This window comes from Eschrichtius robustus, chromosome 7 (genome assembly GCF_028021215.1).
Source record: "Eschrichtius robustus isolate mEscRob2 chromosome 7, mEscRob2.pri, whole genome shotgun sequence".
NCBI classification, from domain to species: domain Eukaryota; kingdom Metazoa; phylum Chordata; class Mammalia; order Artiodactyla; family Eschrichtiidae; genus Eschrichtius; species Eschrichtius robustus.
The window spans coordinates 13,852,354-13,980,477 of record NC_090830.1 but is presented as its reverse complement, the minus strand read 5'-3'; the positions used below and the strand labels follow the sequence as shown (position 1 = coordinate 13,980,477).

At 44.3% G+C, this 128,124-nt stretch overlaps 3 protein-coding genes and 1 pseudogene across 7 annotated transcripts; 2 read left to right on the top strand and 2 right to left on the bottom strand.

The window, feature by feature from the left end:
- Nucleotides 1-7,226: 7,226 nt before the first annotated feature.
- On the bottom strand, nt 7,227-76,229 carry TTC13 (tetratricopeptide repeat domain 13). 5 transcript variants are annotated; one of them, XM_068547626.1, is made up of 23 exons: nt 75,888-76,229; nt 59,239-59,333; nt 55,337-55,412; nt 52,017-52,087; nt 43,140-43,205; nt 41,323-41,415; nt 38,489-38,605; nt 37,422-37,532; nt 31,895-31,977; nt 30,255-30,396; nt 29,783-29,957; nt 27,617-27,773; nt 23,946-24,076; nt 22,844-22,976; nt 22,144-22,236; nt 19,773-19,856; nt 18,836-18,920; nt 15,205-15,314; nt 12,782-12,917; nt 11,744-11,823; nt 9,716-9,794; nt 9,502-9,581; nt 7,227-7,996 (listed from the first exon to the last, which is right to left on the bottom strand). In XM_068547626.1, the coding sequence occupies exons 1-23, from the start codon at nt 76,153-76,155 to the stop codon at nt 7,882-7,884; spliced, it is 2,580 nt and encodes an 859-aa protein (XP_068403727.1). In that variant the 5' UTR covers nt 76,156-76,229; the 3' UTR covers nt 7,227-7,881. The 5 variants fall into 5 exon arrangements, with proteins under 5 accessions (XP_068403727.1, XP_068403728.1, XP_068403731.1 ...); XM_068547627.1 differs by having other exon boundaries at nt 15,205-15,311; XM_068547630.1 differs by lacking the exon at nt 75,888-76,229 and adding an exon at nt 65,136-65,406.
- A 177-nt stretch (nt 76,230-76,406) lies between these two features.
- ARV1 (ARV1 homolog, fatty acid homeostasis modulator) lies at nt 76,407-89,666 on the top strand. The gene is made up of 5 exons (XM_068547621.1): nt 76,407-76,643; nt 81,103-81,222; nt 83,874-84,027; nt 86,726-86,950; nt 87,753-89,666. The coding sequence occupies exons 1-5, from the start codon at nt 76,431-76,433 to the stop codon at nt 87,893-87,895; spliced, it is 855 nt and encodes a 284-aa protein (XP_068403722.1). The 5' UTR covers nt 76,407-76,430; the 3' UTR covers nt 87,896-89,666.
- Nucleotides 89,667-99,533: 9,867 nt separating this feature from the next.
- On the bottom strand, nt 99,534-117,098 carry FAM89A (family with sequence similarity 89 member A). The gene is made up of 2 exons (XM_068548851.1): nt 116,797-117,098; nt 99,534-100,591 (listed from the first exon to the last, which is right to left on the bottom strand). Exons 1-2 carry the CDS (start codon nt 117,067-117,069, stop codon nt 100,328-100,330), a joined length of 537 nt encoding a protein of 178 aa, XP_068404952.1. The 5' UTR covers nt 117,070-117,098; the 3' UTR covers nt 99,534-100,327.
- Nucleotides 109,319-112,505, top strand: LOC137767632 (short coiled-coil protein B pseudogene; annotated as a pseudogene).
- Nucleotides 117,099-128,124: the final 11,026 nt, after the last annotated feature.

The window sequence follows — 128,124 nt, the reverse complement described above, 5'->3', positions numbered from 1 at the left end:
GACAACTAGATTTTGTAATGAAGTGAAAAAAAGAAAACAGGTATAAGAAAGCATGGACCCATACTGATTAAGATTGTCCTAGATGGAGATTAAAAGATCAAATGGTAAAGCTTTATTAAACAAACATAGTCACAGCTAGGGAAGAGTTAGGTTAGGGGTTTTTGGTTGACTTAGGTCAGTAGTATGATTAACTGCCTCACAGAATTACTGCAGTCTTTATTATATTTACATAAAATTTATGACATATATTTACCATGCATATATACATATATAAATTCCTGGGCTTCAGGTAATGTTCTGTTTCTTCATCTAGATGCTGGTTATAAAGGTGTGTTGGGTTTGTGACAATTCATCAATGTGAACACATATGTGCATTTTTCATATTATGTTGTACTTCAACAAAAAGATTTTTTAAAAGAAAAAGATAGCTCCTTTACACACTGTGCTGGCCAGACCATAGCTGGGCTGTTGTTTTTATAAATGTTTCATTTTAAGAAGTAAGAAGAAAAGGTAAAAGTTTAAAGAGGAAGGGAGAAGAGCAATGTAAGGGGCTATTTAGCCTGAAGAGGAGAAGGCCCATGGGTTGGGAGGGGTGGTGGTCAGAGGCTTTGCGCAGTAGAATCAGCGATGGTACCCTTTATAGCCCTGTCAGCCCTCCCTGTGTAACTTGGGAAACTCACCTCTTCGTGTCCCAGTTTCTTCTGTTACAAATTGCAAGAGCTCAACCAGATAATCTGAGAACCCTTTACATTCTAAACTGCTGGACGCATTGAAAGGCATGTACCTTAAAAACGTGAAGTGTGTATTTCAATTTTTTTTTTTTTTTTTGCTGTGTTGCGTCTTCATTGCTGCACGCGGGCTTTCCCTAGTTGCAGCAAGCGGGGGCTACTCTGTGTTGTGGTGCTTGCACTTCTCCTTCCGGTGGCTTCTCTTGTTGCAGAGCACGGGCTCTAAGCATACCGGCTTCAGTAGTTGTGGCGCACGGGCTCAGTAGTTGTGGCGCACGGGCTTAGTTGCTCTGCAGCATGTGGGATCTTCCCGGACCAGGATCGAACCTGTGTCCCCTGCACTGGCAGGCGGATTCTTAACCACTGCACCACCAGGGAAGCCCTGAAGTGTGTATTTTAATGGTTTGTTGGTTCTGCCCTTGTACTATTCTTCTGTATTGCATGTATTTTTATGCATTACTTTAAACCTTTGTGAAATGTGATGGATAGTTAACATACACAAGTTTACCTGAAGCAGAAGATGCTATATTCACTTCAGGAGTGACTTTTACACAACAATGGTAATTTAGGACTTAATTTGCATATAAAAATTGTTCTAGATCTACTAAGCTTACTAACTGAAAGATTCATTGATTCAGAATCTATTTTTGGTCAGAGATGTATTATTTTAAATTCTGATCCTAATAAGTGACAATTGTTAGTCTTAGTTGAGATTACAAGCCTTGACAAATTTGTTCATTCTTAGGCAATCTCTAGAGTTGCATTAAATTACAAGCCAATCCATATGGTCCCCCAATGGATGACCGCTAGGAGATCCTCTAAAAACATGGTGGCATTTCTACCTGGTATATGGCGGGAAGCAGTCAGTGCACTTTACAGCTTTTTTCCTTCCTGCCTCCCTCCCTCCGTCCCTTCCTTCCTTCCTTCCTTTGTCCGCCCAGGTCAAATCCCAGTGGGGATTCATCCCTGGGCCTGCTGTGCTCAAAGCAGTTTTATTTTTCAATGAAACATGGTACTTTTCACATTTTATTTCCTTTTAATACTTTTTTTTTAATTGAAGTATAGTTGATTTACAATGTTTCAGGTGTACAGCAAAGTGATTCAGCTACACACACACACACACATGTCCTTTTTCAGATTCTTTTCGATTATAGGTTATTACAAGATACTGAATATAGTTCCCTGTGCTATACAGTAGGTCCTTGTTGTTTATCTATTTTACATATAGTAGTGTGTATCTGTTAATCCCAAATTCCTAATTTGTCCCTCCCTCCACTTTCCCCTGTGGTAACCATAAATTTGTTTTCTATGTCTGTGATTCTGTTTTTGTTTTGTAAATAAGTTCATTTGTGTCATATTTTAGATTCCATATATGTGATCCTATGATATTTGTCTTTCTCTAAGTATTTTACTTAGTATGATCATCTCTAGGTCCATCTGTGGTGTGCAAATGGCATTATTTCATTCTTTTTTATGGCTGAGTAGTATTCCATTTTATATATGTGCCACATCTTCTTTATCCATTCATCTGTTGATGGACATTTAGGTTGCTTCCATGTCTTGGCTATGAACTATGTTACTAGTGCTCCTATGAACACTGGGGTGCATGTATCTTTTTGAATTAGAGTTTCTGTCTTTTCCAGATATACGCCCAGGAGTGGGATTGATGTATCATATTGTAACTCTATTTTTCTTTATCTGATTCACTTAGTAAGTGGACATATATTTAGGGGTTAAGGCCGATGGTACCGGAGCCCATCCCCACTGCCCCGTCCCCCCAAGTAAGTGCTTGCTTACTCAGTGGCAAGCACTCGGGCAAAATTCAAGAGCTGTGACGGGCAAGTCACTCCCCCATCTGAGCCATCGAAGTAGAGATAACATTGGTGCTTACTTAGAAATACGCCAGCCATAGTAAGCGCTCAAGATGTGTTAGCTCCAAAGGGCCCTCCCCCGGGGAAGATGGCAGCCAGCCCCATGGAGAAGTCCCCAGCCCAGCACAGGCCCCGAGAGCAGAGGAGCGACAGCCGATGGGGGAGCCTCCGGCGTGGGTGGACGGTTCAGCCCCGCCCTGCTCGTGCAGCACGGTGTCCAAGTGGCCGCCGAGGGGAAGGGGAGGTGAAGAGGCCACGCATGCACCTGTGGGCCAGCGATGGCCGGACACAGTGGCCGCACAGACGCAGCCGCTGCCAGTGAGCAGGGCGCGCACGACACACCCAGTGGGGCCCGTTGGGACTGAGCACAGCGGGCAGCTGAGCCGCCCCACTCCGGGTCAGACCGTCCTGTCCTGTTTGACGGGAAGCTTCAAAAAGGCAGCTCTTTTTTTTTTTCAAATATTTATTTATTTTGGCTATGCTGGGTCTTAGTTGTGGCATACGGGATCTTTAGTTGCGGCATGTGGGGTCTTTGGTTGCGGTATGCGGACTTCTTAGTTGCAGCATGCGTGCGGGATCTAGTTCCCCGACCAGGGATCGAACCCGGGCCCCCTGCATTGGGAGCTCAGAGTCTTACCCACTGGCCCAACTGGGAAGTCTCGCAATAAGGCAGCTTGAAACTGGAAATGTCCGAATCACCGTGATTCGGTGATTGGGTTACATTTTCCAGTACTGGTAGAAACTGGAGCTTGTGAACTGAGTTGTATTCAATTATAGAGAAATGTCAGTCTCATATATGTTTGCATACCCAACTTTTGTGGACTACCAGCTACAATACTGGTAAAGTTGAGGCTTGCAAATTGTAGCACTAAAGTGATTTTATATTTGTGGGAACATAGCTTGAAGAACAGAAGGACGACCATAATTCTAATCGCAGCTACATTATTCAAGAAGATACTTGGTTCTATGGGGTTTCATAAAGGGTAGGAAAAAAACAACTCCCAAGGCAGCGAGGCAGGTTTTCATATCCTAGCTTGATGCTTCTCACGTGTGGTTCCTGGACCACCTGTGTGTGAATCTCCTCCGGGAGGACGCAGACCCCAGGCCTATCCCCAGATCCGCGAGTCGGTAATCAGTGGAGATTTTTCAAGCTGGTGGTGGTGATTTCCTTTCTCTCTCCTCTCTCCCATTCATCTCCCTACACTGCAACTAAACTCTGTGATTTTTACCCCAAACCCCTCAAAACCTGTACTCTCGCTTAAAACCACAGGGACTCCCATTCTAGTTATCGTCTGATGCACAGGCGTGGAGGGGCGGCCTGTTTGCAGGGTAGCAGCACCGTCCAGCACAACTTTCTGTGATGACGGAAACGTTCCCACCTCTGTCCCGTCCAGTACGGCAGCCAGCAGTCACCGGCGGCTCCTGGGCACTCGGAATGGGGCAGGTGTGACTGAGGAACAAGTGTGTACTTTCATCTTATTTAACCGCTTTAAATTTAAATAGCTTGGGCGTGACAGTGATGATGGCTGGACAAGAGCATATCTGGGACACTTTGGAGTCGACTGGACGGGCCAGGGCAGGCTCGGGGAGGCCCCTGGGGCTCTGGCCGGAGCTGCTGGGTGGGAGGGGGTCACTTAGGGCATAGGGAAGAGTGGGGGAAGGAAGTGACATTGGGGTGAGGAGTCACGGGCTCCAAGACAGACATCTTGAGAATGTTCGTGAACATACAGCCAACTCCTGCTGGTCTGGGACACACAGGTTTCTTCAGGTGACTTTGCTGATCTCTGCTCTGATTCGTATAAATCTTGCCTGAAAGGCAAGCACCGGAGAGCTGGAGCTTAGTTTCCTGTCCCTCACACTTTCCTCAACAGAAATAATGTTCCACGCAGAATTCCCAGTTTGCTAACAAGTCTTACCTACAGGATCTTTTAGTCTTTTGAAAGTCTGAACATGTTGTTCATAGGAGCCTTTTTACACATAGAGCTACTTGGAAAAGTCTGTAACAACTTATTTATAATACAGTTAATTACCACCGGGGGACATCATTTGGGATTATTCCCATGACAAAGCTTCTTCTAGTCTAATCCAGAACTCTCTAGGCTGTGCTATCCCGTATAATAGCCGCTAGCTCCATGTGGCTATATAAATTCTTTAAAATAAAGTAAACGCTCAGTTCCTCGGCCACGCTCACCCCACTTCAAGCGCTCAGCAGCCACACGTGGCTGGCGACTGCCACACCGAACCAGGCAAATTACAGAACATCTGCATCATGGCAGACAGTCCCACTGGACGGTGCTGAGTTAACTGTGAGGCCCCCGGGGAAGGAGAAGCCTGAGAGAGCCGATGGAAAGAAAAGAGAGTGGCTGGAGCGTGTAGGTGAGGGCAAGAGCAGAGAGAGGCCACGTCGGGCGTGGGCCGGGCCGCTACTGTAGAAGACTGGGTTTTATCTCCAGGCGCTGAGACGCTTTGCGGGGATTAATCAGAGCAGCAGCAGGAAAACAAGTCGAGACTGCAGAAAGGGGTCAGGAGAGATTACAGGCACAGGGGAGACAGCGATGGAGCTGAGGGAGAGTGGAGCGATAGGGGGTGGTATTTTGTAGGAGGGAGAGAAGCGCTGGCTTGTTAACGGACTGCGTCCTGGGTGACATTTCCGGACCAATGCACAGCCCCCTCTAACACGCACTTCAAATCATCTAGGGGGTAAAGGGGTCCTAAGACAGACAACTAGTAGGCAAACGAGTTACGCAAAGAATTTCTAATGGTAATAGCTGTAGCATAAGAGAACCAAAACGCAGGTACACAGTCAGACCAACCTGCAAAACACTGGGAACCCAGCCTCTCACACTCAGATCTGACCTGGGGCAGAAAAGCCTCTCAAACCTGGCATTTCCAGTTTTCATCACAGAGCTGGGGGTAGGCTCAGGGTATCACAGGCCGAGCAGGAGAGCCCTAATTTCTGTGCCACGAAATCGAAAGGATCAGGGTATCTGATGAGCTAAAAACCAAACACAGACAGAAGGCACAGAGCAGCCTTGTTTCTTCAGAGTGATCAAAAGTTTTCTATATGAAATTTTAAGGATAAAGGTGAACCTGATTCTGATTTTAAAGACTTACGTTTTAAAAAAGCGTTAAACAGAGGACAGCTTGTATAATGCAATTCTGATTTTTAGGTGAAATTGTTCAATGTAGCAGAAGATGTGATGAGAGAGCTTTAAACATTATGATATAAAAGTGCATTCCAAATCTTCATGACCTTCTCGAGACAAGAACCCTCAAAGATGGGAACGGGAGCCCAGTACCCTCTCGGCCACCAAACAGACCTGCTCTGTTCAGACCACAGTCAGGTTGGCTCAAGTATTTTGGGACTTGGAGCAGAAGATGAAAGGTTTTCCCAGAACATCTTGGGATCACAGAATTTGGCATTTCAGTATGTCTAATGACATGATAGTTATAATACTCGCATGAGGAGAAACTGGGCTATTTAAATAAAAGCTGAAACGTAGTCATTTGGAGTTGGTAAACTAAGTTCCAAGGAAAAATTACATACTAATTCTGGGGTTTCAACACACTGTCGTATATTTCAGAAAAGTCAGCTAATTTATTTGGACCATTTCCCCAACTGAAAAATGGGTGTCTCACAATTTAAAATCTTGAAGAGTTGGTGATAAAGTGAAGAAAAGTCCTTGATAAAGTTGAAAGATTTTGCTTTTGAGATAATAAGCAAAAAGAGGGAAAAGTTTAAAAACTTATTCATCTCTCCTTTGTTTAATCTCTGCAATCCCTATCTCACTTTGCAATGCTGTAGGCTATATCTGGATGCAGCTCCTTTGTGGCTTCAGAAGTCTTTAGGTAGCCCAGTTTGGTCAAACAGCATGAAGTTGAGAGTGCAGAGAAATGTAACAGATAGATGGAGATTTTGCACGGAACAGTGTTAAGTACTCTGAACCTTGAGAAGAACCTGCGAATGAATCCTTGGTGCCTTGAGACCGTGGTGAGGCAGGCTAGGCCCTGGGGGTCAGAGAGGCCTGGCTGGATCCCAGCACCTTGGCTTTTAATAGCTGGGGGACCCGGGAGAGTCATCAACCTGCCAGAGCCTCAACTCCCTCATCTGTAATGTGAAAATGAAGACCCAGGGGAAAGCTGGCCTGTGGGTGTGAAATCTCTTTCTAAAGTGAGGTGTACCTGACAATTTCTATCACCATCCAGATGAGAGGAGAACACGAGCCAATCTTGGTGGTTGTTCTGAAGCACACGTCAGGCCCCAGAACAGCATCTGTCCAAAGGGCAAGTCCTATCTGACCAAATGGCCACGTTCTGCTGAGACCACAGACAACTCTGCCAGGGCCCAGCGTTAAGTCCCTGCCAACGAGCATGGACGCCTGCAGACACTGCTGTGTCCCTCTCGTGCAAGCCTGCGAGACAAAAGCTAAATAACGGAAAGAAGCAGTGACTAGTTTAACTCTTTAACAAAAATCAAAGAAAAATGAAAATGATTTGGAAATGGCAACAGTTTAATTGAACCCATTTACGGTCAACTACCCTGTCTGAAAAAGGAAATCAGTAATTTTCTGACTGTTCTTATAACCTGAAAGTGAAACTGGTTCACACAATGAAAACGTACATAATCCAGTGTCAAAAACTGGTGATTTACAGAAATCACCCCCGTTTATTTTTTCCAGCAAAGAGGAGAAAAACAAACATGTTTCCATAATCCAGTGTTTGAATCACTGGCAAAAACTGTCTGCCTCATTCAACGTTCCTGGCCACGCGCTCCGGGAGCACTCTGATGGCCACGAATCTCCCGTGGCTCAAACAACACGGAGAGCCCACGCACGAGGATTATGTGAGTTGAAAACAAGATGCCTTCTCACAATGTGCCTAAAAAGAAGGTCTTTGAAGAATATCCAGATCTTTAAAGGAATGAAATCACTCCTGTTTTGTTGTTGGTTTTGTTCCTTTTAATGACTGATTTTTGGTTTTTGGAATAAACTTTCTTCACCGGGAGGAAGGAGTTGTATGACTTTGTAAGTGGAAACCAAGAGGCCGCTGGCTGATACGTATGCCTCCCCTCCCACGGAGCTTTTCTGTCGCCCCAAAACCCTCTTCCATGATTTTTGTTATGGTTCGGAAAGGTAAGGAAAATGATTTCAAGTATTCAATTCCTATCAAAAATTGGTATCAAAAGTAATAAAGGACCTAATTTCTTTATAATTCCATGTTTTAAAAAATAACTTAAGAAGCAAGAGGTCCGGCCCTTTACTTGTATAAATACCACAGCGTAGCTAGAGTTTCTTAAGACAACGTGGGGAGGAGTCCGTGTTGAGCACCTCGATCATTGATCTTAACGTTGGGAACGTCTCAGACACGGACGGAAGAGTCTTATAAGAAGGTGAGATACTGAAAAAGAAAAACACAAAGCGAGGGTGTGAAAATCAACACAACTGTACGAAAAAGGCAAAGCTTACGGTCTATTAATTCCTGTTACGATATTCACTTTCCAGTACTCCCTACGCACGACATCAGACAATGTTACAAAGCAGGGGGCGCTGTGAACAGAGCAGGTCCTGCTGCAGCGACGATCTGGGGTACGGGCAGGCTCCCACCATGAGCTGCTGGGAAATTCAGCCAGTCTTCGGAAAGAAAAATCAATCCTTGATTTGCACAGTGAGTGTTACGCACGCATGTCCCTTTGGGGCGCATGCTGGACACGGAACTGGAAGACACAGGTTTCGGGTCCAGCCTTGATCCTTATCAGCGTTAGGGGTTCCTCTCAGCCCCGCTTCCCATATCTGCAGCAAGAGGGAGAGGGTTCCTAACTCCCAGAGTTAGCAGGAGCATGGGATGGGTGTCAAGGTACGCTGTGAAACGGCAGCTGCACAACATAGGGTAGTGTTGCTATCTTTTCCTTAAAGAGTTGTTGAAAGCTCAACACTGTAAAATGATGTAGGAAACAGAGGCGAGGGACCAGTCAGTCCCTATGGTCATGTTACTAAAACATGTGTAAACTAGTAAACGTGAAACAAGAATATACTGCAACAAGGTGTAGCTGTTAGGAGTTTCCATTACAGAGCTCATGGAATCCTTGCAAACTGGACAAAAGTGTCCTACAGACACAAATTTCTGTTTTAAACAGAGCACAAATTATCCAGCAACTTTTAGAGAGGTTGCTGTGTTCAGTAGGTAATGAAAGGCAGAACTGGAGGTGGTTATGATATAAAAAACATGGAGAAGGAGCAGGAATAAATAAGGTTAGACGGTGAGATTTGCTTATTCTTAACTAACTATGAAAGCATCTGTGAGTTTAATTTCATCGCAAATTTACACGTTCCCCATGGTGCTTCTGAAAACAAGGGCCAGGAAAGATGAGAGTCTGCTAGGCTTTCCCACAGTAATCGTCAGGGGTAATTTCTGCCTAGCATTTCCTGACTCACGTGTATTCCGCACCTAAATAACAATAAAGTACCACCTTCCCAAAACCTAGAGTGCAGGGAAAATGCAGCTGAAAGGCAGGCACTACCACCCAGACTCAGTCTGAATCGGGTGCAGCTCAATGTTCAAAGTCACTCCCGAATACTGACCCTGAGAGTCTGGGACAAAGGGCGGATTAGGCAAGAGATGTGGATATCTGACTATATAAATAAGACATTTGTAACCCTTTCTTCACAAACCGGTTTCCTTACTTTATTCATTATTCACGTTTATCCATATACTCACCTGTTAAGGGGTCTTACGCAACAGCAAAAACATTTTAACCTTGAAAAGTGGATTAAATTCATTGTATAATCATAACTCATACAAATGAGTACAATTCCAGTTTCACGAGCCTCCAAAAGTAACGGGGAGCCCCTCCTTTCCCTTTTCAGTTGTAACATCCTTTTGTTTGACCCCTATCAAGCAGTTACCTTTTCAAGTTCATCCAGCTTTTAGCTATTTTGCTGAAGGCCTCTGAACCAGGGGCGGTCATAGCTTCAAAGTCAACCAACTGAAAAAGAAAGACATTTAAGAATGTGATCAAACAGGAGGGGAGGCTCCCTCTGGGATCCGTTGCATTTGTATGTCTCAACACAAAACTCCGCAGATTGGGATTTAAATGTTTCCCTTCCAGCTCCGACATACCTTCCCTTTGGGAATTTTTCCTGCTACTTCTTTTCCACTCGCCATCAGGGCTCCCACGATCACTGAGTAAGCGATCACGCTGTTTAGGTAAAGAACAATTGCAAGTCAGTCCCAGGCCACGGACAGTTACCACGTTAGAGCTCCCACGGATTTTCCATCCGAAGAGATGACATTTTATTTCTCTTAAGAATTCTCTGGACATTAAACCTAAGAATATTTTCATTTGCTTTAAAAATATTTACTAACTTACTAATAAAACTATTTACTGATTTACTAATTGAAGGGTAAACGTGTAAGAATAATATTTTTCTGAGAACAGAAAGTTTCTTTTCATTAGGAGTTTTCTCCTCACTTGGCTTTCCTCTTCTTGTGAAAGAGTGAATTAGAAAATGTGCCTGCTTATATTTTTAACACCTTCAAGAGGCTTGGCTTTAAAACGCAATATATACGATATGCTTTATAAATGCAAACATATTAATATTAGTGTTTAAACATTAAACACTTCGGCCCCGAAGAAGAAACAAGCAGAACGCGTTTTCAGAACGCACTAACAGACGGGTCCGAAGCCTGCTGCGTTACGGGGACTTCCCGGCACGTCCGGACTCACTCTGGATCCTGACGTCTTTGTGGCACCAGCTCTGTGCCCTGTGCCAGGCAGCCCAGGACGAAGACAACTAAGACAGACGTCTTGCCCCTCCCTGCGAGCGGACACCGGAGAGAGCGAGCCCATCCCGGGGTCGCCTGCCAGGGAAGCCCTCCCTGAGGCCGCGGCCACGTGCGCTGCATCTTCGAGGGCCACGGGCGGGGCCCCCGAGGCAGAGGAGGGGGAAGCGGGCCGGCAGCGGGAACAGGAAGGTGTGGGCATGGGCGGGGAGGCGGGGAGTGGCGCTGCGCATCACGCCGCCGCGTTGGCACCTGCCAACGGGTATGAAGACGCGTGGAGCGCAGAGAGGGCCGGAGAAAAGCCTGGAAACGGGGAGACCAGCTAGAAAGGTCAGTGCAAGAGATGGAGCAGGTCTGAGCTGCGAGGGGCGGCGGGGGATGGGAGGGCAGGGCTAGGGGGCAGAGTCAGCAAGACTGAGGGACTGAGCAGGTGCAGGGGCCTGCGAGGGCGGCGGACGGAAGGCGGCACGTGGAGGCCGCCTGCTCGTCCCCCATCGTGGGCACATCTAACGACGACTGTGCTGAAGGCACGAGATTTATGTTCCCATTTGGTTTCAATGCCGTCGTTACCGTTAGGTAAGTTCCGTGTAAGGGCACGCACCCGTCTACACTGTAGAGTGATCACCACAAGCCTAGTTTCCATCCATCACCACACGGGGGACCCCCTTCGCCCGTTTCGCCCACCCGCCCCCAACGCTTTTGTCATATTATAACAAAACTTACTGCCACATTTTGGAGAGTTTTACTTTCTAAAGTAGTACTTAAAGATCAAGACATTTAAGTGTATTACTTTAGCCAAAACATCCTAAAGTCAAACATGTGCTAACGATGGCATACGCCATTCGCATGATTTACTGTACACGGTACCAGATAAAAGGGAAGAAAAAGAAAGCTCTACAGACACATCCTTGTTTGAATGACACCTGAAAGATGCCTGAAGAATTCAGTAAGTAGCAAGAATTCATTCAGAATGACAAAAATACTTTGCAATGGTTGGTGACACAAAAGTATTAAACGTTAGGGCTAAAGGTCAATTAATGGCCAAAACCTGGGGGCGAGGGGAGAAGAGGGCAGGGTACAGCCTGGGCAAGTATCAGGAGTTAAAGCACAGGGCGCACACGTGTGCACACGGTGAGACTTCGAGCTCCAGCCTATAAACGCCAAGCACCTTCTTTTAGAACTACGTTCCAGGACTCTTGGTGACGCAGTAGATCGAGAATATCATGTTTGGGTGGACTTTGAAAAAACACCAAGGGGTCTTCCCGTCATTGCTGGGGTACCTGTACCCAGAGCCACACGGGAGATGGAAGCAAAAGGAGTGCGTTCTTCACTCCAAAAACTGTCAGATTAGAGGATATCACTCACCTGGATCCGCGAGAGAGCGGCATTAAGTTATAAAAGTAATAAACTAAGGATAAGATTAAGTTGCCAACAGCATCAGTCTCCTAGGAAAAAAAGACATGTGCTTAGGAACTTAGATAACAGATTACAAACTCATTTCTTATTAGGTGACAAGACACATCAGAAGCATTTACATTAGGAAGAGGATTATTTCATTCTTCTACAAGAACCTACTTTTCACATCCTTGAATATTTTATACTCTTTCCAATGATTTCTGTTCTCTCGAGAGGGTATACATTCAGTTCAGTTTAGAGCAGTTATGTCCCCAGCTGCCTTTAAAACAGCAACCTTTTCTGATAAACCTAGACATCTGTTTCAGTCTACAATGTTACTTGAAATGTCAACATATACATTGAGATTAAAATAAAACAAAGCCCTTATTAATACTGAATACACTTTCTCAGACTACAGGCCTCTCTCTACTCCAGGATTCTGATTAGTGCCCTACCCCCGCCCACTGAGACTTAGGTGATCAGTATACTTAATTTATGTGTATAAACTGATTAAAATCCTGAGAAACAAAGTAACTTCCCAAGGGCCACGGGCATCCATTCCAGAATGTGGGTGGAGTGGCCCCTACACTCTCCGCACAGTGACAGCTACAGCGACGGAGGTGACATTGCAGCTCCTGCTCCCAAGGAGCCCCCCCTTGAGTCGGGGAAGCAATGGAGGGAAGAGGTCACAGGCCAGGAGAGCATCACTAAATGCAGCACAGGTCATGCCCATCATGGACCAACCTGTTCTCTTAGATCTTGACAAAGCCCAAGTTTCTGATACTATGACACAGTCGCTACATACATTTATCATTCCCCCTCCCCAGTTTCTGTAGTTACTAAATACGGGAATTGTCTCTATAAGAATATTAAAAGAAATATTTACCGGTCAACTGAAGCTGATTTCAAGCATAAACTGTGTAATCCCAAGGAAAGGGTAAAGGCTTGAAGAAGTTTACAAAAGAATCAGAAGAAGCATGGATAAAACGAAGATAAACAAAAACCTACCCCAAATTCTGATGAGAGAATCAGTACTTTTCCTTTTGCTGTTAGATCTTTATAAAGTGCATCTATTTCGGCGTGATATAATTGTGTTCTTTCTTCTGTGGTCTGAGTTTCCACGGAAAATAGTATATTGCCTACCCTAGAAATACAAGAAGGTGTGTCGAAGGCACGTATTATACGGTTCAAAGAGCTAAGCACGGAAGGGTGGGGAGGGCAGCGTGGCGATGGGGGCACAGGACGCGAGGAAGACTGTCTCTGCCTCTCTGAGCAGACAGATGGGGCGTGTCTCACAGCAGGCAGCTTTTCCACAAAATACGGTTTTGCTCAGTCTAACTGCAGGCACTGCTTACATGAGCTTAAGCTAACACAGGAGGAGGAAACTACACAGAGTAGAAGGTACTTCAATGCCCAGGAAACATTTTATCAGACAGCCACCCTATTACAATAGAAGAGCAGGGGCCGGGGCTGTGCCCTGAAAGCGAGTTCAGGGCCTCCACTGTTTCCTTTTCTTTAAGCTTCTGCCGCATGTGTAGCTCCGTGTGAGGCTCTGTGGAGGATATAAATTCTATGCAACAGGTATTTACTGGATAACGCCGGTACCCAAACGCTGAAAATACTCCTCAGACCCTCTAGAGGACAACACAGCAGAGCTGCCGCCTTGATGGAGGGACGGAGGGGGAAACGAGGCCACAGATTATGATGAGACCACGCGCAGAGCCGTAAAGGTTCATCAGAGGTTCCAAGGAGCAAGAGCTGATCTACTCTGGAAGACATGGAAGAGAACGGGAAATGCTTGTGGAGGAAGGGGCCTGAACCTGGGTCTTGAAGAGGAGGATGGCGATGCCAGAGGCCCAGAGCCAGGAGGTGGGAGGTGACCTCGGGGAACAAGCAGTCCAGCTGAATTAGCAGGCCAGGCGCTGGCAGGAAAGTGCTTCAGGGAAGGCAGGAAGCGTTGTTTGAGGCCATTATTACAAAAGGCCTGAATGTGCGGCATGGGGGCCGATTTTGCTGTCAACGGGCAACAGCAGGGTACGGACTGGGGAGGGAGTTCTGGAGCCAGGGGAGCGCCCCGTGGACCCGGCCTTAGGACCTGAGGAAGCACTGGTCAGCCACAGGAGACCGGAGGTGGAGGCATGGGTCCTGAGTCTAGGCAGGGGTCAGAGGCCCTGAGCAAGACTGACAACAAACAGGGTGAGACAGACATCTGAGCAAAGACGCTGTGTTTCAGGGAAGGACTTATGGACTCTTCCTCGGCAGTTCCATTTCTGCCTGGGAATTTAAAACCATGGGTGGGTGAAGAGGTGGGAGAAAAAATTTCACATCGATAGAAAACCCTGGAATTCCTTCTGGGGGGAGAATGACCTTTATTGGGAAAGTGCTTTGGTAAGTGGCTTGGGTTAGAGATGGAGACCTCAGCGACGTGGAAGAGGCATAGAACCTGGAAGTTGCTAAACGGGTGTTTCCTCGTGAAGGCCCGTGTAAGTTCGGACAAGGAAGCCAGAGCCCAGGAGGGGCTGAGAGGACGTGGCTCCCACCGCTGAGCTGCCGGAGTCCCTGATGCAGAAGCGGTGGAGCCTCGCAGGGAAGCAACTGAGAAGCGCGCGTTTCGGGGACGGCAGTGAACGGAGAGGGTCAAGGTCATTCCACCCAGAACTCAAGGGATACGGAGGCTCCTAGGTGAAGTTTGGATTTCAGATGTAAATAAAACGATCATTACTAAAAACGGTCACTGCGGCGCTACTACTGATAAGGTGAAAAAACGGGAAACACCCTAAATGATCAATGACAAAAAAATTAGTAGGAGCAACTCTACAATATCCCTAAAATGGAATACTATGCAATTTTTTAAAATGCTTCTAAGAATAGGATATGGGGAAATGTCATAGTAAGGGTAGAAAAGAAACAGGTTATAAAACAGTATGGAAGTATAATCTCAGTTTTTAAAGGAAATAATGATTTAAAATTTTTAATCTTTGCTTATCTGTATTCTAAAGTTTCAATAAGACTTGAAATAAGAGCACTTATACTCTCATACTACATTAAAACCTATATTTAAAAATCCAATAATAGCCTTCAACCTGCCAATCTCGCATCTTTTTTCCATTTAATTAGTAAAAGTCTTCCCCACGACAAACTTCAAGAACCCGGAAGAATGCTTTCCACAAACCACATCAGACGTTATACTTAATATCTAGAAAGTTGCTAGATTTAGCACAGTCAGAAAATCTATCTGCTGGTGTAATACTCTAAATGTCACGTTAAAAAAAAAAAAAGCTGGTTCTCGTTACACACTGGATCTTGATCATCTCCGTTTCAGGAGACAGCCAAAGCCCAGGAGGTCCGATCTCCCGCGGCGGCACCAAGCGTCTGCATGCCTTCTGACACCAGCCCCCATCTGCACACCCACACGCGGGAAGCACACGTACTTGTCTCCTGTAATAGTGATCGTGAAGCCATCATATTCCTTCCCTTGGTCTTTGAGGCTGGGAACTTTTGTGTTCACAGTGAACCCATCCTTCGTTTTAGTATTAAACTGCTTTCGGGGAAAAAGAAAATTCACGTTACTGGTGAGATTCACTGTAAATTCCCAACTGCCACTCTGCAGCGCCGACTCCGACTTTCATGTTTTTAAGAAGGGTCACGGCGTGCCAGACACCGTGTATTCTCTGTCCTGGCCCCATGCCCCGACCCAGACTCTCAGCCCAAGTCACGCTCCCCGTGGCCCCTGCCAGAGGCCAGCAGAGAACCTCAGAGCAAAAGGCACACAGCCTCCCTGCGACGGCAAGGCCCCTGCTCACTGCTAAGAGCTCCCTTTGGATCTTTTCTCTCGTTCATCTTAAGTGGCAGCCACTTTGATACTCTGCAGAATAGTTGCACTCAACATCCTATAATTCAAAAGGGCACCTTGTGTTTATGTTAATGCTTCTTCAAAGTAGACTCTCATCTGACTGAAAAGTACTCAGCATTTTGTCAACTGAGAATTTTATACACACACATGCACACACCCCAGCTCTGCAGACCACAGAGTGACAAAGCAGAGTATTCTAAAGGAATTACACAGAGATCAGAGTGGCCCTTAAGGGTCATGAGTATGAACACGGCTTTCTGTTGAAAACACTTTTGACAAAGTGAAATGCCAATAAATTGCTCCAGAAAAATCCTCCCCAGTTCGGTTATTTAGTGTAGCCAACATTTTCTTAGGATTGACAGACTTGAATAAGAGAATCAATGGTAAAATTAAAAGAGGTCGTGCTTTGCATAAGATATCGGAGGGAAAGTTTGTCCAAAAGCAGCGACAGCCAGCAGGCGTTCACCAAGGTCCAGAGAAGGACATAGATGAATGGACATCAGCAGGAGAGCCGGCAGCAGGGGCCGAGATGGGAGGTGTCCTGTATGAGGACAAGGACTTGTAGAGGCAGAAGCACTGGCACACTTAGTATGTGCCCGTGCTCTCTAACGCTCACAGCATGCCATAAGACAGGACACGACCTCCATCTTACAGGTGAGGAAACCAAGTCGGTGAGATGAAGTGAGGTGAGGTCTGGCCCGAGCTGGCACGAGGGAGTGGCAGAGTGGAAACAGGGACCCAGGCCCTCTCGATGTCCAGTCCCCTCATTTACTAACCAGCTGCCCTGAGGGGAGCTGAGGTACATCTGAACTTGGCTTTTCAGCAAAAGTACGTATATCTCAGTGGAGGCTGTCATGGCATCATATTCACCAAGCACTTTAAACACAAAGGCGTATTTTTATATACTTCTACGTGTGCCTTTAGAAGGGCCAGTGTACCCACAGCCTGGCTGGAGGTGCGGTGAGCAAAACCACAGTGGGACGGCCACTCCCAGATGCGGCCAGACAGGCACTGACTTTGCACTGGGAGCCAGGCACTGGGCGGGCGATGCCCGGCCCCTTAGCTGCTCTCCAGGCAACTGCAGCCTTTTGTCCATTGCGCTTTTCTTTTTGCACAAAGATATACATATATTAAAATATCCCTAAGCTGATTTTGTATTCTGCCTAATATAGTAAATTTAAATGCCTAAAATACCCACAGGACAGCTAAAGACTAAAACCTGAGACAGGCTCTCGTTTTCTTTCTGTCTGGTGCATCCAGCGGCCCTCGGGGCGGCCCTTCTGCCCCTTGGGGGGCGTTTGGGGAATTGATGGGAGAATGTGGTGGCTGCGGGGATGAGATGCAGGGGACGGTCACACAGGCGCGACCCCCACTGGACTTTCACGTAGGTGAAGAACCTGTTTATAACGTAATGATTATCTAGGCCTGGAACCAGGCTCCGTTTTACACTCACACGCTAAATATTTGTTATAGTTTTAATACACACTGACTTTCCTAGGAATGCAAACAGCATATAAATTGAGGAAAGAGGATACTATACATTGTGTGGAACTTTATTAAGTGTGGTTTACCATGACAGAAAACCGTATCGCCGACATCGTAGCTCATGATACTTGAGTCACCAAATGACACATGGATACAGGGCTGCATCTGTCGCTGTCACGTTCACCAAGATTTTACACATATGTGCAAGCAACTGGCTACTTCTTTGTGGCTTCTCATGAAGACATGCCTGAATGTTGACATACTGAAATACATGGTTTTCTACTATAAACAACTTACCTTTTAGAACTCCCTTATGGCACTATGGTGACTTCTGAAAGAATTTTTTGAGTAGGTGGGATACATTCTTTATGAATTTCATTCTAGTGCAGTAAAGGGGCCACCTGAACATGTTTACTGAGTGAAGACGGGTCTGAGAAGACTGAGAACCACTGCCTCAGTTCATGAGACCTTAAACAACCAGGTCGGCCGGAATTCACGGCTCTCCAGCACACAAGAGCCTGGGATGAGACTGGGAGAGCCTGTCAAACCCGGCGAGCAGACTGGACCCTGGGTGCAGAGTCAGCTCATGGCTTTGTCCATGACGGGATGCTTCCTGGTTATTCTTTAGAAATGGATAAGCTTTGGTCAGTCATAGAAATTTCTTAATGTTTACTTGATGTAAATCAATCCTATCTACTACAGCTACAAGGAGAACATTGATTCAAGTTTTATGTTATAGTTCAAACCATTAACTGAAAAAAACCAAATCTACCTGCTGTTGGCTCATTTTTGGGTAGTTATGTTCCTAGGTGGAGAAAAGGTGCATAAAATTATAACTTCTTAATGGATTATACGTTTAAACAATATAATTTCTGTCCCCTGACATGCCCTTTATCTTGAATTCCAATGTTTCTGATACTGATACTGCCACACCTGCTTTTCTTCAGTAGCATTTGCCTGCCTACCTTTCCGCCTTCAACTTTTTGAATGTCATCTTGTTGTAGGTGTTTCCGGTGAACAGGACATAGCTGGGCTTTAAAATACCGATCTGAGATGCTCGTCCTTTCAGTGAGGGATCGATTATTAACGTCATGTTGAGACACAGCATCCATTACAGACCTCTCCTCCTTACCTTTTTTCCCCTTTCTGTAAGCTTTTAGTTAAACTGACTTTGTTTTCCTTATTCCATTTTCCTACCTTCTAGGGTCTGTTTTGTTTTATTTTGGTTATTATGCAGAATGTGTTTTTATCAGTGTTTTCAAGTAGCACACTTTATAAAACTTAAAATACTTAATAACAAACATGCATTTAATAATTACAAGTTCTTTTTTTAAAAAGTACTGGGCTTCCCTGGTGGCGCAGTGGTTAAGAATCCGCCTGCCAACGCAGAGAACAGAGGTTCGAGTACTGGACAGGGAAGAGCCCCCCATGCCACGGAGCAACAGAGCCTGTACGCCACAACTCCTGAGCCCACGTGCCACAACCACTGAAGCCCACGAGCCTAGAGCCCGTGCTCTGCAACAAGAGAAGCCACCACAACGAGAAGCCCGCGCACCGCAACGAAGGGTAGCCCCCGCTCGCCGCCAACTAGAGAAAGCCCATGCGCAGCAACGAAGACCCGACGCAGCCAAAAATAAATATAAAAATAAAATAAATAAAATTTTTTAAAAAGTACTAATTGTTTCCCCTAAAAACACCTGCTGCGATTTTGATGATAAATTTACCTTCATAATTGGAAGGAGGTCTTCCACTTTGTGGACCTTTTCCAGAGCTTCTCTAACTTCCAACAATCCTTTAGGATTATTAGCTCTTAAAAAGGGAAAGACAGAGAGATGGCAACTAAAATTAATACAGAAATTAATAATTAATTATGCTCTTACCTTTAATTTAAATAAATCATCCTTAATTACTAGTGGCTCAATATTCAAAACGGTGGACCACAACCAAAGTCTTGAAATAATGGGATGGTTTAATCGAATGAGTACTGGGCTACAGATGAGAATTAAGGAAACAAGACAGCAGTCTGTCTAGAATGTGAACTGGGGAAAACCTGAAAGGATGGACAGCCAATGTCTGTGTGGACATGCATGGGTCTGGGCTTGATCAGAAAACCTTGATTCTCCTCTTCCAACTCTGAAATTAGAAGTAAATGTTTTTTTCTTCCTAAAGTTGCTCAAATGGAAGTATCCTACTAGGCTCCTATACCAATTTTATATTTACTTGGTGACAACTAACATTCAGAATTCCTTTTTCCCCAGCGTTCTGTCCACTGTCCTATCTATACTGTACTGCCTCTCAGTTGAGGGAGAATGAGTATTAAGGCGGAAATCCCTCATTTAATCCCTAATTAAGAAATTCAAAGAAACATCCTGCTTTCTTTGAATTCAAAGAAAGGCTAGACGCTTTCAAAGAGGCTAGAAAAGTCACAGCATTGTGCGTAAGATAAAAATACTCAGTTAAGGTCCATGGATTTTGTGAAGCTCTTAAAAAAGAAGGTTGATAAATGATTATGAAAGGCATTATGATTCCAAACACTCCATAAAAATATGATATATTTTGTTTAGTCTGTCAATAGGCTTGGTTTTCAAGTTTCATAAATATAACTAATGCAAAATACATAAACTTTTATCCATTACTATGAAAAGAAAATTGAAAGATTACCCATGATACACTAGAATTCTATCTTTAATAAAATGAAGAATTTTCTCAAAATATTCCAGGTATCTCATGTTGATCACCTGACCCCTGTAAGAAAAAACAATTCAGAATGTTTTTACAAAGAAATATGTTCCACACAATATCTAGTTTCAAAGTTAATTCAAAAGGACAATAAGAGAGCTGGGAAATTCGCTTGTTTGCAGCCAAAGAACGGGAGAAACAAACACCTGTCTAAGCGAGACTGATGGTCAGCGACTGAGCTTATTCTGGTGGGAAAGGCACCAGACTCAGCCCTGGAGATGCCAAAACAGGAAGAAAAGTCCTCAGGCGCTTAAACGGGGCTCAGACTTGTATGCCCCTTTCCCCTCATTGGTCCTTTCCCTTTTTCGGCAATGTGCTCCCTCCTGACCCTCGGCGCTCCTGATAGCATTAGCTGCTAATACTCCTTCTTGCTGTCTAGCTTACTAGCTGTCTTCATCTCTTCTACCGCTCTAAATAGTATTTGCCTCCCGTTTCTATCCCCACCCCCATTTGTAAAACTCTCCCAGAACCTCATGTACAGCCAACACGCCGATGCACCCATCCAACTGACGTCCGTGTCCAGCAACACACACAGCCGACTGCTTCCCGGACACCGCTCCCTGGACTTCCCACAGGCGTGTCAAACCTCAAGTTCAGGAGCTCACTCCAGCTCCCCAACGTGTTCACCTACGTTCTGCCCTGGGGCTTCCTGGCCTACTGGGGCAACCACGTGCCCGCCCAGCAATGGGACAGCCTACCCGCAGCTGCACGCTGGCCCTCACTTCTAACCCACCTCCAGTGTTCCGACCCTGCCTTCTCAGTATCCACTCTTCCCCTCCAGCTCACTTCCACAAAGCTCTCCAGACCTCGGTACCAGTGCACCGGAATGTTCCACAACTTTCTAACCAGTCCCATGCCTCCAAGGGAAGTCGCTGCCCTCTCATCTATTCTGCCACCTGTGGCCAATGTGAACACCCAAATGTGTCAATCTGTTCAGCTCACGTCTCTGCTTATGATCTCTGAATGACTCTCTTTTCAGAACAAAAAGTGCCTTAGCATGGATATGTTAGCTATATTTTGGGGAAAAAAAGCTATTTATGTTTCGGCCTCTGCCTGTCTTTCCAGCCTCGACTGCTGACAGTCCCTTAATCATAAACTAATCACCAGTCATAATGAATTAGTGGTACCTCCCTGACCATGCCTGACTCACAGGTGGGTCCATGCCTGACTCACAGGTGGGTCCATGCCTCATCCACCTCTCTCTGCTTTCCATCTTTCCAAACAGCATCCCCTGAAGGCTGGACTGGGACCCCCCCCCCGCCCCCGGCATCCTGTACACGTGACCACCACCACTCTTAACACACTACATGGTAGGCTCACAGCTTAGTGAGGTCCATCTTCCTCACTAAGCTACAAGCCTTCTGCAGTGAGAGGCTGTACTTCACGGCTGAATCGCCATCACGCCGCACAGCACATGGAGAGGGGCCTTTAGTTAAAGCTAGTTGAGTCTACCTGTGAATGTCACAAATTATTCTGTTAGAAACAGGAATATACAAGTCACAAGGGGAAAGGAAATTTATTGTCTAGGAATTAAAAAAATAAATGGCTTAAGAACATTTCCATTAAATTTAAATGTCAAAGTTGTATACTATAATATTTTCTTGATTCAGGGTTCTGGAATTAGAAGCATTTTAGATGTGACACAACTACCATAGGTGTAAAATTTACCTAAAATTAAATTCAGTGGGTCTGATACTGAAGCTGACACTCTTTGATACTTGCTCATCATACATCTAGAGGGTGGGTAAGCGCGTGAAGGGCCGGGTAACGAGGTGAGCACCTCACCCACGCCCCTAACTTGCCAGAGCATCTGGACAAAACAAAAGCTCTCCAGTTAACCTGGCTCATCCTCCCAGGAAGGCAGCTCAGCACCCAGACAGCGTTTTTCATCCAACCGCCTCAGGTGTTGCAGGGTTGGAAGGGGGAGTCTTTCCCTCACCACAAGAATTCTTTAAGCCGCACGATATTATCGGGATCTTATGGTAATGTAATATTCTCCATCTAATTACTTTCCATGATGTTTTAGGACCCTTTAAAGACTGACATCTAGGCAAAAATCAGGCACTCTACCCTTCACTTGAGCTCTGCAGCAAAGAGCCTGGAGAAGGGGCACAGCATTTCTTTCTGCAACCAGGCTAGCTCAAAGGAATGTGGGAAGGGCCTTGCAGGTGCAGAGCTGATTTGTGTCAAAAAGTCACCGAGGAGGGACCACTGGGTTGCTCGTAGTCTCCACGAACTGACGATGTAAAATAAACTCCTAGGAGAACAGGAAAGATAAACGGAATGTTCATACCTGATTAAATTGACGTGGTTGTTAAAACCTCTGCTAAGACTTCGTGCTGGCATTTGATCCAACCATAACACTGGCTGGTCTGGGTCAGCAATCCTGTAAAATAGAGCTTATTTTAAAATGAAGACCTTATAAAACCTAGAAATGTTCAAAAGCATTCAAAATGAAACAGGTAGAGGTCTTTGGAAAAGTGGGGAGAAAACAACTGCTCAGTCCATTATGTCTAAAAGTATGAAACACAAACCTGCAAATTCCAAAAAGATGTTCTAACTGGACCAAGGAAGAAGTCAGTACAGGTTTACTAGCAGAGCAGGATTTTTCTCATGAAAATGAGTATCAGCGGTTCCCCCCTCTAAACTGTAGCTGGTTGGCCAGGCCCACACTTCAAGCATAAGAAGACTGGGTACCACAGGTAATGAATGATATGCTCTTCCAGAGAGACCGCTTTTTCTACAACACTTCACTTAAACATGTGCTCGGAAGCACGGCAACAATCAATTCCTATTTCATAAATATTTCGTCGAGTGTATTTCAAAGAATAACGATGTCAGGAATTGCTGACAAACTTCAGAGAGGAAAACATAACTTATAAGGCCCATTATTAGTAAATAAAATGGGATTCAAAACCTGTGAACTAGAGGAGACTTAACATTTTCTGACAATGATAAGACGTCTAGCTTATATTCACTGAAACGTCAGTTACCGTCTCCACTTCACTGCGATGTCAAACATGTCTCTCCACTGCATCAGCCGCGTTTTCCCATTCATTCGAACCTTTGAACTGGTCCACGTACGCTGTACAGCTTGCATGACTTCTAAGGCTGCCAAACCCATGGCTAAAAGAAGGAAATGTGGGGAAAACAGAGTTTGTAGGTACCCTTTAGAGGGAATGATCTTCGTCGACAACTCGGCGAAAGAATCATGGAATCTAAAAAAAAAAAAAAAAAAAAATTGGTTCTGATGCGCCCAGGGGCCGGACAGGAATAGAGACGCAGACATCGAGAATGGACTTGAGGACACGGGGAGAGGGAAGGGTAAGCTGGGACAAAGTGAGAGAGTAGCACTGACATACATACACTACCAAATGTAAAATAGCTAGCTAGTGGGAAGCAGCCGCATAGCACAGGGAGATCAGCTCATTGCTTTGTGACCACCTAGAGGGGTGGGATAGGGAGGGTGGGAGGGAGACGCAAGAGGGAGGGGACATGGGGATATACGTAGGCATATAGCTGATTCACTTTGTTATACAGCAGAAACTAACACAGCATTGTAAAGCAATTATACTCCAATAGAGATGTTAAAAAAAATGACAAAAAGGCAAAAAAAATGAATAAAAATAAAAATAAATATGAAAATAAACCGGGAAAAAAAAAAAAAGAATCACAAGTATTGGTAATTTAACAGGACCAGAGATGCATTACATGATGGCCTGACTAAAACTCAACTCGATCAGAGGAAATTGGAGACAACCTCACACTTGTCTCCTCCCAATCCTGAAAGAACTGAGGTTCAAATCCCTCCTCACCCTACAGTAAGGAGACAGCTCTGGTGGATGAGCTGCCTGATTTACAGCAATGACTGAAGACCTACCTTCTACATCTACACCAAAGCAACGGCATAAGAGCCAAAGCTGGAAGCAGTCTTCGCTCAGAATTCAGTGTGAATGAATCTTTACATTTCTGTTCTGATCACATGGAGATTTTCAGTAAGCAAAACAAATGATTCTTTTCAAAAGTACAACACGGTTTACCAATCCTCTGCTCCTCTGTCATAAACACTTCCATTTTCAGAGAGTTTTAAAATACCTCTGTGTATTCTCTTGTTTGGCAGGAAACCAGGTGTTTCATATTGCATCAGAGATCCCAAACGATCAGCTACACAAATCAGCTCTTGGACCTCGGGCTTATAACTCTCAAAATTCTGATGTAACACATCTCTGGAAGAAACATTACGTACACAATGAAGACTTTTACCACAGATATCTGGTTATCCAATTTCACCTGAAAAGCAGTCGCTTCCTCCCCTGGAAAAATAATCAAGGAACTTCTGACCACATAATCTTTACTTCAGTGGTCTGTACCCAACCAGACACAAATTCAAAGAAGGACTCTTCATGACAGTGTGGGCACAGTCACTGGTCATGTGCTTGTTAGTAATGCTGATAAGTAGTTTGCAATTCAGAAGACACGTCTGAGCCTTATTTGTTCTGTAAACTTCTCCGGAACGCAGGGACTGCCTCTTTTGACAACCAACCAAACCCGACCCTATGTCCATCCCCTGCTCCGGCCCCAAGTTATATGATGCCAAGTGTACTTGGGATGGTGTATGTGACTGCAATTGTTTACCCTCCAACCTGCTAGAAGTTTTCATAACAAAGACTGCAATTCTAAGTTACAGGCTGTGTCAGCGTCCCCAAGGGTTCAGTAATTCACTAGGAGGACTCGCAGGCTCTGGGTACAGCTGTCCTCGTGGCTCTGAGGACACAGCACAATCGTCAGAGGGAAAAGGCACGTGGGGCGAGGTCCAGAGGAATCCAGGCGCACTTCCAGGACCCCGGGGAGACACGTGGCACTAATTCCCCGAGTGAAACGCTCACTGGACACGCCGTGCCCAGGGACTGTACTGGGGGCTGACCACGTGAGCACCCCTGCCTGGCAGGTACCCGAGGCCCCCAGAGGAGGGCAGGTGTTCAGCACGAACCGCACTGTTCATACACACGGCGCAGGTGCTGGGAGCCATTCTTAGCTCTGGGCACTTGGGGGTGGGGGGGAGATCCCGAAATCCCCGTTCCCAGACACCAGCCCAGGGCCAGCCTGGTGAGCAGACCTCTCCAAGGACAGCCCTTCAGGCCCCCCTCTTTTCTGCACATAAGTATTTCTCTAAAAAGGGGTGCTAGAGAACATACACACCTCTTTGAGCAATCTGTTTTGTTTTCATTATCCTGATTATTGAAACTTACAAGAGCATACAACCTCATTACCCAAGGAAAGAACTAGGACAATTATGTAGCTCTACCTACTTGTATGCCACTTTCCTGTCCTATCCTCCTGCCTCCCAGGAAGAGGTGACTTTCCTTGAATTTTGTGTTCACAATTCCCTGACGTTCTTCTTTTACAAAATAGGTTACATATGTAAATCCCTAAACAATATATTCTATAGTTTTGCTTATGAGCTTTATGGGAAAAGTGATGTGACACTGCAGTGTACCAACTTGTTGTTTTTACTCAACTTTATATTTCAAAATTAGTCCACACTGTGGCTTGGGTCATTTGTTTATACTGCTGTATAATACCCCACTATGCGACAGTAGCACATTTATCCATTTTTCCGTTCATGAGCGTTTGGGATGATTTCGTTTTCAGCTGTGAACAAATAAACTGCTATCAACAGGTCTCCAAGCAGACATGCGCACAAGGACACGGTTCTCTCCTGAATCCACACAGGAGCAGAACTTAAAAGACTGGAGGACGTGCAAATATTCGATTTTACACAATAATGACAAACTGCTGGCAGAAGTGCATGGAGCAATTTATACCCCATTATATGAAATTTCCCCTTATCCTCCTTCTGGTCAATACTACTATTATCAGACTTTGTATTGCTAATATTTGTTTACCTGGTGGGTGAAGCATCTCATGTGGTCTTACATATTTTATGAACTGAAGCATCTTTTCATATGTTTGCCAGTCATGTTTTTCCCTTGGTGAAATTACCTGTTCATGTCTTTTGCACTTTTCTAATTAGCTGTTTGACTTTTATTTGCAGAAACTGTTGGTGTTGAAAGGTTTACACTCAGTCCAATAATTGACCCTAAGTAGGTGATACGACTTTCCTATTTTTAAGATTTTTCTCTTTACCTTAGGTGTTCTCCAGTTACTTATGATGTGTCTGAATGGATTTCTTTTCGTTTACCCTGCTTTTTTTTTTTAAAAAAAAAATCTATGAATGTATGTGTTTCCTTCGTTCTGGAAAATTCTTAGCCATTATTTCTTCAAATATTGCCTCTCCTCCATTTTCTCCTTCTGGAGTTTCAATTAGACACATGTTAGCCCTTCTTACATTTTACGTACCTTCTCTCTTTCAAGTTTTCTAACTCCTTGACTCTCTGTGTCCTATCTTCCAATTCTGCAATTTTCTCTCAGCTGTATCTAATCTGCTTTTTAGCCTGTATACTGAATTCTTCATTTCAATGGTTATATTTTCTATTCCTAGAGCTTCCAATTATTTTTTTGGTCTGCGGCATGTGGGTCTGTGGCATCTGTCTGGTCATTTTTTATAATCTCATGTTTCTTGCTCATGTTTGTGATCTCTTCATAATTTCTTTAAGCAGTTCATTTGGAGTTATTGTAGAGTCTGTTTTCAACAATTCCAATATCTAAAGTCCTTAAGTGTCAAAGTCTATTGTTTGTTGTTTTTGTTGATTCTCACAAATGGTTTTGGTCATCTTGGTTTTCATTCTCACACTAATGATCTTAATCTGTGGGAATACTTGGGGTGCAAATTGGCACTAATTCCTCCGCAGGAAGGATTTGCGTCTGCTTCTGCTGAGATCCTGGGAATGCCTCCAATATGGGATCACTTTAGCCCTTTGAAGGTCAACAAACCCACCCTGCCATGCCTCAAGGCACTCCATTGGATAGGATACCTTCTTCCTTTAAAATGTGTTTACCATCCATCACTGTAGTTTGAATACCTTCTCTTTTCTTTCTTTTTAGGCATGGGGGCGGGGTGCTGATCTTTACAGATTTTTCCTAATTTTTAAGACACTGCTAGACTGCCAGGAATTAATTTCTATTCTAAATCTAATTGTTCTGTAATGGGATAGCCTTTTAGCATATCCATTTTGCCATATTGCAGCAGTATTGGCCAGTGCTGTAATTTCAAACTTTTAATATGTTAAGAAATTTGTTTTAAAGTAACACGGTAAAGGAATAATGAATATCAAACGCTACCAAGAAGTATAAGTACATTTGAAGTTTGAAGGCACCCCACATTAGCAGGGAATGTCGGGCTAAAAGGAAAGATGATGTCCAAAGGTAAGCTAAAAGAAATATTTTCGGACATATCCAATTCAAAAATAAATTCATCAGAAACATGAATAGAAAGCCATTTATTGACCAAGAGATATTATGATGAACTTACAGCTCAGTGTTGAAAGAGGAAAAAAAAATCTTCATTTAAAGCACTCACTTTGAGAGTAGCACTGACATATATACACCATCAAATGTAAAATGGATAGCTAGTGGGAAGTAGCTGCATAGCACAGGGAGATCAGCTCGATGCTTTGTGACGACCTAGGGGGGTGGGATAGGGAGGGTGGGAGGGAGACGCAAGAGGGAGGGGATATGGGGATATATGTATACGTATAGCTGATTCACTTTGTTGTACAGCGGAAACTAACACCACATTGTAAAGCAATTCTACTCAGATGAAGATGTAAAACATTAAAAAATAAATAAATAAATAAAGCACTCACTTTATGTGGGGTTGCAGCCCTGGCTGCTCTTCATAGTCTTCTATGAGGAAAGGCAGATTCTTAGCCCAGTGGTCTTTAAAGCTTCCGGGCAGGTCCGCGTCAATGTTATATTCCGTAAGGGGAGTATCAAGGTGTGCATGAAGATATCGAGAATACTCTGCAGATGGGAAATGGGATCTGACACACCCGCATATGCCAAAGAGACGGTTTTTATAGCTAACTGTAATTTTTTATAGCCAGTCTGTACAAATACTTCATAACAAACCGTTATTTAATTACAAGGATTCTGGGACTTCCCTGGTGGTGCAGTGGTTAAGAATCCGCCTGCCAATGCAGGGGACACAGGTTCCATCCCTGGTCTGGGAAGATCCCACATGCCGCGGAGCAACTAAGCCCGCGCGCCACAACTACTGAGCCCGCGCTCTAGAGCCGGCGAGCCACAACTACTGAGCCCACGCACCACAACTACTGAAGCCCACGCGCCTAGAGTCCGTGCTCCGCAACAAGAGAAGCCACGGCAATGAGAAGCCCGCATACCGCAATGAAGAGTGGCCCCGGCTCGCCGCAACTAGAGAAAGCCCGTGTGCAGCAGCGAGGACCCAACGCAGCCAAAAATAAATAAATAAATAAATTTATTTTAAAAAATTACAAGAATTCTAAATGGAGACTCCAAATTTTAGCAAGTCACTATTATACGGTAACGGAGGTGGCCTGCCACTGACTTGAGTTACCAGGGTCAAATACAAGCCAGTCAATCGGGGTCCACTTCGGCTACATTTTAACCACCTTTCCATAAGCAACACCAAAGATCTCACTATTCAGTTCCAGAGTGTGGGAATGCAAGTTCAGTGTGAGACACAGCCTGCTTCCTTGTCAACTAATAGATCTACTGGCTACGTATGCGATTTCATCAACTGACTGACCAACTGCTGCTTATCTCTAGGGACGCAGTGTAGAAAAAACCAGGATATGGAGTGCCCCCATCTTCAGTCTATAGCTCACAAGTCCAAGTTCTCCTAAACCAGGAAAAAAGAGGGAATTACAATTTAGAGTAAAGAGCTGGGCTGTTGAAAAGGTAGTCCCTAGCCAGCTGGCTACTGACAACTTAAGGGGTGGCTAATGTGGCTGAGCCACTGAACTCTAGATTTTAGTTAATTTGAATTAATTTAAACTTAAAACTGATATTTTATTCAATTATTAGAAAACTGCCGTATGTTTGGAACAACTTACATATACCAGTCTACTTTTACAACTTTAAACTTTATGAAATCTAAGTTCGGATCAAGTATTTCCAATGAAAATTTAGCATCCAAATTGAGGTGAACTGTAGGTGTAAAATATATGCCGTATTCAAAGACTAGTACGAAAAAATGTAAAATATCCAATAAATAGTGTTTTCATATTAATTATATATTGAACTAATATTGTGGATGTACCGAGTTAAATAAGATAAAATATATTATTAAAATGAATTCCACCTGTTCGTTTTTACTTGTTTAATGTGGCTACTAGAAATTTAAAATTACACACATGGCTTGTAAATGTTTTCACTTGGACAGTGCTAATACAGAGGGCTAATGATAAAGGAAAGAGAAGGAATAAAAGTAAAGATGTGGGCTTTACATGAAAAACAAAAATGTCTTTATGTATGGCAGAAAAAGGGTAAGACTGACTAATAAAAGGATAACCCAAAGATCTGCTTTCTTCTTCGTCTCAATTTAAATTCTCCAAACTATGTGGGAATTCTGATATGAAGGAATGACAGATCAAAGATACCAAGTTTTTATTTAACAGTGAAAACCTCATAAAATGTTCCTTTCCTGTCATTCCTATATCTCTGGGTGAGGTGTGACAAGTCATGGATACCCAGATGATTGTCACATTTAGGTCAAAATATGTTTTTTTGGCATAGGTAAAATTTTTTAACTTTAGAAAGAAAAAATGTGAGGAAGAGGCAAAAAAAAAAAAAAAAGCACTGGACTGGCCTTTAGAAGACATGGGCTCATCCCTTTAGTCCAGACACCACCACTAACCAAGGGACAGCTAAGGACAAGTCACCCAGCTGCTCTGAGACTCAACTGCCTAACACGGAACATCAGAGACACAAGCAGTATGACTCCTACTCCAAGCACTCAGGGTCAGTGATTCTGCAGCTGTTTGACTTACCTCGGAGATACTTCACTTTAAGGTACTCTGGGCTGGCCTTCTGGCCTGGGAGAGGGTCATTTAGCATAACTTTAGTTTGTGCTTTTATCCCTTCATAAAACTGTCCCATTGCTACGTGGCTGAGTCCTTTCATGTACTGGCACACCTCGTTATATGGTTCCAGCTGCAGACACCGCTGAGGCATCGAAGGAGAAAACGCTGTATTAGCATCAATACAGTTTAAGGAAACTTGAAAGTGCTTTCTTCTTTAATCTGGAATTAGGAAAGTTTTCGCTCCAGGTTAAATCAGACCAAATACATCCTCAGTAAATCAGTCTACAGGACCAGGCCACGGTTTTCTCCTCTTTCTTTCTGTTGAAGGATAAGCACTATTCTTGCCCGCCCTCCCCGCCGACCCCATTCATTTCACTGAACTTTGTTGAAGAATGACGCAGAACTGCAGTTACGGTGCTTCTCACTTACGGATGCTCACCTTGAAGTTCTTAAGGGCTTCCTGCAAGCTGCCGTGGTGGTAAAGCATCATTCCCCGAAGCTGGAGGGTCTGCACGTGATTTTGGTTCAGCAACAGAGCCTTTTGAAAGCTCTCAGTGGCTGCTTCAAAATTGCCCAGCTCTCTAGGTGTTTAACAGTAGTAATGAACATAGTATAGGCATTTCAGTAAACATACAGAATAAGTTATCCTCAGAATTCTGGTTCAGTCTACAAATACGATACTTTAATGTGGGTGTTTGCTTTTTTATTTTACCACTTTATAGCTACTTAGCCTTTGACGCATCATATCCTACTTACTTTTTCTAAATCTTACCAGATTATAGGATCACCATAGAGCTCTTGAAATTCTTTGGGGGAAAATTAATTTATTGATTTCCAAAGACAAATGCTTATTCAAATCCCTTTCCCCAACTCATGATCAGCTCCAACCCCCTAAGAAAACTTTGTGTAAATTTTAGTTATCTGGATAGAAACATATGTTTCTCCTTTGGCAAAAAGTAAGTAGGTTATAATCATACAGAGGTATATCATTGCGAATCAAATTCATAGGCTTACAATTTAATTTTTTCTGTCACTGAAGGTACTTCACTTAAAATCCAGTAAATCTTTATCTACTTTAAAATTCTGAAATAAGAAGTATATTTCAGAATTGTGATCATTTCAGAGTGGAAATGGTTATTACTGACCAGCCTTGCCCTCTTTTATATATCAAAATTTTTATAAATAATTGAAGAACCTTCAAAATATCTCATATGTCAACTTTCTATAAATAATGAAGATTTTAAAAATATATATATATAACACCCACTTACATTTATACAGCACTTTACTATTTACTAGGTGCTTTCAAATCTGTTTTCAAGTTATATACCCAACAATTTTGTGAGACAGGAACGATAAATATCATCCCTTAAACCTAGAACAAATCCAAACACACTTTCTCCAAGTTAGTATAAGAGAGCTTTTCCAACTATGGCATCAGATAAATAAGCTCTTAAATGTAATCCTTCCTGAATTAAGGCACCTAACAGGGTTTTATAGGGGATTTCTATTACTGTCTCTCTCTTTCCTAACTTTTATAGTACCTTTATACAAGTCAGAATGTTAAAACTTTTTTAAGCCAAAAGTCAGAATAGCTTTGCTGGTCAGGGCAACGCATGTTGTCAGGAAGCCAGGGTCCAGGAACAACTGCTCATTCCCGATAGAGATGCATCATAACTGTAACATTTCCATCCCGCAATTCTAGGAATCTTCAAACAGATCCTAGTGATGTGGGTATTACCCTTAGTTACTGCCCAAAAAGGCAGCAGCGTCTGTAACTCAGCAGCTTATAATGCCACTATTCAAAGCAACAACCCTTGAAGGACTAACGTTTTCTAGACCAATATATACAGACCGAGGTTGTTTTAAGACACAGTAACAGGCATCATGATATCCTCTTACCCGTGGTTCTTTCTATGTTCCACAGAAGATCTCAATAAGTATGTGAATGCCTATGTGATTTAGAATGACCATCTCTTTTGGTTAAGAAATGCATTTTTTTAAAAAAAAATCACTATTATGTGAGGCTATCCCACTCTACGCCCTCCCTCCTACCCCAACTATTAGTACTTTACTTACCTATAGGCCTGCCCCAGACTTTTATATGCATCAATAAAATCAACTTTCTGCTTCAAAGCTTCTTTGAAGGATTCAATAGCTTCCTGTAAAAAGTATATAGAAAATTATTTCATTTGCTTAACTGTTAAAATTGAGTTTCTCTCAAATCACTAAAGGACATACATATATATATATATATATATATATATATATATATATATATATATAAAATACATGGTCTCTGAGTACTTTTTTTTTAATAGGAGGACTTAAAAAAAAGAGAGAGGTAGAAAGTACAATAAACTATGAGAGTCTGGAGGATTTAATTTCAATAGTAAACAAATGCATTACTATGAACAACAACAGAGCCTTAAGTTTCTCCTTCCAAAATGGGAAAACAGCTTCTCACTATCTTTTTCATTAGGACTTTGAGTACTGATAACACTCGCATTTTAATATCATTTCCTTAATTAATAAAAACCCTGTGGAACAAAAGTAAGCCTAATAGCTGTGTGAAATGATGCAAAATGATCACAGCTAGCAGCATTTGAAAGTGAACCAACAGAAGAGACAAAAAAAGCAAGCCCAATGTGAAATTATTTATAGAACAAGAAGAAAGGCTCCCAGGATAGCTACCTGAAGGATTCCCATGATCTACGAGGAAAAAAGAAACCGTAAAATTCAGGAGAAACCTTCAAGTTGGGGGCAGGTGGGCATGACTCCTGCCAGCACAGCTCAAGGCAGCACTAAGGGCCCAGAGCTGCACACACTATACTTTCGGGGGAGCCCTCGGAACCACAGTGCACTTGGCTGCGGGGGGACTCTCTGGGGAAATTGGTGATAAAATGAAAATTGGTGATGAAATGTTTCAGAATAAACATCCTAGGCTTACACTGGGATTGGACGTACTTTTCATTATGACTTTATTTATTGTGATAAAAAAAAATTACGAAGACACTTCACACATTTCCCAAGGAAAAGACATATCTTACTTAACGGCTATAAAGGTTCACAATCTCTAAGAGCTTTAATTGAGAAAGACTTGACTTTAAGACTTCTGGAATAGATCATTTCAACCTGATTAGAGAATTCAGAGCAGAAAACCACGAAAGATATCAAATGCCTTGCCCATGGTAGGCACTCAATAAATATTTAATGCCCCGGTAAGGCACACAAAATAGTTTTGCAAAAGCTATGCAATCTTGATTCTTTTCAGAAAGTCATTCATCCCCTGCTTCTTGATTTTCTCAGAGGGGGCCAGCAGGGCAAGAGAGGCTGGCTTTGAAACTCTTCAAAGGCAATACTGAGGACAAAATCGCCTCATGAAGGAATGCCACTGAATAGCTACTGTTTGGGTGAAAGATGAGAATGGATAAATTTTAACAGCAAAGAAATGTAAAAGACCACTCTTCATTGGGCTTCCTGCCGTGACGTAGTCTTGATCTTTTAGGATTTGTACAACTGTACTTTTAATTCAACAAACATGTATTGAGCGCCTACTATGTGCCAGGGATAGCAGGAGGTAAGGGGACACGAAGATGGGTGAGTCATTACCTCTGTACTCTGAGAACTCACAGTGTCATTAGAAAGCCAAGTAGGTAACCAGGTTATTAGAATACAAACTAAGAACTACAGCACAGATATGAGGAAGAGGCTCTGGGAATAAAGAGAAAGAAACCATCAACTGAGCCTGGGAGACCAGAAGAGGCTGTACAGAGGCGCTGACAACTGAGCTGGGTCTTAGAGAACGAAGAGTTTGGTAAAGCAAGAGGGCATCTTGGACGGGGCAGGGGGCACCGCACAGCGGCACAGAGCGCTCACCGACGCTGGGAAAGCCGGAGGGGCAGGAGCGCAGGGGGCATGGGGTCGGGGGGAGTGGGGAAGAGGGAAAGCCGGGGCCAGAAGGAAGGAAGCAACGAGGACTGGGGGCTCTGAGGAGGTGTGGGACCCCACAAAATTTACTCTTTTGTAAACATGAAAACCGCTGGTAAAAAAGGAGAAGACACGCTGGAGAGGGGAGAGGATGGAGCCCAGATGGGAGGCGGCCGTGATGGAACAGGCAAGAGATAATGGAAGCTCAGATTGAGACAGTGCCTCTGAGGAGAGGGAAAGAAGGGTCAAATTCGGGAGAGAGTTTTAAAGGCAAACTAAGAGAGAATTTGGTGGCTGTCTGGGTACGAGGGAGGGATGAGGGAGAAGAGAGGGCAGGAAGAGTTTAGGCTGAGAGCCCGGGTGGAGGGAGGCGTTGAGGAACGTTAGGAAGTACGGGGGGGGGGGGGTCGTGAGTCCACTGGGGCGTGCGATGTCTGGGGTGTTCGTGGACGTCTAGTGGAGATGCCCAGGAGGTGGCCGCTGCCCACTGCACTTACTGCATGCTTGGACGCCACAGTTCTTCAAAGTCTGATTTCTCTTCAGCTTTTAAGAGTCTTTGGTTTCGGGGTTCCTGTCTAATCACTGCACAGCTCTCTACCTCATTCTGCCAAAGAGGGGACATAGCAGAATCAAGATTTTGAGCCATTGGGAACAAAGAAACTACGTTCGTTGAATCAATCTCTAAGCACATGAACTGGCTCTGAATTCGTTGGCATCGTGAATGCAATCACCACCACTTAAGTCACCACCTTCTTTACTAGCTAAAGGGCAGCCATCACCCTGGGGCTGTTCGGTATAACTGAACAGAACAATCGCAGGTAACTCTCAAAGTAAAGGCTTATAATATACAATTTTTGAAATATCCTTACAACATGGGTAGGATTCAGTAGAAAAGCTCTTGCTGTTCTACTCCCTAGGAAAATCCAAAATGTCTGATATATCTTCTGAATTGGACAATCGTGAAACTTGTCATGTAACATATCCTAATATGTTTCTAACGTATTATGTCATAAAGTAAATAAGCCATCACCCGCTTAATTTCTAAACTGCTGTTGACCTGGAGAGACCACCTTTAGCATACAGAGATAGCTCAAACTCATTGGTCCATTTAACGCTTCGCCTCTACAGTTAACGAGAGAAAGAGAGATACCTGAACTAAGTTCATTAATGTAATTAAGGCATTTCACCACTGACTCAGTTTTCCAATCTCTGTAACTGGGACACCCTCTGCTCCTTCTGTACTTCACGGGAATGCTTTTGGGATGAGTGAGACACTACGTAAACACTCTGACCTCCTCGGACGGCAGATCTATAAAATGCAAAGAAAAAGTTCCCATCTGTTACACACGTTGCTGCTGTGTCGGTAGGCGTGGTGAAAAGGAGGGGAGACCAAACCATTTGGTGAGACTGGTTCACTGAGGGGCTGCTAACACTCAGAGAATGAAAGCACTGTTTCTAGGTCTTCATCCGGGAGGTTTGGAATAAACCAAACTGAATTTTGGTCCATGTCCATTTTCTACTTAGTGTCTCTGTCATGGCTCTTTTCTGAAAAATTCTCATTTCGAAATAACACAAAGGTCCCTGCCCACGTTCCTAAACATGGCTTTATAGTTAAAAGTGAAATCAACTGTTTGCATTTGTTTACTTTAAAAATCATCTGTACCCTCTTAGTACTGATAATTGGCCTCTTTTTTTTCTATTTCAGATCTCTTTCTCCTTCATGCGATACTCAAGGGAGAGACTCTGAACACAGCATTGTGATTCTCAATTTTTTAACTGAAGGGGACTGAGAGAAGATGAGAAGACAGAGGGCAGAGACAAAATAAACTGGAAGACATCACCTGGCAGCTGCTCAAAGCACACGTTACATAACTCAAAGCCTGCACTGCCTGTCTGAATCCTCGAAGGGGGACGGAGAGGGTCCCTGTTAGGACCACCTCCACATACTTGCAAAACGGAGATGAGGTGTATGAAATAAGATTTGCAAAATTCCTTCTAGTTTGGTTTTTAATGGACGGGAGTTATTTTTTAGAGTCCACAAAACTTCGATTAAATCACATTCTCACATGTAAAATAATCTGTATCATAATCAATACCTGATTCAGGTTTACAGTTTATAAAGGACTTTTCACACATGTTGTTTTACGGAATCCTCACTGTCACTTGAAGAGGCAGAGAGTAGCATCTCCTCTGCCTGACAAATGTGGAAGGACGGGCTGAAAGAGTTCAAGCAGCGGGTTCAGCAGTGCAGTTAATAAGATTCAGAGCGAGGGCTCAGAGCAAGGCCTTCCAACTCCAACTCAGCTCTCTGCCCTTGATATGCATTTACCCCACGGATTCTTACTGAGCACCTACTATGTGACAGGCACTGCCTGTAACACGGAGGACTTACAACTTGTGGCCTTTTTAGAGGTAAACCCTCTCCCCACCCTCCCAGTGTGTGTGTTTATGTGTGTGTCAGAGCCTCAGAACTATTTTCAACAATAACACGCATGTTCTTTCTGCCACAGTACCCTTCTCTGCCCCACGCTTTTGAAGCTCTTCCCACCTTTCCAAGTTCAGGGTTAAGTGGGACCTACTCTGAATTCTCCACCTCCTGGTCAGAATGAGTGTCTTCACCTAGGCGGGAAGACCGTCTGTGACTCTCAGGCCGGCTGTCTTCAGTCGGGCAGTTTGGGGTGTCAGGCCTTGGGTGAGAGCCAGAGCTCCACTCTCAGCCGTGTTTCTGCCCCTCGCCCCGGCCGGAGAGAAGCTGCTGCAGGACAGAACGCAGAGTCCCGGGCAGGAGGAGGGGCAGGCACGCTGGCAGTGACGTCCCTGCCCCACTCAGCTGAGACAGAGCCTCTCCTTTGTCCCTCGTCTCCTTCTCCCGACAGCAGTCTTCAAGGGACAGTGCTGGGACCGCTCCTGCGGCCCCCAGAGGACCCGAGGCAGTCTGGCCGCCCATGACCTGAACGGGGCCAGTGACCCCTCATCAGTCCCCTGTCCCCATCCTCCTCGGCCACCGCTGCATCAGTAACCACTTCCTCGGTACAGACTGGGTCTCAACTCTGTATTTTCCCCCAGATCTAGACTTCACAGCTCCTCTGGGCCTACCAACTAAAGTCAGTACTCGAGACCTTTCAGGGCCCCTGCCCCACGCTCCAGCCCCTCACACTCAGCCTGACTATTTGCTCAAGGGCCTGACCATGGCACTGCTCCCCACGTCATCACTCACACCTTCCTCTCGTCCTCAGAGCCCTTCTCCTTCCCAACCCTGCTCTGCCTTCCAGGTCAGGACGAAGTCCGCTTGTTCTCTGGACCTTCCCTAACTCCCGAGTTCAAATGAATCTTTCTCACCTCTGCTTCCAAAGCACTTTGCTTTTACTGCTTTCTTTAGGGTATTCACCCTATGAGAAGTTATCTGTGGGGAAAGCCTTTGTAAACTGTATTCGTCCCAAGTGTAAAGCATTATTTCTCCCTTATAACCTTTCATCCTCTCCCCTTCTGCACCTTCCTCCAAGTACCTATCAGATAGTAGGCGCTCAATAAATATCTTGATGCAAACGACTTTCTAAAATAAACCAATGAGACACTTGAGACGTCATTTTAAAACCTGCCAGACTAAACCCCACTCAATTCACCGCAAAGGAGAAACAGGATCACTGTAGGTACACATATTGCACAGCACTTTCACCTTCAAAAGTCCTCTGTGAAAGAAAGTTAAACCTTTGTATAGCATAGCTATGGGCTGGTTTTTGTTCAGTTCTAAGGACTGCTGAAAGTCTTCGTGGGCTGTTGCATAGTCCTACAAAAGGGAGAATGAAAAAAAATAAATAAAGTAGTATTCGTGAGATATTTGGACATGTCCTACTTTCGACTGATAGAGGAAAAAAAATCCCAATTTAGTTTGTGCCCTTTCTGGCTTTAAAGGAAACATTTCATGACCACGAATATTAGAAGAATGCTTACACTGTTTGTGGAAAGAGTTGATTTCAACTGACAGGAGAAACTCACAAAGGTTTAATTTAAGCATACTGTCTCGACCACAAAAAAGAATATTATTTTAAATTCCATTAAAGTCATAATCTGTTACAGAAACTTTAAAAATTATTTTCTGAGACTAGCATTTTATTATACTGAATTCTAAAATAATTAGGACATAGATCAACCTTAAAATGTGTCATGTTGAGATTTTTTAAATCTACTTTCTTTTGCAATAGAAAATTGTTATTAAAATGACTGTAAGCCCACAAAAATAGCTATGGCAGTCATAAATACCACTCTGATGATAAAAGATAATCTTGCTAGATTGAGAAGCTACAGTCTGGGAAGCCGTATTAGTTCAGGTTATGGTTTTTGGGTTGTGATACCCAAAGAAATTCAAATTGTACCTCTAAGTTGAATGATCACACATTGACAACATGCATACCTGCTTCTCTATGCTGACATTTGCAAGAACATTTAAAGTATAATCTGTAAACCAAATTTCTCTTCTTCTGTTTCTCACGCTTTCTTGTTTCCCCCAGCCCAGAATTAGTTACTGCTGACAGTTCAAGCAAGAAAATGTGTTCCTGGTACTTAATATTTCTCCACTGGGTTCGACTTCAGCTAAAGAAAATGCTTTCATAACTGTCTTATATCACGAACTATTATTATACAGCCCCAAACCCAAATCTATCAAATAGCAGCTTTCTGAAGTAGAAGGAAAGGCGAAATCTTCATCATCATGAAAGGGCAAGTTTTAAGGCAAGAACAATTCACCTCTGATATGAAGTACAGGGTCCCGCGGTGTCTGTACAGCCGTGCTGAGGGCTGAAGTTGAATAGCTTTAGTGAGATCATTCACTGCTTCATTAATTCGTCCCAGAGGGGACAGAATCTATAAACCCAAAAATATAATTAGGGGAGAAAAGTCCCAATGATCGTCCCTACAACTGTCAATGTTTTTGACTTTTCAATTCCGCTTCACCACCCCACATTCACAGTGTGACTCTCTCAGCAGTCTAGAACGCTTGACGCCACGTACTATGCAGTGAGGTTCAAAGTCAACAGCTGAGGAGGGGCTGCCGATCTTGTTCAGCCAAGGGGATGGGGATGAACTATGACCATGGCAATTGCCTTGTCATTGTTTCATGTTCTAGGTCAAAACAGATGTTGCTTTTCTTGAAGTGTGACCGTTTGTTCCCCAACCTATCATATACCCTTCAAAACAAAATTTGGCATGTCAAATTAATCTGAAAGATAACTTCGAACCATTAAAATAGAGGAATTGTTAAACACAGATTGGAGTCCTCCATGGTGTCTAGCTATGCCGTCTGTAGTATTAAGTGCTGAATGGCAAGTTCTAGGATTCCAGGTGTTTTGTAAGCCCTCTTCTGCGAACGACTCTCAACTCATCAGTCATGATCTGCAAGGCCGTGAAGAAACATCTGCAGGCCTGTTCTGAATGCTCTTTTGATCCAGCAATCAGTTGTGTTCAGGCAAAAATGACAATACAGAAGACAGCTCAGAATGCAGAAGTTCACCCAAATGACATAAGAAAACCCAAAATGGGTATCAGTATTCATGCAATCAAGCTCAAGCAATTTATCCGGAACAAAGGTCCTTAAATTAGGGTTAATTTTGTTCTTATAATAGGTTATTTCCATCAAGGTTTACTAACTGGTTTCCTCCTCTGCAGGACCTTAAAACCAGCCAGGGAGAGAAGATTCAGGCAGGCACATCACCAGGGGCAAGAAAGCTCAGAGAGAGGAAAGAAATGGAAAATATGCCCTTAGAATTCAAGAAGCATAGTGGTCTAGGGTTATATTTTCAAAGGAAGAACATCCCAACCCAGCATATTAACCCCTAGAGACGTAAGTGAATTATCACACCCCAGCACAACAATCAATATGCATAATGATGACCCAAGTAACTAAAAAAGGTTAAATTATGTTCACTAAATATAGACTGTTTCAGAAAGTATAAAAGTGAAAGGTTTCTTATAAAATAATTCCTGACATATATAAATGGTATCCTGTAATTTAGCTGGAAGAATCACTATGTCATGACATTATTGCCTGATAATGCCAGAAAAGGGGGATATTACTGTATATTTTTAAGATCACTGGAAATCACTTTTCTGATTACTAACATCATTTGGGGTACACGATCAGCTTTTTATTAGATATACAAATTTTTTAAAGCTGCTAAATCAGTCTTCTTTCTAAGTGTGCTTGATTAAATTCATGCTTTATCATAACATTTTAGCACAGCATCAGCATAATGCCGGGGAAAAGCACAGCACCCGCTCCCTGGAGCAGAAAGTCACCAAGTGAGCCACCCAACGCTCACCCTAAAAACCAACAGGACTCTTGTGCAGCAGCGAACAGATTACGGTCACTTAACCCTTAGGGTTACAATCCAAAAGTGACATGAGAAAACGAATTCTTTCATTAATTGAGAAGGAATTTCCTTCAGAAAGCCAAATCCCCAGTAAAACAAAAAACTCATTTTAAGAAACTGAACTGTAACTTAAGACACTATAATTTTGAGAACAGAAACATCACAAATGCAGTTTTAAAAATACTAAAACACATAGTGTGCCCTTTGCTTTCTAAGTTTTCTCCCTCCAAGACAGGAGGAAAAAGTCATTTGTCCCTTTAGTCCAACTATGAAATTCCACCAGATCAGATAATTAAAAGTTACGTCTTATTCAGACTGAAAACATTAACATAAATTCTAAAGCATTTCATATGGTTAAATGTGCAGTAAAATAAATACAACATGAAACCTGGAGAGTTTACTATTGTTTTATGAAAATGGTAAAATGGATCCATTTCATTTGAAAACATTAAAAGGGGTGCCTTTGCACACATTCCTTTCTCTGGCCTGAACGCCCTTCTCTACCTTGCTCCCCAGGACACGGTTTCTGACCAGCTCCAGCATCACCTCTTCAGTGAGGCCTCTGCAAACACCGTCCACGCCTCTCCCCTCGCCAATCTGTCCCAGGGCTCCAGCAGACCATGCTTCTCTGCTCCTGACCAAGCAGCCCCTCTCTCGGTGTCCACTGTCACACACGTTACCTGGAACTGTCACCACGTGTTGCCTCTCTGTCTCCACCGTGAGCCCCAAGTTCCGGTTTTGGTCACCCTTACCTGATCTACGTGTCTATGTAGATAGGTATATCTCATAAAAATTATATACAAGTGCGCGCACGCGCGCACACACACACACACACACACACACACACACACACACACGCTTCCAAAGGCTATAAATCTTATTTGACCATACTGTCATATTGTTTTGCTAAAGTATGTCATGTATACAGTAAACACGGTGACATATTTTTCAACAAACATTGACAGTGGTAGTACACATCATAACTGTACACCTTAATAGTCAATGTTACTGTCTTATGTTAAATCAGGAGTATCACTCGGCCCATAGTTTTCTAGTAACTTCAACTGTGTTTAAAGGTGTTATGTATGTATGGAGGAAAACACAATAGGTATACGGGAGTTTTAAAATTTCTAAGTAATAAAATAATAGGAAAAAAAATCTGAGATTCGACTAATCCAATAACAACAGAGGGAAAAAGAAAACCGCACTCACTTCTGCTCGCTGCTCAAATACCTCTGGACGATCTGGTTCCAAGGTAATTACTCGGCTCAGTTCGAACAGAGCAAGCTCAGCATTCTTAATGTCCTTGAAAAGGCATTAGCTTAGTATGAGACACACTGTTCCTCAAAACCAGCTTGAATAGATTTTCTGAAAAAACTAATAATTTAGCAATGACATAACTACTTATTCAGAAATAAATATGAACGTAGCTTCTAAATAAGAGATCGGCCAAGTTAAATAAGCTCTATTACAATTATTTAACTCACTCAAGTCTACCTACCCATCAACAGCACATGGGACCTGGTTACCTATCCCAAGTTCCACGGAGGGCAAGACATTTTCTCAATTTAACCGATTTAAACACCGCATCAACAAATTTCAAGGGATGAGCATAGGGACACCAGTGTACAAAATGATGCTGACCAGTGGCAATGTGGGAACAGAGAGGACCCGTGTCAGTGTCCATCAAAACCCCTAGGCCTACACACCTACACCTGGAGAAGTCTAGGCAAACCTGTTCTCTTTAAAATTTACACATTACTTTATATCAAAAATATATGAGCATGTTACTTTTACATTAAAAGTGCACTAAAGATACAAGCAAATTTCACATCAAGATATAAAATTAAAAGAGATGAGAATGAGGAAGAAGCAGTTTATCGCTGACCTTTACTAGGGCAACTTCAGTCATTTACTGATGCCCTGAACCTAACTAGGGCTATTTATTGATGCTCTGAATGTAACATTGTTTCCTTCCTAAATGTCTTCATTCCCAAATCTGAGTTCCTGCTCAGTCTTCCTTCTCAAGTCTCAGAAGTACACAAATATTACACAAGATTTCTCCAGTAGGCCGGCAGGCAATTAGGACAGTTTTTTTTAATTGGCAAAGATACAAAAGTGACGTTTCTCCCTCAAGACATAATTTCATTTGAATATTTTTAATAGAAAATAATAGAAAAAGTTTATGTAGAATGTTCAAGACTGAAAATTTGGACGTCTGATCTTAGACCACTTCATTATTTACGATATACTCTCAGGAAAAGTCTTCATTTTTATACCGTAGTGCCTTTGTTTGACCAAAATATATTGGGTTGACCAAAAAGTTCATCCGGGTTTTTCCATAACATCATGAGACATACTGTTATTCAAAACCAGCTTCAATAGATTTTCTGAAAAAACTAGTAATTTAGTAATGACATAACTACTTATTTAGAAATAAATATGAACATCTTATGGAAAAACCCGGAGGAACTTTCTGGCCATCCAATACTTATTATAACCTTCCTCCTGCATTCCTCAGAGAAATAAGGGGAATAAGTCTCCAAAGACATATCTATCTGGGAAAGTGTAATGTATGGTAACAAATTAAAAATAAATTTTACCAAAAAAACTTGTTCTTTTATTCAACCTTTAAAAATTGTGGAAGGAACTCAGATTCTAAGTCCTACCACACTATTGATGCCCCGTCTCTCTTTTACAGCAATGAGTGTTTCTCGGGAATTCAGTCAAGGTCTCGTGTTTTTCTAGGCTTATGTCCAGCTCATCATGAAATAAAGCTTAGGCTGCCAAAGGCTGTCCTTTTGAAATAGAAAGTAACCTCAGAAGACCTGGGCAGAAATCCCCATCCCCCCACGTCCCAGCCACTTGATCTTGCGGAAGTCCCCTACGGCCACGGTCTCATCTGTGAACTGGAATGACACCACTGCGTGTTCCAGCAGAGCTCGGGGAGCGGTGAGGGGCTCTATGGGGACCCTGGCCCAAGCCCGGTCACGTAGACACTATGGCAGGCGTGACTATTCCATACTCACATGTAATCCCTTCTTTCCATAGGCTATCCCTCGGCCATAAATTGCACTAACCAGATCAGGTTCCTCCTAGTCAGACCAAAACAGAAACACGTCAAAAACCATAAACAAAACAAAACAAAACAAATCAGTTTCTGCTCAAAGCACGTTAACGCCACACATGACAGCTCTACGTTATGCTACCACCACTCATGTCAGTCCATACACAGTCCCCAACCAAAAAAGTCTATCTTTTTAAAGCTCACTTGAATGAGACATGAATAAGAGTTTTACATCAAAAAAAAAAAAAAAAAACACTTAAAAATAGAGAAAACCAACATTACTGAGCGCTGTGCCAGTTTCTTTCTCACAGTCGTCTTACTTAAAATGCAATCCTCTCAGCAGCTCTATGATGGGCGGCACCAGCAAACACAGCCCAGAGAGAAAACGGAGGTTCGGAGAAGCAGATACAGGAGTAAGGGCCTGGGTGACACCTCCTCCTAGTTTGTCTGCTTTCAGGTAGTCATGCAATAATCTGAAAAGGAAAGAACCCGTCGGAGCCAGCACAACAAGGGACCAGAGGTGAGTTGGTTCCACAGTCTGTTGGGGGTTAATACAGTCCTTTATTCTAACGGGTCAGAGCGAGAACCAGACCCTTTCTGCAACCTGCTCCCATGCGGACCGGATGCAACGCCTCTCAGGCCCAAGGACAGAGCGTCTGCTACCCCTGCCATCAAGTCCCTACACATGGGGCAGTGGCATGAACTTCCATCTGCATTTAACCCGTGAAATTCTTAGCCTCTTCTCTGAATCCTTCCCTGCATATTTAAGAAAGAAGAGTACACAGCCCCTGGCTATAAGGTCCTGAAGGAAGAACTTGACTACAGCAGATGAGCTATTTTACAGGCTAATCTATTATCGGTTTCAAATCTGAGATAGGGTGTCTGTGGGTATTGCCGCAAAAGACACATCAACTTCAATGATGAGAAAGTGGGAAAAAATAAAGGATAAGATGCTATATGCTGAAAAACAAAAAAAGGCTACTATAAACAGAATCAGGTACATCACCTCAGGTAGCAAGTGGGTGCATCACTGGCTACAACCCAACCAGCAGATGGGCCTCATGGTATATGGAAAATTGGAAAAATTCAAGTAAATAATTACAGATTTCTAGCTTCTCTTGGAAAATGAAAAAATCCAACAATGACAGACCCACATTTGGGCATGAGTGTGTGAGAACGTGACAGAAACATAGGCACCGGCTGCCTATTTCGATGAAGGGTGTGTATTCACTAGCTTACCATGAGCCCCCTCATTGTCTCTACACTACATCAATTCACTTTGCTCACTTAATGTGCTTCTCTGGCTCCCAGAGAGTTTTGGATTTCTGATTCATAACGTATGTGTAACTGACATGAAAGGTTGTCCACGCTATTTGCTAAATGGGAAAAAGTATGAGTTACAGAACGACAGATGAATGGTAGTCACTTCTTATAAATAACACTTATATAGGATTATGTGGGTCAGTAGGTGCATAGAAAAAAAGCTCTCCAAAATACTAACAGTAGTTTTCTCTAGAGAATGGGGTTACTAGGTATCTTCCTATTCTGCTTAATACACTGATGCATTCCTTTTAATTGTTTAAAACAAACACACATACAGTTATAATCAGAAAAAAAATGTGTTAAGTAAGACATATTACAGAAAATAGTAGGAAACTTTACTGTCAATTGAAAATATTGTATTTAAATAAATAAAGAGAAATTTTATTATAAATTATAGAAAATTTAGGAGACGAAGAAAAGCACAAAAAATAAGGTAAAAGGCACCCTACAATCCTGTCACCCAGAGATAACACTTTAAACATTTAAATATTCCTCTGGGGACTTCCCGGGTGGTGCAGTGGTTAAGAATCCGCCTGCCAATGCAGGGGACACAGGTTCGAGCCCTGGTCCGGGAAGATCCCACGTGCCGCAGAGCAAATAATCCCGTGCACCACAACTACTGAACCTGAGCTCTAGAGCCCGCATGCCGTAACTACTGAGCCCGCGTGCTGCAACTACTGAAACCCATGCACCTAGAGCCTGTGCTCCGCAACAAGAGAAGCCACTGCACTGAGAAGCCCACGCACCGCCATGAAGAGTAGCCCCAGCTCGCCGCAACTAGAGAAAGCCCACGCGCAGCAACGAAGACCCAACGCTGCCAAAAATAAATAAAATTTTTAAAATAAATAAATAAACAAACACATAAATATTCCTCCTGGCTTAAAGAAAGGCAGAGCAAGTAGTCTGAGAGAGGGATACAGGTACAGAGGGTGAGGAGAAGCAGGAAAAAGAGTTCCCCACTGAGGAATCAAAGTCAGACGGTCTTCACGCTTCTCTCTAGGAACGGCACCTGCCAGAAGACCGAACAGTCAACAGAGCGGCACCTCGGCCAGGCTGGGTGGGGCTGGTGAGCCCACGCAGCTCACGCCTGCTGATGACAGGCCTCCAGGGAGAGGAAACCCCACTTGCAGAGAAGCTTTTCTCCTCAACTGAGGAAAATTTTATACCAGATGACAGGAGGTTAGTTAGAAAAAAGTGCATTTAAATAAAGAGTTATTCTACTTGCGTGACGGGCATCTCCATACACCCTGTGGCCACTCCAGCCACCATGGGAGGCGTCCTCATGTCCCCAGCCAACATATGTACTCAAGATATCCCGGTGCTTTCACCTGCTGATCCATCAGCCACGGCCCAGTTCGCAGCTTTCCTCTCCCACCTGGCTACTGCAACGGCCTTAAGCACGCTCTTGTTTCTTCCCATCCAGGCTCCAGGCCCACACTAAGAGCCACCTCAGGGTGATCATGACACTCCCCTGGCGGAGACCGCTCACTGCCCCCCAGCGCCTGCACTAGCAACATTCAAACATTTTCACTCTCACCCACAGTAAGAAATACATCTTACACCGTAACCCAGTACACTCGTACGTATATACATAAACACACACACAAACACATCAGAAACAGAAGTTTCACTAACGTCTCATCGAGAGCCTTACTACACACAATGTAATCTGGTATTTCCTCGTCTGGTGTATTTCATTAGAAAAATGCTAGTCTTGACTCACCAATTCATTTCAGGGCCCACTAAAGGGTAGCGCCTCATAATTTGAAAAACAGTGAGGTAACATCCAAATGCCTTTGCAAAATATACTGATCGTTTTTCTGCCTCTCTGTTCACCTCCTTCCTCTGCCCCACTCATGATTCATGCTCTAAAAATTGGCTTAATGGGACTTCCCTGGCGGTCCAGTGGTTAAGACTTCGCCTTCCAGTGCAGGGGGTGTGGGTTCCATACCTGGACGGGGAGCTAAGATCCCACATGCCTCGCAGCCAAAAAACCAAAATATAAAACAGAAGCAGTATTGTAACAAATTCAATGAAGACTTTTAAAAAATGGTCCACATCAAAAAAAAAATCTTAAAAAAAAAAAAAAATAATAATAAAAATTAGCATTACTTAGTAGTTCCCTAGATACAACAGGGTATCCCAAGCTCGGTGCATTTGCAAATGCTCTCATCTGCCTGAAACACCCACCCACGGCCTCTGTGCCCAAGAAAGTCCTTCAATCCTTGAACCCTCTCTTCTGACTCCTTCCAGATGCCCCTGGAAAATAGATACGCCCCTCTCCTCTGTTCCACTATATGTCATAGGGATGTGAGTCATTCATTCAACAAATATTTACTCAGGGCCAGCTATGAGCCATGTCCCGTCCCATGTGCTATGAATACCATAGTAAGCAAGAACCAACACAGAAGGCAAAAAAGATTCTTGCCTTCTTGGAGCATAGCCAAAGAATCACAGACATAAATGTAAAGTTATACCTTCAGTAAATGCTAGAGTGATAAATGGTGCTTTTAGAAAATGTATAAAGACTTGAACAAGGTTAGGAAGGATTTCCTAAAGAAGAGATACCTGGGCTGAGATCTGTAGAGGATGGGGGAATCCCAGAATGACTGGTCCAGGCAGCGGGGGCAGACGGTGCAAAGGCTCAGAGGGAAGCGGGGAACACGGCATCTCCAAGCTGAGGTTGGAGAGGCAGGTACGGACCTTATTAAGGATTTTTATCTCTAACTTAAAAGTAGCAGCAAAGTATATGTGTGTTTAAAGTACATGTTTGTATGGTGTGTACATGTGCGTGTGTGTGGAGGGTGTGAGGAGAGAAGCCAGGAACCGAGAGCCCCATCTGTCATCTGGCAGATGGAAGCGGCTCAGCCGTGGTTTGAACAGAGCCGGGAGAAGCAGATGGACAAAGGAGATACTTGGGAGGCACACAGACAGAGCTGGTGATGAAGTAAGTGGCACACACATGTGTGGAACATGTGGCCTCACATAGCCCTGCGGAGACGGTGCCATTCACTGAGCTTGGCGACACTAGGATACGAGGAGGAATTCTTTTTCAGTTGTGGCTGGGGAGGATCTGGTGGGATCAGGGGAGAGCAGGCAGTCGATTTGGAACCCGTAATAATACCAGACTATAACTATGATAACTACCACGATAACTAAACATCCTTCTGTGCGGTTGGAAGAAAATTCTGAAAAGAAGAGTCAGTCGAATGGAGAAAACCTAAACACGTTACAGATGCACATGTTTGTTTTCTCTATTATTCAATTTACACGTTCTTTTTAGAATTTCTTTCCGACAGCGTAGAAGGATCTATAATTATTGTGGTTGTTACCACACCACAGTATCGCCTAGTATTACAGGTTCCTAAATTGAAAGAGTAGATTTTATTGCTTTTTTTGATTGATACAACTTTATTCCTTTATCACTGGCTTTGGATGTTAACAAGTCAAAACTCTTCCTTTATGAAACGTCACAATGAATTATTGTTTCAAAGAAAAAACAATGTTTATTTCTAAAAACAAATTGAGCTCAGAATATCATTTCAAAGTATTTTTGAATACACAAGTCTAATAATATTTACACTTTATAAAGTTCTCAGAATTTTAAATGAATTAAATTAAACTAATATTTCAATCGCCCAATATTACTCACTTTATGCAAATGCAAAATCATGGTATAATAAGACTGTTATCTTACTGGGTCATGTCCACTTAGCTGTCTCAATTCTCCAAAGAATCAATTTTTTTAAACCCATAAAAGTCTAATTTACCATCTTCATTATATTATTTACATAGTGATTTTAAAATTTACAAATATTTATTTTTCCACCACAAGGTTGGCTTTTTGTTAAAACTCGAAAGTCACGGGATCAAACACAAACGAATAAGTCAAAAATGTCACTGCACAGCAATGTAACAAGGATTAAGTTCTGTGTAAGTGGCAGGCACACATACATATGTACATAAAAGATGGTTACAAGATCATGTGCAGAGGAATGTTTCACACTTTGTCTGCTGATGTAAAAAAGAAACAAAGTTCTTTCATGAATTCAATTCCACCAGAATCAGATCAGAATCAGATGAGCTCAAGGTCACACAACTAACAGCACAGGCCAACTGCCTCATAACACTGTCACAGCACTTACGTCACCCAGCCCTGCATGAGCATCAAAGCAGCACAGACATCAGGAAAGGGTCCCACTTTCAAGAACACTATGATAGAAGTGCTGACACATGTGGAAGTGACACAAGGACACTGACGTGGAGACAATACTAATTGATACGCTTTTAAAATCAAGAGGTTCCAATGAAGATGGACAGATCTATTAAGTCTTGAAATTGTGCTCTGTTGGAAACCTTGATGCTCAAGGAACACTGTATTCCTTAATAGACGTGCCAAACAACCCATACTTGGATAAATATTCAAAGGAACAGTTTGAAACAACAAAGATTATGGAAATAGCCCGTAAGTTTGTTCTCTGATGCTGGAGCTAAGACCACAAGAAAGTATAAAAGCTTTACATCAAAAGGTCACTCTGGAATATGAGTGGCCCTCATGCATAGATCCAAATTTCACATTAAATGATCTTATATAAATGGTGAATATAATAAAATCCTAGCCCCCATGGCCCCATCTGTCTTCAGCTTTCTATGAATGGAGTCCGATTCGATGCACTCCTGTTTCACCCTGGAGTTCGCGGGCTGTCCAAGAGAAACACTTAGTCAGGAGATAACAAGCTAAAAAAACTGGAAAAGCTTGTCTGTGAACAGTTATCACTGAAGATTTGTTAGAGGATGTTTATTGGCTTAAAAATAAAGAGTTTTCGCACATGTGGAAGGGTCCTGCAAGGAACAGGTGAACATCTGATAGCATGTACTGACAAAAATTGACCCTCTGGTGACGCTGAGCTGAGTCCTAACTTGGCATCCCTCCACGCTTGCAGAAACGCTTCACCACTATTCTGAATACTGGATACGAAAAAGTATTGCTGGGGTAAAAATCAGTTTCATTACCGCAAGACCCAGTATTGCTGTATTTGCCAATAAAAGAAAAGGAAGAGCAGTTAGATGTAAAGAATGGTCATACTTTAAAAATACAACATAAAGAGACTGATTTATGCAAATTCTGATTCATGGTAAGAAAAGGAGTTTTGGTCAATTAGAGAAGTAGCAATAACTATTCTTTGGACACTTGCTACCACGTGGTTGTACAGTTTCTTGATGAGATTGGCTATCAAAAATTTGAAGAAATCAATGAAAAGCTCTTAAACAGGAATTATGTGCATCAGTTTCAAACATAAAGACTAATATGGAAAAGTTATGTCCAGAAAAGCAGAATCAGATCTCTTATTAAAATTTTAAAAAAGAATTTTAGCACTTAATATCAAACCTTTGTATTTTGTATTTATCATAGTCATATAACATAAAGAAAATGTGACAGATTTTCACCAAGCTCTATCTGGATGCCTCTAAATTTGCTCCCGCTTACTCCACTGTGTCATATGATTTTCCACATGTGTTATAATGCAGAAAAGGCTGGGAAGCACCAAAACAAAGGGGAAGAGAGACATCCCCAAGGAGAGCACCAGCAGGAAAGCCAAAGGCATTGAATTCCCACGTAAAGACGTGTTATGAACGACGACGCAGTCTTGTCTTCTGTGGACCCGTAGCATTTGAACTTTCTGCGGCTCCACCATCCTCTATTCTTGCCCCATCGTAGCTTGAATCACCAAAATCACCAGTCCGACCTTATAATCCACACATTCTCAAAGAAAAATTTACCAGTCGAAAGCAACCCAACGCAGATTGATGAAAATGTTATATCAAACTTCAATATATTAATATCTTTTCTTAGCACAAAGAGAAAAACTCTGATCTACTTTCTGAATGCAATTGCAAGAAAAATAGGTTTTACAATAATAAATGGACAACAGAGATATTATAGAGTCACTAAAATGACTGTAGAGAAATACTGAAAAACATTTATAAAATTAAGTAAAAAAGTAATACAAAATAGTACATAAGTTCAGATTATAAAAAACAAATGCATACTTTGAAAAGGCCATAAACTTAAATAATGGTAGAGTGGCAGAATTAGGAAATTTTTTATTACTTAAAGTTTTTTCTTTAACGTTGTTATATTGCCTTCAGCTAGACTGATAACAATATTTTTCAAAAAGTTAAATGAATTGCTAATACGTCTGCAAGCCTGTACTGTTGTCTTCTGTTGGCTACCGTAAATTAACTGACATTTGCTCCTATAAATGTATCAAAACCTCCCTTTCAAACCAGGGTGTTAAAGTGCTTTCTTACCTTTTTAAATACTGCAATGCTAAACAGAAAGGCGAGTTTTAAAACTTTATAATCTACCCATTGCACTTTAAACTCCAATGAAGAATATTATTCCATATGACCATTCAAACACATAGCTGCTTGGATCTAAGCACTTTAAAGTAATAACTATAAAAATATCTTATTGATTATTTGAGAGTGAAGATAGAATTGTCAACATAATTAATCATATGTTTAAAAAGAGAAAACAAAAGCAAAGCAAAAATTTCAAAAATAATACTTTAAAATTAAGTCTGCCTGCTGGATTGTAAACTATCTATTGGCTCTTACTGTATTAGCACAGATGAATATGCCAGAATGGTCCTTTGAATAGCTGAAATTAACTGAGCACTTACTATGTGCCAGGCACCTAGTAAAGTACTTTTTAAGATATTTCATTCAAACTGAACGAGAATATTTTTGGACGTAGTTATTATTATGCCTATAATCCAGGTGGTTAAATAACTTGCTAGTAAGCAGCAGAGTAGATGAGAACTTGGGTATTTCTAATTCTACCTGACCCTCCTGGACAGAGAATGGATAATGGCCAGGCATCTACCAGAGTACAGTTAAATCATGACCCGAGATACACAGCCAGCAATGTCAGGCTGCATTGCAGGTCTCCTATGCAACTCTTATACTTGCGTATGAAAGCACTTGGTCTGTACCGGATTTTAACACAGCCATCAATCAATAGATGCCCAATACTTCCACTGAAGAGTCTCATAATTATACTTTAAGGTGAGAAACAAATCCACGAGTGGACTTAAGTATGCAGATCAACTCCTGCATGGAGAGTAAACATCCGTAACTCCAAGAATTTCCAGTGTCCACATCTCATGGGAGATATCAAGATAGAGAGGAAAATGAGCTGAAGCTAACGTTTGTCTTTTTGAAACTTGGTTTGAATCTCACCTCTGCCACCTGATGGTGGGGAGACTACAAGCAAATTGCCTGATCTCCTTAGATCTCATTTTCCTCCTTTAAAATAAAGTAATACTGCAAAGATTAAATGAGAGCATGTTACAAGGCCTGCACTAAGAGAGTGCTCGGTCAGGGCTGATTTCCTTTACTTTCTTGTAAAATCTTAAAATCCATGTTTTATTGCAGCACTTTAGCTATGCATAAGTCCATATTTTTGTCGTGACTATAAACTTGCAATTATATAATTAAGAAGAAAAATTACCTGAAGCATTGTTGAAAAATGTCTTATTGCTTCATCATAGAGACCACTGCCAATCAACACATATGCAATAGCTATGAAAAAATACAGAAACATTAAAGGAACGAATAAAGGATCTCAGACTGGAATTGGTAACGAAATTCTTTACCAAATCTTAAAAGGCAGCTCCAACGACTAGAAGCAGTTAAAGAAAACCTAGAAGTTAATAAGACGTAATTGAATTCTCCTACCACTCAGCACTTGCTAATCAGTCGTCTAGTTCCATCTAGATTTAAATTATTAAAGCCATCTATAAAACATCTGCCTACAAGAAGTAATTATCTTTTTCTAAGCCCATCACTCACTTTCAAATACCAAATAATCTTTATGATGTCTCTTATCTATGTATACAAAAGAGCTAGTAATAAGCCTGAATAATATCCATATAACATGGCAATGTGACTTGACTGTGAAAGTTAGAAGAAATACCCAAATAGCATCACATATCTCGATTCCTGCAGGTGCTGAATTTACTGCCAATTACCTAGTAAGAACAAAAACAGAGGCTCCAATTAATATATATTAATATAATGCTCAACTGTAGATATAATTCACACCACTGCAAGAGACTACTAGTCTTTTCCCTAGCTCTTCTATTCAAAATATAGTCAAGACACTACTCAAAATATACTCTAAAGATCACAAATAGTTTTTAATCAAGTTGTTTATGTAAGTGGTATTTTGAAATTAGAGCCATGAATATCTCTTAAAACATGGCACAATTTTGACTAAACTTTTTCACCTGTCAAAAAAACCAATAAATTTTAATATTCTAGATTACATTTCTATCTATAATATTTGCCCTAACTCTCTAAAGCCCCAAATATCCCTGAAAAATTGTATTCCTAACTCAATATAATACTATTTTGATCATATTTCTTTGCAAAAAAAGCTTTATGCAACCCTCTAATTCAAGGACATAATTACGTGTTCAAGAAGATGGGCAACTAAAACTTTTAATGTCATTCAGAGTTTAAATTCCCTGAAAGTAAAAAGTAGTAAAAACAGTAAATGCAGAAAGAGATTCAGAGTATCTTTATAACTAACCTGAGAAAAGTAAAATTCAGAAACATCGAGTATCATAATAATACGAGAGCTTTTGGGGGCATTCTTCAACATGAAAAGAGGACCGTTTTCATCCTAATTTCTTTGAAAAGACAATTAAGCTTAAACTCCTATTCAGAATAATGGGAATGGATACTATTCAGGTAGTTGTAGCAGACAAGGAGATAACCAGAGACCTCTTCGGTGGAGATCAGCAGCATTAGTAGTAAAAACAACAACAACAACAATAATAGTTACACGTACAGTACTTTTAATACGTGCCAGGCACAATCCTAATTATATACATGTATTATAACCCATTTACTCCTTAATTGCAGTGAGGTAGGTGCAACTGTCATCCCCATTTGCAGACAAGGAAATGAAGCATTTAAACTGTCCAAAGACAGCATGCAGTGAGACAAAGGAAACAGGCTGCTTGGCTCCAGGACCCACCCTCCTCACCAACACGCTACCCTGAGAAAAATCTGGGCTGCATTTAAACTACTGTGCACGGGGCCGGACTGCAAAATGGCTTGAATTCCTTGATTGCATGAACAGGGACTGAAACATAAACTTGTGCATTTTTGAGTGTAGGAAGATCCTTTAGAAAGCCAAGATCTGGGCTCAGATTCTGGCCCCACCACTCACTGGCTGTGTCACCACGGGGACCTCAGTCACTCTCATGACTCTCTGGGTCTTGCTTAACTAGCCTGTAGAAAATTTTCTTAGATTCCTTTCAGATCTAAATTTTCAGAATTTCCTATCTATCTTCCCATAATCAGTAAATATCTGTTGAATGAACAAATGAATAAGTGACCCATAAAAACAAATACGGCTTTAGTGGATGTTATACTTAGGAACATGTTGAAAATTGTCGTCCTTGGCTAGCCTACTGAACTCCACTCAAATAAAATCAAATGCAGCTCTCAAATCTTTCCATCTAAAAGTAAATATTTTTTTGAGAAAAACCCAAAAGTATGCATTGAAAAGTAATCTAAATCTTGGACAAATATAAATAACTATTCGTACCAGGATCTAAATTTGGTTGTGGGAGTTCAAAGACATAAAGAAAAAACTAGGAGAGCTGGAATCTCCCAGAAATTGTTAATAACCAGCAATTCCACATCTCCCCACAGCATGTATGTTGACAGAGGTCATTTTTCCAAGAAAAAAAAATACTGAGGTTCAAAAGCTCCTAAGCCAGCTCAGGGCCTATCCTATCCCAGGGTGTACTAGGATTATTCTTAGAGCACAGGACAGGCCTGGCACACGTTAGGCTCTTAACTCAGTATTTAATAAATGAATATAAGGCTGAACAGAATCCAAGGACTACAACAGAGACCAAATCTGATGCCTTAAAGGATAATTAATTCTCAAAGCCCACTCAAAGAATATAAACAAAAAGGGATTAATACTTTCAAAATAGTCAACTCTCAGTTATCTGCACCAACAGAGGAAGAAGCCAATACAAGAAGTGCTCAGTCTTAATATACAATGCGTATGGCAGAAGAAAGGATAAAATGGTTATGTGTAAATTGGACAGAAAAAAATTTCTGCAGGTGCTTTGGGCCACCAGGCAACATGCAGGAGCACGCACTTAGGTGAAATCTGTCCAGCTGCAGTGTTCAGTGCTCTATTCAATTTTGTTTCCACTCTTTCAAGTGTGAGCTGACTAGGCACTGATGGAGACACACCCAGAGCATATCAGACACTGGCGAAACCAGACCGTTTTGAGACATGCCTTGAACAAGCCAAACTGCATGACCCATTTGCAGATTAGAATGAACTCAACTTTCTACACCCACATGCTTAGACCCAACAATAACTGATTGGCCCCATGAGTAAAATTAACTCAAACCTAGCTACTTTATTACACAGAAGACTGAAGTGGGTGTGATTCTCTCCTGTTTTCACTTCTCTATTGTTCATATTTGATGACAGCACACAAATAACCTTCTAATGAATGCTAATAGCTCATAAGAACTCGTTACCATAATTATTAATCTCCATAGAAACACAGATGTGGAACAGTCCTTAAGGATTCCATCCAGACCTTTTATTTTATGACTTATAGTACGGAGACCCTCACAAGGGTTGAATGCCCTACCCAAGATCAACCTCTCGTGCTGGCGGAGCCAGGCTCTGTGCTCTTTCTGCCTCACCATCCTGCCTACCTGATCTGCATCTGATCATAAATTCTAGGCAAATATCCCAGGAATAGCCCCCGAGTCAAGTCTCACCTAACTCTTCATTTGTGCTGTCATTATCAGTAGCAAATGGGAATCTCTTTTGTTCGGCAATAGACTTGGCTTGGCTCTGAAATAAAAACAAACATACATTTTAGCTTATCGCAGATGAAGAGAAACTTACCATGAAACCTGTATTTAAAAAAATTAAAGCTATATTTGATTTATATGAAAGCAAGAAAATCTTCACATTAAGTCATATCAATCATGTACTTCAGGGACACAATTTGTGCTGTAACTGATTTGCTTCCTCGCCTTATCACTAGTCGTTTTCGGTTTCCAGGAACACCTATCTTTTTACTTTCATGGGGATTAATCTTCCCGGCTGTTCCAAAGCTCCCTCCACAGACTACTCAATGACATCGATCATGTTACAAAGATCACATTCTAGTGTTTGGTCTCCAAAGTGGCTTGATAACAGAATATTTTTTTAAATAAATTTATTGATTTTTCACTGCGTTGAGTCTCTGTTGCTGCACGCAGGCTTTCTCTAGTTGCGGCGAGCAGGGCCTACTTTTTGTTGCGGTGCTCGGGCTTCTCATTGCGGAGGCTCCTCTTGTTGCGGAGCACGCGCTCTAGGCGCGCGGGCTTCAGCAGTTGTGGCTCGCAGGCTCTAGAGCGCAGGCTCAGCAGTTGTGGTGCATGGGCTTAGCTGCTCCGCGGCATGTGGGATCTTCCCGGACCAGGGCTCGAACCCATGTCCCCTGCATTGGCAGGTGGATTCTTAACCACTGCGCCACCAGGGAAGTCCCCCAGAATATTGCTTTTTAAACTCTAAAAATATTTTAGAAGCAAGAGCTACAGGTTGTTGGGACTTCCCTGGGGGTCCAGTGGTTAAGACTTCGCCTTCCAATGCAGGGGGCCCGGGTTCGATCCCTGGTTGGGGAGCTAAGATCCCACACGCCTCATGGCCAACAAACCAAAAAAAACCATAAAACAGAAGCAATATTGTAACAAATTCAATAAAGACTTTAAAAATGGTCCACATCAAAAAAATCTTAAAAAAAAAGCTATAGGTGGTACAGGGATGACACCATAATAGGACCAGCAAAACCTGACCAAGAAACAAGACATGCTATTAAATAATGCATAGCAGGCCATGAACATAACCATCCTACTTGATGCATATGCAGACACGCATATGCACACTTGGCAGAAAAGCTAAAGCAAAAGCGGAAGCTAGGGAAAAACAAAGTAAGTAAGTTAGCTTAGTAATTGGAATGATTTTATAGGCAGCAATGGTCCAACATACAAAATGATGGCTCTATTGTGTTTTGGAGACAAATCATGTCTGATTATGCAAACAGCTGTCACTTTGCCAGAAGCTTTGACTGTCAACGCTAAGCTGTGATATGCTTAGCCTACAGGGTACACATTGAAATGATAACTTCATACCAGATTCACCTACGATATGATTAAAACTTGTACACACACATAGACAGGAAAAGCTAAGATAATACAAGACTAAAGATGTCGCCTTTGGCAAAACTTTACAATCAGAACCCAGTGACATCGCAAGTATTTGAATTCCTCTTTTTGTTAATCCATTGTACAGATGCCTACAGGCATGTATGACAGCCGAATAATTCTACACAGGTGACTCTTCTGACTGATGGATATGCTCTTTAGCTAATGGTTGGTACTCATCAGCCATGGTCTCTTGGGCTTCACTGACTCAACAGAGTAACAGGTATTTCCACCTATATTCCCTACCCTCTTAAAGTCAAGACTGATGTCCAGATACAGAGTGGTTTTTGGTTTGCCTATAAAACAAGTCAAGAATAAGCCACCTCTACTTAGAACACAAGTTAAAAGATACAGGTCAGAAGGGCATCCCATCTCAGGAGACTCAGTTCTCACCTCATTCCATTCAGGACCCCAAACAAAATGAAACACCTGAAAATTCTACTGCTTTGGGAATGTTTATACTTTATTTCTTCCAGTAAAACCTCGATGGCTAGAGGGGAACTCTGTCAGCTCTTTCTTGCTTTGTTCTATAGCTGGGAGCTTCCACACATGGGAACCTCATCCGGCTTCTTTAAGAAGTGGTAGATTCCACAACACGTGAGGGCAGCACAGCACTGTACATACTTCCAGGTGTGACCAGACACAAGTCCTTCCTCTTTACCAGCTGCTTACAGACAAACACGTAAGTGCAAAACATTTTCTACTTAATAAATTGCTTAGAGCCAAGGAAAGGGGTCTATAAACAATGCTTTTAATACTTTAAACACTTTTTATTATTTCATCCAGTATTCAATGAAGGTCTTGGCAACCATTTGCCAAGCCTTTGTGCAAAAAGATGGGAAGAGAACAGAAATGAAATCCCATAAAAAGAAGAAATCATTTACCAAGCAATATTAAGAATATACTGAAGAGCGTATCTGATTTTAAAGTGTTTTTAATATATTAGAAATAAAATTTGTAACAGAAGTGGGCAGGAAAAGTATAGTACGGACAAATTAATTTCCTGATCAAAAAGAATCTTCCCCACGTCTAATACTGCATCTATAGATATCTTCTGTGTACAGAGTGGAGCAGCTATGATCAAGGAAGTTTAAACACACAACCCCACATTGCTAGTAGACTAACTCCAATCCACCTGTCAGGTCCCTGCTCATGTTTCAATTCCTGAAAGCTGTCTTGCCTGATACCCCTAACTTAAGGGAGATTATGTTGACCCTTTGTTTTTCCTTCGTATGATTTGCACAATTATACTTCTATGCTTACTTGTATAATTATTTGATTAGTAGCTATAGAGCCCTAAGTGCTGGGACCAAGCCTATCTGGCTCACCACTCTCTGCCTAAGTACTTACTTAGCTCAACGCTTGACAAAAATAGGTGCAAAATAAATATCTGGAAAATGAATGATTAAATGAAGAGTTTAACTCCCGTATTTTCAACCTAGGAAAAACAAAAGGCCTAGACTGATAAGCTTTCTCCCATAGGTTACTAGCTAGTGCCATCTTAAACTGGAAAGGAAAACAGTAGATAACATTTGAATTACTATCAGCAAGAAGGTCCCTAATAACTCTAAGAATCTAATCACTTCTCCAAGTGGGGATTATCCAGTTTCTATTTAAATGTTTTCAGTGATGGCCAACTCACTACTTCACAAGTTAGCCCATTCTGGTTTGGGACAAGTCTAATTCAAAAGTTTTTCCATAGACCACGTTGACGGCTATGCAATGAGTTAAGTAAAATCAGTTGATCATTCTCTAGTTTGCAGTTTCTACCCATATTGAGTAGTTCTTACATGAAAAGGCAGAGCTTGGTCTGGAAAAGAAAAGAGTATCCTAAAGGGAAATTTTAAACAAAAGAAGCCAACAATATCTATGTGGATGCTGAAGGAAAAGGCCTGAAGAAAAAATGTTAACCTTGGGCACTGAAAGAATAACAGCCTCACAGAATTAAGTGTGAACAAAAATACCCTGGCACCTTGAGGCAGGCGGGCCAGAGGGGGACACATGCTAGCACGATAGGCAGATGCACATTACGTGGCACAGTGTCAGGTGCTCATCCCTGGAATGGACAGGTCTCTTGTACAGCTTAGTTGGTACTGATTAAAAAAACATAGATATAAAAGATACACAGGCAAAGGCTGGAAAAATAAGATTATACACTACCTTCAAATCCGTAAGGCTCCTAGAAATAAGGTTCAGCCATGATCTCCTTTATTCCTTGGAACTTAAAAGTAAAGAGTCCTAGGTCCAGAATGACCAACCATCAATTCATAAGACATAATAATTCAATGTGACTAAACACCAGATGACCAATCTTTATCTTATGCAACTGGACTCAGCTCCTAGCTGATAAACAGACGCGATCTCCACCTTTTGGAACTAGTATCACCATGTTTCAGGTCACAGAAACAGAAGGCAGAGAAGATGCATACCAGAATCTTTTCAGTGTTGAGGGAAAGCAAAGAGTCACAGGGTGGTGATCCTTTGGGTTCGCAGTCGGAGTCATGGAAGTTCAAAAAGGATGACTCTGAAAAGCAAACAGTCTTTGTTATTCTCCTCACCTTAGATTTAGGGCTCTTAGGTCCTTAACTATGAGTTGCAATGTGAAGAATCCACAAACTCAAAACAAGGACAAGTGTACAAAACACTAAAAGGGGCATCCTGTCTTCCACCTCTACAAATGGGTAACACTTTACAGTTTCCAAGTATCTCACACACGCGTCAGTGATTGTCCTCACAACAGTGAACACAGCTGTAAAGATCCTTTCATGGGATACCTCCTATGTGGCATCATTTCCCAGAGGTTAAAAAAAAAAAATCACAAAGAGGGGAACAAAGTCAAGCCAGGAAGACCTGATGTTAAAAGGTATGTGCTAAGGATCTAGTATCCAGAATATCTAAAAACTCCTCAAATTCAACAAGAAAAAGACAACCCCATTTTAAAAACGGGCAAAGGGCTTGAACCAGCAACTCTCCAAAGATATACAAACAGCCACTGAGTACATGAAAAGATGCTCTACATCATTATTAACTAATGAATGCAAATCAAACCACAAGGAGGTGCCACTTCACACCCACTAGGATGGCTATGATTTTTTTTTTAACGGGAAATCACAAGTGCTGGCAAGGAGGCAGAGAAATTGAACCCTTGTGCAATGCTGATGGGGGTGTAAAACTGTGTGGCCACTGTAGAGTTGGTTGGTTCCTCAAAAAGTTAAAGACAGAATTACCACCTGGTCCCGCTATTCCGCTCCTAGGTACGTACCCCAAAGAACTGAATACAGGGACTCAAGCACACATATGCACATGTTCATAGCAGCACTATTTACAATAACCAAAAGGTGGAAACAGCCTAAATGTCCACCAACAGAAAACGGATAAACAAATTGTGGTATACACATAGAGTGGAATATTATTCAGCCTTAAAAACGAATGAAGTGGGGACTTCCCTGGTGGTCCAGTGGTTGAGAATCTTCCTTCCAATGCAGGGGACGTGGGTTTGAGCACTGGTCGGGGAACTAAGATCCCACATGCCGCGGGGCAATGAAGCCACACGCCGCAACTACTGAGCCCGTGTGGCACAACTAGAGATCCCGCGCTGCGACTAGAGCCCACACGCTCTGGAGCCTGTGTGCCACAACTCGAGAGAGAAAACCCACGTGCCACAACGAAAGATCCCATGTGCCGCAACTAAGACCCAACGCAGCCAAAAATAAATATTTTTTAAAAAATGAATGAAGTACTGATACATATTACAACATGGAAGAACCTCCAAAACAAAAACTAAGTGAAAGAAACTAGACACAAAAGGTCACATATTGTATGATTCCGTTTATATGAAATGTCCAGAATAGGCAAATCCACACAGTATGCACCTTGGCGGTTGAAGGAGGGAATGGAGAGAAACTGCCTGATGGGCAAGGGAGTTTACTTTGGAGTGATGGAAATGTTTTGAGGTAATTGCACTACCTGGTCAATGTACTAAATGCCACTGAACTGTTCACTTGAACATGGTTGATTTTACATTATGTGAATTCTGCCTCAACAACTTATTTTTTAAAATATGCTCTAATGCAGCAGTCATTAAAGAGCACAAAATTATGTTCAGGGAAGCAAGTGAACCAATTTAGCTGAATTCTCACACGTGTGTATCCTAACGACAGGAGAAGGACATGATGGATCCAAGAGCCCTGGTGGGGAGCAGGGACTGAAGCCGGAATGTTACGTCTCACAAGGCACAGCGGGGTTTAAAGGATGGATGGGTTCAGACTGGCGGGCAGAAACGGAATGGATAGTCCAGGCAAAATGAGTGGTGTACAGAAACACAAAGGCAAGCAAATGCAAAGGGGCAGTGAGCAGACCACCCTAGCTAGAGGAGGGAGTTGGTGCTGGAAAATAAAAAATATGAGTTTGGAAGGTGAGTGGTCAGACTAGGAAGTCATGGACCCAGAGAAAGGCTTTAGTCTGACAAGAATGAAGAACCAGCAATGCTTGCTGATAGGCAGTTGGATATACGTTCATCAATAACCTGTCTCCCTTACCTTTTAAAAAAGATACCATTTGAGAACTCACCACATGTTGAGTACTGTGCAAAGCACTATGTAGACATGGCTGTACTCTCTTCTAACAATCTCTCCACTTTATGGAATTCTTTTTAGTTTCAATAAATAAACATCTACATAATTTTTTTTATTGTAATTGAAGTATAGTTGATTTATAATATTAGTTTCAGGTGTACTGATTTTTTTTAATTAAAAAATTTTTTTTTAATTTTTGGCTGCGTTGGGTCTTCATTGTTGCGCGTGGGCTTTCTCTAGTTGCGGCGAGCGGGGGCTACTCTTCCTTGCGGTGAGCGGGCTTCTCATTGCGGTGGCTTCTCTTGTTGCGGATCACGGGCCCTAGGCGCGCGGGCTTCAGTAGTTGCGGCACGTGGGCTCAGTAGTTGTGGCTCGCGGGCTCTAGAGCACAGGCTCAGTAGTTGTGGCGCATGGGCTTAGTTGCTCCGTGGCATGTGGGATCTTCCCAGAATAGGGCTCGAACCCATATCCCCTGCATTGGCAGGTGGATGCTCAACCACTGTGCCACCAGGGAAGTCCAAACATTTATTTAATTTTAAATGTCTGCACAGTATTCCATTGCATGGAACTTAACCATACCCCTATCATTGGATAATTAGGATGTCCTTTCTTTTTTCCTTAATACAGACACTTTCAATGAGTATCCTTGGCCTATATTTTTTGCAAATTTACATAACTGGGCAATTAAACTAAAGTATAACATATGTAATTGCTGAGGCAAAGGGTGTAAACAATTTTAAGACTTTCCATATATATTGCTCCATTTTCATCCCAATACTTAATAATTTCATTCCCATTCGCAGCGTATAACACCACTATTTCTCTCTGCTCAGAGGAGTGCCATTCTTAATCTTTTCCAATCTGAAAATAGTACTAGTAAGATTAAACTTTTGGTTTATTGGCCATTTGTATCTCTTTTGTAAATTGCTTATATCCTTTGCTAATTTGTAAGTCATCTGATCTATTCTGGCCTAAGATTTAGAGAAGAATTTCTAATTATCTACTTTCTAACCTCAGGACCACTTATGAAATTATCGATTTGAATGCCACCTTTATAACACATTATAGTCACTGGAATCTGTTTCTAGACTCCTTTTTTTAAAGGAATCTTTGAGATGATTTACATCTACCTTCTGCAATAGCTCTGACAGATGACTCTTCAATCTCTACATGGACATTTATTTCTAAAAAATTATAGTAGTTATTCACGGTCATTGTAGAAAATACAGAAAAATCACAAAATGTAAATAAAAGTCACTTAGAATACCACCACGCGCTGAGAACCACCATGAAAATTTTGGTGTGTATAATTAAGAGTGATAATTCTGAAATCAGGCGGCTGGGTTTGAATTCCTGTTCTCTGCTACTGCTTTCTAGCTCTTGGCCACTGACTTAGCCTCCTCAGTCTTCAGTTTCTTCATTTGTAAAACAGGGTCAGTAATAAATTATCTACATCACAGGGGTGGTTTGTGAGATTTAAATAAGGAAATATAAGTAAAGCATGTGGTATAGTTTCTGACACAAAGAAGGAGCTCAAAAAATGTTTGCTACTATTGTTATCATGAGGTTGTGAGAATTGAATGAGCAACATTGTTTTGTAAGGTGCCCTAAACACTTAACCATATGGTTACATTTTCTTCTACATTATTTAAATTTAAACTTGGTGAGATTATATATCACTTTAATACTTTAGACATAAAATTTCAATTCTCTACAATAAACCTGCATTTTGTTGTTTTGTTTTGTAGACTTTCTAATCCCTTATAATGATGTTTATTCTGACTTCAGTATCATTGTTTCAATTACTACAGCCTTACAATGAGTGCATACATGTTAATGTAAAACCAAAGCCTGATCACCTTTTTTCTTAAAAAAATTTCTTGGCTATTTGGATAAACATTCTTCCTTCAGATAAACTTCAGTCATTTTGTTACGGTTCCAAAACCAAAAGCCCTGTATGATTTTTATCAGAATTGCATTAAAATTGTAGATTAATGAGGGGAGAAACACCTGACTTCTTTACAAAATTTAATCTTTTATTAACCTATGTGGAATTTTATAATTTTTATACAGGATGTACACGTTCAAGTCTGTTGTGATCTTAAAAAAAAAAAATCGCTTGATAACCACAGATTCATCGGTGGTTGAATCTATTATTTGTTGAGCATCTACTATGTTCCAGTCATGGCCTTAGCCTCAATGGTCGTCAAAACCATAAATGACCCCAGTCCTTGTATATAGCATTCAGTGGGGAAGCTGACAGTAATCAGAGCCACATAAAAAGATGTCAGAATGCAACAGTTTAAGAGTCATGACCTAGAGCATAATCAGGAGAAGAGGTGTGTGCGCTCAGGAAAAGCTTCCAGAGGACCAAGTAACATCAGCTAATACCGATATAGTCACCATGTATAGGCACCCTTCCAATCCCCATTTTAAAGAAGAGGAAAACGAGGCAGACAGCCTAAGCAATTTGCAAAAGGCCACCCTCCAGCAAAGCAATGGAGGTGTTGGTTGGCTGTCTGCCATGAAAGAGTGAAGGCAGATCTAAGCGAGGTTAAGGACTTAACAGGTGAAGGTCCATGGCAGGCTGGCAGGATTGGGAGAGTGGCCTAGGCAGAAACACAGCACATTGTCAGTCTTTTGCCTTCTTAGCTGACTAGAGCTGAAGATTTCATCTGTCCACATTATTGAACTTTTAACAGCTCTATTAATGTCTTCATTTACACAGCGGATAACTGTGCCATCTACACGTAATTATATCAAGGTCTTTTTTAATATTTATACTCACTTAGCATCTTATTTTACTGGACAAAACCTCCCCAAAGTGCTCAATAATACTAGTAATAGAAGGCACTCCTGCTTAGTCCTGACGTTAACATGTCATTTGATGACCCAGAATTTCCTCAACTTTTGACAGTAATACTTTTAAATTTAACATTTACAAACATCCAGTGGGAAGCTGCTCTATGTGCCTATTTTGAGATTGATATATTTTACCATATAAAGGAAGGGTGGAGATCGATGTATTTTACCATATAAAGGAAGAATTCTCCTATTCTTTGCTTTACCCAAAATTTTAAATCAGGAAAGCTGGCTGAAATTTATCAAGTGATTTTGGATATTTCTTTATGATAATCATGATTTCTCTCCTTTGATCTATCAAGGTGATCAATTCCTTAAAAAGTTGAACCATCTTTTGTACTTCTAGAATAAACTAATTGATCAAGGCAGATTATTCTTTTGTTTGCTGGCTTCAGTTTACTAATATTTTACTTAGGATTTTTATAACTATGTTAATAGCTTTCTTTTCTCCCCCCGAACTTTATCAGATTCTGGCATCAGTGTTTTTTGCTGGTTTGGTAAGGTCTGTGATACAAAAATAGCTTGTTCTAGTTGTAACTAGAGTTGTCTGGAACAGGAGGTTAAATTTGTTCTTTAATCTAAAAATAATAACCCAACCAGCTGTATTTAAATGCTACAGATTTCCATGAAATTAGGAAAAGTCTGTTTTCTTCCTTGTTCAGGTCATACGAGTCATTGCATCGTGATTACTACAGAAATAGTCTCAAAACACATTACAGGATCTGATCTTTTTCTTCCACATCATCTTCCTGGATATTTCTCTACTGCTTCTTATTTTTAACCTATTAGCAGAGATTTCTGCACCGTTGTCTCTTAAATTCTAACAGCCGCTACAGTTGTGCACATACCCCCTCATTCATTACGCGCATTTGCATCTGCTCCCTACTTACACGTTAGCCTTATCAGATTCATCTTTTATTCTTTTTTAAAGAAGCAGCTCTTGGGTCTATTGATCCATTCCGTTGTTGCTCTGTTTCTAATTCATTTATTCTGGCTTTGTTCTTCTTAGTCCTGCAATTTCCTTTATTTCCTCTTCTAGTTTCCCAAGTTTAGTATCCAGTTCATTTATTCCCTTTCTTCTTTAGTATTAAGATGCCATGGAAAGCTTCAGCAGGAAGAAAGATCAAAGACAGTGGGGAGAGAAGGACCGGAGACCGGAGCACAGAGGCCAGGTGGAGGCCATGGCCAGTTACAAAACAGGAAAGTCCCAACACAGGCAGAGGCCACTGGGTCAAAACACGGGGTCAGAGTCTAAAGAGATATGAAGGAAAAAGGACAGGCCTTTGAGAAAATTGGGCACAGGAAGAGGAAAGAGGCACTGTTTCCCGTGTGTGCAGCTAGAAAGGGGTAGTGCCCCTAACTGAAGTGGGGAGTCTAAGAGAAAGAGGGCTTTTAGAGGGAAGTAAAGCGCTAACTCTGGGTTTAAGCAATTGCTCGTGAGATGCTAAACCAGGAAGCTGTCTTGCATGTAGTTAGGAAATTCCAGAGAAAGAGCTACAGATATAAATTTGATAATCATTAACTGATGGTAGATGATTAAGCAGGAAATGTAGGTAGGATCTCTAAGAAAGCTTAGGAAGCTTAAGTTTAATGGGAAGAGCAGAGCTGACCCTGGTGGGAACAAGATATTTAAGAGGCAGAGGGAGAATCAACTTGATAATCTACCTTTTTCTAAAGGGCTACCTATTTCTTTGAACAGTTCTACATCTTTGTCATAAAGCTATACAGAGAGTTATACGGATTCCTAAAGGCAAATACAGCTGACCCTTGAACAACATGGGGGTTAGGGGTGCCAATCCTCCAGGCGGTTGAAAATCTGCGTATAACTTGTAGTCAGCCCCCCGTATCCACAGCTGCACAACTGAAGATTCACCAAACACAGATCGTGCAGCACTGTAGTATCTCCTACTGAAAAAAATCCATGTAAAAGTGAACCTGCACAGTTCAAACCCGTGCTGTTTAAGGGTCAGCTGTATTTGTTTCTTCTCATTTTCTTGATTACCCTTGCTAGATGATTGTCTAAACTTTACTCGTTATTTTCAAACAACCAGCTCTTCTATTTAAAGCTCCTCTTTCCCTGACTTCAGAATTAATTAGTTCTGCAGCAAAGTAACGGAGGGGTTCAGAGCACAGGCTGTGGTGCCAGACTGACTCAGATTAGATGCCTAGCTGGCTGTTTGACTTTGGGCAAGTCCTTTAATTTCTCCTAGCCTCAGTTTCCTCATCTGTAAAACAGGAATAACTACCACCACATACCCTCTTAGGGCAACTGTGAGGAATAGACGTAATGCCCACAGTTCACAGAATGATTGTTAAATGTTAGTATATACATCTAGGCTAAAATTTCTGGGGTTTTCTTGTAAATTTCTTCTTCCTGCTTTCCTGAAGTTTATTTTGGCCTTCACAGTACTTTACAGCTTTCAAAATACTTTCACAGACATTATTTCTTTTGGTCCTCCATTCTCTGAGGCTGGTGGAACATACCTTGGGCTCACTGTACACGTGGGGAACGATGCTCAATGTTAATGGACACGTTTAAGGTCACACAAATGAAGAAACAATGAAGCGAAGATTCGCCACAGATGCGCTCTCGGACACCCCATCGATAGGGGCACACGGCACATTTGTCACCGCTCATTCTGCCGAAGCGGGGTCCTGGTAATAGTCTACTACAGCAATGCCATCCAACTTCTTTCTTCTCCCCCTCAACCTTACACACAGCTGACTTTAAGAAGAGCATCTCTGGTGGAGAGACAGGAGCTGACTATAGGACATTGAGACAGTGTATATAAACATCTTCTCTGAGGAATTCTGCTGTAAAAGGGAACAGAGAGATGAGGTGGTGGCTGGAAGGACTCGGTGGTCCTGTCTTCGTTGCCTGTTTTTTCAAGATGGGCGCTGCACCAGGCAGAAGCCACGAGTCCTCCAAGGAGACAGGACCGCAGGCAAAGGCTATCAGTACAGCTGTGGGCGGGCTGACAGCTAGAATGGCGGGAAAGCGTGGAAGTTCTCAATCAAATAAGAGGAGAGCATGGCCTCCTGCTGAGGAGAGGAGAGGAGAGGAGAGGAGGTGTCACTGAAAGGAGCATGCGTCTGTCACACATTCCTGTCCTGCAACGAAAAACTGACTGAAAGCTTGCGTTTCCCCGAAGGAAAATGTTTCATAAGGAATTCCACAGCCGCTTCTGTGCTCATCACTTGACCACCTGGCTCCAGGTATAACAGACGGTGGGCCAGGCTCACCTGAACACAAGGATGACTGGACTTTTCCCATGGAGGAGCCAGAACTTGGAAGTCAAGTGCCAGATATTTATCGACAATTCTGGTCCCAGGTGTAGGGTAAACCCGGGAAGAGCAGACCGCATTACCGTGGCTGGAGGAGCTCCCTGAAGGTCAAGCAGGTGCTACACGGCATCAACTTGTAGTGCCTTTGCTTTTTTTTTTTTGGTCAATAACTGGACTTTAATGAGTAATTCTGGTAAAAGCGTTTTTGCACAGATATGCAGGTATAAAACACATATAAAAAATGAACAAAAAGATTCCTTCTCTCAAGTACATCTGAGAACAGCCATGACTAAGCTTAACGTGATATATATTTCAGAGCTTAAAACCCAAGAAACTTTGCTTTTATCAGTTTCTGCATTTGTAAGACAACCACTAATGAGGGTGAAGCTAGGTCCCCCTGAAACCGAGCTGCCCTGTCAAGTTCATGATTAACCTTTCTATCCAAAACTTTATTCTCTTTCTTATCCTGCTCCCTGCTCCCCTCAAGATTGAGGAGTATCAAAGAAAAGGTGGGGGGGGGGGGGGGGTTGACCCCTGCGGGGTCCTCCTGGGTACCAAAGCCCCTCCATGTCACCTGTTTTTTGTTTGTGGAAAAAGGCTTTAGTCTCCTGCGTTCCAAAGAGCAGACTCAAGCAGTTACCAATTAGGGAAGTGAGGGAATGAAGAAAGTAAGGAAAAGCAATCAAGCAAGAAACGTTAATGGTAGCTTAAACAATAGTTCCACGATAAAAGTCCTAGTTCCTCCTAAAGGATAACCATCTGATGCGTATCTTGGAGTTGTTCTGCAGAAACTAAGACCCCACCCAGGCGGAGGGCTGCGACTACCTGCTGATCACAAGCCTGTAGATCCCAGACTGGTTGGAACCAGAAGCTTGATGATTAAGATCCCCAAAACATTACCTTATTTCCTCACCACCAACCAATCAGAAGAAAGCCCACAGGCTACAATTCTCACCCCAAACGTTGCCTTTAAAACCCTTCCCTGAGGGCTTCCCTGGTGGCGCAGTGGTTGAGAATCTGCCTGCCAATGCAGGGGACACGGGTTCGAGCCCTGGTCTGGGAAGATCCCACATGCCACGGAGCGACTAGGCCCGTGAGCCACAATTGCTGAGCCTGCGCGTCTGGAGCCTGTGCTCCACAACAAGAGAGGCCAATAGTGAGAGGCCCGCGCACCGCGATGAAGAGTGGCCCCCACTTGCCACAACTAGAGAAAGCCCTCGCACAGAAACGAAGACCCAACACAGCCATAAATTAAAAAAAAAAAAAAAAACCCTTCCCTGAAAGCCATCGGGGAGTTTGGACTTTCTGAGCACGAGCTGCCAGCCCTCCTGGCTTGGTGCCCTGCAAATAATCGTTGAACTTTCCTTCACCACAGCCCGGCGTCAGCAGACTGGCTTTGCGGTGCTGTGGGCGTGCAGACTCAAGTTCGGTTCAGTAACAAGGAGGTTGTAGATTACCTTGCTGGATGGTCCCAGGGGGTACTTTTCCTTTAGAACGTAATAACAGGAAAAGTAATAACAAGGAAAATTCTCCTCTGAAGAATTTATATGCTTCTTTTGTTCTAATAAAATACTATTCATCAGTACCTGAGATGTGTAAGTTATCATAAAACAACTTGAAAATAGAGGCTGCCCACTGAGAATTAGATTATAAAGTCAACATATAACTAGTCCTCTAGAACAAGGATCTGCAAAAGCCATCTTAATAGAGACAGAACGGCTTTCTAGCAAAACATGAATGTAACTTGACTGAAGCTGTATTAACTCACACAAAAGTAAAGTACTTGTAAAGAATGTATAAAACCAAAAGAAACGGAGTTGGTCAGCTGCACAGAATGGAAAAAGAAGCATGGAAGCAAGTTACAGGGCGCCGATCCAGGAACAGAAGAGGATGGCAGGTGCTGCCGCCAGCATACTGGGCACCGGGCCTTACCCACAAAGGCTGCTCACTTAGCCTGGGGCTATACACTGCGCGCTGAAAATGCATCGCAGGCTCAGGGTGGCACGCGCTCTGAAGCACTGAAGACTTTTGCATAAGCCCACACGCACTGACATCATGAGCTCTACTGGGAAAGCTGAAGCAGATCTAGGCAGTGATGTGAAACCATTAGAGACAAGGAAACAGTGTCAATTAGAACACTCCAGACACAGGCAGGAAAAAGTCACAAGAGAAGTCCACTGGTCTTTCGTGCAGAAGCCGTGCCAGGCAGAGGACAGACCACCTGACACAGGACCCCCGGGTACCTGTGTGAAGAACGCCAGCGCCTGAGCAGAGTCTATGCACTGTGCTGGTTCCTGAGGCAGAAATGACGCCACAGCAAATACTTCCCGATGAAAAAGGGTGACGTAGAATAAGACTTTATTAGCATGCTTAAAAACAGATAGCAGTTATTGATTTGGGTTTCTTTCCGGTTACACGTGTAACTCAGTTTGCAAAAATGTATGGAGCTTTATTTACACTTGTGATGCACACATTTTTCTGCATATGTCATATTTCAATAAAGAGTAAAAATAAAAAAAGACAGCAGAAGGAAAATGTTGGAAAGCATTAACCCAAAGTGAAAAGTATTAAAATTCTGTTACTTGAATAAATTTTGTACTTATTCTATCTGCAAGATAACAAACCCAAACAAAAAGATAAGATGACCTCTTTAAAACACTACACTGTGAAAAGGGGATGCTTTATAAGTTGGTCAGTCAGGCCAATATCTATTGAGTGCAAAGAAGCCAAGCTGTCTCTACAGGCTGTAAAAGAGACTCCTTGAAAAGTTTTTATACAGAAAGTACTCTGCCACTTCCTGTAGTATGCTCCACGTAGGTAGGTTTAAAAACCCAGGCCACGTATCTTTTGCCCTCATCCAGAGGGGAAAAGAATTAACCTCTGTCACCCAAAGCTGAACACCATCTACCAGTGCACAAAAACTTGTAAAAGGTAAATGTAATTCTTAACGACAACATAATCTACAGGAAGAAGCTAACGAGTATGCAAATACCATGGGCTATCAGCTTCCTAGGGCTCTCACGACAAAGAGCCACCCCTAAATCAGATGACTTTCTGAAAAATGCTGTTCACCCTCCCAGTGATCAGTCGTCTGGGCTGGTTGAGGTAACAATACAGGAATCTCTTCATCACTCTGTGCCTCAGTCTCTGTGCTCAAAATGAGCTAGCTCCTTGACACTGTCAAATTTACTGAGTATGCCTTGAAAAGATCAGAAGAGATCTGCCACAAAACTGTGTACGATAACTAACGCAGAAAATCAGGACCAAGGGGAAAAAGGATCAAGCAAATACACTAACGGTAAGGGTTACCACAGCTGCCGTAACTGAGCATAAAAAACTTGGCTCTTAACTTCCCCGCAGCCAGAGCAAAAGAGGAAACAGCTCTCATTATAGATGTTTCCCTCTATTGATTCGTTACCACCTCTAAGACACAGCAGTAATTTAAGGCTGTGAACAATAAGACCGATTTCATGTATTTAAATAACCAATTCCTCAGTTAAGAGAGAGACCATAAATACTGACAATCTCTTTAAGTCTGACTGACTTTGTCAAAAACACAGAGCTAGGTTCACAGCTACTTCCTTGTTTTTCTGGCAGTTAAAGCTCCCAAACCAGATAGACACTCATGTTCCGTTCTCCACAAAGAACAGTGGGAAAATGAAATAAACTCAAATCTGGGATTGTTAATTTCAACAAACTAAAGAAAAGTACTTCAGGTTGCAAATTAATCATTGAACTCGACTGAGGCATTAAGCATGGATAGTGCTAATGTCACCAGTTAGATGAAAATGACCACAAAGACATCAAGTACAAAACTACCTCACCTAAGAGCAGACAAAAAACTCTCAAGAAGGCAGTTAAAAAAAAAAAAAAAGAAAAACACATAAATTCAGTTCTTATTAATACATTTTCAAATAAGGAAAACAAAAGTATTTTTGAAACAAGTACTAGAAATGCATATGTTTGAACTAAAATACAGGTGGACCATCTGTAAAGAACACATAAAGACATATTTAATACAGACGAATGCTGCACTGGAATAAGATGCAGCTTAGCTTTTTTTTTTTTTTTTTTTTTTTTTTTTCACACACACACACTTGCAGCTTAGCTTTGCTAGTTACAGCAGAGGAGAAATCCTGAATTCTTGAATCAGTGGACAAGGTACAACTTAACTAGACCTTACTTTACCAGATCTGTGACATCAGGGGGTCAAGTTAAGATATGGCTAAGCTCTCTCTCTAAGCCTCACTCCATCCGGGTCTCTGCTCGTGTCACCTTAGCAGAGGCCTCCCCAGGCCACCTCTCAAAGAAGCATCCCCACACCACTCTATTCCTAAAGGCGCTTATCACCAGGCCTGCTGCACGCTGCTCCTTCCCCCACCAGAACACAGGCTGCACTGAGGAACTCAGCCGACCGTGCTGTAACCCCAGGGTCTACAACACTGAGTAGAATCTAGGAGGCACACAAACAGGTTTTCAGTTAAAGACCAGATCCAGGGACTTCCCTCGTGGTCCAGTAGTAAAGAATCCACCTTGTAATGCAAGGGACGCAGGTGCGATCCCTGGTCAGGCTACTAAGATCCCACATGCTGCGGGGTAACTAAGCCCGTGTGCCACAACTACTGAGCCCGCGTGCCTCAACTAGAGAGCCTGCGTGTCGCAAACTACAGAGCCCACGCGCCCTGGAGCCTGCGTGCCACAACTAGAGAAGACAAAACCCACACGCTGCAACTAGAGAGAAGCCCATGCACCAGAATGAAGAGCCCACACACCGCAATGAAAGACCCCGCATGCCTCAACAAAGATCCCACATGCTGCAACTAAGACCCGACACAGCCGAAGTAAATAAAATTTAAAAAAAATAATAAATAAATCTTAAAAAAGAAAAAAGAACAGATGCAGTCCCCTCTACGGTTCAAGTATTAAGTTCAATGGAGCATGCTTGCACATAATGTAAACATAAAATTCCAGGACAAGTTACCGAAGACTACGACTTGCAACAAATAAAGCTTAAGGGCATAGGACTTTATCAATTATACTGGTAAGAAATTATACTAACACGCAAATATTACTGACGGGAAGCTCACAAACGGTCGGGAGGCCAGGTTCAAATCCTGGCTCGACTCTCTACTGTGTGACCATTCTTAACTTCTCTTTGCCTCAGTTTCCCCTTACATAAAATGGAGACAAAAACAGTACCTGCTTCAGTGTCAAGTACTGTGTGAAATAAGGACGCAGTGTTGACAAGGATAAAACCAAGGGAAAGAATCAGGGGAAAACTTCTGTTCCTTATTGCTTCCCACAGTTCCAAACTACAAACAGGGCAAAGATAACAAGGAAGGGAGGGAACATTTACTTTTATGTGAAAAATATGTACATTACCGTGTTCGTGTTTTTAAAAGAGCAAGGTAATTTTCACCACGGGAAAACAGCATATCAGAAGTCTGTGGTTACACATGCTTTTCAAATAAAAAGCGAAATGTAACAATGTGCTAGAGGAGAAAAGGCTGAAGGGGGGCTGGGGGACAGGAAAGCCGGGCTGAGGTCCGTGGCACTGAGATCACCCGTGCTTGTCGTCTGGGCAGCTGGGCCCCCAGGCTGCTCCCTGCGGCCCGGATTCCGGCCGCTGCCATTTTGCTGTCCAGACAGCTCCCAATTTGTTCTCTTCGGCCCTACAATCGCTGGAGGTTCTGCCTTAAGAGAATACATACCAGCTCACCTGAAGGTGTGCAGATGCAGACCCACGCAGGCATCAACTCAGTCATTTATACCCCAAAGCAGGGGGAAGGCTTCCGCAAAGTGGCCGTGCAGCCGCGGCTGCCCTCTGAATAGGGGCTGGCTTGATTTGGAGAGGCTTGCGCTGGATGAGCCAGCAGCGACAGTGACGTGATTAATAGCTGGTGAGGGCAGGGCTTGATTCTGAATAACTGATTGGTTCTGGATCCTGGCACTTGCTTAGACCCTAATGCTGATCATACGGGGGCTCTGGATGCAGAGCATGAGCCCCTCAGGCTACAATCTGGCTCGTCGTAAATCCTGAATTGCTGTTCTTCCTGGAACAGAGAGGGGCTGAGGCAGGTCTCACTTGCTTCTACCTGGCTGTCTAGGACAAGGAAGGAGAAATAAGAGACACGTGGGTGAGTCTCTACCACAAAAGAGACGGCTTTTGTCACACACTGCAGCCAGCAAAGCTAAGGGGAACACCTGGAGACCCAAGTAGCATAAGCAGTTGAACCTGGGAATCATTTCCTGAGGTGACAGCAGCCACTTCAGCACCGGTCGGCAGCTACTGGGACACTCATGTCAGCCCAGGGAAGGCTGCCTGGAAGACGTGTCACCGATTTTCAACAGCACGTTTTTAATTCCAAACTAAGAAAATAAGTACTACATGGAGGGTTACTGAAACATTTAAATAAATGATGCTTCAAGCTTCATAATACAGTGTTCATCCTCTGAAGCAGAGAACATTAGATAATGGTCTCCATATGTGAGGGAACGGAGGCTGAACAGGATTCCTCCAAACGCCCTGGTTCTGAAAACCTACATTTATCATTATTTGGGCGAAAAGCATAATACAAGTCAGAGGTGGCTCAAACGAGGACTCTTAACCATTGGCGTAAGCCTGATGTTACACGGTGAAATGAACCACCGATATCAATAATATCAGTTGATTTCATAATTTGTATCTTTCATCACCTAGAATCTGGGTCTCCTTTACCCAGTGAGCAACACGTGAATATAGGAGGGAAAGGAAAGGAGGATTTACACGCTACCTACTATATGCTTGTAAATATTACAGATGTTTTTTCCCTAACTATAACCACTGAGCGTTTCAGACAAATGTCGTCTGGAGTCTGACCACCTGGGCTCCTCCCCTTCCAGCTGTGGGCCCTCAGGAAAGTGATGATTTCACTGTGCCTCAGTTTTCTCCTCTGGGAAAAGGAGCTAGCATCCAATGATGTCGTTACCAGCGCTCTGACAGGCTAAGAGTATTGCCTAACCAACCTAAAGCTGTTACAACAGCACAGGGCACACAGCAGGCACCTGCGTACGTGTACGATCGCGATTTCCCATTTCCCTCACAGCATCCTTGTGAAGAAAATAAAACCCTGTAGGCAGGGAACAGTGTCTTCAATTTACAGAGGAGGCAATTCTGCAAAGACAGGCAGTTAACCTGCTCAGAGTCACAGAAAGTGACAGAGGTAACAGCCATTCTCTCTCCACTGTGCAGTGCTGGCCGTGTCATTCATGTTGTTACCAGCCACGGCTTACTTCCAAATACAGAAGTCACACAGCCCTCGGCGAGCGAGACGTCCTCAAGGAAGTCAGATTGTGCTGAAAGGAAATCAGACTGTGCTAATCTCGACATTTCATCTCAACCAAAAAACACTTATTGTCTCCCCAGGTACACAATGCTAGACTGCTGTCAGGCCATAAAAGCAAGCAGCAAGCTCCTAGTGAGTTAGGTAGACACGGACGTTTCAAAAGCAAGCCTTAAGGGAACTCACGGGCAAGAGGAAAGGGAAAGGACAAGGGAGTGGATTAAAAAGACACACTACAGACCTTCAAAACGAAAAATGTACGTATCTACCTTGCCCCTGAGGAATCTGCTCAGGACCTTAAACTGAGGCCAACAGCGCCCAATCTTAATGAATGAACTGGCCCACTTCCAACACACACACAGCTCTGACATACACAGGCCCGCAGGGCCCTTTTGACTCTCTGGGAGACACCTGACAGATCACAGGTCAATCTTAAAACAACTGGGAGCAAGATGTCAATGAACAGATTAAACGGCGTTACTCTTTTGTTCCCTCCTTTCTTCCCAGGGATCAAATTTGTACAGGCTATGTTTAATACAATACGTCAATCGGGAGGTCAGGAAACCTGATTTCCAGGCCTAAGATGGGCCAGACACCCCGGCTCCGGGCGCGGGTCCGGTCCTCTTTGTCCGTCAGTCCCTCCCTCGCTCCCACAGCACCCGCGGGGGCCAGAGCAGGGACTGGGGCTGCCCCGGGCCACCTGCCATCTCCTCCTCCACCCTCTCAAAAGTTGCTAGGGCTGCAGAGAGGCCGCCCTGGCCTCGGGGGCATGCTGTCAGCTCTTTTCACTATTCACCGCCCTCCCCACGGCGGCCTCGGGAGGAGGGCGCGCAGCGGCGTGGGTGTGAGCGGCGGGAAGCGGCCCCGGCGTGACACTTCGCGGAGCCGGCTCCCCCAGGGGCACACGCCGCGGCCGGTGCCGGCGAGGCCCGGGCTGCCCACACATCGGCCCCGGGGCCCGCGGCCCCCGGACCCGCCGCGCCGGCGCTCCGCGGCAACCCGGACGCCCGCCCACCGCCGCCGCCGGCCACTCACCGCCGCACTCGGCAGAGTACTGGTCCCCCCAGTCCCCGGCCTGCGGGCTGCAGCCGCCGCCCGCCGGGGCCTCCTGCTGCTGCCGGTGCTGCAGCTCCTGCTTGAGCAGGGACAGCGGCGAGTAGTGCTCGGTGGCTAGGGCGCCCGGTCGCGGCCCGTTGGATAGAACCCCCAGCAGCAGCAGCAGAACCAAGACTCGCCGGGCGGCGCCCGCGGCGGCCACAGCGCCGCCCCAGCAGCCGCAGCACCAGCAGCCGGCAGGTGCCATCTTCCCTCAGGGCGCATGTGCGACGGCCCTCGCCGCGCTCTGCGGCCTCCCAGCCTGAACCTGCGGCTGGCAGGTGGGCCGTGGCGAGGGGGCGGGAGAAGGAGAGTGGCAATGCCTCCTGGGAGTTGTAGTCCTAGTTCAGCCAGCCTGCGATCCCCTTTTCGGTGCTGGGACTGCGAGTCCCGGTAAGCATCGCGCGGCGCAAGGCTTCCGGTCTGGCGTCTGACGTCTTCCCCGCCACTGAATCGGAAGTTCTGGCCCGCAGTTGCGTGGAAATGGGCACTGATGGGCGGAGGAGTGGGTTTCGGCCCGGCAAGGGGAACACCGAAGGGGTGACAGCTGGAAAGGGGAAGACGGATGGGGTGGCAGTGACTCCTACTACTGCTGCTGCCTCGGCCTCCTGCCAGTACAGGTGCATCGAATGCAACCAAGAGGCCAAGGAGTTGTATCGAGACTACAGCCACGGTGTGCTGAAGATAACCATCTGTGTGAGTTGTCAGGTGTGGGATGTCCTTGGGGAAAAAATGGCGCAGCGAGGTTTGGGAACCGTGAGAGACCATGGTACCTTTACCGGATTTTTAGGGTGATAAAAATAAAAAACCAACGAGTTTCAGGGTCCTCTAATACAGACTTCAGTTCGGTGCTTGACATTCCCGTTCCTGCTCAGTCGAACCTTTGCATGAATACCTATAGTGGTAGAGAAGTCATACCCTACAGCGCTTTTCTCATACCGGTCACGTTTGCTGACCCGGGCGAACGAATCCTCGGACGGAGATGGATGCAGGTGTTGTGCGTAGAAATTTAAAGATCGGATTAGGGTGACATTTGGGCTCACGCCAAAGCTATTTCATTCTTATTCTCCCTTTGATAGACAGATGTTACCATCTTTACACTTAATAACCTATAGTAAACTCTCCTAGAATACTTTTTCAAGCTTCATCCATTGTGGTTTTTGAATGTACAGTATTATGTACAAAGCACGATGCTAGACGTTGGTGATATAAAAACCAAAAATGAAGAAGTAAAAATTCTCTGCCTGGAACAGTCTTCTCTCAGGTATCTGTGTGGCTCATTCCCTCACCTCCTTCAAGGACTTTTCTCGAATATCTTATAGAGAGGCCTACTCTGACCACCCTATTAAAAATGATGATCCCCCCCTTCAAGGCTGGTATACCTTATCACCCTTCCCTGCTTATCTTTCTCCATAGTACCTATCATCTTCTAATATTGTATATAATTGACTTTATTATTTATTGCCTGTCTCCTCCCACTGGAATGTAAGCGACACAAGGAGAGAGATTGTGTATGTTTTATTCATTAATGTAGTTGGACCACCCAGGACAGTGTCTGACACATAGTAGGTATTAAATAAATATTTGTTGAATGAATGAACCATTTCTAGGTTTTTTAGATGATCATATCCTAGGCCATCCCGGTATGAGAGAACAGTAAGTTATGTGTGGTCTAAACTTAATGGCTTTGGACTAGTCCAATTAAATGGCCCATCTAAGAGACGACAGCCACATAACTGTGAATACAGTTTGTCCAAAGAAAAGCTAGTAAATGCCTATGCATTTTAGTTAGCAGTGATTTGTAATATAATCTGTATTTTAAAAAATTATTGGCATTAGGCTAACAACAACAAAATCCCTGTTCAAATCATCAGACGCTGGCTTCTCTATACTTTTACTTATGTAAAGAGAAAATAATTATTGGATAGCTATTTAGGTCAACAGCTATACTCTCCCCCACTTTTTTCCCCCCGACATCGCACTTTCTCACCCAGGAGACAGATTTTAGAGTAATATTTGGAATATTGAATGGTGGTACTGTACATTATGGCTTATTGTACACAGTCGTTCCCTAATGAAACAGGGTAGGTAGTATCCTTGTTTATATCATGCTAATGCTTAATGATATGCATGATTGCATTACTCAGAAAAATCATTCATGTGATGCCAGACTCTGAAAATAAAACCATAAAGTAATTAACTTTGTAAAGACTGTCCAAGTCCTGACATGAAAAGTAAAAAGTTTTTAGACATCAGGCTATTTGCTGTGAAAAAATATACAAAGTTTCTAAGTGGTTACAGCTGGTAACTTATAGGTACTTTGATCTCTGCTGTATTTGGAGTCAGCAGTGTACTCAGCCTGATCTCCTACCAGTATTTTCCATTCTAATCTCCCTTCCCTTTGCTCTTCTTGCTTTTTCCTGCCATTCCTCCCAGCTTGCCTATCTGTGTTTCTCTAATTTTCTTCTAATGGAAGCATGTCCCTTGCTTTTAGTCACTCTCTCTGCTTCAGCGCTTCACAATTTATTATAGTTATGTTAAAGATATTGTACTTTTAATATCCTGAGGAGCCTGGCCTATTTTAAGTGCTCAGGTATTTGCTAAATCCATTATGGTAACCAAACAAAACGAGACTCCTCTGAGATTGTCTCAAGTTTTAGTTCTGTTTCGGACAACAAGATGCAGCTTTCACCCCTGGTTGCTGGGTGCAAAGATGAATAAGACAGCACTGCCCTCACAGGTTCCGCTTCTCAGATATGCGTTTGCTTATTGTGGAGCTAAAATTTGAGAATGAGTGGGGAAGAGGATAGTCTTGGAGATGATGGGAAGGAAGAAGCAGCAAGAATATTCATGAAAAAAAAATGGCCAATTTATATTCTGAAAGAGATGTGATTCATTATAGAATTAGAGAACATAGCAGCAGAAACTAAGCCATATCCATGTTAAAATGGAACTAAGCCATATGCATGTTAAAATGGAACTAAGCCATATCCATGTTAAAATATCCATGTTAAAATGTTAAATGGAAGCAGTATTTGAGTTCCCAGGGTGTGCATGGTCCCTATGCTGTAGGGATTTCTTAGAGGACAACTTTCTCTTTCAGGAGACTTGTCTATTAAGTAATAAATGATATGGAATAGAACAACTTTGCCAGAATAAGAAAACGTTTCTACTACATTTAGCTATCTCCCAATCGGATGTTTTACCACATTTGTTTGTTTTGTGTGTGTGTGTGGTTTGACCCATTACATTCAAGGTGAAGGAAGCACTCGAGGAAAAAGCAAATAACAGAAGCAGAACAAGGAAAAAATTTGGCCTAAACTGATAGGGAGGGAACCAGCAGACTTTAATGAATTCTCAATGTTTCTGAAATACTCAGCGTGTTGGGAAGGGAAGATGGGCATAGCACATAGCATGTCCCATGATACCAGCAGCTGCCTCTTCTGTTTGGGTTCATGTCACCCTGTGCTCATTCCATTGTAGCACTTACAGTAGCATGTTTATTTGACTTCCCCTTCTAAACTGTAAGGTCCTTGAGGGTAGAGCTTATGTCTCAAGGAAAGTATCTAGCACTGTGGAAGTGCCTGGTCCATCGACATGGCTAAGGAAAGAGAGCTGTTACGAGTGTAATAGGCACTCCAAACACACATGTCAGACAAACGATTGCAAAAGGAGTAACTACGCTGCTGTGTCTCCTGCTGCTGGTTTCTGCCGACCTCCTTCTAAAAAATGTCCAAATCCCGTCTTAGACTTGTGATGCTGTCAGAAGATGGGTTTTAGGGAACTTTTAAAGGACAGAGAGAGGATCCCTGACCAGTCTGCAGTTTCATTTTAAAGTGAAGTAGCATCTCTGGTCTTCCATTCTCACTCGTATAAAGAGAGGAAGTGTCCTCCACATGAGTAGCACAGGGAGAGGTTCTAGAAAACAGCTCTGTCATGTATATAGAATTCCTGATTCTGTGGCTTCTGTTTAGATACTGGCTTACTCTTTGCTCAGCTAAAAAGCCTAACCTCTTAAACCTCAGATCTATTAGGTGGATTTAAATTTGGAGTAATAGCACATCTCCCTTCATTGGTCCACCTGATGACTAGACAAACATACACACTTCTTGTAATGACATGAGTGAAGTGGAGAAACTTTAAATTGGAAATGAATCTAACTCTTCATGACATTGGGAGTGCAGGGTTCATATTCTTCAATGCACTCCATTTTTCTTCTACCACTTTGATATAATTAAAAGGCCATCCTAGTATGTTTGCATATCCATCACTTCTTCTATTTCTATTTTATCCCCTCAAAGTTTCAGAATGTTTTGTGTTTGAATTGTAGCCATTAGTTTATGCAGTGAATAGGAGCCTTGATGCAACTTTGTAGCTAATACTCTTTCAAATGTCATTTCTAATGAGCTTGTTCTCCTATACCTGCGTTTTATATGTTCTGATGGTATTGGGATTTCATAACATTGTAATCACGTGTGTCCAAAAAAAAAAAAAAAAGCCCTTTAATAGGAATGGCTGAGAGCCCAGAGAGCCTTGATTTGGGCAACTTAGAACCAGGCGGCACAACCCCGTTCCTTACATACAGCCAGTGTTCTCCAGTGTCTACTGTGGCAGAGAAGGACCATTTTCTTGCCATGTTCTCCATGGAGAGAAAGACAGGCTTCTCTTGGTATGTGCCACCCGAGGATTCCTACCTGCCTGGAGCTCTCAGAAGCTCTGGGTGCAGGGTTACTTTTCTGAACCCTTTTCTCCAAATCATGTTTCAAGAACCACAAAGTTGGGGCCACCTAGCCAACAGGCAATGAAAGTACATTATAAACTTACTTATTTTATAATAATTCCTACAAATTGAAAGTTGCGTGTTCTGAGATACTTTCCTGCCTAAAATCAGTCTTTAAATCAAATATCTTTTGGGTCTTCTTAAATATGAGATTAAAAGATTAATATTTTTAGCCTAGAAGATTATATTTAGTCATTTCTGAAACCAGGTCTTATGCAGATGAACATTTTGTATCTGAATGGAAGTTTATTTAAATAAATGCCGATGTAGCCTTATTGCCATACAAATCCAAAATAGACTCTGCTGTTTTGAAATCCTTTAAGATTTCAGAATGTATGAATATGTTTATTCTAATATTATCTTGCATTATTTCAGAAATCCTGCCAGAAACCTGTAGACAAATATATCGAGTACGATCCTGTTATTATCTTGATTAATGCTATTTTATGCAGAGCCCAGGCCTACAGGCATATTCTTTTCAATACCAAAATAAATGTAAGTTGTTATAATTTTTTTCTTTTCTAATTTTACTCGATGATTTTGCATTTTTAAATAATAACCTCAACAATTTTGAACAGAATTAAAGAATATTATTTAAACAAAGAAATTCTAACAAGAGTGGGTCTTTTATCTCAACAATGTCTGGAAATTTCTAGAAACAGCAGGCACTGCTTTTTAAAAAAGTGTACAATGTTTAGTGTATATTTAAGAATATGGTCACTAGCAGGAAGTTGACAAACCATAATCTGGATTGCCTTTTAGTAGGTTACCTTTTGAAACAGACATCAATAATTTTGAACAGAATAAAATGAAATATAACCTGGTAGGGAGAGAATTATACCTAAAAGAAGTAAGCAAACATTGAAAGAAAAAGATTTAAAAACATCACTTATTACATGTTATACTCTGCTGTTCAGGGAACACATGAGGTGAAAAATCAGAAAAGTCCTAATATATGAAGTTGGATTTTTTTTTTTTTTTTTGAAATATACATTTAATGTACTGACTTGTGAACTCTTTTAATAGTTTGGCTAGGGTTGACAAATAAAATACAGGACATCCAATTAAACTTGGAAGTCAGATAAACAATAAATAATTTGTTAGCATATGTCCTAAGTATTGCATGGAACATACATACACAAAGTATTTGTCGTTGATCTAAAATGCGTATTTAACTGGGTGTCCTGTATTTTTCTTTGCCAAATCTGGCACCCCTGATTTTGGGCTGACGGGGACAGTAACAGTGCAATTTATTTTCCCTGTGCCTCCTCCCCCAAGTTAAACAACCCAGGCAGTGTTTATATTAGTAATATAATTGAGTCTCAAACCTTGCTACACATGAGAATCACCTGGGGGAGACGGAGGGGATGGCAGTTCATTCTTCCAAGCCGAGGCCTCACCCAGAACCAGTTATATCCGAATCTTTGGGGATGGCATCCAGGAAAGAGTATTTCTAGAACTCCCTGGGCAGTTCCAGAGTGCAGCCAGGAGCACCAGTGCGCCAGCTGGAGGAGCCTCAGGACCTCCCACCCGCGCTTGTCCCTGGACCACATCGAGTTTGCACACACACTTTCTCTTCCCCACTTTATATCAATGTCAACCCATAGGAGATAAATAAATGATAAACGTCAACCCATGGGAGATAAATAAGTGATAAATGAATGATAAATGTCAACCCATGGGAGAAATATATAGAACAAAGCCACTTCTTGTTGCCTAGTATTTTCTGTTTTTGCCAAAATTTCAGCCTCTTGAAAACTTCCAGCTTTTAATTGCTTTCACTATTTTCATTTATACTCATCCAACCTAGGGGCACTTTTTAAGAAATTCATGTTCAGACTAATCGTTTCTTCGGAGGAATCATGAAATCTTCAGGTTAAATCTATCCTCTTATTGCTGCTTCCATCTCTCCCGAGTCACATAAATTCTTGCTGGATTCCGTGTATCAGACGAATGTTGAAAATATAATGAAGGGTGAACTACTATTTAAAGCAGTGATTCTTAACCAGGGGTGCACATTAGAATTCACCCTCTGGGTGTGGAGAAAAGGGAACCCTCTTGCACTGTTGGTGGGAATGTAAATTGATATAGCCACTATGGAGAACAGTATGGAGGTTGCTTAAAAACACTAAAACTAGAACTACCATATGACCCAGCAATCCCACTACTGGGCATATACCCTGAGAAAACCATAATTCAAAAAGACACATGCACCCCAATGTTCCTTGCAGCACTATTTACAATAGCCAGGTCATGGAAGCAACCTAAATGCCCATCGACAGACGAATGGATAAAGAAGATGTGGCACATATATACAATGGAATATTACTCAGCCGTAAAAAGAAACAAAATTGAGTTATTTGTAGTGAGGTGGATGGACCTAGAGTCTGTCATACAGAGTGAAGTAAGTCAGAAAGAGAAAAACAAATACCGTATGCGAACACATATATGGAATCTAAAAAAAAAAAAAAAGGTTCTGAAGAACCTAGGGGCAGGACAGGAATAAAGACGCAGACATAGAGAATGGACTTGAGGACACGGGGAGGGGGAAGGGTAAGCTGGGACGAACTGAGAGAGTGGTATGGACATATATACACTACCAAATGTAAAATAGCTAGCTAGTGGGAAGCAGCCGCATAGCACAGGGAGATCAGCTCTGTGCTTTGTGACCACCTAGAGGGGTGGGATAGGGAGGGTGGGAGGGAGACACAAGAGGGAGGAGATATGGGGTTATATGTATATGTATAGCTGATTCACTTTGTTATAAAGCAGAAACTAACACACCATTGTAAAGCAATTATACTCCAATAAAGATGTTAAAAAAAAAAATTCACCCTCTGCCTGGAACTGTTTCAAAATATGCATGCCTAGGATTTACTTCCACAGATTCTGAATCAGGACTGGGGCGTAGACATTTGTGTTTCAAAAACTCTCCCCATGTGATGCTTCTGCTGAACATTGCTGTTTAAGAACTACTGGTTACAGACTGAATACAATTGGCATTTAATTGGGCAGTTCAGAGTTTGACAAGCTACTAGGTGGGACATTCTTCAAAAACCACAGAAGTTAGCTCTGTCTGTGCCTATTGGTGTTAAGTACAGTTGTTTCTTTACCTGATTGAATGGCAATGTCTTTTTGACTACCAGATGCACGGAAAACTCTGCGTGTTTTGTTTGCTTTGTGAAGCGTACCTGAGATGGTGGCAGCTTCAAGATTCGAGCCGGAGCGTTGATCCTGACGACTTTATCAGATATGCTAAAGAGTGGGATTTCTATAGAATGTTTGCCATTGCTTCTCTAGGTAGGAAGAAGCCATGCTTTCTATTCTTAGTTGACCTAACATTTTGATTTTAAAATTAAGGTATGTGGTCTTAATCATTGGTAAAGAGGAGCTAGTCAGAAGACTTGAGACTAAATTTTCAGCTGTACCACTAATCTGCTAGGTGAGTTTGTATAAATCACCTGCTTTCTTACTTTTTGTTACAACACATATGGCATGGAAATAATTATGCTTATCAGATCAGAGTGTTTCATAAAGTATTTTGAGACACAGTATTTTTAGTAAAATTCTTCAATATAAGTTCTGATTATCCAATCTGAAGATTGCCTGAATCTCATCTTTATTAAAACAGATTGATAATTGCCAGGCATTATTCAATGTATTATACTAACTGCATTGTACTAATGCAATGTATTTAATAGGGGAAACTTGTTATTTACCTGACTGCATGCAGGGAAAGGGCTACTCCCCCAAATTCTTTAAGTTCTGAAATGGCTTTGCTTCAGAATTTGCATTTGTGACTTAGGTCAGAATTGGGTTGAATTAATTTCTGTGACTATTTTATTACTTACTGGTTTACATGCTTTTCTGCTTCTAAAATCTTCTATTATACTGAAATATTATTTTAGTAATATTGTCTCCAGCCCACTCCAATGTCATATTTCTGGGCTGTGTGTCCTCTTTTGTCCCTTTTTCTTCTCAATCTGCCCTTACTCCCTCGGCCCAGTGGTTTTAAAATTCATCCAGTCCCAGGGGTTTTAAAATTCATCTATATGCTGAGAATTCCCAAATGTACGTAATAATATTAAAAACATCCTTGAACACATCACCTAAACCAAGAACCAGAACCTAATATAATTTTAAGCTTTAAAGCAAAGCCTCTTAGAATTGCTATAGATAAACTGCTTTATGTCCATAATTTCTAAAAAACAAACCAGGCTTGTTTTCAAATAGTTTGGAATTTCTGTAGCACCGACTCTATAGTGGCTATTTTGACACTTGATCAGAAATTTTTTTCTACTGTTACTAAACTTTTTTATGTGTCTTAATCTAACCCCTAGTTAGGTTTCAAATCCCTAAAACAACTTATAGAGAATATTTTACACAAATACAGTATTTTACAACTTAAACACTGTTTTTACGGTATTATCAACTCAGTTTTCACAACCATCCTCTTCGGTGGGTCGATTGGGGCTCCTGCCCTATCCGCAGTTGTGGAAGCACAGGAACAGGAAGGGCAGATGGTTTACCCTAAGTCCCCCCGCAGGTTACTGTCAGCGCAGAGCCAGGGGAAGGTCTCCTGGTGCCCTGTCTCCCGTTTTCTCCACTGCCGCTCCTACGGAGCCCACCTGACCACGAACGCCTTAAGTACTAGGGGCTCTCCAACACCTGCCTTGTGAAAGACTGTGCAGAGCCCAAGGGCAGGTGCAGTTCCCTAAGTCTCCCAAGTTCTAAGCTAGCAAGCTATGGAGGGTGACCTAGTCAGCCCTTCCGTCCAGTGCAAGAAACCCTTCTCTCTAGATTCCTGCAAGAGGGTTTGAGTATCCCTAGTGACAGGAGACAACCCACCATCGTTAGATGGTTCTTGTTGTTAGGGAGTTCTTTATTATTATTATTATTATTATTATTATTATTGGTCCAAAACCCAGGCTATATGATCTGCCTGTTTGAACAGATCCTTGCAGTTGACAAGTCCTTCAGTCATTTTGAGATAGTGTGTCTCCTGAAGAATATATCAAATTTCATGTGGGCTAACCATCCTAAATTATGTTTATCGATCCTAATCACCTATATTTGGAACCTCTTTATTTTGGCTAGATTCAGTTATAAAACATTTTAGAAAGAATACAGTTGTTTCTCCTGTAATGTGATACACGTGTTCCAGAAAAACCTGATCCTGCAGAAACCTAAATAACAGCTTATAGGAGAAGATAGAATTAGGGACAGACCATTCAAAATGTATGCAGCTGGGTAATCAGAGCACTAACAAACTTAATAAAAAGAATAATGCAGTTAAAAGAAATGTTAAATTCCTAGTTGATGGGAACAGAACAGATTGTGCTGTATTCTGACTGTGGGACACCAGGGGAACTATTGCTTCTTCTAGTCTGGGCTCTTGCCTCTGAATGCTTTCTGGAAGGATATGGAATTACACTCAAAAAGTTTGTTAAAATGAGTAAGGGAAGTTTTAAATTTAGGTAACAGAGTATTCAAAATCTTATGGCTAATAGGCACTCAATAAAATAGTAGAAGAATGAACAACGAAAAACATCTTCATATGTCCTTCCTAGGATGGGTCCCATCTTTCAGATTTAAAAGCGTCCATTCTGCTGTCTGTTCTTTCTGTGGAGATCTCTAGTACTAAAGCTGTTTCAACAGAACCTTACTTCCTAAAAGGAACTTGAGAATGTTGACGATTACACTTCTCATGGAGTTACTTTTTCTTCAGAGGATGATGAGGTATTCCATGAAAGAATTACTGAAATATGTTTCTGAAATCATACCAGCAGGATTGGACACAAGAGACACGGATTGATTTTTTTTAAAAAAAAGGAAGAAGAAGAAGAAAAGGGGACAAAAAAGAAAATTTGATCTTGATAAAGCATTTCTTTTGTGGTCAGCTGATAGGCTGTATTTTGGAAATTGTGGTTTATTTGTTTTTAGGGGGCTCTGGGTTGGATTGGGACATTCATATCTTTATCTTTCATTTCCTCCTTAGAACAAACTGCCTATTTTACTGGCATTTTTACTTTCCTGTGGGTAGAACGACCCATAACAGCGAAAAAAACCCTCAACTTCGCTTTGCTGCTGAAAGCGTTGTTGCTATCTAGCTACGGAAAACTCTTGCTGATCCCGGCTGTCATTTGGGAACATGACTACACACCCCTGTGCCTCAGACTCATTAAAGTATTTGTCCTTACGTCAAATTTTCAGGCAATTAGAGGTATGTTTATGTCTTATTGTTTCCTCAGCTTTCAACCCATTTGAAGGCTTAAAGTCTTGTTTCTATAGAGTAGTTTTTATATAACCTGTTAAACGCTGGAATTTTTCGTAGAATAATCACAATGCCTAACATTTCTATAGTGCCTTACATATAGCACGTGTTCGGTGTGTGTTCAGTTTAACCACGTGGTACTCTTTAGTTTTCAAAATGCCTTCTTTATGCATTGTATCTATCCCGTGGGGTCTGTAGGGCAGCCATTATTGTCTCCACTTTATGACTCGTGGTGACTTGTCCAAGGTTACATGGCCGGCAGTTGTCAAGCCGGGGTAGGGTGCCAGCCTGCCTCCCAGCTCAGGACAGTTCTTAGTATATCAAGGAAGGGGTAAGCAGCCCTGTGTGTCTTCCTTTTTCCCACACATTGTGAGAAGTGCTATTTTAAATGAACCTATTATCTGATACTTCTTATAACGTTTATCATCTTGTAAACTATAAAACCAAGAGTATCAATTTTTTTCTGTTACTCTCTTTATAACCTTAGAATCTTTCATTTTCCTGTTTAATATTCACGGGAATCCGTGTCTTGATGTGAGCAGGAGAAGCTCAGTGTTTTTGTTATAAGCAGATGCTTTGGTTCTCTCAGAAGGTTTGCAGATGGAAAAGTAACAGCCTAGATTAATAAGAACAAATAGATTTTCTAAAAACAGCTTTACAAAACAACTCCATTCACACTACCACATAATTTACATGCTGGTATCATTTAATTAAACTCTTAAGAACTTATCAATTGCTTTCTCTTTTTCAGTGACCCTAAACGTCAACCGCAAGCTCTCCTTTTTGGCCATCTTGAGTGGCTTACTGGTGGAGAGCGCCATGGTCTACTTCTTCCAGAGGATGGCACGGGCTCTTGGAAGTGACTGTGCCATCTATAAATCTCAAGACTTTTGAAGAGGTACAGAGCATCTCTCAGTGTTCATGCACGCAGACAGGTGTCTTCCTCAAATTAGACAGATGTCGTCGCAGAATACATCACCCGCCCCCCGGCATCCGGGTGCCTCGAGGTCACCTCCATCTCCCTCGGGGTCTTCAGGGTCCTGCACTCTAGTTCTTTTGTCATCCACAGTGACATCAATAGCTATGTTTTTGTTGCTGCTGGAGCCCTGTTCTCACAGTTCTGTAACACCTTCCCTCCAATGCAGTCCTACTAAGACCTCGGACTCTGAAATCTGTCCCGCCAACAGCCGTCTCCTGCCCTTTCCAACCGTTCCACTCCCTCCCTCCCATCACCCCTGCCTTTGCTGCCTTTTGTACCTCTCTTCCCTAAACCTCTCACTTTCCTCTACTTCTCACCTCCCTTGCCTCTCTTTTAACTGTGCCTGGAACCTAGAGGCAGCTGTTGCCTTATCCTCTGTTAGTCCCTGGAAACGAGCCAGCTTCCTGCCCTTCTGTCAGCGCCCCCGTTAGAGCTCTTGGGGTGAGTTCAACACCCATTTCCTCTGTGAAGCCTGGCAGGCCATCCCTGTGTCCGCACAGAGCACGGCCGGGTGGCTGCTCCTGTCTCGAGGGCACCTCTAGGGACCCAACACACACACACACACACACACACACACCACACACACCCCCCACACACACACACCCCACACACACCCCCCACACACACACCACACACAACCACACACCACACACAACCACACACACACACACCACACACACACCACACACACCACACACACACACCGGCCTTAGAGCAGTTGTTCTGAAGTCTTCCCGCGCTCCTCACTTCCGTGTCTGCTGTCACTTTGCTGAGAATTGAGACTTACCAACTCCTTGAGTGTCCGTCTCTGTTCCAGAACTTGTTTGGGCGTCTGCCTTCTTTCCTCCTTCCCTCCATCCTGTCTCGGGAGTTAAGCTCAGCTTTCCACCCCCCGCCCCCCGCCCCGGGCGTGTTCCACCCTGCAGGTGTCCTCCTGCCTCTGGTCACCCTCAGGGGTCGGGACCACAGCTGCAGTCTGCCTTGAGGCAGGACGGGGCGACTTGAAGGCGGGGCAGCTGGCGAGGGAAGCACAGGGCAGGAGGGGGCAGGCGGCTTAAGCCGAGGCAGCTGTGGGCGCGCGCGTCCTCTTCCCGCAGACCTTCTCCGCCTCTCCTGGTACCTCGGCCTCCCTCCCTCCCCGCTCAGCTCACCCTCTTCCTCTCCACACCCTCACACATTGCTGCCTCATCACCCTCTCTCGTCTACGCTGGCTCCTTCCCCTCTGCCAACAGACGCGTGCAGCTCTTCACTTGCGAGCAGCTGCCCTGAGCCCCTCTCTCCACTGCCTTTCCTCTTTGCAAAACATACTTCCTCCCTAGTCTCCTGAGATCAGAAGGCAGCCAGCCGCCAGCTCTGTCAGGCTCCTTCCCGCCCCCGCTCTGCTCTGGAAGCGGCTGGCTTCTGACACAGGCCGCCCGGGCCCTTTCTGTCACCGACTTCCCTGTCTGTGCCCGGCTTCCGTCCTCAGCCCCCCCCGCTTCTCTCTCCTGCCGTGCAGACGCTCGGCTTCCACACGCCTTGACCCATCTCTTAGTGCAGCTTGCTTCCAGATCTTTCCAGATCTGATACCTCTAGCCCTCCGCCTCTGCCAGGTCACTCATGCCCTTCCACTGCCTCCGAGATACTGCCAGGACGGTGTGGCCATTACCTCTGAAATCGAACTCAGTACCCCGCCCGCCCGTCCCCATGGAATCAGAACCTTCCTGATGGCTTCTCATCTTGTCACTCAGACCCCAGCCCAAGCCTCCTGGTCTCCTGCTTCAAAGTTTATAACAGCCTCGCCCACCTTCAACCCATCTTCACAGAGCACGACTCCTGGTGTGTCTCTGAATTTTTCATCCTTTCCTGTTGTGGACAGGAGCTTCTGGTCTCCTCCTGAGAAACACCTTTTAGTGTTCTCTGCGCTCTAGTGCTAACTTCTCCTCTGCGGGCGTGCTCCTGCCCACGTTCTCTACTACACCCTCCTCATCCCCAAAGATGTCACGCCCTCCCCAGGACCCGGAGGGGCCTCTCCTCCGCCTAACCAGGTCAGTCACCTTTGCTTCTCCGTGGAACGAAGACCTTCCCCCCATTCCAGTCTGTTGTGCTCACTCCCTCCGTAGACCTCCCGGTGCCCAGCTCGGCACAGTCATGCTGCCGGAGCTCCTGAGACCCTCCCAGTGCTGAACACCTGTCCCCTCCTTCTGCTAGCGCTTCACTTGTCAGGCTACCCATGACAGCTTCTGGTTAGGAGCAGGTCACCCCTCTTTAACGTCCTTTACGTTGTCTCATGTTTTATGCTCGTCTCCCCCAGTCTGCTTGGGTGCCGGGAGAGGCCATGCCTGTGGTAACTGTGTCCCCCATAGTACAGGCCCTGCCCTAGTAAGTATCTGTTGATTTGATTTTCAGCAGAATGTGCCACTCTGAATACTTCCTTTATCACCCACAGTTTCCTTCCTTTTACTCTCTGGGGCATGACCAGCTGCGTCTGTAAAATAGAAGGCGTAAAATACAAACCAAGCTTCTCGTTACTGTTGTGTAAAATGAAGCAAAGATTTGGATACACTTCCTGAAAAAGAAAGCAAGGGTTATGGCGTTGGGGACTCCTAACCCTACCACCCCATCCCTACATGTAGGAAACAACTAAACCACATAGGGACACACACACAGACACTCACAGAAACACAAAGAACTAATGCAGGCAACAAGTGAAGATGTGTACATTATAGATGGTTCAGGTAAGCATCTGAATTGAAGGAAAATGAATTCATGAGTCACACGTAAGAAAAGATCTTTGTTCATTCCTTTGACATATTTATATCTTTTTAATTTAAATGTTAATTGTTAAAATAATATTTTGTGTTCTTACAAGAGAAACGCTTTTCTCTCAAGGCAGTCACAATAAACTGAGCTTTTGTGAATATTTAATTCAGTATATTCCCCTGTAACTAAGTTCCTCTTTAAAATCAGCTGATCCAAAAATAAATAACTAAAAACAACTGAATTGTCCACTTAACAGAAGTGAATTATATCTCAATAGAGCTGTTATTAAATAAATAAATATCACCTCTCTTCTCTCTCCCTGCTTCATTCGTTTGTTCTTTCATTCATTATTTACTTACTTATTCATTCAACAGATATTTACTGAGCACCTACTCTATTTGGGTCAGACACTATGGATACAGTGGTAAAAAAGACACGGCCCTCTTGACATTTACTGAGTAGTGATGGATTTAGAAACAGGAGTAGGTGATTGCAGTACAGTGTCATAAGTGTTATATAAAGGGGTGAGTATAGGGTACTCGGGAAAGGCAGGGTGGGAACACCTGTTCCAGTCTCAGAAGTCGAGAAGGTCTTCCTAGGGGAGGGGGAAAGGACACGCACTTTCCAATACCCCTGGTAGAGAGGATACCGGTGCACGTACATTCCTAGACAGCAGAGTGCTAACGTGCACAGGCAGGGGCCGAAAGCGAACAGTCCAACTGGGTGGGATGTGGGCAGTGGGCGTTTTACAAAGGACACTAGGAAGACACGTAAAGGTCGGATTATGAAGGGCCTCTTGAGCTGTAATTTATCCCAAGGATGATGAAACCAACACAGATAGTTAAAAAGAAGACTCCAAAGTAAAAAAAACAGGACAAAACCAACTGGGATAACATCACAGAATAGCCGTAGGCTGGAAAGGACCGTTGACCACCAGATGGAGCCTGTAAATGTTAAGGAGGGGGGGAGAAAACATGGTTCAAAGGCATACAACCAAAGGAAAAAAAATCAATTCGAAAACAAATATTAGGGGAAAAAAATGCCAAAAAAAAAACCTACACTGATCATATCTTTTCAAATCTTTGACTCGGATAAATAAAGAGACACACATCACCCATTTATAAATTCGTACTCAGTACATTCCCAGGCTGTCTTGATCACCATAAAGGTATTCGTTAATCTTTCAAAACGAAGCAAGTGTTAGAAATCCCCTTCCGGGGTGTCGGCGAGGTGTCCGTGAGCGGTAGGTAGCTACGCGCTGCAGGATGTGTGGTAAGGGCTGCGAGGGAAACCCATCAGATCAGCCCTGACCTTGACTCCACTCAGCCTATCCATCACATCACTCGCTGGGGTGAGAAAAGGAAGGGCAAGACTCCAGGAACGAGGGAGAGAGACTGCCTTCCAAGTCACTGTGAGGTGGCCAGTTCTCCCGCCGCCCAGGCCACGCCCCACTGCCCAGCACAGGAGTTCATCTTATCTCTGTGCTATCAGTGGCCCTACTTTTTCAACATGTTTTACGAAACATTTCAAAGATACAAAAACGTTGAAAGAACTGTACAGTGAAAACACACCTCTCCGCCACCTAGGTTTTACAGTTGTTAAAATTTTGCCCCGTGATTCCTGAGATGGCAGAATTTTCAGTTATGCTGGGAAGATGAGGTAGTGGTGATGCTTGGTGCCTTAGAATGACGTCTATGTCTTCCAAGCCGTCCCTCTCCCCCAGTCACTGAAACGTGGTCTGACGACAACAAAGAAGGCATTTATATGAAAATTCTCTTGAAGGTATAAAAATTACTTTTAGATATCCACACTTTTATTGAAAAAGCATATGCACCCAAGCCATCCTAGAAAAGCTACCTTAAAATCACGGATCAGTTACCGTCACAGTGGCTACACAGCCCACTGCTGACTCTTGAGTTTTCAGCACAGCCAAGAACCAGGAGAAAAAATACTCAGTTTATGAGAGCATAGTATAGATGAATAAGGCACAAAGAAAACGGACAAGTGGTCTTCCGTTGGAAGATTTTCTGTCAGAGTGTTTGAAGCCTTCGAACTAAATCGGGAAGAAAACATCATGGTGTACATGAGAGCCAAAGAAAGCATATTTTTAGGTATTTACAACAAAACAAGGCAAACAGAAAAGCTGAAGATATTTTTAAAATCAGTCATATGAATAAACTGAAGCTTAGAATGGTTCAGGGATATGCTCATGGTCACATAAGCATATAGTGATAGAACTGGGTCTAAAATCTGGTCTCCACTCCTAGTCTAACAGGACCCCTGGGTCTATATTAGTCTCCACCCCTAGTCTAATGGTAGATCCCTGGGTCTATCTTGGTCACTACTACTTAGTCTAAGGGTGGATCCCTGGGTCTATCTTGGTCTCCACTACCTAGTTTAATGGGAGCTCTCTGGGTCTATCTTGGTCACTACTACCTAGTCTAAGGGTGGATCCCTGGGTCTATCTTGGTCACTACTACCTAGTCTAAGGGTGGATCCCTGGGTCTATCTTGGTCACTACTACCTAGCCTAAGGGTGGATCCCTGGATCTATATTAGTCTCCACCCCTAGTCTAATGGGGGGTACTGCAGTCATTCTTAACCTTGTTAAGAAAAAGGATAATGTTCTTCAAATACAGTTAGGAATAGAGAACAACAGAGTTTTAAATAAATAGGGAACTCAGATGACTAGAACCAGATTAAATATTAGTCCTCTGTCTCCAAGGAAGAAGCTGTAGAAGAAAATGAGCGTTTTATTGTATTCTTTCCTCAGAATTGCTGCGATCCTTAAGAGTTGTGTTGTACATTTCTGCTATAACGTTATTTACAAAGCTGGCGACTCATTCTGAAGGGAAAGTTAGTAACCCAAGACTAAATTAAGTGTTCTCTGGCTAAGCCAGTAGAGGAAATACGCTGCAAAAGCAAGAACCTCAGTACCCAAACAGGATTATATTTATTCATTCCTATTTAACAAGAGTTTATATATACTATTTACTTTGCGCCAGGCACTATTTCAGGGGCTTTATAATCGTTAACTCACTTAACCCTCATGATAACCCTACAAGTTGCCTCTAAGAGCCCACTGGGAAATGTATCCTGGGTATTTTGAAAGGGGGGGGCACGGTGTATTTGGCCGGCAGGTTAAATGATGCTGTCATGTCGCAACAGAGATAAACAGCTAAGCGGGAGGAACACAAGGGTGCCCAGAAATCTGTGCCAGTTTCCTGCGGCTGCTGTACCCATTACCACAAGCTTGCGGCTTAAGACAACGAATGTATTCTCTCGCAATTCTGGAGGAAGGAAGTCCAGAGTCAGTTTCACTGGGCCAAAACCGAGGTGTGGACAGGACTACCCTCCCTCCAGAGGGTCTAAGGGAGGATCCGTTCCCTCCCTCTTGAGGGTTTTGGTGCCTGCTGCCAGTTCCTGGCTCCTGGGCACATCACTCCAATCTCTCCTCCATCTTCACATCACCTCCGCTTCCGTGAGTCAAACCTCCCCCTCTGCCTCTCTCTTACAAGGACATTTGTGATAGCATTTAGGACCCACCCGGGTAATTCAGGATGATCTGGTCATCTCAAGATCCTTAACTACATCCACAAAGGCATTTTTCTCCAAATAAGGTAACATTTACAAGTTCCAGAGACTGTATCTTTGGCCCAGATATCTTTGGGGGGCCATTTTTTCAGCCTATCACAAAATTATCTGGAGAATAGCAACTCCACACCCAATACACACACAAACACACACAACCTTCCAAATGTGAGCAGGACTCGCCTGTGAAACTTAACCCTCTATCTGTGGCTTCATCAGAGTCACAGGGACACAGATTTCAGGGCACCGCGAGGGACTCCCCGCATAGGCTGGGAGTGGACTCCGTGCAGCTCTGACGACTCCTTCACGACACGTCAAGAATGCCATTCTAACTCCTTCCCGTATTTTCCAGAAATCACCTTGCTTGGACTCATTTGGCAGGGACACACCCAGGCAAACACCTGCTCTAGAGCTGAGCCTTCTCCATCCATCTATGGCCTTCATTTCAATTCAAGCTCAGAAACTCCTTCATTTATGTTCTGCAGGCAAATAGAACTACTTGTCTTTCTCACAGCAGGTGCTTCCTGTGCTGATTTTACACCTGGCTTCATCTTACCTTTCCTGCCCTCGTATTCCCTTTGTGCTGATTTTTAAACCCACTTTAAAAAAAATAAAAATTGCATTTTATTGTGTTGTGTGAATTTTTATAAAGCAGCCTTAAATAGTTTTTTAAACACAGGTGGTATATAAATCGTACCAGTCCATTTAAAATACATAAATGTGTGACCAGGCATATGTCTGTACAAGAGTGTGTCTTCTGCCCTAGGGGGCGTGTTTCTACTCTTCCTTCCACAGCTGGGGGACTCAAGTTCAACCTCCACGTCTTATACTGGGCTCCTTCCAATTTGAGGTCCGAGCACACTGGAAGTGCTTTGGGCAGGGTACTTGAGCCGGTGTAAATTACTGATCAATGAGATGGTCCTTTAGGGTGTGTCTTGATAGCTTGTTGAGAAAAGTCACATGGTGTATGACCCCAGGGGAAATGAGCTGAACTCATCTTCCCTAGTACTTCCCTAGGGAAGTACTAGGGAAGATGAGTACCCCAGGAAGTACCCCAGGGGAAATGAGCTGAACTCATCTTCCCTAGTACTTCCGCCAGGAAGGCAGATGGGGATCGGCCAGAGAGGACCAGCGCCCAGTGAGGAGACTCCTGGCGATGGCCTGGCTGGGGACACACAGCAACTGCAGGTGGAGTCTGGTTAGCAAGCACCCTCCTCGTTCTCCAAACTCACCTCCATCTAGATTCCTGAGGCGTCCGTGCACAGGGACACACCAGATGAATAGGCGCTATTACCAGCCTGCCCTTCAACCTCAAGTCTCCATGGCTTTCCTATCATTGTGCTGGACTTAGGAATTTCAGAGCTTTCTTGTCTCTAACACAAATGATGTCCTAGAGGTCATCTTAAGTGGTTTCCTCTTTCGCCCTTTCTCCCTGAGCCCACCCTGGCATCTCATCACCCTGAGGGCAGGAGAAAGAGAGAATGAAAGGTAAGCTGCTCTCTTCCCTAAGTCCCAGAACAAAGTCCTAACTTCTCTTCTCCGATACCGTGCCCTTGTGAGAGACTTGGGAAGTGCTCCCAGGTCGTATGGTGACTGTGGCTTTAACCACGTCTATTTCTAATGCAAGTACTCCTCCCACCAAAATCGGCCTTCCCAGTAACAGTGGCTTCTGTGTTCCTGGGGCCCCACTGGTCACTGACTTTCATTAGTGCTTCTGCCTTGGAGATGGAACGGAGAGCAGAGAGAGGGGGTCTTTGCGCTTTTGCCTGAGGTTGACGGTGCATAATTCTCTCACCCTCTTGTCCTCCCCTCTCACAGGGACCTGCCTCTCTGGGGCTATAACTCTTCCTAACCTACTAATCGCTTCATGCTTTTATTTTGCTAATCTTGCTTTGTTCATGTATTTAACAAGGGTTGTGCTCAACATTCTGTAGATGCTAAGCTTGCTTGTGCAAGTTCCTCAGAAAGTCAGGAGAACCAGGTTGGAAGCTGGGTCTCCAGGGACCTGTCCTCAGTTAACTGGTGGCCAGAGGAGTGAGGTGGAAAATCATACATCCTTATCACAGTTGATTAGAACAAAGGCATCAGGCAGGCTGTTGACACCCTCTCCAAAGCCCACACTAGGTGGTCTGGAGGCCCACACGCTCCCATAGCCTTTTCACCCATGACACTGACCCAGCAGGTGTCAGCTGTTCTTCAGGCGTAACCTCCAGATGTTACCTTCCATGCGAAGTTCTACCACCTCCGTACAGAATGGGCTCAGATACATCTCTCTGAACTGAAAGTACAATCCACGAAGACAAGAGGACTGGACATGCTTGGGCTTTGACAATCGCTAAGTTTTCCTTGGGCAGAGAGATGAGACTCCACTGACAACTCGCCTCCCATGAAGTGATGTTGGTTGCTGTAGGGTCTTTGGGTCACACATACACTTGGCATATGTTTATTATCACAGGCTCTGAAAGAAATCAGGCCTGTGCATGTAGACGTCAGACCAAGATCCAGTAGAAAGCACTACACAACAAATCATTAAATAATACAGCACTGTGATGAAGGTGAAGGGGCTGTACCAGACAGTCTCCTTAGATCTCACATTATCCCAGCACCTGCTTGCGCCTTAAACGTAAAGCACAAACAGTGTCTGAGAACTCCAGCTCTGCTATTATTTAGCCACGGTCTTAGGCAAATCACTTAACCCACTTAAATTATAGAAATGAAAGTGTTTTATGAAAGCACACGGCACTGCACGTAAAAGTTTTTGGAGACTTTGTTTAAGCCACTACATCTGCCTTCTCACTGTTGGCCTCTTGAAGGACTTATTCAACCTCCAAAGCCAGCTCAGATGTCATCTCCACCAATATCCCCGAGTAGCTGTGGAGTCTTCTTCTGGCACTCAGTGGCCCATGGTACTTGCCCCATCACAGTACTCAACATCACGTGCTAAGCTATTTGTGGAAGCGGAGCACCGGCCAGAGGCTCTTCATGTTATTCATCTGTTCTCGGCGCCTGGATCAATGTGATCCCGAAAAGTGCTAAATAATAACGCTAGCTGAATGAATGACATCACCCTAGGTTACAGAGACATGAAAGCAAGGAGTCAGGTTGGTTAACCGACTATGAATTCCACTGGGGACATAAGAGGAACAGTATCGCTTGTGAATTGCAAGGCTTAAATTAGCAACAGTTCTGAGTTCACTCCACATATGCTTAGGAAGCTAGAGGTGTTTTTCTTAACTACCATGGATGTCGCCTTACAGAGTAGTTCACAATTTCTTCAGCTTTCATCAGGTAACGCTGGACTGCCTCATCGTCTACGTTTCTCTGCTGGTCACCGAGTAGCAAGACAGACCCACTCTGAACTTACAGGTAATGACTTATGCCAGGTAGCAAAAAAGGAAACCAGCTGAATTTATTTTCTAGTCACCCGTGGCACCTTTGTAGAAGGGTATATTCGAAAACGTTTTATGATTTGGGAAACTTTAAGATTCCTTGCCAAGCTGTATTTACAGTATTTAAAGCGTACTACATTTAGAGTAAGAGAAAGTCTGGGGTGATTTATATATATTTCAGACGGAGCACTAACCACCACAGTGGTTTATGTGTATCTGCCACTTCACTGCAGGAGCGAGGAATGTGTCAGCCCAGCCGGAAGGGAAGGGCCCCTTGCTGGCCTTGATTCATTCCACTTCTAACTCTGACAGGCCATCCCACAGTGATGAGACAAAGGCCCAGAAACTCACAGGCCCTGGGAGTCACTGCAGGTCCCGCAGACCCAGGGAAGGCGAGCATTCTGAATCAGAGGGCTCCCCGAGACACAGCCAGCCCTGCAAGCTTCGCCTGGGGCAGGCCAGGCAATTCTTTAGTGCTACAGGGAGGGGCCGCAGCCCTCTGAGAGCGGCAGTGTTGGTGCTGGGCTGACTTAAAGCAGCACTTCTGGAACGTTCTGCAGCATGATGGTAGGAGGAATCGTGTCAAGATGTAGGGCCGGGGGCAGAAGGCTGGGTGGGGTGAGATTCTACACCACATTTCCGGGGACGCCTGCTCCAGGGACTACATTTTGAATTCTAGATCTCAGCTAGATCCACATTAGAATCACTGGGGGTGGGGGGCGAAGCTTTTAGAACCGTACAGGCGCCCAGGCCTCACTCCTTACTAATTAAATCTGAATGATGCTAGGGGCCGAAGCGGGGAGTGGAGTGGGCGCGAGGGGGCCACAAGGGGGAGTCTTGATCCAGGCCCGATATTGTTCTAAAAGCTCCCCCACGTGATTCTCACGTGGCCAAGGTTCAGGACAGCTGAGCTCAGGTTCAACTCATTGTTAAGCAGGGGCCCAGCCTCGAAGGAAGAGGTTCCAGTAGACAACCAGACTTCACCTGGTTTTGCCACTTTCAATTTTCCCCACCGAGGACTTCCCTGGTGGTGCAGTGGTTAAGAATCCGCCTGCCAAGGCAGGGGACACGGGTTCGAGCCCTGGTCTGGGAAGATCCCACATGCCGCGGAGCAACTAAGCCCGGGCGCCACAACTACTGAGCCTGTGAGCCACAACTCCTGAAGCCCGCGCGCCTAGAGCCCGTGCTCCGCAACAGGAGAAGCCACTGCAGTGAGAAGCCGGTGCACCTCAACAAAGAGTAGCCCCCGCTCGCCTCAACTAGAGAAAGCCCACGCTCAGCAACGAAGACCCAGCGCAGCCAAAAATAAATAAATAAAATAAATTTTCCCCACCGAACAGTCACGCCACTTGCTGAAGGCAGTTTCCTGCCACCCCTCATTTTAATGGTGACTTTCAACATAGCAAATGAGCAGGAATGCTCTTCCTTCTCTGCATATCACCCCAATTCCTGACATGGCGTTGTGTACATAACAGGCTGTCAACATGCTGGTTCACGATGGTAAGTTTTACTTCCTCTCTCTGACTCCCAAAGAGGTGCTAATAAGCAACTACTGCACCAAAGGGAAGAAGAGAAGCACGGGGTCCAGAGTATTCAATGACTGAACAGCACTGATACCTAACTGTAAGCCGCAGTCTATTGATAAAACAACTCCAAGGATGAGCTAAGAGAGGAATAAAGCTTCTTTCAAATTCTTAATGGCAAGAAAACAAACTGCAATTTTCTTTCAGTAGTTGATCGGATTCAACGCATTCAAGTGATGAAAGTTGATGACTCTTAATTCAGACCAAAATAATATCGATACACAACCACAGACAGTTTAGCATTTTATCCTCACTTTTAACCTACAAAGCGTAAAGTGTGCATAAAAGATTTTAATAAGTATAGTAAGGCTTAAGGTGACGACCATTTTGAGTGGAAGAGTTTGCTTTCTCACATAGTAGCTGACATTCAGAATCTTTAAAACCTAAAACGTTCACCGCCTTGCCGTGAGTGATACAAAACACAGCTTGCTCCAGTGTTTTTCCCCACTTGAAGTATCTTTGTACTATCTGCCTTCCTCCCACATCTGCTGGACAAACAATGATACAAAAAATTTTGACAGGTTAAGAGAATGCGGTTCTCTTGCTTGGTGTGACCTGAAATGTTTACTGTTTCAGTGACAAGCTTTTACTGAGTCACCTGGACCATGAGTAATGCAGCTTACAAATAAATAAAGCTCAACCCAGTGGCTTCAGAGCTCAGGAAACAGCAGGAAAGGCTGCCGAACACACCGAGGAAGGGCAGCAGGGAAGCGTTAGTTCTCTTACACTGTAAACTGCAGGCAAACCCTACCTGTGAGAAAGCGGCCAGCTACACACGGGTCCTCTCATCTCGCACAAAATACCCGAGAAGGTCTTCTCCAGGGACCCCCTCATTACGCTCTCCGTACAAATCCTTGGCCGCAGGGCCTCAGGACCAGGCTGTGAGGAGATTGCTGAACGCCTCCAGGTCACCTCAGTAGAAAGGGGCCCCCGAAACGGCCCGAGGCCCCGCGCCCAGGCAGATCTCCCTGCCTGCAAACTAAACTGGCGGCACTGGTCCCACTGGCCCGGGGACGGCCCGCAGTGGGGGCGGAGAGGGCCCTTTAGATGGACTCCAGGATCCAGTCGCCGCTGCAGAGCGGGGAGACGGGCAGTGAGGGGTCCCTCGGGGATCTTCGCTCCCTCCCGTCGTGCAGGGGGTTCTGCTCCTGGAAATACTCCTCCTCCTCATCGAAGAAGCCGTTCTCCAGAGCGTACGTGCAGTCTGGGCCGGACGCTGCCTGGCACGCTCCCTTGTATTCCTGGATGGACTCGTAGAGGCTGTACAGCTGGCAGAGCAAGGACATGTCCAGCTGTCGGAGGCCAACCTTGAGGGAAGGGACAGGCAGGTAAAAAACGAGAAGTCAGCAGTGGAGTGGCATTTCAGCTGTACCCTCAGCCAGCCGTCTGCCCGCGCCAGCACATTCTATCCACGTGGCAAACGACACAGAGCATCACGTGAATGCTTCGGCTTTCCAGTTTGGAGAAAACCTTAACTACGTGATGCCCACGCCTCAGACGTTACTCAACATGTCAGGGAAGGATCACACCCGCAGGGTGGCGGGGGCCCCGGCACGCCCTGCAGAGCAACAGCTTTGCACATTCTGGAAGCCCCAGCTGGCTTCACTTTGGACAGCAAGATTCAAGGGTGTCATTTCCTCTTGCCACCATCAGATTCAGAGAAGACCCACGTGTGCCTGCCCTGCTACGGCCGTCTCTCCTCCCTGGGGCAACAGTCTCCTTGCCACCGCCACTGGCTCACCGGTCAGTGTCACACACTGCCCCCTGGAGCGCCCACCCTCCAACCAGCTCCGTCTCCAGGCTCACAAGTGGTCAGACTCCCTCTCCTCTGGACAAGAGGACATCTCCTCCTGAGATGGCTGTGGGATCACTCCCCAGAGCGGCCACCGAATCAGCCTAGTAAGACCCGGGACCGCTACAGATTCTCCTGGGAACTATTTTCACAAGTGATGACAGAACCAAGAACATTTAAAAGTCACGTATTTGTTTACCTTCAGGTTCCTCCCTTCCCCGCGGCCCATCCCAGGGAAGAGAGCACAGTCAGGACAGGTGATGCGTTGTTTCCAACAATCCCAAAGGGAGAAGGGTTAATTCACCTAGAAATGCAGCCTGGACCAGCGCATCTACACTTTCCTGTGCATGAGAACCACTTGGGGATCTTGCTAAGCCTGCAGATTCTGACTCAGGCCCCAGGCCTGAGGCCACTGGTGACGGGGACCCCGAGCAGAGCAGCTGGGTGGCAAACCTCACGGAGTCTCGAGGGGAGACACTCTAAACAAGACGCCACAAGACCTGCCTTCTGCTTCTCGGCCCTTGAGCAAGTCATTTATCATCTCTATGCCTTGCTTGAGGACAAAATGGAATACTTTCTCTTAATCTATTGGGAGGATCAAATGAAATATCAACCATTTAAATAAACAGGAATCAGATGCCTCCTGTGTATCAAACACTAGGCTAAAGCAGTCACGATGCACGGGGAAGAGTACACAGAAAAACACAGAGAGTGTCAGAGGAATTAGTCTTCATAATTACCCAGCAGGGAGATTTTCTACACAAGGGAAGCTAGGGCCCAGTAAGGAGCCGTCACCTGGTGACAAGATTGGGTGATAAATTCCTGGTCACTCTTCACACCGTCAACCACTCCCAATCACCAGCCCTCCCTCCAGTACAGCCGAACAGACCACAGAAACGGAGCCGCTCGCACCGCCTTTGCATATTAGCCAAGACGTTCAAAGGAAGACCCAGACGGAGATGCAGGTCCTGTTCTTTCTGGAGCGTTTCCCATTATTCCAGAATTCCTTCCACCTAGAACTCCTAAAGAAGCTGTTCCCAGGAAGAGACCTCGCCACAAGCCGGGGGCGTGGCCTCCAGGCCCAGCTCCGGCACTTCCCATGGCTTTGTTGAGGCCCTTGCCCTCAACCTGTCAATAAATGGAGGCTTTGGGCCAGATAATCTGCGGCTACGCAAACACTGGGGCTCTGTGTCCTAAACCACCGCTCCTTAGTCCTCAACGAATGGCGAGCGCCTGGGAGAAGACGTTTCCTAAAGGACAGACATGCCCCAAGGCATCCTACTCTCCAAAGCACACCTTGAACAGGGAAGGCAAACCAAGAGGTGACCGGTCGGCCACAATGTCCTACTGTCGGGTCAAGACACCATCCCTATTCCTAATGTGTGTGTGTGTGTGTGTGTGCGCGCGCGCGCGCGTGAGCGCGCACACATGTACGTGTGTATGTCGGAAGAGTGGGTCCCTGACATTTGTGTTTTTAAAATTACGCAGATGATCCTGAAGTCCAGTTCTAGTGAAGAACCAGGGTTCTTGACGGGAGTATCCGTCTGCCTCTCCTGGGCCACGTGTAGGGACTGTCCTGGGCGTCCGGAACCGCAGGCCAGCAGGGGGCGCGGCGGCGCAGCCGGGGCGCCGCGGCGCGGCCCCGGGCGCCCGCCTGCCGGCCCGGATCCAAGCTGTGACAGCACCGCAGACCAAGTGTTCAGCTCCTGAAAAGAGCGGCAGCTGCTGCCACCCTTGTTTCCCTTTTCGCTGTTCTTTTCCACTCTGCTGGCCTGCAGGGTTTCAGCTTGGAAAGGAATGGCAGGGACCTCAGCGCTCCGGCCGGGGCAGCGCCCGCATTCCACCTCGCTCCTCCGCCCCCTGAGCCCTGATCCCGAGCGGGAGTCCCCGGCCCGGAGTGTGGGCGGCGTCGCCGGGGCAGCCATACCGGATGCACGCTCTCCCCGCCAGCCTGCTTTGTGGGAAGCACTGGTAACTGGAGACTCTCAAGGAGGAAAGGCCCTCCCACGTCTTACTTCAAACCCCAACAAAGAGGACCTTGCAAACCAGTTCGTTCATTTCAAACCGACGTAATTATTCTTTATACCAAGTCAAACTCTGCGAGCCCTTTGATGCTAGGTGTCGCCGCTGCACATACAAATTGAGTTACTCTCTTTCTTCACCACCTTTTAAATCTTTGAGGATAATCTCTTTCCACCACCTTCACCCCCTAAACCACTTGCCTTCTCCGAGCTAATATCCTCAGTCCTTCCACTATTCGTGATGACTCTCTGTTCTATTAATCATCTAGTTCTTTCCTCTGGACTTTCCAAGCCCTCCTCCACGGTATCCGGATCTGAATACAACAACCAAGCCACAAGGTTCAGACTTGGCAAATTCACATGGCCCCAACCTTCTCTAGGATTTTATACAGGGAACATAAACTTTAATAAAGGAAGTCACGCCTTCCACAGAGTACCACCCATATTTGCTCTGAAAGTCGTAGTAGACATTCATCCGGAATCCTGGAGATGCTTCTACTGGGTCACTCTGATACCAGTAGGGTTGGGGGAATCCCAAAACTGTAAGGGAAAAAGACAGAAGTAGCAGGGAGTGACATGCGACTGGCCCAGGTCTGTCACCCTGCTGGGCCACTGGAATGCAGTGGGCACAGGTGAATGCAGAAAACTAGGCTCTACAACCCCTGACAGGCTGCAGAGGCCCCGACTTCCCACGATGCCGTGCCACCCCCGAAGCGAGGTTCCAGGCTGTTCTCTTTAGGTGCCGAGGTCCTCCAAGGCATTCCCAGGCCTACGTGGGAGACACACTAGGCTGGGAGTCGGATCATGACCTGGACCTTTCTGCACCGCGGCAGCCAGTGACTCACAAAGCTGCCTTGTCATCGGGCAGAAAGCTGGCCTAGAAACCAAGTCTGACCAGCCTAGGAATACAGCGCAGCCCTGTACATGCCTGTTACACAAGCCAACAGATGCCAAGCGTTTGGACTAACTGAACAGGATTACAGGGATTTAAAAGCAACACACGTGCACGCACACGCCCACACCCCACCCAGCTTCTCGGGACCTCCTTCTTCGGGCGCTAGATTCCACTTCCTCTGATTCACCAGCAATCCTCCAGATTAGCTAGGAGGACATGGGCTAAGTAGACAGGAAGCTAGGAACAACCGAGCTTCCTAGCCAGGACCCCTCTCCCCCAGCTGTGCTTGTTTAAACGTTTGCACTTGAATTTTCTAGACGTAAATTGAAAACCCCTAGGCAGCATGCCCTAATCTGGTCTGAAACTATGCTCCCCTGCGCCTCATGCACTGTTCAGGTTGAGGCCCCTTCACCCCGAGTGTCCCCTGGCTGTCTCCAGCTACATCTGTTGAAGCCCAGCTCCAGGGTCTCCTCCACTCTTCAGACCTGGATGGGCTCAGCCACCCGTGCTCCTCGCTTTCCCTTGCCTTCTCTGCCTGTCTCATGGCATTTATCACTCTCTACCTTATGCTACGGGTACACACACGGTCTTCCTTCTCCTACTGTAGGAGGAGCCCAGGAGGCAGGGCCCCATCTCCCCTTTGGGTCCCTCAGCACCCAGCGCAGAACCTTGCAGAGGAAACTCGGATACTGGTTGCCTGAGGGAAAGCGCCTCGCTGTGGGGACCTCGATGCCCTCCCAGAGGACGCCTGGCAGCGTCCTGGCAGTGGGTCGCACTAGGATCTGCAGGCCCCTGGCTCCAAACCAAGGTGCCCCCTGAGGAAAGCCACAGACCACGTGGTTCTCGCCACGTCATCAAAAAAGCACTCACCTCCTGCCTGACAGGAGAAGGCACAAAACCAAGGTTCCTTCCTGAGCGCTCAATACAGAGCCAGCCATCTGCAGCTGGAAGACAAACTCATGACAGGCCAGAAAGCAGGCTCTCACCACTGACGCCAAGAGCACTCAACTGCAATTATGTTTTAGGACATGATGAAATCACCCATGAACAAGAACTTCTCATTCTTCCAGAAGAAAGTGAGGCGGGGGGGTGGAGGGGGGCGGGCTAGGCAGGGGAACATGCCCTCAGCAAGCCCACTAACCCTCGCCACTGTCCACACCCTGCAAGCAGAAGCCTGTCACCTTACTGACGTGTTCCCACGTGCCCCTAAAGGACAGCTGCTCTCCTGATTCACAGCTGGATTCAGAAAATGCAGCTCTTATCTGAAAGTGCAGTTGAAAAATTCAGACAGGCTCGTTGTAGAAAAACACAGAATTCTAAGACCCTGCAATTTGCAGCCCCTTGTTCTAGACCTCTGAGACGATTCAGAACAAGCCACTCGCTTCCATCTCTTTAAACCGCTAGCGTGATTCCTTCCTCTCTGTTCAGGCTTCCTGCCTCCTTCCTGAACTCTTCCCACGAGCAGAGCTCCCTGCACGCGGCCTGCTGCACACACAGGTGGCTCACCAATCCGCAACATCTCCAGCGACGGGGCCGGACAATCCTGAACCACCCTCGCTCGCGACGGGAGTTCACGGTGGGCTGGCCCCATGAATACACCTCAGACAGGGTGGTGGTTCCCAGCTGGGTCTGGGGTCACCCAGCCTCTGGATATCTTTGGAGGGTGGTGTTGAGGAGGAAGTTCTTCCTGACTTTCAGATTATAATAGAAACATTACCATTAGGGTACAAGGCCTAGAAGATGAAAGAAGACTTTCATGGGAGATTTATGTTGATTGAAAACAAAGCATCATGAAAAATTTTAAGATTTTCTCAGAAGTAAAAAATACATTTAAGAAAAAGTCTGTTTTATTTAAGTAACTAAAAACAAAATCTGGGGTAATTCACCGGTGCAACTTCTTCCCAAACACAGCAGTGAGTAGAAAACAAGACAAACATACAAGGAAATGGCCTTATTTGTGCCCAGCTCCGTATAGGAGCCTGGGCCCAGGGGCGGGGGAAGCAGATCTGGTGCCAGCATGGGCAATGAGCTCTCTCCCCTGCCAATCCACTATCTCCTATCGCTGTGATTCCTCAACCTAAGATGAAAAACACCCCACCTCACGTGGGGCGAGGGATGTATGGATCCAAAGTTAAGCTATAGAATCAGGAACTACAGTACAGGGGGCCCCAAAATACGGGGACAGATGCAGAAAAAGTCTGTCGGGTGAAAGTTTAGTTCGGAACATAATGGATGATAGAAACTTGACTTAAGAAATTATGTTATAGTCATACAATAAAAACCAGGTAGTCATTTAAAAGACAGAGAAGCTCTCGAAGTACTAGAGTAGGACACTGACCAACACACACCATTAGGCACGGAAGTTCAAGGTACAGAATAGCATGTTTAGTAGCATCTCACTTTATACATCTATGCACACACATGTGCAAGCTTTTGACTAGAAGAGAAAATGTCCATTAGCAGAATTTACTTCCGGAAAGTGGGGCTGGGTGTTCACGGCCTTCTGTACTGCTTAATTTTTTTTTTCCAACAAGCATGTTACTCCTAATTTTAAAAACTAGTAATAACAGGGCTGCATGCTTGTAAAACCTTTCTGGAGGACTCACTGGCAATGTCTATCAAAAGCCTTAAAACATCATATAACTTTTTTTTTTTTTTTTGGCTGCGTTGGGTCTTCGTTGCTGCGCGCGGTCTTTTCTCTAGTTGCGGCGAGCGGGGGCTACTCTTGGTTGTGGTGCGCGGGCTTCTCATTGCGGTGTCTTCTCTTGTTACGGAGCACGGGCTCTAGGCGCGCGGGCTTCAGTAGTTGTGGCACGTAGGCTCAGTAGTTGTGGCTCGTGGGCTCTAGAGCGCAGGCTCAGTAGTTGTGGCGCACGGTCTTAGTTGCTCCGCGGCACGTGGAATCTTCCCGGACCAGGGCTTGAACCCGTGTCCCCCACATTGGCAGGCGGATTCTTAACCACTGCGCCACCAGGGAAATCCCTCACGTAACTTTTAACCAGCTAACCAGTTCATTTCTGGGGACCATGGAGTAGAAAATCTCAGCTGTACACAAATAGGTAATCCTCATCCTTGTTCTGTGAGGTAGGTGTGGATTCTGTTACGATGAGGAAACTGAAGCCCTGAAAGATGTAGGCCCTTCACTAACAGCAGGGGGCTGCAAGCAGGTGGTAGGACCCCAGCGTCCATGCCGGACCATCAGCTTGCCCTGCCTGCACAGACAACACTGGGAGATGCCGCCACGTCAGCTGCAGTGCAGCAAGCTGCTGAGATCACAAGTGCTTTTTATTTGGGGCTTTTCTGAATTTTCCTGATTTTCTACTGTGAATATGTATTAATTCATAACAAGAGAATTTTTAAAGTTATCTTCTGAAAACGTAATGAATGAGTAAGCATATCCAATGAACAGCTTGTAAATTTATTTTAGACAAGACTTGGTAAATGCCCCCAGTTTAATGAGAGTGTCTAGTATGCATCCACAGGACTGGAATGCAATAAAGCAGTGACTAATGGATCATAACCTGATTTCTGAATAAAGGATGTGTTGACAGAAGGACGCTGACCTGCATACTGTTTAGAAAAGGAAAGCCAAAGAGAACAGCTTCATTGGTGTTGATCTAATAGAGAAAAAGCTGTGAACTCAGCAGCCGGAGCTGGACAGAGCTGCCCCTGCAGGACCCCGAGCTCCCCGGCATGCTGTGATTCTGGGCTCCCTAAGCAGGCTTCCATCCGTCCCACGGTTCCTCCCCAGGGGGACGCACATCAGTCAGCCTCGTCTCCTGTTAACACTGTAGCCCCACTGAGCTGAGGACCGCCTTGGAAGAGCCCTGGTGACTCAGAGACTGCAAACAGACCAGATGCGTGGCCTCGCCAGGGATTAAGCCAGACCCAAAGCTCGGCCCACCTCTACACTCTCCCATAAACTCCTCGATGAGGAAAGGCAGTTTGAGTGGAGTTTTCTGCTTACACCGGAAGGCATCCGCACTGATGGATGGAGCCCATTCTGCAACTCAGCAGTTCTCATGAAGACATTCTTGCTCATCTCTAACCTAAAGTAATGACAGTACCAGTGAAGCCCATTTCCTCTCGTTGTGTCCTAGGTAAAGATGAAGAAAAGCGATCAACCATTGTCTTTAAGAAACGTCCTTGTACATTCCTTAACTCTCCCGATTACAAAAATAAAATATTCTAACTATTAAAAAGTCAACGGCTCATAATTATACAAAGAGTCTTCCGTAATTTCATGTTCTAAAGCAGCAATCTTCAAATGTTTTGGTCTTGGGACCCCTTTATACTCTTAAAATTATTGAGGGTCCCCAAGATCTCTTGTTTATGTGGGTTATACCTATCAATAGTTACCTTATTGGAAATTGAAACTGAGAAACTTTAATATTAATCCATTCAAAAACACTATACCCATTGTTAATATAAATAACATTTTTATAAATGAGATTTTGTAAATCTTTTTAATCTCTGGCTTATCTGCTCCGTACTTGATCCTTGTAACATGCTTTTTTTGGTTGAAATAAACCTGGCCTCACACAGATATGTAATTGGGAAAAAGAGGAGTATTCTAATCACCTTTCAGGTAATTGTGGCTATTCTTCTTTGACACTATCCTTAAGGTGGCTCCAGTGTGGAATTTGAAACTATGCCAATGAGCTTTTCATACTGTTTCATTAAAACCCACCAGTCTCGCACTCTGAATGGATCTTTTAACCACGTGTCAAGCGTTGGTTATGTGAAAAATGTGGAAAATGATTCACTGAATTATTTAGCTCCTCGAAATACTGATACATTTTCTTAGGTACTATTTTGGAAAATCACATTTGTCAAGGTGACCACCACATAATTACGGACCCCCGAAAGGATCTGGGAACCCCTAGATGTCCTCAGACCATAATTTAAGAACCACTGTTCTTAACATATCCACTTTTAGCTGTTTAGCATGTGTCCCTCAAGACACCATGCATACACAAATGTATACATGTGCTGTTTTGTAACTTACTTTTCCATACCTTGAACACCTATGTTTATTTACATAGTTACCACATTCTTTTCAACAACTATACAGTATTCTATCACTGTTATATATTATTATAGAATACTACTATGTATCACTGTAAAAGATATTCTTGTACAAGTACTGTTATTCCCTTGTGTGACTATTTCTGTAAGATAAATTAATGAAAATGAAATTGCAGGGGAGAAAGCAGAGAAGGGGAATGGGATGCCTTCCCTCCAATCCTTCCCCAATCCTGGGGCCACAAACAGCAGACCATTCATCAAGGATCTGTGTCCAAGGCCTGCAAGTTCATTACTCAAGATGATGAATGCAAACGTGTATGCAGTTGATGCTAAAAATCAGGTGGGACTAGAGGAGAAAACACGACTTAACTAATGACACGTTGGAACTCAACACACATTTGAAGGTTAGCTTGCATTTTGTCATTTTCGTGAATGATATCCAACTAATTGAAATTGCCTCTCTGCAAGAGCAGATGCAGTTAAGGAAGACCATCTGAAGCTAAAAATCAGAAAACCAAGTTCTTGGACAATATACAGAAAACTTCATGCCAGCATCTAGTGTTTTCTAGACAACTGACATAAAAAGCAAGAGAAAGTGGTTGGTCTCCATTCTGTTTTACGGTGCTTTACGGTGCTTACGGTGCCCGAACCCACACCATCACTATTCAATCTTTGCTAATCTTTTAGGTAAAACATGATACCCTATTGTTTTAATTTGCATATCTGTGGTTACAAGGGATTTTAAACACCTTGCCGGTTCTCTTTACCTGCATGAACTTGGCTATTTTATTGCCAATCCTAAGTACAGCTGACAACCTAAGAATATACCAAACACCCTCCTTCCAAGTTTCTAGTCTCCATATGTATTTTGGTAACCTTCCTTAGCCCCGCCTCCCCAGGCTGGGACAGGCCTGGCATCCCACAGACGTTACCCCTCCCCTAGAGAGCGCCGACCAGAGGACACACCCCCCACTCCACTTCTCCAGTCAAGGACAGCACCTCCCTCCCCGAATACTTGAAGACAGGATTCTCTGACCTGCAAAATGAGGCCAGCCCATGGCTCTTTAGGGCCAATCAAGGAAGTGAACAGAGAGCACTCATAAAAACTGAGAAGGCCACCTCTCTTAACGAATTTCTGTAGATTCACAAGGAAGGCTAAGGGTTTGTCTCTTGGGGGAGAATGAACATCTCTGTTATGTCTGTGGGGGAATGAGCCACAGGAAAGAAGGAGCAGCCTTTGTGAGCCCTGCCTACTTATCACTTGGAAACATCTGGAGAATATGGGCAAGGAGTGAGGTGAACAGGAGGCCAGGGCTCTGGAGAATAGCACTGGGCAAGAGGGGGCAAATATCTGACCTGGCCAGTCTCAGGGCTGGTTTCCTGCTCAGGGACTCTGTGATCTGTCCGTAAGGTTTCTTACCCAGTATCGTGAACAATTTAGCTTCTCAAATTGGGTTCTGAAGTCCCTGTAGTGTTGAAGCAGGCATTGCAGGAGCAAAACTGCACAGCTTCTGACTACTGCTGGGTGAGAGAAACTGCCTGAGGGCCGTGGTCCTCTTCCTGAGCCCTCTCTGAACACCCTTGCCCACCTGGCCTCGAAGATCTCCAGCAACGTCAGGCCCGGGCCCAGAGCGGGGAACGCTGATGGCCTGCAGGGTGCAGAAAGGCCTGGGCACTGGCTCTGTAAACGAAGAGGTACCCAAAGTGCCAACAACTGGGGCACTTTTAGAGCCACACTTAACAGATGAATGCCTTTAACCAAAAGGGGGAGAAAAAGCAGAAGGGCAGCGCTATTCGTGAGAGACTTATGAGTCGGGAAAAATGTGAATTTATAGTCTCTACGGGGAGGTACAGTAATAGATAAAAGTTGAAAGTGGTACGAAAAACTCTTTCAATCCTTTACATCTTCAAATCTTAAGACTATAAGTATCATCTCACTTAGAGATAACCTTGAAAGGGAATGAAACCAGGCCAATGACCCCATAGACACAAGTCTGCTTTCACACGCACGAACTATCATATAGACTATTAGCTTTTGCTTTTATCGGGTGGATACTGGGATGAGGCAGGTATTACACATGGTAAGAATGGCCTAAAATCTTTAAGAACTATTGTAGACAGCCAAATTTCTGATGAACAAAGTCCAAGAATAGCAAACTTACACCCTTCTTCCTTTTCTGCTCCCAGTCTTTTGCGTTAAGTGGTTCTGCAACAAGCAGGTACAGCTGTGCAAGGGTCCTCAGGGGCACTCAGCACACCGCATTAGGGAGGACCTGCCCCCGTGCCCACGTTATTCTATGACAGAGCAAACATCTTCTACAGGCACCATAATGACCCATAAAAACATGAGGGGAAAAGAATTATACTACTATTGCCAAACGGATCCTTTATGGCATTTAATCTCATTTTCCCGATAAGGGACCTGTAGCCTAAAATAATGAAGAGGCTTGCCCAAGTTATATCACATAATTTAATAACAGGATTCACGCTCTTGATGTCCTTCTCGTGAGCTTCCCAGCTCTCAAAGAGCTTGTTAAAAATGCAGATTCTGCCTCCCCCCCATTCTGATTCTGTTGGTATAGGAAGGGGCCCAGGAATCTGCATTTTTAGCAAGCACCACAGGGGACTCTGGGGCTGCTGGTCCATTTGGGGAACACCAAGATAAGCCATACTGGTGAGAAGACCAGTGGAAACACAAAGACGATACTAAAGGCCAGCGGCCATCCCCAGTCGCCTCTGAACGCTGCATTGGGAGCTAATGCGCTTATTCCAGATGGCATTTCACAGGCCTGGCTCGAGATTGGACCTCCAACCAGAAACCCATTTAAAGACTCAAACCTCCTGAGACCCTAGTTTCGTGTGTAGGATGAGGACTGAACTCTGCGGGGATTTGGACTATTCAGGCTCATGCCTGTCTCCTAGAATATAGTTCACTGGACAAGCTCGTTAGACCTTTAGCTGTTGTCTCAACTGAAATGCGGGAAAGATAAGTGTTGCTGCTCTCAGGAATCAAATTCTTTTTCTCAGATCAAATTCTTCACCCAAACCATTGCAGTTCTGGAACTCGAAAGTTCTGTGCAGGTGACTTCCTCCCACTCACGCACAAGTGGGTGGCCAAAGCAACTGTTGGACACTTTGAAGAAAAAAAGAAAAAAATGAGGCAAAGAGTCTTCAAAGCTACTAGAACGTGCTGCTGGTTTGAGGAACGGAACCCAAGAAGACACGGACCCCGTGTCTCTGAGGAGAGACACGGCCATCTCCCAGCCCCACGGCTGAGGCTCTCGTGTGTCTCTCCGCTTCCATGGGACGCTTTTGAGGACCTAAGCTTGATGGGCTAACCCCACAGGGCTGCTGGCCAGTGGTCTCTGAAGAACCCTGCAAGGAAAGGTGTGTGCCAGGTCCCTGGGGACCCTGAGAGTCACCTGTGTCCTTCAACCACACGCAAGCATTTGAAACGCCAACCGAGATCTTCTGAGCCAAGCTAGCCTGTCAGCGTGGCAGATGAAAATCTTTTAAACTATGGGGCCCTTGAGGGCAAAGTATTCTTATCCAGAAAAAGGTCTGCGGTAGACATCTAGTATTTTGGCTGTCCAACAGCTGCCCCCTGCTCCATTTCTGCAAATTGTTCTTTCTTTGAGGGATGCCCAGCCCCGAACGCCATCCACATGGTCATACCATCTTAGTAAAATACCATCCTGCCCTCGGTCACCGATAGCTGGCCCAGGCTGGCCAGACCCCACCAAGCTGGACCCACTGGCATCCTTCCACACAGTATTTTCAAAGTGGCAGTAAGAAGCATGGCTGAGGGACTTCCCTGGTGGTGCAGTGGATAAGACTCTGTGCTCCCAGTGCAGGGGGCCCGGGTTCGATCCCTGGACGGGGAACTAGATTCCAGCATGCATGCCACAACTAAGAGTTTGCATGCCACAACTAAGGAGTCCATGTGCCACAACTAAGGAGCCGGCGAGCCGCAACTAAGGAGCCCTGTATCTGCAACTAAGACCCGGCGCAACCAAATAAATACATAAGTAAATATTTTGAAACAAAGAAGCATGGCTGAAACTGGGAGTGTGGACACTGTTGGCAACCACATTCCAAAATGTAGGGAAAAATTTTTTTTACATAAAAACGAGGGGAAAGAAGAATACAGTGGCTTTCCTGGGTTCCCCATCAACCCTGGTTCTAGTCTGTCTCTGTACACACGCAGCCCTACAAGGTTCTCCTTTTGCAAGAGTTGGTTCAAACTGAGTCTCTATTACTAATACAGAGTCTTCAGACATGAAAAAATGACCAGTGGTCTAAACTACAGCAATCATATTGCTGCAAAGAGGCCCACCTCTACCAGATGTTATAAGCTCCTTAATACCTAGATAGTTCCTATTCACCTCTGTATCCTCCAGAACACTTTATAACTAGCAGACACCTGGTCAACATCTGTTGAATATGATCCAAAAATATTCTCTGATGTTGGAAAACAAACAAACAACAACCTCAGCTTCTGTTTTAAAGGACTTTCTCAGGTCTAAAGAGCAATAAGCATCTGTGTGACCCTCGCGGCTCTCCAAGTGAGCTCGCTAGGGGAGGGGAAGGGAACTCACAGGAGCACAGAATTTCAGAGTTACCCTGTTACGAGGACAGGAAACCAGCACCCTTAGAGCAGAGCAGGGCGTCGCCAGTCATGGGACAGAACCTCTGCCCACACGGGCGCCCCTGGACACCAGCTTCCCCAGGTTCTGCCCTCACCGTCCATCCATTAGTTATCTCCAGGCCAGACTCTGCCAGCCTCCAGCTCCACATTCTGAAATGTTTAACATACTCTTTCCGCTGATGTAATGGCAAACCCCCTTCCCCCATAAGCAGCCACTCCGCCTGACTCCCCTAGTGCTGTGATGAACCCCACTTTCCCAATGATGGATTATCAAGGTTATGACTGCCATATAATGGCACACTATGGAGTGAGAGAAGACATTATAGTATACATTGACCTAGAAAGTATTTGTAATATGTGCCCACCAAAAGCAGTAAAATGCAATGATTAAATAGGGTCTTGGAGCCGGACACATCTGGTTGAGTTTGTCCCCCTTAGGTGAGTTACTTAAATTCTGAGTCATATTTTTAAAAATAGAGACTTTCAGTACCTATCTTGCGGAGAAGTTATAAAATTCAAATCAGACGATGTAAGGAAAGCATTTACATTGTGCCTATTGGGGGATATACCCAGATATTAACAGTGATTATCTCCAGGTGCTAGGGCTGTAATTTTTCATTGTTTTGCTTAGCTGCACTTTCCATTAAAACAATTAAGTCATCTCTCGTCCCTCAGCATCACTATCCCTGACTCCTAACATTGTATCAGCAATTCCTGCAGATTCTGCTTCAGAGAAGTAGCTCCCATTTGATTCTTGTTTCCCATTCCCGGGTCCCCATGCTGCCGGAGGCTCTCACCTGCTCCGACCATACCTCTAGCATCTGCCAGGCCCAGCTCTCCCTCCTCAGCACCCTGCTATCACATCAACGCTTCAAAGCCAGCTCTCCTGCTTAACCCGTGCCTTTGCTACTTGAGGCTTTCCGCAACCCACCTGGCCCCGGCCCCCGGCCCCTCGCAGCTGCAATGCCCACTCCTGCGCTATTCCAATGGGAGCGCCCTTCGGGCCGGCTGTGCTGCTAGTCTCCTATCACCCTCTCTCTTCTTAAAATGCAGCCACCTTCTGAGGCCTTCCGCACTACTGCTGCTGGAAGCTGGCCCTCTTTCTGTGCTGGCACAGGACTGTTTGAAAAGGAACTAATTTCATTCTGCCAGGACTTCTAGTTAGGTCCCTTGACACAGATCTGACCTCAGGCCTTCAGAGTCAATAGATCAACACAAACTACTAGGCAGGTAATTCAGGCATGAACTCTCCATTCTGATCTTGCAAGGCCCCCCAGTGGGAACCTCAGTTTGAGGTGACCACTCAGACCCCACTGCCCTAGGTTAGTAAATCTCAAAAAGCCAAAAAACCAGAGTACTTCGAAAGACCTTGTGACATTTCTTGGAAGGGACCTGTCAAGGCCTGTAGCCATATTTTGTCTTTATCTCAGCTAAATATCAGACAGACTTAAGATGGCTGTTTATTTTCCTTGTGCTTCAGATAGTTAGGCTTTGAGAGAGCTCCGGTCCAAGGCATAATGAGAAGGCTGTGCCTATACTTCAGTTGCACCAGGAGGGACCTAGAAAAACACTTTCGGGAAGGGCATGTTTACTCCCACTTGGGAGTATGTGAGACTCCAAGGCACTTTTACAAAGCAGAGAGAGCTTCACAACAGGAAAAAACCTCTCTGAGGTTTTCCTGTCTCTGTTCTGGTAACTTAACCAGAATGGGTCTTCCTATTTCACCCCCGTATTTATGCTGCATCCAAGTTCAGGCTGTAAACATACTCGGTGTAGATTTATCTAATTAAAACACAGCTTACCAGTTGTGCAATGCTGGTGTCGATTAATGTTTATTAATAAATTTAAAACAGTTGGCTTGGAATTTAAGTCATTCTGTAAGGAGCTTAGAAAAATCTTTTCGGAGAGAACTGGAAATCACTTCAGTGGCAGCCACAGAGTGGGAAGACAATATCTAATTGATTAAAAGGTGTTAAGGCTGTTTTTCTAGATTTAATTCTTAGTTTGCAGAACAGATATGCTCCTGAAAAAACGCATAAACTACATTTTTCTAAAGAATATCTTAATGCACTCGATGCATATTTAAAGGATTCCTATTATAAATTTTTTGGCAAATTTATTCTTGGGGAAAAAGCAGTTTACATATATCAGATTTTCTTAATGAAGTATTTACCTGTGCCAGGAGAGGGGGAAAACCTGCACTAGGTAAAAGGAATGGGCAAATTCTAAAAAGAGAGAGGGTGGCCAGGGGAAGGTGCTCAGGGGCCCTGCAGGAGGGTTAGAAGGAGGGTTTTTCTGTTCTCTTCTAGGCTGGCCTAAGCCTGGAGAAGGCTGGAGAAAGGCTCCCTGCCACCCAAATCCCTGCCCTTGAGCTGCTTCTGGCGTCACCTTAAGTCGTGCGTCCTGGTCCACAAACACCTAACATACTTCCCAACGACTTCGAAAAACCAAGCCCCATTGTTTGGAGCCCGGACACAACCTGAAGAACCTGCACGGGCTTCACCCAGACGGCGAGGATGCCACCGCCCCACTCCTCTCCAGCGCGCTCGGGGTGTCGGCGTACCGCGCGGACACGGTCAGGGCGAGCGGCGGCTTTCACGGCCATCCGTGGGCCGGAGCCGCTCCGCCGTAATCCAATTATGCACGCGCCGCCTCGGGCGCGGGGGAGGGGCGAGGGCTGTTCCCATCTGCCGTCTACACTCGCAAGGACAAAAAGCTGTTCCTCTTCAGGGCAGGAAAACACAATCGCACACAGCTCTCAACCCCTCGCGCGCAGCGATGGCCGCTCCCCGACCCGGGAGGTCTGCCGCCCTCTGGGGAGGGGTGACCAGCCGCCCCCGGCCCTAGGCCAAGCGCCAGCCCCACGCCGCGCCTCCCGGGTCTCTAAGCCAGCTGGGGCCGGACTAGGGGAGCCCAGTCTCCAAAAAGCTGCCTTTTGAGAGGGGTACCCTCCCAGCGCGAGGGTCCAGTCGCGGGCACAGAGCGGACAGTGTCCCTCTTTCGGCGCCGGCGCTTGGGGCAAAAGAGCCGGAGACGGGCGGGTGTCGCGGGGACTTCCGGCGAACTTTCCCGGGACGGCGAGCCGGCAGGGGAAGGACCCCCCGCCCCAGCCCGCGGACCTCCCTTACCATCTCCTTGCGCAGCAGGGCCAGCGCGGCGTCCAGATTGGGAGGCTTGGCGGGCAGCGCCGCGGCCCGCGCCCCGCCGCCGCCAGCGCCCCCGCGGCTCAGCTCGTCCTGGATGCGCGACTTCTGCGCGTACAGCCGCTCCAGGTGCCTCCAGCCCCCCGACGCGCCGCCGCCCGACGCCGAGTGCAGCAGCCCGCTCAGGCTCTTGGGCAGCGGGGGCAGCCCGTCCACCCGCAGCCCGCGCACCGAGCCGGCTGCCCCGGGCCCGCTCATCCCGCTCGGCCAGACCGCTAGCCCGCAAGTCCTCCTCCGCCGCCGCCGCCGCCTGGGGCCCAGGCTCCCCGGCCCGCCCCCTTCCCGGCGGCGCCCCGCCCACTTCCCCTCCCCGCCGCGCTGCCCCCGCCCCTCGCCCCGCCCCGCCCCGCGTCCCCGCCCCACGCCCTCGCCCCCTTGGCGCCCCACCTCCCGGGCTCTCCTACGGCCCCGCCCACTTAGCACCCACCCGACCCCCAGCGCTTCGGCGCTCACCCCCGCGTCCCAGTTCACCGTGGACCCCTACCCCGTACCCCCCGCGCCCACCCCCACCGCTGCGCCCATCCCCGGCGCAACCTTGTGCACCTCCCGAGACTCCCGCCTCACCCCCGCGCCCTCCTCGCGCGATCGAGCCCTGCCCGGGCTGCCCCACTCCCGGCGAGGTGGGCTCCGCCACCAGCCCCCAAAGCTGCTTGTAAGTACTGATGGGGGAGGGTCACCTCAGACGCCGCCCGACGAGGCGGGCTAGTGCGGGCAGTCGGGGTACAGAGGCTCCCCCTCGGGCCGGGCAGGACGTCGGGGAGGTTTGGCCGCGCTGGTGATCCCGCCGGCCGTCACCGTCCCCGGAAGCCAGGATCCACCTGGCGGCGTCCGCGCTGACCGAGGGGGAGCAGGCGGGGCTCTGGAGTCACTAGTTCACTCCAGGGCGCGCTGGCCTGCTCAGTAAAATGGCAACGTCCAGCCGTGCCGACAGCAGCCAAGAAGAGCGCCAGGTCCACTTCGGGAACTTCAAACTGCGAACGAACACGTCTTTCAGCCTGGCTGTGAACGCGAGCGTAGTTCTAAACGGAAATAGAGTGGAGAACGGGATTATCGCTCAGAAACTATTCATCAACTCTGAGGCGAAAATAAACACGATTCACACCTCAGAGAGGGAGAGAAAAGAGAGAGAGAAGCAGGCTCTACCCTTTGGAGGAAGAATAAAAATGTTATAACCAGATTAGAGACAGAAAAGGTAAAAACAGAAGTTAGGGACCGATTTGCAGAGACAACCTCATTGCAGATTAAAAACTACTGCAGTATATAGAGAGTGGATAAATGGAATGCCCATTGATCGTTGGTTTTCACTATAAAAGGGACTTAATTGTTCTAAATGCATTCAATAGGATCACAGTTACAAAGTGTTCTGAGCGCTTTAGGCATTCAACATAAAAGAGCCCTGCACTTTTGGGGGGTTCTTCCCCTTTAATCTACCACCCCCCTTAAAGCCCTCTCCAGAATCAATGTTTGTGACGTTGGCAGATATTCTCCCTGGACCCTTGCGACTGGGTGAGAGCAACATGGAGAAGCCCCGGCGCAAGCAGGGTGATTCAAGGGTATCAGGAAAGCTTCCCACCCTACCCAGTACCCAGAATTTTCCTCCTCATCACCGTGCCTCACCTTCCACTAATTGCCTAGTTACATTTCCGGATTTCAGGGAGTCATTCATTTGCCTATTTAAACAGTGGGTGTCTGGGAGAGTTACAGATTTGCTGGTGCCGGGACTAAGGGAGAGGAAGAGATGGGACATTTGATCTCTGGTTCACACCCTGGCATGAATTCCTTTAATTTGGTGTGTCAGGTTGCTGTCTGTCCTGCAGTAGCTAGCAGAAGTCACTGAAGTGAGGTGTTTGGAGGTTCGGTTATGTGATGGTGCAATAAGAAAAGAAATAATTCCAAAGTATCTGGGCACTGAACTCATTTGAAAGCACGTACTTGAGAGAATTACGGATGGCAAGAAGGAAAGAGGCTTGGGGCCAGCAGAATAGCAGCATGAGGTCCCTGATGCCGGGACGAGAGAGACAGTTTACATGATGCAAACCCTACAATATTAAAGGCAGTTTCTGTGTTCAGGTATATACTCAACGAGATGAACACATTGAAATTGTCCCCTTTATATCAACAAGCAACATCCAGTGTGAATAGTAGAAATTTCTACAGAATTTCTGTGGTACTGATTAAGACTTTATTTGTATAAACCCAAAACATAATTATGCAAGAACCCGCCAAATATTTTGACACCCATGGGGCATGTCAGATAGTACCTGCTTATTCAAATGCAAATATAAGGTACCTTTTAAGGTTCATGCTTATATCAGGAATGAAGTAATTTTTAAAAACTTCTGAAAATATGTGTTTTTGCTTTTTTTTTTTTTTTTTAAAATGAATAGCCCAGTTTGCTTTTCTTTTTTTAAAGAAATTCACGTTCTTTTATTTATTTATTTATTTATGACTGTGTTGAGTCTTCGTTTCTGTGTGAGGGCTTTCTCTAGTTGCGGCAAGTGGGGACCAGTCTTCATCGCGGTGCGCGGGGCTCTCACAATCGCGGCCTCTCTAGTTGCGGAGCACAGGCTCCAGACGCGCAGGCTCAGTAATTGTGGCTTACGGGCCCAGTTGGTCCGCGGCATGTGGGATCTTCCCAGACCAGGGCTCGAACCCGTGTCCCCTGCATTGGCAGGCAGATTCTCAACCACTGCACCACCAGGGAAGCCCCTAGGGGCAAGGCTTTTTGTAGCTGCCATAGCACCTGACACAATGCTAGGCACCTAGGGGTATTAAAAATTTTTTTTAAAGAACGTATCATTAGATGTAACTTGTTGAGTACCTACTATGTGTAAAGCACAGTGCTAAGCTCTGTGATGAACATAAAGATGGGTGAGGTTCAGTCCATGACTTCAAGTCATTTACAGTCTATCAGGGGAGATGACATTGTCATAGAAGTAGAAAGCAAACACTGGCAGCAGTCCCAGCAGGGAAAGATTCTTCGTGGGGATTCAGAAAACGTATACCAGGAGCGTGTTCATTTAAATTGGGCTTGAAGGGTAAGTAGACTTTCGGTAAGTGAAGACAGACCAGGGAGGGATGGGAAGAGTCCTAGCTGGTTAGAAGGTGGGTTACATTTGGGAGACAAAGGGCAGAGAGGTGAGAACCATGGCTCTGACCTTAGACCAGGGAGGGTTTCAGAATGCATGCTCAGAAGTTTGGACTCTATTTCTTAGGCAGGGGAAGCTATTGAGCATTTTAAAGCAACACAGCCTGAGCCTTAGAAGATCATTCTGGCACTTGCATATCCATCAGGTTGCAGGTGGAAGCAGAGGTTAGAGGCAGGGAGAGTAGTTGAGAGGCAAATGCATCTTTGAATTGAGAGGAGATGAAGGCCTGAATTAGGTGGCGGAAAGCAAAGGATAGGAAACCGAGAACTAGCACTTGATAGATTTCTCATATATTTTTCTCATTTGACCTACACAACGTCTGGAGGTGAGTATTAGAGTTCCATCTGATGAATGAGGAATAAGGTAGCTGACTTGCCTAGGTTTTGCTCATCTCGTAAATGATGGGACCTTGCCAAAGGCCACTGTCTTCTTACCGGGGTGATGCCAGAGGCAGAATCCGAGGTGCTGTTTGGGTGTGTAAAGGCTGGACCAGAGTGGGCATTTAGAGGTGATGGTTGAAACACTTGAAATGGAAGAGATCACAGAGAGAGCACCTCTCAACCAGTGTTTGGAAACACTGTCACTCACTAGCCCTTTGAAGTTAAAAAAAAAGAAGAAAAAAATGCCAAAGAGAGTGCAAAAACCTAGAAAATGCAGTAAATGAATTAGAACATTTGGGAAAAATCCGCCACAAACTTGATTTTCTGAAGTGCAAGGTGAAGCATCTAGCCGAGGGGCTTAACCAGACAATAATGTGCCCTTCAGAGACGAGAAGGGACAGTCATCAAATCTAGTGGGAGAGGAGAGGGAGAAGTGGGTAGAGAACTAGAGTAGTGTGTGTGAGAAATCCAGGCAAGAGGTGACTGAGAAATAGAGGGGAAGGGACTTCCCTGGTGGTCCAGGGGTTAAGAATCCGCCTTCCAATGCAGGGGACGCGGGTTTGATCCCTGGTCAGGGAGCTAAGATCCCACGTGCAGTGGGGCAAGTAAGCCCACGCGCCACAGCTACTGAGCCCGCGTGCCACAACTAGAGAGACGCCCATGTGCCACAACGAAAGACCCCGCATGACACAACTAAGACCTGATGCAGCCAAAACAAAAAAAAAAGATGGGCAAGTTAGTGGGAGGGGGGAAAAAAAGCATAAATAAAAGGGAAAAATGCTTCATTTCTCTCTTCCTGCCTCCCTCCCTCCCCCTCTTCCATCCTTCTTTGCCCTTTGATCTACTTTGTGCCAGGCAGTGAGCCAGGCTCAGAGATACAAATAAGTCGCTCTGCGATAATGAATGAAATGCTTTTAAGAACATGGTAATTATTTTTGTTAATGGGGTCCCATCCTCTCCGTGGATATCTGAAATGATCGGGGGTCACACTTGATGAAACCTGTCCATTCAACTTGCAGACCTTTCTAACTTTTAGAAATAATTTTCCTCCTTGGTGGCAATTTAAAAAGCCCTTTTACGTCCATGATCTCATTTATCTCCACAGGAGTCTTTACTTAGTCAAAAATATGCCCCCAACTATTAGAATCCTGGTTCTGCTCAGGCGCTACTCCTTGGGGTGGTTGGCACAGCTGCTTTTCGTCCCACTCCTCTGGGATATTCCTACTTCCCGTTAAACATCCTGAGGGCCTCCAGCTCACCTTTTGTGAAGACAATGGTTTTGAATTCGTTGCCCCCTTATTCAGTCTCCTCCAGACACATACAGTTTGTCAGTATTTTTCTTGAAAGGTAGTGTCCATATGAAAGTGAAAAATTCCAGATGTGTTGGACAAGTTCTAAAAAGCATTGGACTATTTCCTCCATTTTTACCATTGGCTTACTTCTTCTGAAGCTTAAAATCAAATTAAAGTTTGGAGTTGACACATCCCACTTATGAATAATATTGACCGTTAATCCAACTTAAGTTTTAACCCCTTTTCAAGTAAGTTGCACAAGAGAATAAGTCTATCCCATAAGTGTTAAAAGTTTTAAAGGATAAACAAATATATGTTTATTTAGGCACAGGACATTCCTGGAAGGACATGTAAGAAAGGGGCTCCTTACTTCTAGGGAGTGGGAAAGGGGGTTCTCAGAGGGAGGATTTTTTAACCTTTTACTTTATACCCTTTTGTACTATTTGCCTTTTACATTAAATGTGTGATAATATAAAAGGTATAATTATACTCCTAACTATATTTAGTCAAGTATAAATTTTAATTTATAGAATTAAATTAAATTTTAACTTATAAAACAATTAAGTGCCTCTTTTCATATGAACTACAATTAAGCTGAAAGCTTATTTTTGTATGGTTGGATTTTTTAACCTAAATGCAGTACTTTCACTTATCTATAGAAATTTCAGCTTGTTTTATTCAACCTATTGCATCCAGTCTGGGAAAAGCTTTTTTTGATTCTTTAACTTAATACCTGTCTTACCCCAGAATTATCTCACCTGCCAAATTAATAAATATACCATTTATGGTGGTAATGACAGTGGTAAAACCTAATATTTTTAAGGGCTTACTATGTCCTGTGTACTGGGGTAAGCGTCTTACAGACAGTATCTCTTTCACTCTTCATAACACTCCTTTGAGGTTGGTGTAATTATCCCCAGTTACGGATGATGAAACCAAAGTTAAGAGAAGAAAATTAACTTGCTCACATTCACCCATGTGGTTAGTGGTAGTACTGAGATTTGAAATTAAGGTCTCTCCGACTCAGAGCAGATGTTCTTTTTTTTTTTTTTTTTAAATTGTGGTAATAAACACATAACATGAAGTCTACCCTCTTTACAAATGGTGAAGTGTACAGTACAGTATTGTTAATATATACACTTTGCAGAGCGGGTGTTCTTAACCACTGCACGATCCAAGCCATCAATGAAAACGATAAACAGAACAGGGTCAAGGACTGAAACTTGTGCCAGAGACCTTCCGCCAGTGTGACAACAGTATGTTGACTCACATTCTTTATGTACGTTATACCATCACCCAACCGTGTGGGATGTCAAGGGCTAAGAGTACCTAAAACTGAGCTGTCCAATATGGTAGCCACTAGCCCCAAAGGGCTACTGAACACCTGAAGTGTGGCCACTCCAAACTGAGATGTGCTGTGCACTGGATTCCAAAGGCTTAATATGAAATAAAGAATGTGAGGTGTCTCATTAACAACTGTTTACATTGATTGCATGTTGAAAAAATATTTTGGATATATTTGGTTACATAAAATGTATTATTAAAATTAATTTCATCTGCTTATTTTTTATGTGGCTATTAGAAAATTTATAATTACATATGAGGCTCACATTTATGGCTCACGTTGTATTGCGGTTGGACAGTGCTGGCTTAAAAGAAGTCCTGAGTCCCCAGGAGCTTACAATTCAGATATACATATATGAAAGGGTTAAAAACATAAAAAGCATTGTTGAATAATTTACGTGCCAAAATAGAATGCTACAGACTACAGGAGTTCACAAATAGGGATTATAAATAGAGAAAGGACTTGGAAGAAGAGCTGGACCTCTCTGGGCCTTTAAGGAGTTAAAAAGAGCTTGCAGGACAGGGGCCCACATGAGCTCCACAGCAAGGAGAGGGAGAGGGGGCCTGTGAGCAAGAATGAGGATGGTAATGTGAATGGCGCAGGTAACTGAGGCTGAGGAACCCTGCAGAGACCAGGTGGGATCGTTAGCCAAAAAGTTCAGGTAGGGCTCTGGGACTTGCTCTTCAGCAGAGAGGGAGGACAGATATTTTTCGTGCAGGAATGATGAAATCTGCGTTTTGATATTTTCAGACAAAAGGTCTCACATATGTATTACTGAACCTACTACTGCAGAGGCATAGAAGCAAAGAGGAAAATCATTTTCCCAATAAAACATGTCCAACTGTCCAGTTAGTGGTGACGAGATTAGATGCTCCTGACCTTGATACAGCATTAAGTACGGTGCTGTCCCCTGTGGGATCCCTTGAAGACCCAGCTCGGCTGATCTCTACTGTCTCCTCTTGGAGTTAGACCTGATTTTATTTTATATATTTTTCAAATATTTATGTTTATTTATTTATTTGGCTGGGTCTGGTCTTAGTTGCGGCACGCGGGATCTTTGGTGGCAGTGCGCGGGCTTCTCTCTAGTTGCGGCACATGGGCTCTAGAGCACGTGGGCTTAGTTGCCCCGCCGCACATGGGACCTTAGTTCCCCGACCAGGGATCTAACCCATGTCCCCCGCATTGGAAGGCGGATTCTTAACCGCTGGACCGCCAAGGAAGTCCCTAGACCTGATTTTATTACCAGTTTTCATCCAAATCCATTTGGGGAATGAGATGATTACGCTTTTGTTTCTTGGCCAGGAATCTCTTAATCCTGAAAATCTAGTGAGGTGACCCGACAAGAACAGAGTCAATCGCCCACACCACGATGAGCTACATCTGTGTTTTAGAACATGAGCGTGGCAGGGCTCAGGATGGATGGGGTCGGGGAGGGGAAGAAGCTGACACAAGAAAAGAAGGAAAGAACAATTAAGAAGCAAATGTTTCTGTCCAGACAGGAGTTAAATCTGGCCCCTACACCAAGGGCCTGGCTCTGAGGATGAAGAGAGAGACCTTTAACAAAAAATAACATAGTATTTGATGACTGGTGGGATACAGAGATTTGAGAATCATCCTCAGAGACTCTCTATCTATGCATGCTTACTTTTTTTATCCCGAATAAATGAGAGTTGAGAGAATGATTACATTGGTCACTGGGACTGGCACACACAATAAAAACCGTTCAGTTGACAAGATTCAAGTTGAAACAAGCCATTCAAAAGCCCCCTTTATAATGGCCAGCGTTTCCAAGAATCCTGTGGTTGGAAGATTATTTGCAAATCCCTTTTAGATAACAGCTGAACTGAAACTAAAACTCATGGAGTTTCCCCACTTGGCACTGTTCACTGTTTAAATGAATATCAAATAATGGGGTTAGAATTCACTGGACAGAAAGTGGAAGAAGACCAAAAGCTCTCGGCACCCACTGGCCAAGAATCCACACAAAGAGCAAAGGGAAATTGGAATGTACATAGAATCGGGAGCATCAGACAGAATTAATTCAGACAAAGTCGTCAGTGTTCCATGCAGCAGAGTGAAAGTGAGCTGTGCTTTATTCAGCTCTACCAATTAATCCAACTGCACGGCAAAGAGTGGTGTGATCTGGCCAACAGGTTACTACCTTTTTAATTTTTCTGGTGGGAAGTTTGGTACCAAAGTTAATCAGTTAAATAGATGTATGTGCTCACTCCAGGCAGATTTATTAACAATACATTGAAAACCAGTTTTAAAGTAACGGCTCCTCTGTCATCTATCCTAGATACCCTGAGATCTACCATTATTAATTAATTTTTTTCACTTTATTGGTTCATTAACTTATTCTTTTTAGTTTACTGTATATTAAATAACTACCATGTACCAGCCACTGTGTTATGTGATAGGAATACAAACAAACAGTTTCTCCCCTCAAGAAGCACAGGAGACCAGCACATAAGCTCAGAAGTTGAATATCCGTAATTGGTCCTATGATTGAAGTGGGGTAGACAAAGCCCAGTTCCCTGGGGGCAAAAACAAGGCCCTGAAGGCTCAGGCAAGGAGTGACATAATGGGGTTTGGTGTCCATCTTCATCATTCACAGGTTCTATATTTGCGGATTCTGCATTTTCCAATTTGCCTACTTGGTAAAGTTTATTTGTAACCTCAAAAACAACACTTGGAGCAGTTTTGTGATCATCTGTGGACCTGGACGGAGAAGTGAAAAATCTGAATCTCCCAGTGTCCACGTCCCCAGCTGAGCTGGAGGATGGGGACCTCTGCCTTCCTGTGTCAGTTCCTACTCTAAAAAAGTGTCCTTTTTGTTGTCTATTTAGTGCCACTTTTTTGGCATTTTTGCGCTTTTTGCTGGTGACTTTGTTGTTTAAAAAGGTCCCCATGCTGAGTGCTGAAGTGCTATCTGCTGCTCCTAAGGGCAAGAAGGATGTGATGTGTGCTCTGGAGAAAACACTGTGTGTTTGTTAGATAAGATTGTTCAGGCATTCACTGTGCTGCTGTGGCTGGGTAACATTCATTCAATGTTAATGAATCAGCCAGATATATTAAGTAAGGTGTCCTTAAACAGAAATGCACGTAAGACAAGGTTATGTACTGATTAATTGATGAAAACGTTATGACCAGAAGCCCTCAGGAACCTAATCCTATATTTCCCCTTAGGAGAAATGGTTCAGCATTTGCTAATTCAGTGTTTGTGGCAACTTCATAGGACATCACTGCTGTGAATAACAAGAATTGAGAGTATTTTAGAACAATCCCTTTGGCAGAGTTGTGGTCAACGGATCGGAGGGTTTGTTGCTTGCTGTCCTTTTTAGACTATCAGAGCAGTTCATCTGAAAAGATGAAGGACTTAACCAAGGTAGTAGGGGTGGGGATCAATCATTCATGTATTCTTTCATTCAGTACCTATCTCTTGAACACCTATTATATGAGAGATATAGCAGAGCACAGGCGGACCAGCTGTCTTCATCGTTGGGTGGAGGTGGTCAGACTGACAGGTATCAGTGACTGACTAGGTCTGAGGGAGGAAAGAGAAGGCAAGGCGGAGCCCAGCTTTCTGTTTCAGGCAGCAGGTGAATGGTGCTGAATCTCCCAAAGAGAAGGGACATAAGGAGGAGGAACAGTCTTTGAAGGAGATGGTGAAGAAGTTGGTTGGATGCATATTGAGTTTCGAGGTATAGGGGAAGCTTCCAATTAGAAGACAAGTGGCAGGTAAATATATGGGCCTAGAAATCAAGAAAGCAGTCACTGCCCCCTGTCCTTCCCAAGGTGGGCTCCAGGCAAAATTATGAAGTAGAAGAAGCCCTCTCAGTGCTTCCCTTATTCTTGGAGCCTGCCCTTTGGGTAATCTCTTCCTATTATTTATCATAATCCTCAGGCCATTTGCCTCTATTAGATGCCCACCCTACCCACTTGGGGCCTCATTTCTTGCTCCTTTGGGCCCAGCTCCCTTCTCTTCCGTATCCTTAGCCAACTTACTTCATCCCTTGATTTATAGTCAGTTTCTGGTTCCTCAAGTGCAACCATCCACCCGCCAGATTGCCAGTCAAGTTTTAAAAGCAGTCCTGAATGGGAGCAGAAGTTCTAGGCAGTTGCCCGAAACCCACTCTATTTTTCCTGTCTGGGTGTTCGACAAGCTAGTCTCCCTAAGGGCTAGACACTGGTTTCCATACCTGGCTCTGGCTCCCCTTGGTGCCTTTGCTTTGTGTCCTCCTTGCCTCGGGTAAGAAGCTCCCTGTTTCATGTCTGTCCTCTAACCAGGTCACTTCCTAGGCCTGCCCGAGGAAGATTGCAGAGACTGTGCTTCTAGGTGTCAGTTTATCTTGTAAGCTAATGCTCTTGGGGAACAGGTGGCCCTGAGGAGTCAAATTTATTCATTGTTTTTATACATGTTACATTTCCTTTACCAGTTTTAAGCTACCTGTTGGCAGAGGTTGTGCTCTGCTCAGTGTCGAATCATCCTCAGCATCAAGCACAGGGCAAAGCACTTGGTAGGTACCGAAAAAAGATTTGTGGAATCAGTACTCAAAGTGGGGACTTCAGAGCAAATAAGGAGGGATATCGTGGCAGGTAGAGTGGTAAGAGAATGCTTTGGTGACAAGCGAGACTTTTCTTTATCCCTTAAATTGCCCCCCCTCTAGGCCACTACCAATTTTCCTCATGAAGCAGGGGCTTTGATATCTTATCCCCAGGGCTGGGTGAAAACCTGGCATATGGTGGGCATTCAATAATTATTTGTTGAATAAATTATCCCTCAATTTTGCTCTGTATCTCTCCCAGGTTTTGTGAGGGATACAAAGAGATTATGCATCAGTTCCGCACTCACCAAATTTCTAATCCAGAATATGAGCAATCCCCTTTAGGAGATGAAGGCTCTAACTTCAAAAATTTGTTTGAGGACTTCTGACTCTGGCTGTATGGGGTCACCAGTACCAGAGTTGCTCTCCCACCTTAATCAACTAGAAAACTGAACAAAACCTAGGAAACAGCTGTTTTCGGCTACTGGATAACAGGCAACGAGGGACTGTGGTCCCTGAGAGAGTGATCACAAATAAGAC

Bases quoted from the DNA above. Each gene is read 5' to 3' on its own strand.
- TTC13 (XM_068547626.1), bottom strand. From the start codon at position 76,155: ATGGCACCTGCCGGCTGCTGGTGCTGCGGCTGCTGGGGCGGCGCTGTG. The intron at 41,416-43,139 runs GTGAGTATGGAA...TGCCTTTTCAAG, and splicing joins ATGGAAAGAAGGGATTACAT to GACATTAAGAATGCTGAGCT. The intron at 12,918-15,204 runs GTACGTGTGCTT...TTGTATTTCTAG, and splicing joins ATCACTATTACAGGAGACAA to GGTAGGCAATATACTATTTT.
- FAM89A (XM_068548851.1), bottom strand. From the start codon at position 117,069: ATGAGCGGGCCCGGGGCAGCCGGCTCGGTGCGCGGGCTGCGGGTGGAC. The intron at 100,592-116,796 runs GTAAGGGAGGTC...CCTTCCCTCAAG, and splicing joins CCCTGCTGCGCAAGGAGATG to GTTGGCCTCCGACAGCTGGA.
- ARV1 (XM_068547621.1), top strand. From the start codon at position 76,431: ATGGGCACTGATGGGCGGAGGAGTGGGTTTCGGCCCGGCAAGGGGAAC. The intron at 76,644-81,102 runs GTGAGTTGTCAG...GCATTATTTCAG, and splicing joins TGCTGAAGATAACCATCTGT to AAATCCTGCCAGAAACCTGT. The intron at 81,223-83,873 runs GTAAGTTGTTAT...TTTGACTACCAG, and splicing joins TTTTCAATACCAAAATAAAT to ATGCACGGAAAACTCTGCGT.